Source organism: Drosophila mojavensis, unplaced genomic scaffold (assembly GCF_018153725.1).
Source record: "Drosophila mojavensis isolate 15081-1352.22 unplaced genomic scaffold, ASM1815372v1 contig_74, whole genome shotgun sequence".
NCBI lineage: Eukaryota > Metazoa > Arthropoda > Insecta > Diptera > Drosophilidae > Drosophila > Drosophila mojavensis.
Window position 1 is genome coordinate 17,503,245 of NW_025318899.1, and position 122,847 is coordinate 17,626,091.

Genomic DNA, 122,847 nt, shown 5'->3' on the forward strand with positions numbered 1-122,847 from the left:
ATTTTTATTATAATCAAAACAAAGCAAAGAAACGCTGACAATGCACATAAAAGACTGAAGCAGGAATCAAAAGGTGCAACGCAGTGGGTTTCCTTTCAGATCATTCGGGCAAGTGAATAGTCCGAGGGTTCAGACTACATTTATCTTTCGTTAGAAACTTGGAATCTACGTGTGGCAGCCAATCAATGACCACAATCTTTTGGGTTTGGTTCTTTGTGACCCATAAAACATAAAGACGAAAAAACTGAAAGAAGAAGAAGAAGCAGAAGAAGACGAAGAAGAAGTCAGTTTATGTGTTTCCATGAAAAATACTTTAGATTTGTGAACATGTCCTGAGATTGTTCTCTAAACGCTGCGACATGAACTAGTTTGAGTTGCTGCAAGAGTCGCATCCTTGCTGCTGTAGGTCCATTTAGTGATTCCATTATAAATTAAACTGTTATCGCAACAACTTAATCGAGCCATAAAGCTGCCTGCCACACAGCAACAGCAGCAGCAACTTGATTCCTTCTTATCTCAATTTCAAATTTGTTAATTGCCGCGCACTTCAAGTACTTAGTGTATCTCGTTTTCTTTTTTTCGGGTCTGCATTTGCTTTATATTTCTTTTGGTGGCTTTTTTAATGCTTGTTCTAAATGACTTTTAAATGCTTTTAAGTGTAATAAAGTCGTTTTCCTGCCATTGCGTAATGAGTTAGTTAAGCGCGTGTGTCTTCGTGCCACATTTGGTAATCTGCGCCTTGGCATCGTTTTATAGTGCGACGGACAGCGAAAGATAGAGAGAGGGGGGAGAGAGAGGGAGAGAGAGACATTTTAATTAATTCACTCAGTTTTTTGGGTGTCGCAGGCTAATTGCCAACAGAGTTGCAAGTTCATCTAGGTGCCTGCCTTGATGACGCCTCTCAGAAGTGATGCTGCTGCTAGGTGAACCGAGTGTCAGAGGGTCATTGTCTGTCCATTTGCCTCGATGAGGCTAGAAATACACTTTTATTAGCAAGTTGCGCTCACAAAACAAATCTCAAATTTAATGTATTCTCTGACAAAGTGCTAAAGGTATAATTGAAGTTTATATGTAAAATTATCTTCTGGGGAAAATCGACTCTGAAAAAGATCATTCAAAATAAAAATAATTAGATTTTTAAAAGTATTGATATGCTCATATTATTGGAATTACGGGAAAACGGATGGTTAAAATGTATATAAATAATTAAAATGAATATGTAAATAAATAGTAGTTATAGTAGAAGTACTTAAAAATCATCATTCCCATTTCCCTATGGATCCCGCGCTTAAATATATGTTTAAATTATTACTTTAAATCGATTATACATTTTTGCTAAACAAATATTGTTTAAATAAAAATTTATAATTTAATAATAATTTTAAATTATAATTTAATCAAATATATAATAAACTAAACTATCAAATTTAAAAGGGGAAAAATTATTTTAATACTCACATAACTTTTAATAGAAACCTTTAAACTAGTTGATACTACTCTTAAAATTATAAAAAATAAATAAATTAAAAATACTACATTTTAATTATAATCATAAAAAAATATTTAATTTAAAAGTGAATTTAAAATATAATCAAAGATTATAAAAAATATATGTATATTATAAATTAAAAATATTATGTATTACTTTTGGAAAATAAATTATATCCATCAATTATTTTTTTTTTTTTTTCTATAATTATATCATTCTGTTTGATTTTACTTGGCATCCTCACAAATCTTGCCTATTTCCAGGCCCTTCCCCAGTTCGAAGATCTGCTTATTGAATGCAGCTAAATAACATGTTAAATGGGCGCAACGAATGCAACAGCAACAGCAACAACAACATGCAGTGCCAAATGGGCCATAATAAATCATAGCTTTATGATATTAAAAGTAGATGAGGACGAGTACTAAAGCTACGCACCGGCTGCCAGCGGAAGGGCTGTTGGCAGTTCAAAAGAAATCGACAATCAGAGCAGTCGCAATGCCAAAAGCCAATATTATTATTATTATTATTACACAGAGGACGTGCATACATATGTATATATAGGTATAGGTATGCCTGATATGGCAGCTCGGGCGGCGCGCACAAAGCTGCCCAAGGATGAGGGTAAAAATCGAAGATGATGTCGAATACGCGCACTAAATTATGACTAGACAGAGGCGCTGACAATTCAATGCGAGGCGAGCCCATAAGGAAATGCTCGTAATACGTTCGTTTGCCATGAAAATTTATGCCGCATGGCCGTGGAGCGTGGTATGGGGCACATGCAGAGAGACAGACATACATATATAGATATATATTTATATGTATATGAAAAGGAAAGGCAAAAGCAAAAGTCCTCAAATCGACATGCACATGTGTGTGCAGCGAGTGCATTCATTGGCCGTTTGGTAATCCGTAAAAAATGATGTCATAATAAATTGTAATTTATGAGCGCAATGCACTCCAATCGCAGCCAGTTGTGGGGGCCTTTTGCCTATCCACTGTCTACTGGTAGCTCTCCGTCTACTCTCTGCTGTCTGCCAGCAATCCGGCTAGCGACAAGTTAGGCCGCCTCGCTGACAGATGACGGTTCGTTTCAATGGAGTCTGATGAAGCCATTATGATGACTTAAGCTCGGACGCTCGGCTACACGATTAATTATATCCGAATGCAGGGCGAGAGAGGGAGAGGGAGAGGGAGAGGTAAAGAGGAAGCGCCGTGCTACTGCATTTGGGCATACATGTTATAAAAATACCTGACGATCTGTCTGTCAGCTAGTCGTAGAAGACATTGTTTCCTGTGCGCCAGTTTGATTCTAAACAAATGTCAAGTTTTATGCTCGAATGGCCTGGGAAATGCCTAGATGGCCAAGGGCTCAAGATCATGGCTCTCTCTCTCCCCATCTCTCTCTTTCTCTCAGTATTAACACAGCTGACAAATAGATAAAGTGCATTCAAGTTTTATTTCAGAAGTAGTAGCTCGTTCCCCACTTGATGTATCGGCTGTTTGTTTTGATCTGACACTGGGCCATTTAGTATGCAAATGTATGATTATGTTCAACAAAGTGACAGCAAGAAGAAGAACTTCAAATGGAGGCAGACCAAAGGCGGGCATTAATATTCATGCATTAAAGATAAGTACAGTTGAGGCTCTTTTGAACTTGATTTGACTTTTATCTAGCTGCATTTTTACCGTTTTAATTAAAGAGTTTTGTTCTAACTTTTCATACGGTATATCTATAGATATAAACTTATTATAAGAGTTTCTTAAATTCCATTTCAGACCCCGCCCAGCAGGAAATTGCATAATTTCACGCCTTATGCCACATTTAAACGACTATTGATGGAAATAATTAACATTAATTGGCTTTAATTAAAAATTACAATTTAATTCAATGAGCTTCTAAAACATTTCCACTCCCTCAGCCCTCCCCCCCTCACAGCACAAACGGAAGCAAATATAAACAATTCAGAAATATTTTTCGGTAACTGCGCCTGCATTCAAGCAGAACAAACATTTTAATCATTGCATGGCATTGCAGGGCTTGCTTGCAGCCCAAAAGTATCTGTCAGCTACTAGAGACGAGGAACCACGCGAATGCTGCAGCTCATTAGCGCCTGGCGGCAGCGACGAAGCGCAACGAGGCAACGAGGGGAAATGCGCCGGAAATCAATTTCTCTACTACCCCCAAAATTGGAGTTTTCCAAATAAAGTTGTCAAATACCTATACAAGGGCAGCTTAAGAGAAATTATGAGGTTTTTGTACGAGTGCAGTGGATGTAGAGTGAAGAGTGAGTATTGGCTGTAGGGTACACTGTTAATATATATTTAGTATATATTAAATAATTGATCATTATATCTATCATACAGTTTTAAGGCTTGAATGATCAAAAAGTAAAGTAGAGTATATAGTTTATTTATTTTTTTATTGTTTATTTTTATTTTTATTTATTTATTTATTTATTTTATTTTATTCATTTTTTATTTATTTTTTTTATTATTACTTGTTTGATTTGAAATATTTTATATATTTTATTATTTATTGTTTGTTTTTGTCTATTAATATTTTATAATTTATTCATTCGACAGCTTTAAGGAATATTAAAATGATCAAAACCTATGAAACTAACTATGTATATAACTTCTTTATAGTTAGACTATATAAATATCTAAGTAAACATCCCAGTAAGTGGGAATGTCCATATAGACTCAAGCCTGCTCAGTTAGGAATATATAATAAATACACCAAAACATGCTAAAATTCTAGCTATAAATGAATATTAAATATACTAAGCTACATTTTCTCAATATAAGCTAAGCTTTTATTAGAAATAAATACTGTTTATTTATTTAATAATCATATAAACCTTATGCTACAAATTTATTTTTTAACAGAGGTTAGCTATGGCTCTTCAGTTGGAATATTTATAGATTTGCTAGTTAAAGACTTATAGAAATAAATACCGATTTTATTGACTTTTCTAGACTATGCCAGTGGCGAGTATTACTCAGTCAATTATTCACAACTAAAAAAATTATAGTTTCTTGACCTCTCTAACGATTGCTTAATCAGTATTGAAAACGTAACGGCTTCACGCCTGCGCAGTGAAGCAAGCCGTCCCCTCTCTGCACACCCCCAATTGGAGCTCAACAAATTATTTAACAGCTGCTCGTCAACGTGGGCAATTCGTTGACGACTTGAGCGACTCTCAAATGGAATTGTTATGCATTTAAAATTAAAGATGAAAAGCTCGTGAAAATTGTACAAAAATGTTGAAAGTGATCAAATTAAATAAAAGTCAATTTATGGTCGAGCAAACAGGCAGAGCGAAGTCTTCATGTTGTTTTAAGTCCTTCCATTTGAGGCCAAAGGACCACCAGGATAATGCGCTCAAAAGGCAGATAAGATGAAGGCACTTAAATTTAGTTGTTCTCTTTGTTGTTTGTTGCGGGGGCAGCAGCATTCCAGCCAATGTATTTGTTATTTTTTTTTTCTATCTCTCTAGATTTTGTTTCTCCTTCACTCTGTGTTTTTTATTGTTAGCGCGCGCGCTGCGAACAAAAGCTAAAATTGAAAATTGTTAAAATATACGCCACATTCACACAGCTACTTTCCTTTCTATGTGTGTGTGTGTGTGTGAGTGTGTCTTATTCTTGGCCTTTTTGCCTGGTTTACTTTCCCTCAACCACCGGCCTGCCCGCAGGATTTTTCTTCCCTTTTTTTTTTTTGGCAGCGCAAACAATGTGCAAGACTCCAATAAATAAGCACAGCGAGTCTTGGACATTGGACAGCGGCTAGCAGGTCGGGAAATGCTGCTGTTTGTTTGCTTGAAAATGGTTTTAATTGTTGTTGAATTTGGTGTGTTTTTTCTCTCTCTCTCTCTGTCTGTATTGTTGTTGTGTGTTGCTCCCATATTGGATCTCGCACATTGTTGACCAAATATAATAAGATAGCTGAATGGCTGACTGCCTGGATGGCTCGCTGGCTGGCAGCATCATTTGGTGTGTTTGTTTTGGTTTTTGGCTAAAAGTAAATTAAGTGCCAATGTTAATGGCAGTTATGGCCGGCATCTGGATCAGGATCTGGGCAGACAACAAAGCATTTGGCCATTTGGGTGTCTTAATGCTGCAGTAATAATAGCTAAAAGTGTGTATAGAGCCGTAGATAGTAGCACAAGATTTATTAGCTACTTCTGTGTGGCACGGAGGCATGGCTCGATGCCACCGATGTACATATATAGAGAGCTGCAGTGATATTTGTTATTTAAAACACATTACGAGCTATAGCGCATATAGGGAAATTAATTGATTAGCTGATTTGCAATGCAATCATAAACATGGCTGAGCAACCAGCTCAAAAGAACACTGCAAAGCGGCTATAATTGGCCAGGCATCCCCAGACAATTCGATTAAAGTTAAGCTGCGCTACAAGCCAGTCGACTGAGTGGCTTGCGGTTCCCATGTTTCCCAAGCCCAGCCAGCCAGCCACAAATAATATAACAATTTAAATAACAAGCATGGAGCAGGCAAACACCAAACGCGTTAGTTAGATAGATTGATCTACATGTACACGACAACAACGTGGCCAAGTGGCTCTGGCTCTGGCTCTGGCTCTGGCCCTGACTCCAGGCTCTAGGCTCCTTGTTGCCAGCTTGCACAGTGTTTGTGTACTCTGCGCCCAGTCCATGCCAGACAGATAGAGAGACAGACAGCGCTGCTGGGCTGCTCGGCTGCTGGTTGGGTTAGCAGAAGGCTGCCAAGGCAGGCCAAGAGCATGTCAAAACAAAATAACATCTTTAGCGCGCAAACATGACAAAACATCAGAATTCCAGCAGATTAACGTCAATTTTAATTGCATTCACTTAGCCAAGGCAGACGAGGCTCCGTTCTCTATGAGAGCCTTAGAATAGAGCCACACAGCTCTCGCCAGACAGCAGAAAATATGCATACCTACAAAGGAAAACACACAAAAACAACAAAGGTAGCCCAAACCAAAAGGTGGAAAATTCTATGACAATATTTACATACTTTTCACACTCTACACTGAGTTGAAAATGATTTACTATAAAAAATATGCTAATGATGAAAATTTTGAATCCAAAAATTATAGAAATAAATTAATTATAATAAAGAATATATTTTTGAATATGTTTTCAATATCCAAATTATTTTTATGCATTATTTATCGTTTGATAACTTGTGAATAATATTAAAATATATATTTTATCATAAAATGTATGCCAATTTATATTTTGTAATAGTCTTGTATATTTAACATGTGGCAAAAAGTTTGAATTATCAAAGCATAGCATAAACGGCTTTGATTCCAACTAAAATTGAGTTGTTTGATTTTAAAAATATATAAATACATTTGTATATATAAAGAAAAATAAAATAAAATTAAATACGTAAAAAAAAAGCAAAAAAAAATATATATTAAAAATTAAAATAAATAAAAAAATATAAAATAAAATAAATAAATGTAAACAATCTCATCAATAGGAATATATTATAAATAGCCTATATATACAAAAAAAAAAAAAAAAAAAAGGATTTTTTAAATAAAAATATTTTCTTTACGAAAATATCACACTTTAATTTAAATTTGCATCTGTGTATATAGTTTAATGCCTAGAAAAAGTAATACTGAATATTTTAGTTATCTACTATTATCAAGTTGCAAAAAAAATGCATAAAAATATTTATGTAATGAAAAAATTCATCTCAACTTTAATATGCACACAGCTCGCTTTATCGTTGACAATTGCGCAGGTGTTATTCTAAGCAAGTCAGGCTAAACCACAAAGTGATTATACCTCTTGCTAGTGCATTAAAAATAAAAAGAGATACAAAATCCATACAACAAAAGGGCTTAAAGTCTGTCTGGCACCAAGCTGCTTAGCCAGCAGCAGCAGCAGCAGCAGCAGCAGCAACTGCTGCAACAGCAGCAAGGCAAACAGAGAGTTCCACAAGGTTGTGATTAACATGCGATAAAAAATGAGGCAGGCAGCGTTCTAGCTGGCAACTGGCAACTGGCACCATACCAGGCCAGACAGAGTCCGACTGGACCCGAACATGAAACTGGACGCTGTCTGCCCGCTGTTCACTGTTCACTGTTCACTGTTCACTCTTTGGCTGTTTGGCTGCTAGGTCGGGAGCTTGAGCTGCTTGGTCAGTTGGCTTACGTGTTTGCATTAGCAGAAGTGCAACTGCAAGTGCGGGACCCTCGACTCGACTCGACTCGACTCGACTCGAGTCGACTCGACAGCAGCGCACAAAAGTTAAGTGTCTGGCTGTCACATGCGATTTGCACCTGCCGGATGAGCAATGGGCCAGTCGCGAGCTGCGAGCTGGCCGGGCTCACGGCTCACGGCTCTTTTGCGTGGATTATTTATCATCAGCGCCACATCAGAGCGAGAGCGAAAGGCTAAGTTACGTTTAAGTTAAGCAGACTAACAACAGTGCATGCAAAGGCTCAGATGCACGCTTGCCAGATTCCTTTCGTGGACTATAATCAGGGCCAGGGAATGCGCACAAACACTTGCACAGCCTCAGCCACAGAGTCAGCCTCAGCTACAGGCTCAGCCATAGCCTCAAATTTTATGTTCATAAATTTTAATATTTTAATTTTGAGGCAGACCAATGAACACATAAAACGAGCCATTAACTGACCGGAATGGGCATTCCTAGTGAGACTTTGTAAACATAAAGCCAAATGCAATTTCTTGCTAAACTCTGTTCCAGTTTTAGTTCTTGTTCCTGCACACCATGGAATTGACTGGCTGCTGTTGTTATGGTTGTTGTTGTTGTTGTTGCCGTTGTTGTTGCTGTTTTAACTGCTGCAACGGGTCTTACATTTCCTGTGAATTCTGTGCTTTGATTTTAGGAAAATTAACAACAGCTCAAACAACCAACCAACCAAGCAACCAGTCGAGTCAACATTACGGCCCAAACGAATCAGCGTCATCATCATCAACAGCAGCAGTAATCCAAACAGCGATAACTTGAGAATTAAATGGGATTTGAACGAATATTAAATGCGCTGCGTAAGGAAATTTAAGAAATGAAAATAAATAAAACAAGTTTTTTGACAGAAATTAAATTTTATTAATTTATTTTGTATTTTGGTATATTAAAAGTAAATACGAGAGCTTGTAATTAGCCAATAATAATAAGAAGCAGAAAAATGCTAAAAGACTGATCTAAAGAATATATGAAGATTAAATGTGATATAGTATACATTGAAAATGGGCAAGATTATTTTAAGATTATTTTAATTATAAATAAAATAATTATACAAAAAATGACTACAATAAAAATTGGCATGAAACAGAAATATAAAAATATAAATAAATAGTAATAAAAAAATAAAAAAATGATAATAATTAAAATATTTAAAAAGTATTCATTTATGCAAATTTGCTCAATTTTTCATTAATAAAAATTCATAGCTGAACTACATATATAGTAAAATATAGAATAAATTAAAATATAGAATAATATAAAATATAGAATAAATTAAATTTTAAAAAAAAATAATAATAATAATAATAAAAATTAACTAGTTTACTAATCATATCTAGTCGAATCCCATTAATAATAATAATATACAATTTTCTATTAGAATATACATTATTCTCCAATACGAACAACTTTTGCGCTAGTCGTTGCTACCCTTCCATTCGCTTGTTAGGGCATTTGGAGCGGCGTGCAGTCATTCGTATTGCAGCATGGCATGTTGTTTGCTTGGCTGGTTCCATTTGCCCCTCGGCTTCTTCAGCTGCTTGGCTCTGGCTGTGCCCCTGACTTGACAACGAGACCCCAATGATGCCACTGCCATGGTACGCTGGCTTGACTTGGCTCTCTGGCTCTGGCTCTGGCTCTGGCTCTGGCTTTGGCTCTGGCTACGCTTGTTTGGTTTAGCTTGGCCGCAACGGCTAAACAGGTTAAAATGTCGTTCAAAATGTCAAGTCAACACTTTGATGTTGTCCGTGTCGTTCCGTCCGTGTGCGCTGCAGTCGAGCGGGCAGCTAAAAACCGCTGCCAAACGTCGCTCTGCAACTTCAAATTGCAATGCCCAAGAGTTGCTGCTGCTGCTGCTGCTGTTGTTGTTGCTGTTGTTGTTGCATCTGAAGCCACTGTTTGCGTGTGATCTGCGCTTTATTTATGCAACATTCAGCACACGACGAAACATGCAACATTGCCGAAATTGTTAAGTGCAGACGTCGTGCTGTCTATGTAGATGTCCATGTCGATGTCGACGTCAATGTTGGATGCTCGATGTTGGCTGTTGGATGTGGATGTGGATGTGGATGTCAATGGGAGTGTGTGTGGATGTGGATGTGTTGGCACTGTCATTGTCCAAGCGCTGTCGGGTCGGTAATTGCGCAAATGCAACAGTAGCGACACATGTGAAAATGAGGCCGACAATTAGAAAGGGTTGCCGATTGCTGGGAAAACAAGGATTGCAGGAAGTGCTGCAATCTGCTTACAGATGGAAAAGAAAAGTATTAAACTGAATGCAATGGAATGAAAAAAGAATAATTTTATTCCATGAACTTCTGAATTATTAAAATATCTAAAAGAAAATATAAAAAAAAAATATTTTATAATATATATTTTTTTTATTCCACAAAATTCTAAAATCTAATAGGAAAACTTTGAGCTTTTAAAAAAAAATATAAAAAAAAAGAAATAAAATAAAATAATAAATATCAAAAATGAAATAAACTAAATAAATAAATTTTGTTTGCTAAATTCGATGATAAAGCAGAGAAAATATATTTTTACATAAAATGCATACATTTTCCTGTTTCAATTTCAATTGTTACTCTATTTTTTCTCATATTGCTTAATATTGCACAGTAAAATATATGAATAATCTTGCAAATAGAAAACTCAATAACTTTTCAGACCGAGTGATAAAATAACAAAAATATATTTTAGTATAAAATTTGTTTACATTATTATGATTATTATTATAATTATTATTATTTTTTTTTTTTTTTTAAGCTTTCTCATATATTTCTCTCGAAAAAAAATACAAACGAGTCCTAAACTTAAAAGATCGACTCAACACTGTCCTTACTTGACTATTTGCTAGCTGCACAAACAAATCGAACGCAATGAATGAAGGTTGTTTTTCTCTCTCAGTTGAGGCTAATAGTTTCGGTTCTTGCCCGTGGCAGTCATGTGCTCAGCGCCGACCATGTTGCGTACCGCATATGTGGGGCGCAGAATGATGAAGCTAACAATGAGATCGTCATTGACAACCATCACGGCGCCGGCGTTGTCGAACATGCCGCAATAGTTCGGCGCGGAGAAGATGGTGACCAGTTGGCGGCGTGCGAAGAACTCGTAGCCATCCTCGACAACCTGATGGGCGCGACAGATGACATCGACGCCCATGCGAAAGCAGAAGTTGCGTACCACATCGGCGCCGAAGGTGACGCTGACGCCGCGATCGTTGCCGCCCCAGCCCATCACCTTCTCGTCGGGATCGCTCCACAGCAGATCACAGACCAGACCCTGTTCGGGTATGTCGCAGGGTCGCTTGATGGCCAGTATGTCCTCGAAGCTCTTCAGGCTGGGACTGAGGCCGCCGTGCACGCAAAAGATGCGGCCGCCCACCAATGCAGCCAGCGGCATGCAGTCGTAGGTGTCCACAAAGTAGCGCCAGAGCTTTATCGAATACCGACGCTTGCACTCGTCGTAGAACCCGTAGATGCGATTGATGCTGGCGCACTCGTGGTTGCCGCGCAGCAGCCACATCACGTGTGGATAGCGCACCTTGTAGGCCAGCAGCAGCGTGAACGTCTCAATGGACAGCTTGCCGCGGTCCACGTAATCGCCCAGAAACAGATATCGGGAGGCCGGCGGATAGCCGCCCGAGTGCAAAATCCGCAGTAGATCCACAAACTGGCCGTGCACATCGCCGCAGATCTTCACTGGCGGCCTAATCTCCAAGAGCGATCGTTCCCTCAGAAATATGGGCCTGGCCTCCATGCACACAAAACGTATCTGATTCTCCGTCAGATTAGCGCCCTGTGCAGGGTTATCACAGTTGACAATATCCCTGATTATCCGATTGATATCCAGCGATTGCGCTGTCGGCGGGATATTCTGACTAACTCTCATATTCGTATGCCGGTGCGAAGAAAAGGAGTCATTGGTTCGTTTTGCCATTTTGTACAACAAATTCAGAATTTAGTTTCGACAAAAAATACATTTACTACTGATTTTATTTAAAACAAAAAACCAAACAAATTATGTATATGCAAAAATATTATTTGTAATAATTATTTGGGATTAAAAATTAGTATGAAAATATATTTAAATAATATATTTAAAAATATATTTTAAAAATCTAGCTACTTAATTTCTGTAAGCAATTATAAATATTTTAATTTATTTTAATTTGGTGTAAAAAATCAAATATATTTTAATTTACCATTAGCAATACACTATTGTTATATTTAAAAATTAAAAACAAATAACATAAATAAAATAATATATTTGTATACAGAAAATATAGCTATTATTAAATACATAGACATTTATAAAAGTTTTTTTTTGAATATTACAATTTTATGAATATTTGAAAATAAAATATTTCATTAAATTATAAAAAATATATAAATAAATTTTAAAATGTATCTGAATACTAATTTCTATTTATTTTTTTTTCCTTTTTATCAATTATCCAATATATTAAATAAATTTTAAAACAGTTGATAAATAAATAATCTGGGTATTTATATAATATTTGATAAATAAATAATTTAGATAATTATATATTAGATATTTATTTATATATAATTGATATTTAGTCTAGGTATTTCATTTACCACCCCGTTTCGGGTGTCAAATATTAAAACACACCTACTCATATTTTATATAATTTTCAACGCCCCTATTTGGGCGCCTAATATGCAGACGCGCCTGCTGCCGCCTCTCTAGGCTGTCAAAATGTTGCCCAAAAGGCTAAGGCTGACTCCGAAGCTGAGGCTGCGGCTGAGGCTGAACTAAAGTTGTTGCAATTCTGAGAATATTTTACGCTTGTTGAAGTTGACGACAACGTGGAAGCCACCGCCAACGATGTTGATGTCGATGCTGGCTGCTCGGCAGCAAGCCTGAAGCTTGTTAAGGTGTGAAAGAGAAGGGGAGCGTGAGGTTGAAGAGGAGGAGGGAGAGGCAGCGGTCGCAGTGCTATGGATTCGTGTTTTGTTTTCTTTGCACTTCAGTTGTATCACATCAATGGCCATTGTGTACGTCAACTTTGATGTTTCGGCAAAAGTTGTGAAGTGTGAGGTTTTAGACGTTCTTATTGCACTTTGCCGCAACCAGCTGCTAGCGAGCCGGCGGTCAGAGCTGGCTATCGCTGCTCGGACTCGAAGAGTCCGAAACTACCGACTTGACAGGTGAAGAATGCCAAAAAGAAAAGAAAGAAGGAAAAAACGATTCAAGTGGCTCTGTTGCCCGGCTTGGTATGGTCCGACCTGCCGTGTTGGCCACTTCAAAATCAACTCAAGCCTTTTAGACGGAAAGCGCAACCAACAGCAACAACCGCAACAACAGCAACAACAACTGATGGCTGGAAAAATCGACACAAGGCAGGAGTCAAAGTCGAGTCAAGTCGAGTCTGTTGCCTGATTTCGTATTTATTTTGTTTACTCGTTTCCTTTGAATTTTCTGTTCTAATTGAGTGAGAAGTGCGATGAGCTTGCAGTTTTCCATCACACATCCAGAGAGCTCCATCATCATCATAATCATCATCGCCTTCATCATTAACGGCATTATTATCCACATCATCTGTTGCAACGTTTTTACGCGGTTTTAATTGGATTTTCATACCTGTCCCGCGATGTTTGATTGGTGTTTGTATAATGAACTTGCAATATTCTCCAGCCCATGCCCATGCCCATGCCCAGCCCCGATCCAGATCCAGATCGCTGTCGAACAGCTGCTCTTGTTATTGTTATTGTTCGACTCGTAGAGCCCGTGAAATTTAACACACATCATCGTGTTCGCTCCTCAAACGTCAAACAGCTCTGCTCTGCTCTCCTCTATCTCTCTCTCTCTCTGTCTCTTTTCTCTCTCTGCGCTCCTTTCTCCATCGCAACACTAAGAAAATAAAAGTTCTTCAGCGCGCGTATTATTGGTTGATTGTACGTGACTTTGTTTATTTAATTTATGTTATTATTGCCTGATTAAGTATGGCCAGGGCCACAAAAAAAAAGGGTTTCTGTTATTTCATTAAAAATTGATTAGTGTTAAGGTACACAAACTTGCTGAGCTAAATAACAATGTAATTACGCAGAGCTCGGGCGTGGACCAAGCTCAACAAAAGAAAGTGGAGCTGGAAAGGAGCTGCTGACTGGCTATTACAGGGTATTGTTGTGCCAGCAGCAGGAAATATGAGTGGACAGAAATAAAATGTGTGAAACAGGCAGCAGGAAATGTAATTTGTGAGCGTTCTTAAAGTTAGAAACGAATCAATTGATGACTTTATAAAGGTATTGCATATGCTTTCTTGTTTATTATTTATTATTTAAATTTTATTGACTTATTTTTTATTTTCTATAAATTATAAAATTTTTTATAATTAAATGGCATTTATGTACATATTACAAAAATTAATTATTTTTATATATTAAATTATAAATAATATTATTTATTTAATTTTTATGCATTATTTATGCTGTAATATACATATGAGAATCAATCGATATTATTTTTTATTTATATTTATTTTTATTTATATTTATATTTATTTATTTATATTATATTTATCTATTCTTATTAAATTATTATTTATTTAATTGTATGTATTATTTATTCAGTATTTCATAAATACTATTTTTACATTGCTCATTACTTTTTTTTTATATTTATAATCAATTATAATGTGGCTTAGGCTGTGCTAAACAAGAGCAAGCCACAATGATTGTCTTGCTGTGCTCTACTAAATGTACGTCTATGAAGGTGTCTATCGTATTTATACTATTTTGGAGAGATGTCGACACCCGAGCATCTACTCTCATCGAACGAAAGTACGAGCGCCGACTTAGCACGATCAAGTCGGCCGATGCCCTCTGAGAATAAATACACACAACGAATGGAGAGTTCCGTATAAAAGCTCTTTCTAGGATTAGCTATAAAAACAAATGCCAATTAAGAGTTCTACATAAATGTTTATATATTTTTTTAACTTTTGTTATTTGTTGTTAATATATAATTTAAGTTATTTCACAAACATAACCAATGTTAATATGAATTTTTATATTTTATTTAATTAATATTATATTCTATTATGACAGGGTATAAAATATAATAGAAATATATTAAAAGCAGAGTGTATTGCCAAAATATATATAAATTCCTGAACTGAATGAAGAGTCAAGTCGATCTCTTTTGTTCGCCCTTCAAGCGAAATACCTGAAGTATGTGTTTATGTGTGTAAATTCAGATATGAGTTCAAGTAAATGAAGCTCGACTCGCGGCTCCCCTGTTCAGCCCCTGCCAACTAGAGCTCAATTACTTATTGTAAATCAGATTTTAGCTACCAAAAAAAGAACCGCAAAGAAAAAGTTGTAAAACACATTTTACGTCTAATTAACAAGTCAGCAAAAGTTGTGGGATGCCAACAATACAGCAACACATATACATACAGACATACACATATAGACAGCAACACATACACATACGAGCAGCTCCTGCTCTTCTGCGCAATCTAATTGCAATAAAAAATAGTTAAACAAAATACACATATACAAAGTAATAAACACGCCCGCCTCTCGGCCATTTTTATGGGCTGGAAAGTAAAGCAAACAGAATGAAAATTCATCATATCTGGAGCATGGAGCACTCCTAATGAGCAGCTCGGCCAAGGAACTGCAGTGCGCTTTTTAATGGACCCATAAAAATGTGCCAAGTGGGTAGGCAGCGGTGCTGTTTATGATCAAAACAACAACAGCAACAACAAAAATAAATGAAGAAACCAACCGAAAGACGACAGAAAGTAAAAAATGGTAAATTAAATGGCTGCAATAATTAAAACACCTGTTTTAATTAGATAGAAATGCATGTACAAGGTTTTTATCCAATGCATGAGAAAGAGATAGAGAGAGAGAGAGAGAGAGAGAGGGGGGCAAGACGATGGATTTTCCATGTGAACTCGAGCAGCGAGCATGCGAAGAAAAATATGTTGAAAGTTCCTTTGGGTGTTAAACTGCAGACACAATTAATGGATTGTCGGCGGCATCAAAGTTCCGAGCAGAACAGCTCTATCATAACTGGATGGCAGTAGTCGACTTCGTCGCTTCTCGCTTCTCGCTGCTTGCTGGCTTCTCTGCTGTCGGCGTGGCAGCTGCAACCTCGCTGAGCTGTTTAGCTGGAAAAGTTGGCAAAGCGTTTAACGATTTACCGCTAGTTGGGCTCATGCAACGTTTTTCCACGGCATTGTGGGCTGCACCCTTTGACTGCGACCACAAATATGCCAAAACATGATCATCAGCATTTGTCATTTGAATGTCTTGAGAAGCAAGCCCTAATCCTTTGGGCTTGACTCGAACTGTGGCTCGCCGCCTCCTGCTTACCTGTCAAACTCTAACAATGAGCATAGCATTCCAATTCAGGTTTTATATTTTTTCTTTGCTGCTGCTGCTGCTGCTGCTGCTTCTGCTTCTACTTCAAATGAAGTGCATTCATCCGGTGGCAATCCTTTTTTTTTCACTTGAATTTCCGTTGACATCCTGCAGACGAATTGTGCTCGTCCTCTGTCTGCTGTTGTCTATATATATATATATATATAAATATATGTATATAAAGAGCGTCGCTGACATATCCTTTAAGCATGATTAAAAACGTAGAGTAAATGAAAATTGTTTTGTGCTTACGCCTCTTAGCACACCTTGAAAACAACAACAAAGGATCTCCTTTCCATGCAACTGCACTGAACTTGAGCTGGAAATGAGAGAGAAAGAGAGAGAGATAGAGAGAGAGAGAATAGAATAGAATAGAGAAGTCTGTACAGGAGTTGCTGGAACAATAGACAACGGCCTTCCTGTAGGCTCTCTGCCAGCTTCCATATGCACTTAAAATTCTACAGATTTTCCCACTTAGTGATAAAGTTGCCGTTGAATGGCCCGACAGTTGCCTATTGTCTAGGACACCGACTTCCAGTTGGCCCCGCCTACCAAATAAGCCTGGGACGGTGGGCGGCGCCTACCAAATAAGCCTGGGACGGCGAACAGGGCAGTGGAGTCAGGTAGGGGCGAGCGCCTTGCGATTTCATGCTTAAATGGAGTCGTTAAATTATTTTCTGAAATTGAGCCGACTCGAGTCGAGTCGAGCCGCTGCTCTGTGTGCCATGTGTGTGTGGCATTGGCATTGGCATTGGCATTGGCATTGGAGCTCCACTTTACTTAGAAGCCGGCACGTCGAGCTGTAAACGGAAGTACTTACATCCCACTCCCAGGGCACAAAGTCACTCGCAGGCATTAAATTAAAATATCTTGCGTACATTTTCTTGTTTCTGTTTTTTTTTTTTTTCTGTGTTTTTCTCCTCCTGTTCTTTAATTAAAACCGAAATGTTATTGTCTGCATTTGGAATTTGTTGTGCGTGTGGCACGAGGCCCTTAAATGCATTTTGTATGTGATTTCACGGTTTTATAGCAGACACTCTCTGTGCTGGAGCTAATGGCCCACATGAAGTACATGAGAAAGGAACTTGACATTGACTACGACTACGAATTCGTGGTGGTCTTTGCTTTGATATTGAAAACTGCTTTGAAGTGCTGTGGTCATAGCAAAATGTAATTTTTATTTCGTTTCGAATTAACTTTCATTTATAAAACAATTCACACTTGTAATGTCTGCCTCAATCGAACTACAAAAATATTAAATAAATATAAATATTAAATTTCACATTTATTTTCTTATTCTCTGCATAAATATCATAATTTTCATTTTACATTTATTTTCATACTCTCTGCCCCAATCGAATCTTTGAAAAAAATAGTTATTTGAAATCAATATAAATATTTAAATATCCATTTATTCTCATATTTATTTAAATAAGTTCTGTTGCCTCAACTCTCAATCCTTTCGCTGCGCCCAAGTGGGTCAAATGTTTAACACATCTACACGATACTTCAATTTTCCTTACAACGCTTTCAACTTTAAGCTCCACACACTGACAAGAATAAAAAAAATATATGTGGAACAAGGTCAGCTGTTAGCCAGGCCAAAGAGCAGAAGCAGCAGAACGGACCCAAGCCCCAATATGGCCAATATATCACATGACGCCTACAATTTAAGCTGCCAGCAAAAAATGAAATGCAAACAGGGCGAACGAAGAGAAATGACAAACATTTATATAAATAACACCATCGACTCCAATTAAAGCAGCTTTTGTGGATCTCTCGTAGCCCGCTCGGTGGTTGCGCTGCTCCGTTTGCTGGTGTCTGATAAAAACCGCAAAGCGAAATGTTTGTGTGCGTTTCTGTGTGTGTGTGCTTGAGTAATAAAAATGCAAAACAAAAACGGCCAAAATATGTATTTTGTGGCCCGCGTGGGCGTGGCAGCTGTAGCGGCCAAAAGACATGCAGCAACCAGAACGAAATCGACGTCGACGTCGAGCAGCAGCAGCAGAAGCAGCAGCAGCAGCAGCAGGAGCAGCGACAACCGAACCACTTCCAACTGTCATTCGCATGGAAAAACGATGACGTACCGATGTACTGGACACCAACAACAGCAGCAACAAGAATAAGTCAGAAAAAATAAGAGAACTGAGCAAGTACAAAGACTTGCAAATACCCTAAAACAGCAGCGGAAAATGGAGGGAAATGGAAGAGCTTTGTGTATAACTGCTGGAGATTACCATGAGTAATTAAAGCAGGAATCTGAAAAAGGAATTAAGAGAATGGTTTTCTTTAAGAGTGCTATGTGTTCAACTATTAATAGTATAATTTTTATAATTAATAATATATTTCTCTTTAATTTACTCTTCACAATATATTTAAATACTATTATAAGTAAATTAAATAAAAATTTTAAAAATTTAAAAAAAGTAAAATAAAATAAAATATATAAAAATATACAATAAATATGGTGTAAATAAAATATCATTAAATTAATAAAAATAATTTGATAATAATTAATTACTTACTATAAAGATAACTTTGGTGGATTTCTGTACAACTCTCAAATATTTTATATCAATAAATTCGATCTTCTAATCCGACTGTTAAATTTCTGTTGTCTGTCAGCCTAGACTCTCCTGACTTAATTCTGTTTAAACTTGAATCAAACCTAACGAATTCCTGTATATTTTATATAAAATTCCTCACTCGCATCGCTCAATAATCTTCAGAGTTAATTAAGTAGCTAAGTTACCTCTGTCAGAGTCAGTTAAAAATATTGCAGCAACATTTGGCAGCAAGTGGCGAACGACGAGAACAATAATAATTTATGCATGCGTTGCGGTAAGGCGAAAAGCAAGCGAATGGTAAGAGTGCACTGTGATAAAGAGACAGAGAGGGGGGGAGGGGCTAAGCGGACTGAAAAATGGTTTGCGGGGTATAACCGCAAAATGTTCACTTTGCATTTGTTGTTGCTGCCGTTGTTGCTTCTCTTGTTATTGTTGTTGCTGTTTACAGGGTAACGCAGTCGAAGAGCAATATGCAAAAAGTGAATCTGAGCTGCAGCCGGAAAACGGAAATTGTGGCAAATGCAGCCCTCGGCTGAATGGTCCGTTACCCCAGACCGCACCTCCTGCTGCCCCCGCCGCTTTGCTCCTATGCTCCTCATCAGACTGTCCCCGGCTGAAAAACCACATGACTTGCGAGAGCGCTGCACTCAAGGATTTATGCTCTGCCACCGTTTAAGTCAGGCCAATCTGTTGGCTTCGCAGCTTCCTCGGCTGCGAACGCGCACGCGGTTTTTGTCGCGCTTAAACCCATTTCTGGCTTTGGCTTTCAATTTGCAATTGCAATTGGCTACAAAATGTGTGCGAATAACATGCAGAGGGACACACACTTGCGTCTCTGCGTGGAGCTTAGACAAAGTCGCATTGTTTGGCATTGGGGACTCGTTCGACTTTGAGTTACGACTGCACCACCAATGCCACCAATGCCACCAGCTGCCGAATCTTGCCTTTTAATAAAACCATGCCACAGCGAATGCCACACATAAACTTGATTAATCGCAAGGCGCGCATTTAGTCAGGGCTTTTGGGATCTTAAAGAGAGTTTATGATGCATAAACAAGTTGAGTTGATTGAGAGAGAAATAAAAAATGAATACTGATGAAATGTTGAGCATGTTTAGTCATTCGTCAGACAAAAAGCATTTCTCTATTATTATATATGTTGTATTAAAATTCAAGAGGTCGAATGATATAATAAAAATAAAAATATAGATGTTGGAGTAGGTTCAGCTTAACATCGACTGGAACTCTGAGAAGAAAGACAAACTTTTTTCTATCATAAATACCAACATAAATATATATATCAAGAAGATGTGAGTTTAAATAGAAGACTCAAGAGAGGCATTGAAGTAAAGAGAATAATATATTAATAGTAAAGAAATAAATATATATATTTTTTTTAATAAATAAATGAAAATAATAAAACCCTGTCCTTTACGCCTGAAAGCATATATATCTATATATAAATCCTTACATAAAAACATTTCCATTTAATGCATATATGTGTTGTATGTAATGTATAGCTTAAATTAATGCCTGATTCTCACATAATCCGTTATCACTGGCAGCTTATCAGCTACCCCAACAACAGGTCATTGAACAAGGCCCATAAAAACCAACTGTGCCGCCATCATGCCGCTGCTGCAGCCCTGCAACCCAATCAAATATCAAATACGAGAAAAAAATGTAGAAATATCAACCCAAAAAATTACAGAAAAATTGCGCAAATGCGACATATGAATTTAATTGCCTAAATAAGCCTAATCAAGGCACGGAAATCGGAAATCGGAAAGCGAGGCAAACAAATGTTGACAAAGCCAATGGCAATGCGAAACGAGCCGAACGCTGATTGCTTTTAATAAAAATATAATGCATCCGCACTCGAAAGCCATCAGAAAATCGCCAAAAATCGAAATCGAAACGACAATGAAAACGTAAATGAAAACGAAAATGAAATCGAAATGAATGCGAAACGCAACGGCTGAGCACAATGACAACTTAATTTCTGCCATAGAAAGTGCCCGCAAAGGAGCAGCTAAAATTGACATATTGACAGCCAGACAAAAGGCAGCAGCACACGAGCCATTCTATGGGGTGGATTCAAGGCGAGGACATGGACATGGACATGGACCACGACAACAACCACGAACCACGACCCCACCCAACCGAACTAAGCCAAAACCGCAATCGCAGTGCAGTTGTCAGGCTCGGCGTCAAAAATAACAAACATTGCGACAGCAATAAAATATCGCAAAAATAAAAAAGAAATAATCAAACAGCAACGACGACGATTTGATGCCCTTTGAAATATATCTTACATATAATAAAATTAAATATTTATTTACACATTTAAAGGGAGGAAATGTTTATATAAAAAAATTTTTAATTTTATTCTTTACATTTGTATTATGCTTATAATTTATTGTATTTAAAAACAAAAACCAAAAAAAAAAAACAATTCATAATAAAAAGTAAATAAAATAAAATTTAAAAAAAATTTATTAATTTACAAATTAAAAAAAAAAAATAATAATCATAAAAGCCTATTACAAAATTTCGTTTTACAATTTTGTTATATTCTTATTAAATACGTTTCTGTATTTAAAAACTAAGAGTAATTCGTAATACAAAAAAATAAATAAATAAAAAATAAAAAATTAATAAAACCAAATATTTATATATATAATTTAAAAAATGAAACTAAAAACTAAGTAAGATACACCATCAAAATAGATATATAATTGTATTTAATATATATATATATATATATATATAAAATTTTGTTAAATCAAGTTAAGTGAGCTAAGATCTGTACGAGAAGCTGTGAGCATTGGTAAGTGCTGTGAGACAACAGAGTTAATCATACTGCAATATCATAAATGCGAGAGGGTTAACTCAGTTTACCCAATGAATTTACCCAATTTAGTCAGTCAATAAAATAGTAATACCATATGACTGTGTAACACAGGCGATATCCAAGTCAAGGTACACACAGTTAGTGTATAAACATAACATGGTAGCTCTGTATAGGCCAATGCTTAATTGAAGCTGCAATAGCAACACAAAAATCCAATCAAAACGCAATGAAAACCTAGAGCCGAGCCGTGAGACAGCTGTGACTCAACTAGACAACTAACTGCGCCTCACTCTAACACTCGAAAGGCCTCTCTTTCTGCACACACACACACACACACACACGACGAAAGTGACACACTCTGGTTGTGGCCTGGCTGTTGATGTTATTCTGGCAAATAATCACAACAAGGCAAGGCACAACAAGGACCTTGTCAAACGCACGTAAGCGATATAGATATAGATATCGATGTAGAGATACAGATACAGATACAGCTACAGATAGTTGGCTCTATAGATATTGAGATATAGATACAGCCACAGATAAAGCCTGACTGCAAACAAACACATACAGACAGACAAACAGACAGACGGACAGGCGGATATGAAGGCTGCATTGCCCAGTGGAGCGTGTATAAGCGCCTTGCAGCCCGCAGTCAACGTAACTCGACCAAATTGCAGTCGCCCTCCCTTGATTTCCTCGAGGCACCCAAACAAGCAAATCCAATTTGAGCCACAATACACAAATCCTGTTTTTGTTTTGCTCCGACTCCGAATCCGGGAGTCAGAGTCGAGGTCCTTGTTACTCTGGTCACATTAATAAATCCTTTGCCCAGCAGCATGCTAAACAATAAATATATAGAAAACTTTGCTTTGTTTTTGTCTTGGGCAAATAGTTTTCCCTGCCCCAGCCTAATGGTTTTTCGCTCAAGATTAGCCACATTCCAGACACCTCTCCCAGCCTCTCAACAGACGAGTCTGTCTCTTCAGCCTCGGTCGGTCTGTTTGTTTGTGGCTCGACAGAAATATTCAGTGTGAAGGTTGAAGGTGCTTAAGAGACGCAGCTGCCTTTGTTTGAAATTGTTTTGGGTTTTTGCTTATTGTGGTGCAATAATGAAGTGTGGAGATGATGAGAGAGGTTGCTGCTCAAGGAGAAACTCTATAAGAGGGCTACAGCATACAGCTGTGAGGTTAGAGTGGGGAATGGAGCTAGATATCAATTGAGATATAGTCTGTCTGACTAAACTAGCTTAACTAAGACTTGCAGCTTAAAGACAAAAATTTAACTAAAATTTTCAATTAATTGGGGTTACGCAGATAATTGCGCTTTTAGTGCTGCCAACTCCCATCTGTCCGGCTGCACTTAAGGAAATAGACATAAACTTGTAATGCTCCACATGGCGCATTAAGCTGGCCAAAGCCCTTAAGCTATTAATAAGCACATCTGTAGCCGCAGCCACAAGTTAGGCTGCTCCAGAGCAGACAACTAATTTTATGGCCATCACATCAGGCAAACGGCAAATGCCAACAAACAACTACCAGGCCAATCAAATACGCACACAGAGACAGACACCTCCCAGGGCCCATAAAAAACGCCCACATGACAAATAAGACAAAGCACACATAAACCACGCCTCCCCCTTCCACCGCCCGTCAAATGGCCAAAATCTCATTCCAGCCAACGTCAAATATCAGCGAGAAAATAACAACAAGAACTGAATTTGTTAGCTGTGTTATGTAAATTGCACACGAGAGTGTCGCAGGGCCGGGCCGAACAGGCCCTGGTGAGCCTATATACCCCATACATACACATACACATACACATGCATGCGTATAAATATATATTATGTAAATAAAAGAAATAATAAGCTACGCCGAGCTAAACAAAATCCGAGCAGCGAAAAAAAAACAACAACAACAACAACAAGAAGAAATGAGAGGCAAACCAGGCAAAATTATTTTCATGATGCGTTGATGATGTTTATATTTACGATACGACAAATATGCAGTAGGTTGACAGGAGCGGGGGGCGGGGGCGGGGCCACTGAAATCATTTTGTAATATAATTTGTGTTGTTGTTGCTGGGGATACACTTTTATGGGCGCCCGGGCATAATCAACATTATCCGAAAACCGCAAACCGCCTACAAAATGCTGAGGAGCAGCGGCCTCCTGCGGCGGCGACAGAGCTCGGCCGCATTATCATCTCATTGCATAGGACTTAATCCTGCGGCAAGTTATTAAAGCGTAACGCAACGTTCCTTGCCTCATTGCCATTGCCATCGTCGTCATCGTTGTCGCTGGAGTCCTTGGCGTCCGTGGAGTCCTTGGTGTTCTCGTCCTGCTTGTCGTCGCCCCACTGGTTTTATTGTTCGCGCTGCGCTTAACTTGTTTCGCATTGTGTGGAACGTGCCAGGAGGCGCTGCCTTAATACTAAATGATCCAATATCCTGTTTCCTGCATTTGCAGCAGCAGCAGCAGCAGGAGCAGCCTATCTTAAAGGGTCCTTTGTGGCAGCGCCTTAACTCTACTGCTTTCTGTCCATTATTTACCCGCTCTCTGTGCGAACTTCAAGTCGCCTCCTCCTGGCAGCCTGCTGCACAGCTATTTGTCCAGGCAGCGATGGAAAACTATGTGAAGCGCGCACACAAAAGAAATGAAAATGATGTTGTATCTGATTCTTTGCACACGGCAACTTAAATAGCAAAATGTAAACTTTTAATTATGCAACTCGTCATCGTCGTCGTCGTCGTCTTCGTTGTCGTCTTCTTTTCATTTCATCTACCAAAGACGCGATGCCCAAAAGTTAAAATACACATAATTAGCAGTAGTTTTTGTCTCCTCCATTTTTTACCGCCCGATTCTGTCGTTCATTCTACGCTGCGGCTGTGTGTATCTTTGGGATATGAGGCCCCAGCCCAGCTGCCAGCCAGCCTAGCTGACTGAATGCCCAAAAAACTAGGCCATCAACTCCCATAAGTACTCGCTGTTTTAGTTTTAGCGCAAAGCTGTTGACAGGCCGAACAAAGTCCTGGCTAATTAAATGAAAATATTCATTAGCCTAGCGTGCATCAAACGGGCATTGAAATCACTTTGCTAAGCTGTCAAAAAAAAGGAGTCAATATTATATATAATTAGCTAATTAATGGCAGTAGCTAAAATACAAGTTGCACTTAAAATATTTGAATATATCAATGTTGAGCTGTCGAGCTTTTGTAGTAGAATGGAAAAATGGTTTTAAAAATTTTATTAAAATAAAACATATACTAATATATTATTTATATATTGTGAATATATATATAACAAAAAAAAAATGATTTAATTGAATTTTTATATATTGTATATATTTTTAAAATATTCTTTTAAAACATAATTATAATATTTTTATAGGTTTTTAATATTACAAATAAAAATAGTAAATTTTTGAATTTTTTGTAAAATTAATATTTTTAAAACAATATTTTATAAAATATTTTAAAATGTAATTTTTAAAAAAATCAATTAAAATAAAAATAAAAAAAATAAAACAATTTAAATATAGATGTGTAAATGCATAAAAAATATATACAAATTATTATTTATATAAATGAATATAAAAAATATTTAAGATTTCATAAAGACCAAATTCAATTACAGAATATAAAGAATTCAATAAATATGATAAATTTATATGCCTAAATATATGTTTAGTTTACATATACTCAAAGCATTCAGACTGCTGATTACACGATTGTAATATAATTGTTAGTATATATACTTATTAGTATATATACTTATTTTCTAATTTCTGACAGAAATAATTCATTATTTATTTTAATTTTCTAATGCTCAAACCAGGCTAAATTCTTCTATATATCTAAGACTTTTCTATTATAGATCTTTTTCTGTTTTGGTGTAGTATAATGTTCTTGCTCTTATTTGTGCCTAAACAAAAAACTAAGTCGTAACTACATTGGAGTGAAGTAACTTTAAGCATAAATTTAATTTAAGTTCAATTTGAAGTATCATGTTTTCTTTGTCACATTTATGAACGCAATGTTTTCACACAAAGGCCCCAGGCAATTCACTTTAGTGACGCCTTCAAGTAGGCTTTAAAAAAAACACAACGCCAACACCAACAACAACAACAACTACAGCAGCCACAAAAAGCAACAACAAAAAGTTTTACACTCGTCCAGCCACTTTTAACGCCGTTGCCTTTTGTGTCGATGTTTTTTAGGCAGCAAGTGTGACAAAACTTTGGATTGAATGGGGGGGATTAGCCGCAGGCAAGGCATGCGCATAGCTGTAACATGTCGTAATATTCACAAATAACAACAAGAGAAACAAGTAACACCAAAAACATGCCACAAAACATGGCATTGAAAGTCGCTGCCAAAAAAAAAAAGAAAGAAAGAAAAAAAAACAGAATGAAAAACAAAATTTTTTTGCGCCTAGCGCAACATAATCTTGTTAACAATTTGTGTGAGTGCGTATGCTTGTGGATATGACACATGTGACAACCAGAACAACAACAACAACAACAACCTCAACAGCAACGATAACAAAATGGAAAAGAAAAAGAATTCTTCAAGTCAATGGCAAAACACGCAGCATTTGTTTTGTTCAACATAATCCTGTAGGTGTGACATTTATATATATACATTTCGGCTTTGATCCTTTAAGGATAACTCCCAACAGCATAAATATACATACGTGGATATGTAACAAGCAAAATGTATAAAAGAAAAGAAATCATTTCCTCACGTTCACGGTCTCTCTCCCCTCTCCCTTTGTGTGTGAGTGTGCAACACTTGAGGCATTTGCCACACTCCTCACCCACCTTCGGCCTGGCCAGGCACCTCTTGCACAGCCAACTTAAGTTGTCAAAATCAGCAAGGATTTTCCTTTTGCTTGTCACAGGCCTCATCAGGGTATTTTCCTTTCAGATTCAGGCACTGCGTGCGCTCCTCTTTGCATACTTCTACTTCTATATTTTCATGCTCTTTGCTTCGATTCTTTGCTTCGTAGGTGTTGTGACATTTGACCGCGCGCCCGACATCAAACAAAATTGTTTTGGCAAATTGCCCTGGAGGCGCATTCGGTAAACTCACTTACAAGCCAGACTTATTGTCAAAATTTGAGCATTAGCATAAGATATTACACAAAAGTTAAGTAAAAATAATTTCAAAAGGGAAAGCACTGAAGTTAAATAATGTATATCGAGTCGAGCTGGTAACGAATTCGATCAAGTTAAATTATTTTTAGCATAGGCGAAAATGTGTCAAGCAATATAGTAGCTCAGCTATTTCATTTACATATCAAATATTTATTATTTAAAATGTCTAAGCTGACTTGCTAAAGTGTTTTTATATTCAGAACTCTAGACTAATTTATGAGCTCTCCAGCTGGCAAAGAATGCCGTGCCCATTAGCCATGTCCACTTTTGTAGCATTTGCAATTATTTTTATTTTCAATATACGTGAAATATATTCGAGCACTTGAGCATGGGTTTCCAATACCCAAATGGGGGTTACTTGTTCGTGTCCAGCTGTTTAGAGTGAGGGTCGATTTGTCTAACATTTCCTGTATCGATATTGCTTTTTCTTTTATCCTAAATTGACATTATGTAGTTTATAGATTCCTATAATGCTTGAAATTCTTTTTAATTTATTAGTAAATAGATGTTGGCATAATAATTAATAGAAAGAAATGGTATAATAGATAACCTTGACTAGAAAATAATTATATATTAATGAAAAAATATATATAATAATAATAATAATAAATATTATTAAATTATAATAGTTCAGTTCACTTCTCTTTTCTTTTTACTTATTTTTTATTTTTTATTTTTTTTATTTTTTATTTTATTTTTTTTTTTTTTTTTTTTTTTTTTTGATAACAATAGCAAAACTAGCCATAAATACGACAAACTCATCTCCCACAAGGCATTTACCTTGGCATGAAGCTCAGCTCATCCAAGCCCCATCTGCCACTTCCATTATATATCAAACTCAAGCTCAAATTACAAATCAGAAAAAGCTTTAGGGATTATTTTTAATAGATCTTCACAGACTTAGCACACATAATTGCTGAACGACCACAAAATCATTTTTAATTCGCTACAAGCAGCGATTAAATGTGAATGCTCAACACCTTTTTATGCGCGCTGACTTCCAAATTATTTCTATTTTTTTGTCGAGCAACAGCAACTCTTCTTCTTCGCCGGGGCGGGAGAGAGACTATCAACAAAGGCTAAAAACTACTAAGACCTAAGCTTACTTAATGTGCCCACTTTGAGCGGTGTCAACACCGAGTTGGCTGGCTAGAGCCAGAGCCAGAGCCAGAGTCAGAGCCAGAGGCAGAGCTAGAGCCACAGCCGGACCCGGGCAAATGTTGCTACTTAGTTGGCTGCCGTGGCTGGGGGCAGACTACCTCGTAATCGGCTTACAGCAATAAATTGTCCATGGCACGGCCGTGGACGGGCGGCATGGCTCGTCGAGTTGACAAAATGACCAACAAAATGCAGCATTTGCCGGCAAATGGAACCGCTGCAGTAGCCACGCCAGGCCAGCCCCTATTTCGAGCTCTTCCTCTTCCTTTTTTTTACAATTTTTCTTTCAATTCTGTTTCCCTATTTTTTATGTTAGGGGTTTTCAATTTACCGCAATGATTAATCACCGATTGCCCTTGCACAGAACGCGCCCATATTTATTTTTTTTTTTTTTCTAACACATTTCCGGGGTGAGGTTTGCTTTGCCTTTTTTTAGATATTTGTCATAGTTCATAATTTAGATATTTCTGCCCTCGGCGCAGGCAACAACAATTTGCCACACGTTGCAAAAAAAAAATAAAATAAAATAAAATAAGAGAAAGGGAATCGAGAAACTATATAAAATGCGAACTGCATATGTTACGGGCAGTTCAAGTGCATTTATTTTGGGGGTTGTGTTTGTTTGTGTTTGTCATGTAGAATTTGTTGTTTTTTGTCGGGGATTTCGTGTTGCTCCTGTTTATTTGCTTAGAGCATGTTATAGCTGGGACTGAGCTCTATTTGATTTGGGGTAGCTGGCGTTAGTCCCAGCTGCGCAACATACTTAAACAAGAGTGGCAGGGTAGGTCAGTTTAGTAGGTGTTGATGTGGTTTTGATTCCGTTGAGGGTGCTAACCAGTGAAAGAGAGAAAGGGTTTGCCCAACAGCGGGAGGAATAACGAGGCGAAAATGTATATAATAATGGTATTGGCTGTGTGTGGAGAGAGCTTGATAATAGATTTTTGGTGATATATAAATTTACTTGGATAAAGTATAAAGCGTATAGAAATATTAATAATAGAAGATAAATTGAAATAGAGAAAGAAAAGGAGTATAGGAAAAAATTCTAATTTCTATCGGGAGTTTAGGTAAAAAGAGTAAAGAGTATATTCTCCTTTCTTCCATTAGAACTTTTTCTTTAAAAAAATAAACGCTAGACTCCAAGGAAACTAAACGAAATACATAATGTCAAATAAGAAAGAAAGGAAAAAGGGAATAATCATTCAGGAAATGTTAAGCAAATCGACCCAATCGTTATGCAAGTGACCCTCACTCCTAACAGCTGGACACGAACAAGTAACCCCCATTTGGTTATTGGAAACCCATGCTCAAGTGCTCGAATATATTTCACGTATATTGAAAATAAAAATAATTGCAAATGCTACAAAAGTGGACATGGCTAATGGACACGGCATTCGCTGCAAATTGTTGCCAGCCGGAGAGCTCATAAATTTGCAGTGAGTGCAGTTGGGAGTGGAAAACAAAGCGGAATTGGCCGATATCGATAAGGGCTTCCATGCGGGACACATAAAATGTGAGCTGAGCTGACATTTGGAGTACTTTTCGATGCGCAATTGGAAAAGTGCGCAATGGAAAGTGAAAAGTTATGATGAAAGCGCGATTTCGAGGCATGCGCCGTTCGCGCTACAACAACTGCGCAGTGGCAGCTGCCAGCGTTGCGGTGCACCCTAAAGAGGTGGAGGGAGAGAGCGAGGGCAAGGCAGAAAACTACCCCAGAAGATCTACAGTTAACTATCAGGCAGACTGTGGCACAGCATCATTATCCCTTTTAGGCGCAGTCGCTTATCGATCTGCCACTTTATCTGCCACTCGACTTCAGGCTCTGAGCATTTGCGTGCCACATGGCGAGTCCCTTTGGTGGCCCCTTGCCTCATGCATTTGTAATTTATGCCAGTCGAGCTGTGCTCGCATCCATTATGAAAACATCAACACACGTTGTGCAAATCAAGTAATTATCATTAGAGACGTTCTACATAATTATCGGTGGGATATATACATATACATATACATATCCGTATATGTTTGCATGAAAATGGGGTGGGACCTACCTTTTCGGGTGGGTCTTTATGGCTCTGTCAGCATGTTGAAATATTTTGATTTATGGATAGCTAGGGAAATGCCACTAACAGCCTTTTCTACGCCTATATATGTGGTAGTTAAGCTGTGTGAGAAATTTGAGATTTTAATTTCGAAATAAATTCGATAAGAATAGGAAATGCAGATCTATTAAATTTTGTGAATCTAAACAAGGCACGCTTCTATGGCAGAGTTGTCAAAAACTATTAGAGGTGAGCTGTTTAGCCTATTAGAAATGTAAATAATAGTTGAGGTCTTTGATAAATTCTTAATAAAGGTCAATGCCTTTTTGTCAAGAGTTTTTACTGAGAGATATTTTTACAAAGCAATAATCTTTCTGTTTCCCTTTATTTGCATTTATGTTAATATTTTTTATCATATATTTATAATTTATATACAAATTATATTTATTCTCTTTCTTCTTCTTTATTTAAATTTATACAAAAATGTATACATATTTTTTTTAAATTTTGATTTATTTATAAGCGTATAGAAAACTTTTATAATTGTATATATCTAACTTTTCTTTTACTTTCATATTTTTATTTGTATATATATGTTTCTTATTATTTATTAAATATTACTTTTATTTATATATTTATTTATATTATTTTTCTATTTTTTATATCAATATTATGTCATTTTATTTATATATATTTATTTTATTTTGATATATATTTATTACAAAATGTAAGGACAATTTTTTTTAATTTTATACAACCTTCAATAGCATTGTAAAATCATCTCTCTCCAATTTCGACATATAACGAACCAATATAAACAACCGATTTACCCTTTTCACACCATGAGCAAGCATAAGCAGCAACTCTCTGTCCACTCTCGAGTATGTGAACAACACTTTTCAGAGAAAACTTTGCTCAATATTTTCTCAATGACTTTTCACAGTTCGGCAATCCAATATAAGACTGCTCAGAGTAAGCCTCAGACTCTTGCCCCTTCTCACACACCTCATAAACTTTATATATGCCATATAAATTGAAAAAAGAAAAAAACCCGATTTGCAAAATGTTTCACATTCAAATTTCGCACACTCTACAGAATCTACAGAAACCTTGAACAGAATTGCTCAATGAATCATTTGCAGCAGATAAAATTAAAGTGCAGAGATTCCAGGGAACTCCACGGGCTGCTTTTCAATGGCTAACAGCTCTATTTAGTTTCACAATGCATTAAGATATCAGCTGCCATAACTTTCAAGGATCTGCAGCTTGACCTTGGCGAATGTCATTGAGCAACCTGAATTCGGAATTCCAAATTCCGAGCTATCAGCACACGCCCAGCGTTCGCCTCGTCCGTTGGCAAGGTCGACGCATGCGCGACGCGTGTTAAGAGCAGCGGACAAGTCAAGCGGCGCAGGGCAACGACGCGACGCAGGATCTTTTCTTCGATGATGTTGGTGCAACAAGGCTGCAATTAGGCCTTGACTCGCATTGAGGCAATTTGTGGCAAGGACACAAGGCCTGTTGTTTGGTCTTCGTCTAACCCATTTTTGGGCTAATTATGCGCTGGCACTGTTTATCCTTGGGTCACTGCTGGCAGTCGCGTGTAGTCGTGTGTGTCCTGGCAGTGGCCATTGTTTGGCATTAATTGCACTTTTACAGCTGAGTGCGTGTCCTTGCGCAGCTACTTGCTCAGCTGGGATAAGTCAAATTAATGCTCGACTGGACCAGGGCACCAAGGACATGCCAATTGGTGTGAAAAGTGACAATGTGTGTTCCTCTATATGAGTGTGTGTGTGTGAGTGCGTGCGCGCATACACGCTTCCAGGAAGGTCCTTTATCGACTTGCAAAAAAGAAGCAGAAGGAAAAATAACACAAGGACTGTTGCCTGCTGCGCGTTTATATTAGATAAAAATTTAATTTTGTTTTTTTTTTTTTTTTTTTTTTTTTTGTCGTTTCTTTGTTTATTTTATTCTTCTTTGACTGGGGATTTATGTGCGTCCTTGGTGTGAACTGCCAATAAAGAAAAATCGTGCCTTGGATACCCTTGGCTGTTGTAAAAATGCAATTATGATTGTATTATGGTCGCCTTTGTGTTCAGTTTAAACATTTTGCCCTTTGTTTGCGTTTACCCTACAGCCCGCATGCCAACACAGCTCACAGCTCATGGCTTACAGCTCCCAGCCATGTCCTTATCCACAAACATGCTCAGCTGCAGTTGTCAATCGCGTTTGGCCATCACTGGATGCTGGTCGATGGCTAATAAATTACCCATGTATGTACTTCTATGTGTGGCACAATATGTTTTCTAAATTTCTCCAAAGTCATCATCTTCGAGTCGATGCTTGTAGCTCTTGAGTCAGCCCGAGAGCCAGGTGAAATTTCGATTATCTATGTGTGTGTGGCCTAAGATTATGACATGCGAATACTATTATCAGGTATTGCAAATGTATATGTTATATTATTATTATATGCCAAATATTTTGTATTAGTAGTATTGGTATAGTATATTAATAAACCATATTTATATATATAGTTTAGTACATTATAGTAACAGGCTGCAGTATTCGATAGGTTATTTTTGAGTGAACTTTAGGGTTAGTTGAATGATTATGTTATATGAGTATATACTGTACTAAATATCAACTTGAACAACATAAATTTCTCTATATTCTATATATATATTCTATATCTACAAAATGTATATACTATGTTATGTCTTATGAATTTCTCTCTCTCTGAATTTCTCGCTCTCGCTCTTGCTCTCTCTCTCTCTCTCTCTCTCTCTCTCTCTCTCTCTCTCTTCCTCTATTTTCCTACTTATCAATATCTCTGAACCAACTGTTCTTTGAAATGCAAACTCGATTAACTTATGAGTATTTAGTATATTCATATTTAATTCCAATATATTATATAGTTCATTACTATAAAGGTTACACATATACCATGATTTGAGCACCTTTTTAAAGAGTTTCTCTGCTTATCATATTGGAATATTACTTTCACTTAGCTCAAAAGCCATTGATATTGATCTAGATATAAATAAAATATATAGATATTCTAGTATATTATACGCCATATATACTATATAGTATAAGAGTATATTAAAGCATGAGTTATCAGCTAATCAGCTTTTAGTATTTACTATCCTAAATCTACACTCAAAATTCAGCAGTGTTTGGCTTTATATTATACTTATGCACATGATTACATAATACATCGAATCAGTCTAGATATATAACTTTTACTATGCCTCAGCAATAACTCACAGAATATTTAGCTCCAGCAACTTACAATCTCTACTCATGTCTCATCGAATTTACAGTTGAGAAGATTTTTACCACCTGCGTGTTGCACACCATTTTAGTATTAGAATACAAATGCATTGCACAGCAGCTTCTACATGAAGTGTATTTAAATTCCAATCGATTATCCCCCAGCTTGTATGCATCAAGAACCGTTCCATTAGGGCCCCAACTGCTTAAGCCTAACTAGGGTCATCGCAAGTCCCACTACGCATCACCTGTTGGGCTACCGTCTTAAAGCTTCGTCTAATACCCTCATAATTTATATTTAATGATGCACTTTTCCTGCCTTTAATTGACATTTAAATTGTCCGCGCACAGGTCAAATGATATGATAAGTCTGATTGACGTGCCCAAATGCATGTCAGATGCTGCCTCTGCTTAGTTCTGAGTGCGGAGTTTATTTTTTATTAATTGATGATTGCCAGTCGTCTAGACGAATGATGACAACATTTGCTGCAGGTCAAGAAATAAAACAGAAACAAAACAACAAAAAGAACGAAAAAGTGCCCAAACTGAAGAAAAACTCCTGCTAAACCTGGAATGCTTTTAATTTGTGCGCTCAGCCGTTGAAATCATAAATCAAAATGTGAGCCGAGTGTGGCTAAGGCAAGTGCCGTCGAGTGTCTGCTGCTGCTCTGGCTCCTCCTGCTCAGATAATCAGCATTTTGTATCAGACGGATCGCGCGGCTAATCGAACATATCACTGAGAGCTCGAATCGAATCGAGTCGCGTCGAGTCGAGCTGCATAAATTACACAAATTGCATTTCCATGTCTAGAGTTCTGATGGATCATCGCCCGCGTCGTCGTCGAGGCAGTCGTTCTCAATGCTCAACTGCTCAACTGCTCGATGCTCGATGCTCAATGCTGAATGCTCATCAGCATAATCGTTAAAATAACAGCGCAATGCACTTCGATTTTGTTGACGACGGCGAGCGGCTACCGTTGCTGATGACGGTACCCCCAGGCCAGGACCCGGGCCCAGGCACAACTTTGTTGGCGGTGTCAGTCGTCTATGGCCCGCGGCAGCCCCAAAGTGAAAACCAGTAAGCAGATTTCGAGCGCATGTCAATGACTGCCCCATACTCGTTCAGTGTATGCCAAGTGAACTGTACTGAAGGGAATATTTAAGGAGTTTTCTATCAAGTTAATGTTTATGTATATGTATATGCATATAAGTATAAGCAAGAATTCCAATTAGTCATTAGCAATAGAATTTATGGGTTGGCATTAGGAATGTTACGAAAGAAAACTATATATTCAAAGAAGATGCTGTAGAAAAAACTCCGCAGAGAATGTTCTATAGAGAAGGTTCTCTCTATACAGTAGACTCCATTTGTTGAGCAGGCTTTAGAGGAGTTCACGGAGAAAGTCCTGTAAAGACGGCTCAATATGTAGAGGAAGACAATTTAAATGCTCTGCAGAGAATTCTCCATATAGAAGGTTCTAGGTATATAACCTCTATAGTTTATTAACTCTTAACTAAGCCATGTCCTTATCCACAAACATGCTCAGCTGCAGTTGTCAATCGCGTTTGGCCATCACTGGATGCTGGTCGATGGCTAATAAATTATTAAATTAAATTATTAACTCTTAACTAATATAAATATAAATAATAAAATATAAATATAAATAATAAAAAATTGTAGGTATACAGCCTTAAAGGACTATTCGCTCTTGGTATAGATAATATTATATAAATAATAAATAATTAAATATAAATGTAAAAGTCCAGAAATCATATGGGAGACAAAATTTTCACATGATCGCTGCCAGAAGTTCGTCTTTAATCTTTATTAAATCTCATTTTATACGAAAATATTTATTATTTTGAGTTTTCTTCAAACCCTATATACTCTATTCACATTTCCCGAGCGAGCATAAAAACGAAACGTAATGGCACTGGGCGCCTCCGTTTGGGCCAATGCGTTGGCCGTTGTTTATTGTGTCGGTAAATTCGGAGGCATGTTTAAACAGCGAAATGAACTTGTGGATAAACACCATTATGGTTATTTGGCATCCACTTTGGTTGCCACTACGCGTATTTGTTTGCCCACCAGCTGCACTGGGCCGCACAAACATTTTGATTCCATTCGCCCAGCCCAGCCCAGTCCAGCCACTGGGACATCTTTCCACTAGATCTCTGTGTATGTGTATGTGTGTGTGTGTCTGTGGGCGTCTTTGTTTGAGCTTGATTTAGTTATTTAATGCAAAATTGACATGCGTACTCGCATGTTGCCTGCCAAGCTGTGACTGCGCCTCTCAAGTGCAGCCACAGCCAAAGTCTGAAGCACTTGTCGCACTTTCGAGCTCTGCTGTTGCTCTTGAGGCCCTTTTGTAAATTCGTTTCAAGTCTTGCCTTGGCAATCGGCAAGTGGCTCTAGCTTGCTGTTGTGGCTTTTCCAGCAGTGAAATGCATTGCGCAATATCATTTGAAAAGCCAATGCTCTGGAGTAGCTGCTCCGACTCCGCTATATAAGTAGAGCTTATGTACATTTCCATGGCCAAACATGTATGCGGCAATTAATCAAAGCACAACTTAAAGTAATTGCAAGCACTTCCGACCTTTGCGCTAACTACGATTGATTTTTGCCAGTCGAAGATTTAGTTCCCACACTCGCATCCTTGCAGCAGGAGCAGCAGCAGCAGGAGCAGGAGCAGCAGTGCAGCACCAGCTGCTGCGCGTTAGTCTGTGAAAAATTTGCCAACAAGCAAATACCAATGGCATAAAAAGGATGACGTTAGTGGACATGATTGAACGACTATGAGATACCCAGTCTTTTTTCTATACATAGGTTTATGCTTTACAATATTAAATAATGTTATTTTAAAAGAGCCAAGCTCTAAGTGGAATTCTTATTATATGTAAAAGTCCCTAGTTAAATTCAAAATTAATTTTTTAATTAATTGTAATTTGTTTATGTATTAGCCTCTTAGCAAAAAAAAATTAAATTAAATTGCTAACAAACTTTTTATAATATATATTCATTTATCAACAAATTAGTTTTGAATTTCTAATGAGCTTAATATATAGTTCATAGGCCACCTAAACGTTAAGTTATACATGTTCTTCTCTAGTATAAAATAATGAATTCCAATAAATGCTTGAAAGATAATTGTGAAATCAAATTTAGTAGTGATTTATATTAGTAATATAGCTTCACATATCTTTGCTGTTCCTGAAATAAAAAATTATCCTCCTTAACGTGTTACATACCATCTCATAAAACCTATATACCCACTCGCAACATTTTCAATTCACACACAAAAAAAAAAAGACTGGACAAACAAAAAGAGAAAAGCAAGCGAGCCAAAGCAAAAAGGGTGCGACGCTGCAGTAAACTTCCGGCTGACCAAAAATGCAACAGGACCTGGGTCCGTGAAGCTGGACCATCCTCTGCGACTGCAGGACATGCAGTTTTTTTTTTTTCTCTGCCTCTGCCGCTGCCGCTGCTGTTGTTTCGTTTGTTTATTGCCACGCCATGGCAATGCCATACAATGTCCTTCCGGTCATTTATTAACGTCAATGAAATGGCTCCAGCTATGAGACGCTCTGATTTCTCTACTATTTCCCTTTTCTCTTTTTTTTTTTTTTTTTTTTTGAGAGTTTTTAGTACTGTTCATGTTTGCTGTGGGTTGACGCTCGAGTTAGCAACGATTTGTCGCCGAGTCAACACGAATTTGACTCACAGCGCTTCGAACGTTTCGAGTGATAAAACAAAACAAAAATGCCAACATATACTATATTTTAGAGCAAGTCAAAAAATACAGCTAGATCTACTGTATGTTGGCCATAAAGTGTTGTCAAAACTGTGTTTGCTTTAGAGACAAAAGTGAAGCAATTCGTGCAATGGGTGAGGGGTGAGAGCTGTGAATTTATAGAGTATTATATTTTGGGGTATAAGGATCTTAAAATATATGGCAGATGGACTGGATATATGAATATGGAATAAAGGGATTTAGGTATGTAAAGATTCTTTTTTATATAGGAATTACGTATATAATATAAGTATATATATTAGATATTATATATTATATAAAAATTGATTTTTTTTCAAATTTAACACTTTTTCAATTGATCGATTTTACTTTGCTTTAGCTTTGCTTTGTAGATTTTACTATATCGACGTTTTTAAGCTCTCAGCTATGATTGAAGAACTTCATTTTCCTTTAAATTCCTTCAACTATTCGTGTCTAAAGTCTCTAAAGAATTCGTAATAAGAAGTATTTAAGATCCTCGATACTATTTATTGGAATTCTTTGACAGATTCGCCTATAGTAAATTAGCAATGATTCGAATTGACTTTTAGCTTCAAATTGTGCTTCTTAGTAACTATTTCTAAGTCCGTTTTCCACTTTTCAACTATATATAGATACGGCTTCTGCCTGGCGGGGTTCTTTTGCTATGGCATACACAACTTAAAAATTCTACCCTTTCCTTATCTCACAGCTAAAAACTTTCTATTTTATTGCCCAATTTTCTCACAAATTTTCTTCTAGAATTGCTTCCCGCATCATTAGTTAAGCTTAACACGATTCGAGCTACAATTCCACTTGTTTCCTGAACACTTCCTTACAGATGTCCTCTGCACTTCCTGCTCGCTCTACACAAAAGTCTTCCGCAAGACATTAGATACACCTATTAGGCAACTGTGGGCTACCTGTGGCTGCAAAGGTGGCAACATCTAGCCGAGAATCTGCCACAAATGCATTCTCAATGGCCAGCCGTAGCAATTGCAATCTCATGACAATGCATTCGTCCATTGTGAGCCAATTTCATGACAATTTCTCAACAGACGATCGACAGGAGCCGTTGGCTATGGGAAATTCCCCACGGCACAACTAAGAAAACAAGCAAAGTCACAGTGTACATTTGTTTCATATTTACTTAGAGCCAAAGAAATGCCGAAACAGCTGCGCAATTGGATTTGTAGCTGCCTCGAATGCTGCCCCGACTTCTGCTGCTGCTGCTGCTGCTGCTGTCAGCCATCAATGTCATGCATACAATTGTGAATGACACATAAATATTGGCACAAAGGCCAAGACGAAACATGGCAAGGATTACAAAAACACACACACACACAAATAGCCGTCTGAGTTTCCTTTATTGGCCTGGCCAATCTTGCGGCATTTCCGTTTCCTTGTTTTGTTGGCCATTGTGCAATATTTGTCTTCGAGTGAGTGACACTTTTAGCCCGGCCGAGAGGAGTCCAGGCAGCACAGCGGCGCAGAGGACAAAGCCAGAAACGCCCAGCTAATCCTCATGTTTACGGGGCTATTTACAGCATGCCCCTGACAATTTTAACAATAACCAAAAATTGACAACGAATACGTTTACGTATGCCCAAAATGCCATTAGAACGTGTTTCCCTTCTCCTCCACTGTTTGCTTATCTTTTGGCGAGCACCAAAGAAAAACTACTTTGCCAAATTGCTTTAGAATAAAATTTAATTGAGGATTACGACAACACGACGCGCTAACACTCGGTAGAGGTGCAACTGTCTGCATGTATGTGAATGTGTGTGTGTGTTTGTGTGTGTGTGCCTGTGTCACATATAATGCCTGTTATCCAGCCTTAAGGCTACTTAGGGGCCTGTCTCACATATTACACATATTACATTAGTCGCTGCTCTGCCCTGGTCTCGCCTGCTAGAATAGCTACAGCTCCTACTCGCTCTCCCTCTCTCCCTCTCTCTCTCTGTCTCTCTCTCTTTCTCACTCATACACACAGGCAGTCTGGCTTGCTTTGCTGCCTGTAATACCAGCTGCCTTTATAACATGTGTAATCATCGTACGTGTCGGCAATTGACAATTATTATTATGTAGTTTGTTGCCATTAGCAGGAAGTGCTGCCCATTTTACCAGCAGCTGCTGAAATGCCAACTGCAATGCCAAGATTACCAACTGGCTGGAGTCTGGCTATAATATAATTGAAAATTTCTTAGTTTATTCGTTATAGACGCTGAACGTTTAACAAGATTATAAATTTACATAATAATAACTTGGCTTCACAGAAATTTCATATCCTAATGGAAATTGTTTCCTAGTTGTAGTCGTGCTCCATGCAATTTTAAAGTTATTTTTGCTTAGCTTACATATCTTAAAATAAGTCAAAATATTATTATTATTTATTTTTATTTTTTATTTATTTTTTTATTTATTTATTTATTAATTTTTTTTTTTTTTTTTTTTTTTTTTTTTTTGAGTAGTAATGCAGATATAAATTTATAAAAAATAAATTTACAATTTTAACATATGTCAATATACTTTTTTTTGTAACGCATTTAAAATTATAATATTTAAAAAATATATAAAATAATAATATTATACTAAATATATATTTTAAAAGCATATAAAATAATAATAATCATTTATATAATATAATCATATATATAATATACAGAATTTTATATTATCAAGCGATAAATATAGAAAAATAAGGAACATAAATTTAGATTTTATAAAAGTTCTACTACGAAATTTTATACAATAAAGTTTTAAAATATTATATAATATTTCAACTTGCTAATAAACTTTATTCTAAAAAGTACTTGAAGCCCATCAAGAAATCAAATAACAAATTTGAAGCAATTTTCTTCAGTTTACGCCAAGCTGAACTAGAAAAAGAATAAAATATACGTATATATACAAGTAGAAGTGCCGTTAGCAATGCCAACAATATACGTATCAGATAGTTAATCACAGTACTTGAGCAAGCGAAATAAAGTCAAATTATATTTAAATGCCATGAAATGCTATTTGATTTCTTTTCGTAAAGGCCATAATTACAAACAATTGTCAGTTCAGTTCGGTTGGGTTACGGTGCGGTTAGTTGTGTGTACTTCTCACCGGCGATTAGAACGGCCCCCAAAAAGAGCTGCGTGCTGGCAAATTATAGGTTGGGCCAATCGAATAGCATTTGAAATGCTCTGGCATTCGAAGGCATCCAAATTCAAAAGACATTTGTCACGCGAGGCTTTCGTTTTCAAATGCAGACGCCTATTAAATTTGATTTCTTATTGAACTTCTTCAGAATTATTTGCCTGCCACTTAATTATAGCTGGGCTCTTTTCAGAAAGGTTCCGACAACGGTTCGTTGATTTTAATAACTTTCGACAGGGACGCAAAAAAATAACGAGAAAGAGGAGGAAAATAAAGTGAAGCAATGAAAAGAAACGAAAAGTTGTCGATTTCCATTTTTTTTTAAACTTTTTTCGCGCTGCGTTGAGTTTTATGCGCTCAAGGTAAAGTTTCTTTAGCGGTCTTAGCTCATTAATCACACGGCACAAAGGCCCAGCTCGAAGTGCGGACGGAGTGACAGACTTAGAATTCGCCAAATATAACGGGCCCTGCATTCAAGTCTAACAAATCAACGTGCAATTTGCTCATTGAACTATGATCGCATCCCAAAAATTAAAGTTGAAAAGTCTTTGCTTGGGCCCCGAAACTTGATGACATAAAACTTCTGCTGCCTTGCAGACGCTGTTCACGAAAAAACTTTGCGTGATTTATAACGCATGCGAAAGACTCCAAAATCTGACAGAGGTAGAGAGAGATGAAGACTATGAGAGAGAGAGAGGGAGGGGAGCGGGTATTTGGCTACTGGGGTAATGGAAACACGTATTCAATAAACTTTTTGCCGAGACATATTCATATTTTATGCATAAATTCACGCAAATGGCATTAAAAATGCGCGTCAAAAGCTGCAATTGAAATATGAAGTGAGTTTGCGAAAGCTTTTAGTGTTGTGCAATTCCCAAATTTGTGTTGGCAAACTAGCTGTATATATCAAATATATAACTGTCAAAGTCACCAGCCAAGCCGGAAGTGTGTGTGTGTGTGTGTGGGAGCAAAACTATAAGAAAGTTTTTGCATACTCAAAATTTGGTATTGATGAATATGAGCCAGTGTTGTGCAGCGCTGCATTATGCATCTGAGTATTAGAGAGAGGGTGTTTAAAAAAATTGTGCGTTGAGGCAGCTGATAGAATACAATAATAGAATGCGAGCTGTTGCTTCTGCTTTAGTGTTGTAAAATGAAAGAGTGAGAGTACAGTAACAGTGTTGGTAAGTTTAGCAGTTAGTCAGTTGCTAAAGAAACTTTATATATAGACGGACTTAGACAGCTTGTTATATATAAATATAAAGTAACGGATCATATGTCAAATCTTCTTCCAAGTTCCATTCCTTTATCTTATATGTATAAAAATTGATAAACTGAAGATAACTGTCTATAGCATATCATAGTAGTAATAGTAGTGTTCAGAAATCTGTCAAAACGGGTCTATAGATCTACATATATATCCGATCATCACAGTGCTAAATCCTCGCTGATCAAGTTCTTGCCCTGGCGCTCGCACGCCTCTCGCACAACTCCAAGAAACCGAAGACCCTTTCCCTTTGTTTCCTTTTGTTTCTTGAAAAAATCAGTTTCCACCTGCATCCTTTCAAGCGAAGCATTGCCTGAACGACCCGCAACTGTATCTCTTGCGGCCCGCCCCTACCTTCGCTCATATGCAGGTATAAAACGCGTGCCCGTGTGCCAGAGGTATGTAGCTGCTCGTACGATTAGCATTTGAAATCATTAGCTGGGCTCGGACTCTGTAGACTGGTTCTGGTGGTTATGGGCTGCAAGGTGCATTCTGGAACCGCATTCGTGGTCGACCAACATCATCATCGCATCATCATCATCATCATTTTATCTGGCAATGTGCATCTTTCTCTGCTCGTTGCTGTTGTTGTTGTTGTTTTAGCCTGGCCTGTTTTGCTTTTGAAAGCCATCGGCGTCAAATTTGTAAATGCACCTGGATTTTGTTCGTTTGTTCTGTATCTTTGTCTGTCTTTCTTCTCTCGGACAAGGCAGGCCGATATTTGTTTTCTTTCCTTTTTTGTTTTTTTGTTGCTGTTATATATGGGCATTACTCTACGTCTTGTTGGGTTATCCTTTGACATTGGGAGACGTGCAGCCGTTCGAGTATCATCATCCATCAAAAATGATTGCCGAAAGATGTTTCATGTGATTTGAAATTCAAATACGAGTATTCAATTAGTTTAATTGCAGTTATTCTTGTGCGCTCGGCAGGTGGAACTATGTGTGTTTCTCTTATTTTCTTTTTTTTTTTGGCAAAGAGAGTAATAGATTTTAGGCATTTGCTAGCCGTTGCGTGTGGGCGTTAACGCTTCTTGCTGTTTGCTATAATTGAGTGAAATTTTAGAAGAAATTCTTTGCGATGAAATCTTTGTTTTGTTATATTTTCTGTTTCGCTTTCAGCCCAAATAATCAATCTGATTAGTAGAAACGAAAATAACAATCAAGTTGCCGCCCAAACATAAATTTAATATGGAAAGCTCATGTTTGGCCGTTGATAGAGGAGCACAACCTGTTCCTGCTATCAAAAATCACATTATTAATGTCGCTCGCACTGAACAGACTCGGGGCATAGCACAGACATTATACGGTCGTATTTCAATGATAACATAAAGTATATTAAGCATATGCCTCCAGCCCCCCAAAAATGTCAGAATCAGAGCTCCAAAATGTCGATATTGTCAACAGAGCGGCACCGGCGCGTATCTAGTCGCGCTTATCTAAACTGAAGTTTCTTTTAATTAAAAGCCACGGCCAGGCAAAGAAGCAAATCCACGTGAGCGCGAGAGCAAACGAGCGACTGTGCCAATGACCCGCATCTGGGGCCGTCTCAGGTCTCGATTCTCTGGTTGGCTGGCAGGCAGCCGAGCTCTGTGTAGCTAAGACAAATGCAATAATGCACCGGCACATTATTCATGCCGTTATCAGCTGAATGGTATCCACACACACACTCACACACACACACACACATGGCTGCATTTAACTTGGCCAACAAATGCGTGCCACGTACGTTCGTACGTTCGACGGCAGCTCTGTTAAGCTGCCTCCAATTTCTATTCGATTTTTTCGAATTTTTCCCAATTGGCCAGCAGCCAAAATGCTTTGCAGCAGCCACTACCAAATGACCCTCATGCACTTTACTATCAATTCGAGCGGTGGGCGTGGCGCGAGCGATAAGCGCTGCCCGCGCGCACGAAACGTGCCCGAGTTGAGCAAACATTGGACTAGTTAATTGCAAAAGCTGGGGCGAAAAACACTTTCCCATTCGTTTGGCATTGCACCTGCTTGGGATTGAGACCGGGCTAGGGATCGGGCTCGGGATCTGGAAATGCCTTCACGCATTATCCTGGCTGCTGTGCACAAGGACTGCAGTGTCGCCTCCCTCCCTTCGCGTGGACCCTATAATTTGTGCCAGCGCTGGAGTGTGCATTAAAACCTGTATTTAATAACGGTCAGACAGTTTTTTCCTTTTTCTTTTATTTATAGGCGTAGCATCCTTGAGAGAGTTGAACTACCTGTCGGCTAGCCATAAAAAATGATTCGACGTTCGTTGTCGCTGCAAAGAAAGAAATGTATTAATTAAAGCAGGTTTGCTGCTTGGCCCAGGCCCCAGTCAAGGGACAGGTGATTTTTTTTTTCCTTTTAATTTGTATGTTGAAGAAAAAATTGTGCTGTTAATTGCAGTGATTCCAGAGTCATTGCTACAATTTGAACCACTGATGATGCGTAGCTGTCAGTGGGTGTCTTGAAATAATTGTCCACTTGTTAAGTGAATGGCATTTAGCAAAGATTAAGTCGAGTGTTTGCAACTGCAAAACAAATGTATGTATAGGTGAATTATAGAAAAGATTTCTAGAAGAAGAACAAAATTGGAAATTTAAAAAAAAAAAAAAAAAAAAAAAAAAACATTTAAGAGTATTATAGAGACTCCCTATGGAGTCAACCAAGTTAGGAAATATTAAATGGTTTAGAAATAAAATTGCCAATATTTATAAAACAGTCAAGATTAAACAATTAAAAATTAAAAATTATATAAATTATACATAAATAAATACACATTTCTTTTTAAAAATATATACATTTTTTTCAATATATAAATTTTTTTTAAATAATTTTTTTTCAGAATGCGTCAGGTTATGAAAATAAAGGCTTATTAAGAAATCTGAAAGTTGTCAGGGTATAATAAATATTTCAAAGACATGCACAATTCGGAGAAAGGCGAAAAAGAAATATAGAAAATAAATTAAAAATAAATAAAAATATTTATATATAAATAAATTTAAAATATAAAAAAAAATAAATAAATAAGTAAATAAATGAATAAATAATAAAATGAAATCAAGAACTAAACTCAAAGAACACAAGAGTTTAAAAAATAATTATGTTAATAATAAATATATATATAAAATAATAAAATAAAAGCTATATATATATATATTATTGTCTTATATTAAAAATCTAAGCTATATAGAATAAATGTATGCTAAATCTAAAAGTAAATTTTAATAATAAACTACCTTGGCTATTAGCAACATAATAATACCTGAATAATTCTCACCTCTGAAAAGCAAATACCTTGGTATATTGCCATCAAGAACAAAAGAATATAAAAGCTTCTTTATTCAAGCAGAAGAGAACATTTTATAGCGTGTTCTGCGCGAGCTGTTAAGCTGCTAAAAATTTGTAAAAACAATTTATAGACTTAAGAACTGTGTTAATATTCATAAAGACAGTGCTGGGACTACTGGAACAGTAGTCGTTCGAGGGCTACGTTTTTATGGCCCCGGCCTAAGCCAAATGGAAATCGTTGTCTATGAGGCACGAAATCAATAACAATTTTTCACAACTTTCAAGAAAAACTTCTTCACACCCAACTACAACAACAACAACAACACGAATATCAACCATGAACAAGCGACTGCCTTTTATAATGTCACACAAAGGAGTCTTAAATGATATTTATGCTGGCATTTATGTGGAAACCACAAAAAATGCCATGAAGCTAGAGAATCAGAAGAAAGCCGATAGGTTCAACATGCGTGTAAATAAATGCGAATACCCTATGGAGTCTCCCTCGACTAAGCCTTTCGAGTGACGCGTAAATTAAATAATTTCTTTGTCCGCTGCACATCAAACACAAATTTACATAAGATACAAAAATTCTGAGCTCCGTCTCGTCAGCGGGAAGCCTTTAGCTGCGCCCTTTGATTACCATATTGAAAGAGAAATAGCATGAACCGCAGACTGTGTGACGCGACCTATTGAACTGACGCTCAGCTCAGCTCCGCTCCGCTCAGCTGCAGCTCGAAGGTAATTTAAATTTCATTGGACTCCACTTGGGCTGGCCCGAGGTCCCGAAAATACTTAAGTGAATGCTAATGGCAATCGCAGCCCAAGCCAAATGGCACCTGCCCCTGGGCCAATGCAGGACAATGCATGTGCATTTCAAATGGGTTCGCTTTTTCGGCTCCTGCACTCACTTTGATTTCCAATTAAATGTTAATGCCAAGTCCAGGCGCAACTCTTTGGGGTCTGTGTGTTTACCTTAAGTCTCTGATTGTTCAGACAATAAGACGACGCTCTGAACCGGAGCGGAAATGTGACGACCATTTAAATGCTAAGCAGCGCCCTCTAGTGTTCGCTCGCATAAATTAAACTTAAATGTGCACTAGACGATTTCCGGCGCCCATATAGATAACACACTCTCTTGTCTCGTGTGTCGGTCATTCAAATAGATTTGATTTTCTCCAATTTTCTATTTCGTATCTTAAGTCAAATGCTGTGTTTTCTATATTGAAATGTTTTGTTTGTTTATTTTTATGACAAAATATTTGTTAAGCTGTATTTCTTTTTTCGAGTTGATGTGATTTTCTGATGCATAAAATATTGAAAAATAATAATTGCATTTTGATTATTATATATTATAATTTTTTTATATAGTCAAATATAAAAAAAAAAGTTTTTTAAAATATATTTTTGTATAATAATAAATTAGGTATTTACTAACATTTTTTGATATAGAAAAAAAAATAAAATTCTAATATGCTAATAGTTAATATTAAATAATTTATTGTTAAGTAATTTAGCAGAACTTTACAAACAATGAATATATTATAATTATTATTAATAATTTAATTAGTAGTAGCATAAAGAAATTTTCCTGCTCTTACTTGGCCAACAGTAAATCGCATCTCGTATTCCGTTCTTCCAAGCTTCCCTGCCCATCTCCATAATTGTTCTATGCAAACAGCATTAAAGCTGGCTTGGCTTGATGGGCAGCTATTTGGATATGCGTAATGTGCTGCTCGCATATCCATTGCCGGCTCAACTCCACAGCCTGAAGCCTGTTGATTTTCCAGAGAATGGTTGACATTTATCGAGAAGGCCCAGCTGCTTGGACTCTCATAGCGAGAGTACAGAGGAGAATGCCAACAACTCGGTAGTTCCAAAACAAAAGTTGGCTTAAATTAATGCCCAGAGCCGGGCTATCAGCTGCCTGTCGCCGTGTGACACATCAAAATAATCCCGACAGCTTAATTATGTACGGTTTAATGTGCGGCTCATTGCCAGGAACAAACAATGGCCAAACGGCTGGCACATCCTTTGCTACACTTTGTGTTTTGTACATGAGAGGCACTCATTCCCTCTCCCTCTCTCTGCGTGTGTGTGTGTGTGAAAGGATTTATGCAAAAATATAAGGCTGCCACCCGCACCGCACCGCACCCGGGATAACTGGGCAGAGCATCCAAAATATGCAGGCGACGCGGTTTTTATGAATTTTTTCCATAACGCCTCGCTGAGTGGTTTAAGCGGCGGTCCGTCGGCATGTGAATTTCGAGGTAATTATTTGCAAACAAACCAAAAAAAAAAAAGAAAAGGAAACGAAAAAATTGTAGAGAAAATACAGAAAAAAGCCGTCAGCACATGGCAATAATTTTCCGGCTGGGCTTCAACTTTTTAATGAGAAAAAATATGAGAGAGTGAGGGTGAAATGAAATAACATGGAACAAAAAAAACCCAGAGAGATATGCTGAAGAGAAATGTAAATAATTCTTATCACTTAAATGAAAGGCAACTGTCAAATATCACACCCCAGTTGGAACCGCAGCGAAACGGGTGTGGAAACTAACACCTCGGGCGTTTGTGCAAACGTCGCTTATCTGTTGCCCAGCCCAGGATTCAGCCCCGTTCCAGCATCATCAATCAGTGTGCGTAGGAGCAGGATGTTGCTTATCATATAATATATATATATATATATTCGAGTTTAAATATTTAAATATATATCATCAAGACGCACCGCAGCCTTGAAAGCGAAAGCCCGACGCGCGACATGTGTTTAGAGCCGTCTGTTGTTTTCCTGTCTGCCCACTCGTTGTAGGTGTTGTACAAATGTTTGTCGGAGATTTTCGTTTCTTCTCTTGTCTTCCACTGTTTTGGTTAGTTGATCTATGACAAACATTACAAGTTTTCCACTGCAGCGATTCGGGCTAATCCCAGGCGATAATTTTCCCGCGAGACGCGAGTGAAATAATAATAGCCTGACATTGACATTGCGCAGCCAGCGATAAGTTTCAAGTAACACATGCCGGTAATGATTCCGCCTGATGCTGATGAATGTGCGGAGTGAGCAACTTTAACAGGCACGCGTGATATATACATATGTATGTGTGTATGTAGATGCCCCTGAAATTGTGGGTTAGCAGTAAGTGAGCCCCAGAGGGTGTGGCTGCAGCTTCAGCTAATATCATATCAGATAAGCATATTACATCACTGGGGATTGTGGGTGTTTCCGACATGGGATCAGGCTTAAGAGTCAGCTGAATGCTTGAGGTGCAGCGAGCAGCAATGAGCCATGTAAGACACTAATGAAAAGTCAATGAGAAGTAAGAGATAATAATTTAAAAAGAAAAACAATTCAACAATATCCATTGAAAGTACTGAAAATAAAAATAAAATAAATAAATAAAAGTAAATAAATAAATTAAAATTAATAAAAAAAAAAAAAATCATTCAACAATGCCAATATATCTATTGAAAGTATTAAAAAATAATTAAATAGATTAAAATTAAAAAAAAAAAAAAGATAAAGTAAAAATATCCATTGAAAGTATTAATATATAAATTTAAAAAAAAATAAATTAATTTATAAAATAATTTAAAAAAAAAATTAACAATAGAAATATTTACATATTTGAAAGTATTTCAAAATAAATACTTAAAATACTTTTAAAAATATAAGACACTCTATTTTATATATATGCAATAATGGGATCTATGGGACCAGCAGCTATTGGAATATATTTAGTATATTTATATATACCCTATTATATAATTTATTAAGACTTCTTTCCTTCTGTAAATTTTTATTATTTTGTATTATTTTTTTTTTTTTTTTTTTTTTGTATAAGATTTTAATTACCATGCCACATGCATTTCTATAAAAATGAAATGATTACTATAGTACATTTTTATTCAAGCTTTGTCCTAGCTAATTTCTAGCCAACTTCAAGCCCACTGCTAGCTTCTTTCTAGCTGTCATCGAGCTTTCTTTTATCTATTCTAGAGCTCAATGCCAGCTTCTTTTCAGCTGCCGTCTAGCTTTCTTCCAGCTAACTACTATCCTCCTTCTAGTTCTATTTTTTTCTTATTTGCACTATATAAATTTCGTTTCCAGAACTTACCATAGGAGGTCCCATTCTCTAAACAAATTTTCATCTAACTTCATTCCATGCAATCATTTTTTATTAAAACATCTTTGACAGACTCGACAATGTGTTCCCATCGTTCCACCCTTAACACATTTCTTATAAATAGATGTCGTTGTTTTTATATTCGTCTACACCCTCGACATTAATATGAACATAATTTATAAGAAATCTGTTAAAGTCTTATTAACGCGATGCTCTCGCTGCAACTGTAGCGCCGCCATCTGGCATCAGCTGCTTAACAAATTGAGATCTCTCGCCGCTCCTTTGTAGTGGTAGTGGTAGTAGTACTAGCTGTTGGGCTGCATATGCTTGCAGATGAGTTGGCACCTTCTCGTAAACCGCATCGCGACAGGAACATAAATAAACGAAATGAAAAGCGCAGCGAATGTGGCGCAGCTGTGGCCATGGGCGAGGGCAGTCGAGCAATTTGCAATGCCCAGGGCTACGCCCCCTTCTAGACTCGCTGTTGAATTTTATTGCACAATCAGGGAGCAAGTGTTGCACTGCCGGCGCCTCAAATATGAAGGGCACTGTCAATGCCACTCCCACTTCTCACACACACACGAATGGATGTCTATAAGCCCGCACCACAAATCGAATTGGAATCGGTATGATCGCCCACCTTTTCCCAAAAATGTGCGGCACTTCACACCCGGTCCACAAATAGTCAAGAGTTTGCTCAGAGATCAGACGAATCAAGGGAATGACTGTGCCTAATGCGCCAGCACTTGAGCCCTGTTTGCTCAAGTTCCAGCTGATGATGACTCTGCGCCTTGCCCTTGCTTGTCTGGCTGCTCGCAACAGATATAAATTAAGAATTTTAATGCGGAGAAAAAACAAAGGGACCTGAAACTTCATGCTTAATCAAAATGTGTTGTAGGCTCGTCGCGGCGATCCTTTTGAACTGCCGGCAGCCACTGTAATATTTAAACCAGATCAGTTCCATGCCGCCGCCGACGTCGTCGTAGCTGGGAAATAGCCATTGAATAAGGCCTGGAACCAGTTTGTTCTAGGGAAATATACCACAGCTTTGCTAATGAAAGGCAAACGAATGAAATTTTAACGAGCCCACATAAGCCAGAGGATTTAGGCATGCATTCGTCTACCTCTCTTTGACTTGCCTGCGCCGAGGATCTCAGGATCTAAGGACCTCAGCACCGCAGCACCCAGGACCTCCTGGGTTGTTTGTCCCTAAAAGGTGATAACGCCGCCGTTTTGTATGCCCATCCTTTCTTTTTTCTTTTCTTTCAGCATCTACCGAATTTACAATTTATGTCGATTATTAACATCCTTTTAGCGAATGCCTCTGAGAGTCTTCTTTAGGCTTCAACTCTGTTCACGCCTTATAGAATGGGTTTGCAATTTCCAAAGAGTGCAGCGACAGTAGCTGACGGTAGTTGAGCAAATCCTCTTAGAAAGTGCGTGAAAGTCCATGTGAAACCCATTTCCGGCTTGATGATTCTTTACTAACTGGGAATTTTATAGACTTTAATCTTTATAGTAAAAAATTGAGATTTGCTGCTTGCTCAATTGGAAGGAATTAGCTACGGGCAGTTGCTACGTATTATATTTATGTATTATGTAATATGGTATGGTATATTATTATTAATGTATTTGCTCTATAAAGAATTTATCAACTAAAAAATATACAAAAAAAATAATAATAAAATAAAATAAAATAAATGAATAAAAATGAAAAAATTAAAAAATAAAATATAATAAAATATAATAATAACAATAATAATATTAATAATATTAATATGAATAATAAGTAAATAAAATCATAATACCATTAATACTAACAATATAGCAACCAATAATTGGAATATTCCCTCAAACAAGCTGCATAATATAGATTAAGAACTATAATATATAAGAACTATATATCATTCCATAATAAATCATTCAAAATATGTAAATTATGCAAAGTTAACCCCAGAGAATTTTGGTCTTTTAAACCCCAAAGACCTTCAAGCAAATAAAAAGTACTGAAAAATTAAAAACCTAAAAAGACATATTCAAGCTGAGTGAATGTGAAAAGTCAAAGCAATAAGTTGAATATATACATATATGTATGTATGCATGTGTGTGTGTATGTGTGTGTGCTAGTCAAATAGAGATGAATATGAATGAAGAGCGAGGGCAGCCAAAGAAAGGCGTAGACAAATGTTTGCGTGTGCTTAGAAAATGCGCTGAAGTATGCGCAGCCAGGTAACTGAATGCCAATGACAAATTTATGTATAAACTTTAGCGCTAAAGTGCCACTAACTAACCCATGCAAACACACACACACATACATACACACACACGTACACACACATACAATGTCGAGTGCAATGGCACGACGAGGCGCCTGGGCGTATGCTTTATGAATAGAGCATACAAAGTGCAATTCTATGAATAGAGAGGATGCCCCCAGAGAGTGTGTGAGAGAGAGGGAGAATGGGAGAGAGAGAGAGAGACGGGATGTGTTGAGCTTGCCTCAGGCTCGCCTGAGCACTTACAATAAGCACTCCCGCGTTGATTATTATTAAAGGCGTCCATTTCAAAAGAGCGGAGGCGCCTCCGACGACAATGTCAATGTGCTGGGGCTCTGCTCTGCCCGACTCTGCCCGGCTCTGCTCTGCTCGGCTGTGGCGCGCAGCTTTTAATGATTTATTTGAGAAAATTTACACGTGAGCGCCAGCTCAAAAACAAACAGAAGATGAATGGAACCCGTACACACACACACACACATGTGTAGGTATTCATGAATATGGAGCTGAGGCACGGGCTGAGATGGGAGCATATTTTGGATAGAAGAGATACAGTGAGCTACAAAAGCGGCTGCCTGTATTAAGTTGCCAGACCATGAAATTCTTTGGCACGTACGTAGCGCCAATTTTGCATAGCTTTTTTGCATAAACAAAAGAACAGGTGAGAAGCATGTGAGACGCATACACACACACACACACACAGCTGCCCACATATACATATACATATATGTGTATATATATCCATGTCTGCGTATTATTTCAGTTACAATTCGCGCTTTCTCATATTCTTTTAACGATTTATCATGCGAAAATTGTCTGCTCGCCACTTTGCATATAGATGTATGTATGTATGTATGTGTGTATGCGCAACGTGGGCTATTATTATTTAACGCTCGCCTTTCTTTCTGGCACTTCCTATTATTATTTTCGGTGGCTCCGGGCACTACGTAAATTTAGTCACGTTGTTTAAATACGGTAATAATAAAGTGCAGCACAAAATTATGCAAAAATATCATCAGATTTCGCGGCCCTATGATGACAATGGGCATACGCCAGGTGGAGTGGAGGGGAGGGGAGGGGATGCGGGAGCGGCAGGTGTTTCCCACTGATGCGCTGCACTGATACAACTTAATCAGCGAGACGTTAAGTGTGCATATGTATGTGTATATTATACGCAATTAATTATGCCATATCGGCAAGTGAACATCTTTGAATTCGAATTAGCATGAAAACAAACATCTCGATAAGCTGCGTAATTTAATGACTGCAATCAAAAGTTCCAATGGGAAAATGAGTTTGATGAACCGTTAAAGATAGCCATCTATAAATGGGCTGCAGTAAAACAAATCACAAAAAACAAACACAAACACAAGTAGTCACAGGTTGAATATATACATCCGTGCGATATTTTATGGTTTAATGTTAGTTATAAAGTTCTGAACATATTTCCAGATATTTCCTACGATAGCTAATGACTTAATCAAGATTAATGCAAGGCGAATCATTACGCCTTTTAAGCATCAGCTCTAAAGTTATTCATGAAATATTCTCAGTTTTACAATAATTTTTAATGTAACCTTAAGACTTGGACTCATTTGATTGCCGGCCTGGCCACATAATTAGTATATGAGCAGAGAGTCAGTTGTGGGCTGGCCATAACTAACGTGTCGAGTCCATAAACTAGTGCAGATAATTTGTATGTAGAACGAATGGATGGCTGGCAGTACTGCCTCGTCTCAAGACCCGACCTCGACCTACAGCTATTTGTTACATTTTCAGCTCTGGCCCACAAAAATTATTGCCAAAAGAGCAAACAAAAGCCCAGCAACTGGCAACCGGCAACTGGCAACGAGACGGGCACCTACTTTCGCCAGCAGGCAAATAAAAGGTGTTACCAAAAATAGCCATGCACCCATATAAAGCAGGCACTGAGCAGACAGCAAAAAGTTCCACTTGGTCCCCCTCAGGAAAAACTCGCATATAAGGTCATAAAATAGTTGTCGCAACCTGGCGGGATAAGCATCTGACTGTGCCACAGACTCTATTCCTGTGGCAGAGCCACTCACACACACACACACACACACACACACACTGATTACTTCGTTAAGTTGCATGTTGCTACAAATTGTTTCCAAAGAAAGGCAATGGAAATAAAAATTATTGCCCCAAAACAAACTGGCAAGGGTTAAAGGTAATCACAACAACATGAAACTTGTGAAAGGTGCTTGGATTGTGGAAACTATTAAGCTACACTAAATAAATAAAAAGTAAAAAAAATAAAAATAAAAAAGTGGGAGAGATGAAGAACAAAAACAAGCAGAGCAACAAAATCTGGCTGTGATTATCTCCAGAGTAGTTTCTAGTTTATGGCGGATCCTACGAACCGCCAACTGCAGTCACATTCATTGGCCTGGGCTGGGGCATGGCGCATGGAGTGGGAGCAGGGCCGACTCCTGTCAAATATGCAGCTCTTATCATATGTTGTCATCATTCCAAATGATGCACAAGTGTACCATAGAAACTAACAAATTAAAAGCCACTCGCTGGGAACTTCATTAGAGAAAGTCACAGACGATGACCCGCAGATCCCAAGACCCCAAAGCCAGAGGCAGACGAGGCAGCCCAAGACTCTCAATGCCAGCCTCACTCAGTGCCTTTGTCTACTAATTTCTTCAGTCTCTCTCGCTCTCTCTCTCTCTCTCTCTCTCTCTCTCTCTCTCTCTCTCTCTTTTGTCTTTTCTTTAGTAGCTCTGTTGTTTTCTGTGTTTTGTCAAAGCTAATTAGTTCGTAGCAGACATTAACAATGCAACGCAGTGACGAATATATGATTGCCCTTCGAGCCAGTCACTGGCCCAACATCGACTGCATTTCAAGTGTGAAAAGCATATTTTGGTCTTTGGTAGGCAAAGTTTTTTGTAGAGTTTTTCGGGCCAAGTCATTATGGCATCGGCATTAGCATAATGTGCGTATTATGCGTATTAATTACGGCGCCGACATTTGCATTTAAACGCCTATTTGCTGCAAAGAAGCTAAGCAACAATCGGCCGGACAATCGGCCGGTGGTGGGTCTTAAGACCCAGTAGCTAATGCCAGGCCGTGAGCCCAGCTATAATTATTAAATTAAAAGACAATGCGTTTGCCCCGCTGCAAGATGCGTACGTTGTGATAGGTGGAAGAAGCGACCACCCGAGCGTAGAGAAAGAGCTGCTGATCTAGCTGCCAGATGGATATGGAGTCGACATAAAACCATAAATAGAAAACAAAAAGAGTTATTATGTACGAATTTGCATAAATTTCACGCTTGACACTGAACGCAGGCAGGCAGAGGGGCAGAGGGACAGACGGGCAGAGGGGCAGACGGTTAGAGGAAATTGTTAGAATGCTACGAATATTGTTTTCTCAGGCATCTTTTGATGTCTTGTAAATATGAAAAGTCTCAAGTACTAATTTCTTAATCACTGTTAGCCCTTCAATCTGGGTGTCCCAAAGAGGGAAGTCTTTCGTCTCGGATAATATTAAGAATCGGAATTGGTATACACAGGAATCTTAAATAATTTATTCTAGAAATCTGTATAATGATTTTTAAAGCTAAAATGATTTAGGGTAAAAAATGTTTTAAGAAGTTTGTTATTATTTTTCTCAGTAAGGAATCTAAACTTAAAAAAAAAAATAATAAAAAAAATTATATATGTTTATAAATTAGATTTCGAACCGAAAAAAATATTAATATATTTCTTGCAATTTGCTTTCATTAAGGAAAAATATTAAAATATTTCTTGCAATTTATTTTTATTAAGTTAAGTCAATTAATTGCTATGATTAATAATACGTTAAATTGTGTAATTCTTTATAAATATGGTTTTCTATCCGTCAAAATTTAAAAAAATAAATAAATAAATAAATAATTCAATTAATAAATAAATAAATAAATAAATAATTTAATTAATTAATTAATAATGAAATGATAATTAAATAAATAAATAAATATATATATATATAAAAAATAAATAAATATATTAAAAAAAAATAAATAAATAAATACACAATTCAACATATTATCAATCACAGCAATTAATTGATATATTGCAAACTTATAGAAAATTAAGCAAACTAACTAAGCTAATCTACTTTAACAGCTTAACATCCACAAATTAACATCATTTACATATATTTACTACAAAAATATAATCTCAATAATTTCTCAATACATATATATTTAATAATTTTTCCACAGTATTCAGCCCAACATATTCAGAAATTCACTGCCCAAATGATGCACATCCGAGAAGTGTGCCAATAGGGACTTTGCACAATTAGCATAGACTTGATCACAATTGGCGCCCGCATGTCCCAAACGCTCCGCCTGTAGATAATCGTTATCCGTATGCTCCGACAGCGCATCCATTGAGCTGGAAGGACTTCAAACACACACAGTTAATCAAAGCAGAGCCAACCTCACTTGCTTCTCCCCCCTCTCTCTCTCTCTCTCTCTCTCTCTGTCTACTCACGTTAGCAATATGTGCAGCAGCTCGCCCAGCAGCCCGTTGCGCTCATCAAACGGCGCTGCAGAGCTCTCACAGATGCTCTTCAAGACGCACTGCCGTCCATTGAGATTCATGCGTATTGCCATAGTCTCGAAACTTTTGTAGATGGCCCAGCGATAGCCACTCAGAGCATGTGAGGTCTCCTCCATGAGGCTCGGGGGTATGCCCAGCTCCTGGTCGGTTTTCTGCATCGTCTGCTGGAAGAGGGTGGCATTATCCGAGAGCTGTCGCTCGGTTATGCCGTGCACATCCTTCACGCGCAATTGCTTGGCTCGATTGGGCAAATAGTACTGCGCCTTGAACACATACCCCGTGGTAATTGACTCGATATTCAGATCGTCCACGGGTATGCCAAAGCCCGCTATGAACTGCCGAGTAAATGATTAACAACCTGATGACTCGCTTCAACTGCTGCTTACCGACCTTAAGTCTGGCTGGATGGGAGCTGGGATAGATGAGGGGCAACCAGCGCGCTTTGCGCACCAGCAAATCGCTTTCATCGTGCAGCTCAGAGGAGAAGTTCTGATTGTAAGCAGCAGCCACAGTCAAATAAAACAATATCAAATGCAAAAGGATCATTATTATCTATAAAGATAGCCCCGAAATTCAGTCCGCACAGTTTCAGCTTTGACACTCGACTAGAATCAATGGAAAAGAAAGTAACTTACTTTCTATTCAATCGAAAACAAGTGACGAAAAGGAAAACGAAAGTGCCAAATGATAGTGGAAAGAAATTGCTACAAAAACAAATCAAGTTTCGTTGAAGCTTTGCAACACTAGACACAATATTTTGGACGCCAGTGTGTGCTCATTTCAGTTACATATATAAGTTTATGAATGTGTGAGTTTTCCTATAAGAGTAGACATCGCGTTCTATTAATTAGCGCCTAAACAGACTCAAAAGATTTCATAAAGTACACTGAGCAAAAATATTGGGTTTTGTAATATGTGAAGCCTTCTGTTCTTTTTTTCTAGAATTTTTAATGAATTTCTTAGGAAGTCTATTAGTCTATTTTAGACTGCTAAGTTATAAATACAAAATTATGTTAATTGAATTAATACTCATATATGATATAGCATATCATATATGATATATCATATATGTCTTATGATCTATACAAATTTGAACGTCCCTTGGTTTCACTTTAATGGTTTTATTGTCTAAAATATGAAACTATCTAGATTATCACGCAGCTCGCTAAAGTGTTGCAACAAGCTGCGTTGGCACTCCTTAAAGACTCGATCGCATCCAGCGCCTGACTGACCCACCTTCTCGGCGTAGTAATACTCATTATCCGCATGCTCCGACAACTTATCCACCGAAGCCGAGGGCCTGTAAATAAACGGAGGCGTGAGCCCATATCACAGACCACATTAATCCAAAGCTCTCTCTACTCACGTTAGCAATATGTGGAGCAGCTCTGCTAGAAGTCCATTGCTGAAGTGAAATGGTTCCTCGGCCACCTCGCAAATGCTTTTCAGCACGCAAATTCGTCCCTGGTAGCCCAGCCTTTTGGCCAGTCCTTCCAGGCCCTTATATACCGTCCAGCGATAACTGCTGAGCACTTTGTTAGTTCTGGAGAAGAGCTTCTTGGTGCTCTTGCCCAGGTCATCGACGCCGGCCAGAAAGTTCTCTAGCATGGGTCGATGACGACGTGCGCCCACCGAGCCCAGCGTGGGCACCTGATTAATGGGCAAGGCGGTGGGCGTACGCAGCGCTTCCGGCGTTTCGGGCAGCCAGTACTCCGCCTTCAGCACATAGCCCGTTGTAACGGCCTCATACTCGAGATCCTCCAGCGGTATACCGATGCCACCAATGAACTAATGGCAAATGGGCTCCATTTAAGTGCACCTTCATCACGTTTTCAGCTCTCAACTCACCTGAATACGCGTGGGTGACGTTGCTGGGAAAATCAGCCACGGTATGGGTGATCTTTTGCTACGCTCGTTGCTCGATAAACTGCCATTAGTGGCAGTCTCACCTGAGCAGAAATTACTCAGTATAAACACACACAAACAAGTGCCCACGTTCAGCAATACTCTCGTTTTCATTATTCTTTATTTTATTTATATATCTATATATGTTTATATTTTAATTAAAAATCTTCCGACAAGACGCACGTTGTTAATGCTTTGCCCAGCAGCGCGTTACTGATTCCCACAGCTTATCAAAAATAAATAAATAAAAGAACAAAGATATTAAAATTCTAGCTAAAGCATTTATTAATGATACAAACCTAATAGAAGTGACTGACTTGCAGATGCCCTATAAAAGTATTGAAATGCGAAACAACTTTTATCTATGAAAAGCAAATACTTATATAGATTATGAAATTTAATAATTAAATATTTAACGATTTTTTATTAAAAAAATTGTATTCATTATAAACTCCGACTAAAAAAAGTATCAAAATATATTTGGCACTTCTACAGGGTATGTCAATCGACAAACTATATATGAAAATAAGAAGTTCTACTTTCTTGCTGCAACTTTATGGGCAAAGAGAAATGCTACAAATTCTATTAATTAGCGCCAACCAATTGACGCTTTTCACTCTGCTGAGACTGGGCTTCTGCTGCTGCATGGCCAAGTTATTCGGCCAACTCAGGCAGAAGCTGTGAAAACTTGCATATTCCAGTTAGAGCTGAGTTCTTTGCATTTCTGCCTGACTATTGAGTTATACCGAAAATTCATTCATAATTTAAAGTCTAGACAGCAAATTTTGAGTGAGAATTTCATGAATTAAATCGGCGTATTTGAGTTTTTTTTTTTTTTTCTTTAATACTAAATGAGATTTTTATAAAAAACGAATGTTAGTATAACACCATTTTTAATTTGTTAAAAATGTTAGATTAATATTAATCCCATTTATATAATTTAAACATTATTTAATATTGAATTTCTTTCTTTGTTGTTTTTTTATATATATATATTTAAAAAAAATTTTTTTTTGTATTAAATTAGATTTTTTATCTATATATTTTTTTTTTAATTTTTAATTTTAGTATACCGATTTTATGTTACTTATGATATATATAAGTTTTTTACTTATATTTTTATAAAAATTTTAAAAACTATACCCTATAATTTTCTGTTGCCATGCCTAACCCATTTAAGCTGTTCTTTACAACAGTTTTGCTACATCTATGCCAGCTGCAACTGGAAACTGCAAACAGTTCACTTAGCGCATTCAACGAGATGAGTTCTATGCTTCGCAACCTCCCAGTGGGAATCATTCTAATTTTGCTGTCTATTCGGCAAGTTCAAGCACTGTTTTTCTTTCCACGCGGTGCCTCCATAGGTGTAAGCAAAGTTGAATTCAATAGGGAAAAAAAACCAAAACCTAATTACAAAATAAAAACTTCATTCATCATTCAGTTATTAGCTGCTGTGGCAATTCCATTGGATCTGACGTATCGCAATGTTTATATGGCCTTCAATTTTGAGTCGAACTACGGCCTGCCGTCGAATAATTCGTACAATGAGTGGATCGATAGGGTAAGTGAGCAGTGCTTGAATTCCCGCTGGGCTGCCATAATGCTTTTTAACTTAAAGTGGGATCTGGACGAGGGTTTCCTTGGCATCGGCAGCGATGTAACGCCCATAGATGGACGCACTGGCGATAACCTGGAGAAACGTTCGATTGCGGCACCGCCCCGGTTTACACGTCACGACTTCTACAGAGCGATTGTTAACTATTTGGGTCAGTATGGCTACAATGGCAGCGCCTGTTTGCTGCGCACCATCTGCGAGGTGAGCGCCGCGCCGCTGGATGCCCACAACGGCCTATTGGGCAGTATATTCAAAATTCTATTCATGTAAGTTTTGGAGGGGGCAACTGCTATGGAGTGACCCCAGCCATCGCTCGGACACAATTCCAGATCTAATTAGTGGCCTCACGCCTTTCACAGGCCAACAACTAGCGCCGCCGAGCAGCGACTCCAGCACGTGGACAGCCTCTATGCGGCCTCAGAGCGCGGCACGCGCAATCTAAACTGTGCTGATTACGTGGCTGGCTGTGCACACAGTATGCTGGACATGATAAGCGTTATGCTCTAAATCTGTAGAGTGTGCTCACATATGCACTCAGAGAATGCAAAAATTTGCCAAACTGCACTGAATTTGGTTGACTTAGTGGAAAAATATATAAGCAGAGTAGCTTAAGAGATGTTTTTATGCAAAAATAAAATATTTATTCTGCAACCAGTTATTGGCTACAAAATATAAATATTTTTTAAGATATTAAATTGAATAATTAATAAACATTAATTTATATATAAACTATGTTATTACAATATAAATTGATTTATAAATTATAGCTGTAAAAAAATATTATAATACAAAAATAAAATGAACTAAAAAATATGAATTAAAAAGAAATATATATAAAATATTATAAGATCAAATAAAAACATTTTAATTAAATAAATATTTTCTATAATTAATTTACTAAAGAATACATATACACTTGTACAATATATCCATATTGATAGCGTATATATAATTATTCTTTTATAAATTAAGTGAATATTTAAAGCAAATAAAACACAATAAAAATGAAATCTTTATATTATATTATAAATATTATTTAATAAATTAAATAAATTTGTAAGGAATAAAATAAATAATAAATTATATATATCAAATAATGTATAGTTATTTCGTAATATTTTTTGCTCATGTTTATTTTTTTAAATTTTATTATATTTTAAATTTGGTAATCATTTATAATATTAAATATAATTATTAAAACCTTTTTTTTATTAATTTTTTTGTATAATATTTGTTAAATTATTTGCTTTAATTATCATTAAAATTTGTTTTCATGTTTTACTTTTGACATTTCGCATTTGCGAAATTTTGCACAGTGTATTTTACTGAAATAAATGCGAAAATCTGTGGCAATGTTTGCATAACAAACAAGCAGCCAACAAATGTCGCTCGCCTGCTGCGTGAAATGTTTTAATTTCGCTTAAAGCGCTTAAGACACCGCATCGTCCTGGCAACAAAAGCAGATGATGGTGATGAGTAGGGTCTTAAGCTGGCCGCAAAGGGAATCCGCAAAACACACACACACACATACACAGTTCTTTACAGAGAGTGAGTACTGTGCGTTGATATGTGCTGATGCCTCGCGTTTTGTTCGAGAACAAGTTTTTATTTATATTTGTTGTTTTTGGTCTTGTTCTTCTTACTTCTTTGGCAGCTCAGCGCCTCTTTGATCGCTTTTTCCGCTCCCTTTGTGAAGAGAAGAAGTGAACTCCTTTTGTTTGTGGTCTGAGCCCTGTCAACAATGCCGTACATATGTTCCTACACATACACTTATTTTACTCTCGTACTCCTTTTCTCTCTGTATTTATTATTATTATTATTTGGGCTGTTTGTTATTTCTTTGATTTGATTTGCCGCCTTAAGGGGACCTTGGCATTGTTTTTTAAGACTCTCAGCGCTCTTCGCTCTTTGACAGACGGGTGAGAGGCGAATTACGCCTTCTTTGATTTTGCCAAAAAAGTAAACCTATTGAAATCATAATTAGAAGACAAATGCTTTCAGTTCTCTGCGGCACAATGGACAGGCACTGAAGCTGAAGTACTACGTATTTGCGTCGTAATGCGAAGAAACGGATTTCTAAGACCTACATAAGTGCTAATAAAGGCACCAAAATTCCACTCGGCTGAAAGCAGAGGAAGCTATTTTGAGAGCGATTTTTATTTATTTTATATACTTATTTACTAATTATGTATAATAGAATACCACTTATAAGTATAGAAAATTACTGTTTATAAAAAGAATTTATAATTTTTTTAATATTATTAAATACTTAAGGTACTTTTTTTTTTTTTTTTTTTTTTTTTTTTACAAGGTTTATTTTTATATTTATTTATTATATATTTTGATTATTTTATTTTAGCCTTGATATTGATTAGCTTAGATATTATTGATCTAATAAACCAGGAGATGAAAACTATATTAGGTATGATCGAACTGATTTTTGCAAATATTTATTATTATTTCTGTATATATTATTATTATCTTTTATTTATTTATTATTATTATTTCTATATCTCAGGCCATAGGAGGACTTAAACTTTGATATATTTATATTGTAGCTTGTATGATGGTATTGTAGGTAGAAAGGCATAGAAGGGAAAAATTTTTCTAGTTTCCATTTGATAAGAATGTAGTAAGACGCTTATCGATCTAGCTTATCATTTCTAAAAGCTCCTCACAATATCGTTTTAAAAATTCTGATTAACCTTGACTATTGAATGGTTTTCAAATATATTATTAAAATGTAAATAGTATTTATTTCGATTTGATTATCTTCAATATCTCATAAAATCTATAAAAATGCTAGATATTCTCTTTATAATAAATACTCTTACAAACTGCTATGACAGAGGCAGTTCCAGAATTGAATTCTGAATAAGAATGAGTACGTCTCCATTTATATATGGTCTGACAACCCCTGTAGAAATAATTTATAGCTAATCAGTTGCCGCAGCAATGGTCAAATAAGCACCCTACAGAGCTGCACCTTACGCAGTCTTCCCTCACAGCTAAGTCATACAAAGTTGCAAGCAAATCACTCTTCACACAAAGCTCGCCAGGTGTGAGTCGATAGCGTCTCGTCTATAAAAATTGCACTTCCCAAGGGCCCTACCTTAATACCTCTCCCTTTCTTTATCTGTCTCTCTCTCTCTCTCTCTCTCATTAAATGAGTTTTTTTAGTCTGCAGCACATCAAAGTCGCTCCGCTGATTTATGAGGCCTAGTTTTCATTAGCTGTTCTTCATTATGCGTGAAGTTCATAGCAGACCGTATATACACTAACATTTAATAGAGTTGTCAAAAAGGCAAACCACATAAAACGGCAGGTGGTTGTGGCTGTGGCTGTGGCTTTTGCTGTGCCTGACTGCCGCACTCATTTCCTGTGGGGAATTGGCTCGTTTGCATTTGGGGCTGCTACAAATTGATTTGTAATTAGTTGCAGTTGCAGTCAACAGTATGATTAACTTGGCATTTGGCGTGGCCGACAGGAACAGCCCACTGCAGCATGTATGTAAGGCAGGAGCCGAGAGAGTGGGGCAGCGATCGACGTCTAGGGTTACACAGCCACAGCTGTGCGCAGGCGTGGACGTGTCTCTAGGAATTACATGAATCCACTTGAGCGTCGGCTGGCATAAATTACACATATAAGAATGCATTATCCTGGGCATTAGCCTAGGCAATTGACAGCTCCTTTAAGTAGTTGACTCCCAGCTGACATGTGTGGGCAATCCTCCTCCTCCTGCTGCCGCTGCTGCTCCTGCTGCTGCCGCTGTGGCTTACCAGACATGTGTCAACAAATGTTGAAAGTATCTTGAAAGTATCCATAACAACATCATATGTCGAGCTCTACCCAAAAATCCTGTTGCTGTTGACAATCCACAATTGTCGTAAATCAGTGCAGCATGAAGTGCATTAGCTGTTGCATTTGTTGTGGCTGGGGCTGTGGCTGGGGCTGTGGCTGTGGCTGTGGCTATGGCTGCTCTCATTCATTTCAACAATTGCACTAGTCAGTTATTAAATTAGAGCATAATCCACTTTGACACGCGCATATAAACATTAATTGAATTCACAAATGAGCAGTTTATATGAAATTATAAATTAACTAATTAGCATGTCGGTTATTATTATTATTTTTATTGTTATTATTTAAACTGATATGGTGGACGTTTGTTTTTTTTTTTTTTTTTTTTTTTTTTCTTTCTTTCTTTTTTGCAGCACTTTTTTTCACGCCCCAACAATTGGATTAAGTGCATCAAATGAAATGGTATTTTAACTGCCGCTTTTAATATTAAAACACACTCGCACGGCATACCAATAAAATCCATTTAAATGTTTGCGGGTTATCCTGCTTAATTTTAATTTAGTTAATGAAATGTTTTTGTTCGCGATTTAAAACACAAAGGAATGAGGACAACGCGCTGCAAATACAAATAAATTATGATTTTTATTATTGAACTAACATTTATTAATTAAGAGCGACGAATAAACGACAAATTAAACAAAGAATGGCGTTGATATAATACATAGAGGGCTTATCCTTCGATATTTATATTCTTATGTTATCATAATTCATTAATTATTATTAAACAATTATTTAACAACATTTTTTATCTTCAAGTATTGCATGTGCAATTAATTTATAATATATAATATTTATAAAATATTAATATTCAATAAAAAAAATAAAAAAGTATATATAATAAATAATATTAAAATGTATATTTAATATATTCAATTGAAAATTAAGATCAAATTCAATTATCCAGAAAAAAAATTCAATATATAAATAAACAGAAATAAATAAATACAAACATAAATTTTATACATTTAAAAAAATCAAAAAATTTAAAAATATTTCAAAAATAAATCTTTAAATACTTATAAACTATAATTATCAAAGCAAAGGCTCGTCACAATATTAGGGTATTTAGTAGTCTTTTACTATCGCACTGCACCTTGCCTAAAAATCTAATTAACATTTTAAGACAATTTCCATTCATCAAAAATGTTGCTTATGAACATTTCTCCCATACATCTTTCGATTAGTTTCATTTGACTGAGCTGCTTCGACTTTCTTATCCAAGAATCTTAACCATTCTATGAGCAGCAGAAGCAACAGCAGCAGAAGCAGCATATCGAATCGCTGAGCAATGCAACAGTCTAATCATTAGCTGTTGTCACTATGTTCCCACAAAAGACCTGCGTTCCCTCACCTTATCGCCAACATCAACAGCCATCAAAATTCATCGTTTTCATTGCATAATAATGCAGGAGAAAAGGTCATCATCATTCATATTCATAGGGTATACATATATATATATTGCTGCTGCTGCTGCTGCTGCCTCTGCAGAAATTCGAGCTTCTCTACCCCAGAGCAGCACTGCATTCATAATTTGATCGATTGCAGCGCTTCCAAACTACTTTGACATTAATTGACTCCAAATATGCACAAGCGCATGAAATTATGAAAATCATATTAAAGTCAACCCAGCCAGGCGAACGCTGAATGAGCCTTTTGTTGCCCAAAGACCGAATAAGAGAGAAAAAAAAATTTGTTGTATAAAAAAGAAATAAAAATTTACCGAGCTAACTTCATAAATGCTAATGTGCCTGGGTTGCCTTGACGGGCGGCTAAGAAATGATTGATGGACCTGGCCAAGGCAAGGAAGAAACGAAAAAAAATAGAAAACTGCGTTGAGGTTTCTATTTACTATTGAGTGCAAAATTATGCGGTGCACACCTAGTGGGAGTAGCAAAAAAGGATCAGAGCAGCAGAAGAAACGCCCTGAGCCCATGGAGGAAAATCTCATCGTGCGCCTTTAGGGCACATTTTCGGCAACTCCTTGATCCAATTTAATCCCACGGCTTAGCCACAACGAGCTGGACCTAAGCGTCTTAACGCATGTTGCAACATGTTTACCAGGCCCAGGCGAAGATTTAGTTGTTATGCCCGAGGGCAACAGTGCAAATATTTGCAAGTATGAATGGAATTTCGGTTTCACAGTGATCGACAGGGTCTTTGTCAAGAGAGTTCTCAAGAAAGAGCGGAAATGTTTGTAGGTGGACTTCCATAATAACAACTCTATTTGCTGAAACGCCTTTGTCATTTACATAATCTAGTTGGATTTAAAATTTAAGATTACTCAGAACATATCTCTTATCGTCTTCATAAACTTTTACCATTAACGTTTTGTTAACTAGTTCAATGTTTTGCATTTACAGATCTGTCTTGGCCAGGTTTAGATCTAGCAAACAAACCAATTTGCTGAGCAACCACAACATGCTCGACTGCCGACAATCGCCTGCCGTCCAAGTCCAACAAGAACAAATGTATTCTCAGCTACATTGTATATTATCAGACGTTTTCTGTGCTCTCATCCTGTGCGTGCGTGGCGCCGTAAAAAGCATTTTGTGTAAATGCGGCGCAAACAAGCTCGAGACTAATTACAGCCAAAGATAACACCAGAAAGCAAACCGCACCAGGATAATAATCTAAGCAAATTTATCAACAGTCGCACACACACACACAGACACACACACTCGCCAAGTAGAGAGAAAAAAGGCCACATAAAATTATAAAAAGCCCCAAAGCTTTGCATGTGTGCAGCACCAAGGAAGACATACACAAAAGGATACAAGTGAAAAATTATGCGATGGAGACTAGAGCCACAGACAAAACGCAAACAGCCAACCCATACATAACCCATAGGCCAAAGGGCAGCCTTAGCATTCAGTACAGTTGTTTGTTAAGTGTGAACTTGAAGCAGAAAACATGCCACGTGCCGCAGGCCAAAGCTGAAAAGGACCCACACAGAGCAAACTCAACTAGGATATGCCAAGGCTAAAAAAAAAGTTGGAAAAAAGAAACATAACGAAACGTTGATGCACTTTAAATAATTGTTAGTTAGTTAATTATGACGAGCATTTGTGTTATATATAAAAGGAGCCCTTAGACTAAAAAGGATGACAAATCAAGAGCAGTAATTATAAAAAAAAATTATATATGTTCTATATACCGTTATTACTGTGAGGACAGAAGGATACAAGTTTTGGAATATTGTTTTAGTTTATTTAAAATGAATGAATGTGTGAAGCTCAATACATATTTTTTTCCATTTTTATTTTGAAACAAATAAATTGAAATTAAATATGAGATATACATATATATATGTAATTTTTCCATATGCAAACAGCTCAGAAAGCGCTAAGAATAAACAATAAGAATAAACAAGAGAGAATATATAATTTTAATATGATATTTGGGGAACCATTTCCAATATTAAAATTTTTTTAATATAATAATTTATATTTATATTAATAATTATAATATTAGGCTGAGAGCTCTAGAAGACAGTGATATTGGTAGCTAGTATTAATTTTAATTATTATAATTATTAAAAAAAAGTACATACTGTTATGATAATCTATTGCAAAATTTTATTTATTTATGTAGTCAGCAAAAATAAATCAATTTTTGTATATTCTCATAATAGTATATACTTTTTCTGTATAAAATAACAAGGTACGAACCTGGAGCTAATAATATAACACAGAGACACTATCTATAAAAATGAATTATTTAATATTTAATGCCACACGAAAAAGTTAAAAACATTAAGAAAAAATTCCCAATTTTAATTTATTTTTATTATTATTATTATTTTTTTTTTTTTTCAACAGCTTAACTAACATCCTAAATCATACAGCCAATTTCCATTGGCATGCAGAGATATTTGCAAGCCAAAATGAATCTCAATCAAAATATACTAAAAGGTTTATTAAACTCTAATGGCACCAATTCCCATTGGTAATATACTATTAATGGCCCACATCGATATAAGCCTTTGAAGTCACAGTCATGTTCATATAGTAATTATACCCTTAGCCGCAAAACGGAAACTGTGTGAAAATTGCATGTTGCTTGAGTAGAATAACAGAAATTTGTTTTTCACTCAAATAACCAAAAGGCAAAAGGCCTCCAAAATGTCTGATATATAACACCCACGTGCTCCACCCACAGATATGTCTCCCTTCCACCCCCCAAGTGGAGGTAACAGCTTTTTAACATAAATTTCCAGTTACACGGCAGGAAGTCTTCGCCGTCGCCGCCGTCGCCGTCGTCGTCGTGCGTCAGTTGCTTGCCACACAATTTCCATTAGCAGCAAGCGCCGGCACATGTGACGTTCCCGCTGGCAGGCGGAGGGGGACGGAAGGCACGGCCATTTGACATTTTAAGGAGCGCCAAGAGCACAAGTGGCGCACAGGTAGGTCACAGGGCAGCACTGCCCCGCCCAGCTCAGCTCAGCCCAGCCCTGACATGTCAACTGCTGAGCGCCACGCACAATTTGAGCAGAAATTCTCAAAGGCAATATAAAATCCATATATAAAGCGATGGACTAACGTTAAATACACATAAGTGAATAGCGTGGCCAAATGCAAGGAGAAACCTGCAGCTATGTTTGTCCCAAGTCCCAGTCTCCCACAGTTCAGTTCCAGCGCGTATTCCCCCAGTTAGGGGCGCTGCACACCTGTGGTAAGCTCTCAAATTTCAATGCAATGCTCAAATAGAAATTAAATGCCAGACCGCATTTTAGACTAATGCCAAAATTGCGCGCTCATATCAGCTTACATCAGCAGCAGGAGTCGAGGCAGCGCAGCAGCAGCATCCCTAAACTCCCACTCCCAAAAGGACAGGTATACCACATGCACACATACACATATACATATATACATATATATTTATATGGCAGGCAGCCTGAATCAACCACAACATCTACACCTACTTCCTCTGCACAGCAGCTATGTCATATGAGACGCTTTGCCAAAATAAATACAAACTGAACAAGAAGAAGAAGAAGAAGAAGAAGTAGTAGAAAAAAGCGATATCGAATACATGGCTGGGCCAACCACAATGCCAAGGAAGTGGAAGTGGTGGCTCGCAGCAGCACAGGAACAACCCAACACTTAGTCTCGGAAATGGCTCATAGCCGAGCCGCCCAGCTGCCTGACTGCCGATAGATGGCCCATAGATAGCGGTTTGCCCTAATAGTCGGTGGTCTGGGCCCAGTTAAGTGTTTTGCATTTGCAATGCATAAAGCAATCTCTCTTCGTCTATCTCGCCCTCTCTCTCTCTCTCTTCCACTCCCTCTCTTTTTTGACATGTGCAAATTTTAGATGGATTCCCGATAAGTTTATGCGAAGCAAAAACCGATTATAAACGAACGATTCGTCCATATTGTCAAAGGCCCAAAAAAAAAGGTAAATTGAGTGCATGTAGGCAAACAAGCCTAAGCCCTGAAATCGTTGCCAACGTGAATAGATGAGAAAGGTAGAGTCAGAAAGAGTAAGATACGGAGGACGGAGACGGACTTTTTGATGAGAGTACGAGACGTGGATATATTCTGTAGAAAACTATTAAATGCAGGCATACAGAAGTGCGTTGAGAGAGAGAATATATTGCCATATATCTTAGAACTTTATACGATATAGCTGAACATGTACATTTGATATAAGAGACAGGGAAATTTAAAAGTATTCATATATGTATAGAAACTAATTTGGGAGCTAGTTCAATCAGTCAAACAAGTAATCCAGAAAATATAGCAAATATATGCTCCTGTTGCTTATATAAATATAAGTAAAGTCCGCCTTAGTCGGCGGGGCTCTAGCATGGTGTTAACTTATATATATAATTAATACTCTACTATTCTTAGGAACTCAGCTCAATGTTATAATATTTATAAATATTAAATACTATTGAAAATGGAATCAAATACATATATAAGTATATGCAAAATAAATAATAGTAAATAAAAATAATAATAATAATTTATAATGTTCAAAGAAATTTCATCTATTTATGTATAATCAATTATATATTATATTCCATATTATAAATTTATAGTTTGAATTTAATTAATATTTATTTATTTTTCATATATTCATTTTATATTTTATGCTCTACATTTTATATTTTCAATACATATATTCATTCATTACATTCTATATTTTATATATTATATATTTTTAATAAATATATTTTATATTAATGTATATTTTTTTATTTTATTTTTTTTTTTTTTTTTTTTTTTTTAATTTATATTTTTGTTTTATTTTATATCTTAATATAAATATATTGCAATATTTTAGTTTTTTTTTTTTTTAATATATTTATATTTTTTGTTTTATTTTATATTTAAAATTTTAAAATCAATATATGTATTAAGTTTGAATTACATTTCAAATTAATTTTAATATATACTTTAATTCTTTTAATATTAGAATAATATTGCCTTTGCTTACCTGACGGGTCAACAATATATCTCACGCTCTCCCTCTCTTCAGTTTCCACGAATTTCCAGCTGTCAAATTATTGCGATTCGTACAAATCAAGCGGCACAGTAGTTGCAGCCTCGGTTTTGGCCAATGCAGCGACCAGATCGACCAACATTAATAACGCTTCAGTAGCGCCGCACAAATGACAATAGCCAAGAGCCGCAGTCAGAGCAGGCCCAGGACCAGGGCCAGGGATTTGGGAATAAAACTGCTCAATAGCAATAGACGAGGCTTTTCAATAAAAGTTCCGACAAAGGCAGCGCCCAAACAATTGGGCAACGGCGACGAACAAAGCAGGCACAAAATTACAGCGCACGTTGGCTGAGTCGCTGCATTTGATTACGAGGAACCCAGTGCGAAACTATGTCCAGCTCAATGCAGAGTGGCAGAGCGACAGAGAGAGAGAGAGAGGGAGGTAGAGAACGAGAGAGCGAGAGGTATGTGTACTCTGGCATTTGGCAAGTTGAACCGAGTCGAACAATTAGTCCACGCCCTTGAGCATTTTTACACCTGGTAATTGCTCCACAAAACGTCGTGTAATTTTTCTTTAACGCAACTCAAATGACTTTTGGCCTCGACCCTTAACGCTGGACGCCCGAGCGACCATTGTTTCCCAATCTTGACCGCAAGCAGTTTACAGATGCTGGATAGAGGCAAGGATATATGTGCCGTATTTGACTTTCAGCTGCAGGCCATAAAACATTCGCATTCGCTTGCTTTATTAAAGCCTCGGAGACAATTGTGACCATGGTCGCATATATATACGAAAATATATATGTATATATGTACACACATATATATATGGGTTATTCCAGCTACATGATTAATGTGTTACAGTGCCTGACTTTGTATGCAACTGTTTTCTATTGAGGCATTGTGCATCTGTAGGCGTTCGTTGAGGATTCTTTGGCTTCTTTGTCGGCATTCTCACCTTGGCTGGCACCTTTCCGAGTTAATACGTTTACGATGAGCGCTGACTTTTGTATTATTATTATTATTATTGTTATTATTGTTGTTCCAGGGAATTGCGCCCTTTAAATTGTTTGGCCAGCTGAAAAAAAAAGAAAGAAATGGGTCACATAAAGTGAGTCGCATTATATATTATAATAAACGCTGTGCAAACTTTTACCCATTCGATGTTGATGAGTTTTCAATAAGCCAAATCGCTGGGTCATCAGGCATCAGGCAGCCCAATTAGAGAGAGTGAAGTGATCTTAAATTCAATTTAAAATGCATCAGCATGTTTACCGTAATAATATCAACACATTTATTGATGAACAGCCTTTGTCCGGACGTTTTATCTTATAATATGGTCCGTAATATCGCCCCCGAGCTCCATTTCCAAGCAGGCGCAGATGCAGATGCAGACGCAGACGCGGACGCATCCAGGACCAGTTTTCAGTTTCAATTTCAGCTCAAGATGCACCAGGTGCAATACCTTAATGAGCTTTTCTTGTTGTTGTTGTTGTCGAACTAAACGAGTGGCCTCTGCGCCGGCGGCTGCTGCTTTTTTTTGCTTTTGTCTTACGCATAAGTGTCTGTGGCTTAAATAAATTTTAACTTGGCACTTTTTTTGCGAGCAACAGGCGGGATTTTTTTTTTTTTGCTTTTTTGGCAGCGGCACAGCTGTTGATGACCTGTTGAAAACAGACTAGAAAGGAGTATGATAAGTTAATAAGTTTATTAAAAATATTTAAAACACGTTTTATAATGTATTTAATATATGTAAAAAAAACATATAAATACATATATTAAAAAAAAAAAAAAAATTTTTTTAATAACTATTTTGTAATATAGAAAAATTATTTTTTAATTTTGTATAATACAACAAAATTATTAAATAATTATTTTATAATATTGAAAAATGTTTATAAAATTTAATAGTTTATATTTTATAACATACTAAATTTTTTAACAATTTTTTCTATGATTTAGTGATAAACAAAAATAAATAAATTTGTATTATATATTAGAGTTATCTAATAATTTTTCTAAATATACAATATTTTTTTTTTAATATAAAAAGAATTTTTTAATATTTTCAGATGCTTAACAGTCAGTAAATAATTTGTGATTAAATAGAAAATTGCATTTAATATTTAAACAGCTGAATGTTATTATTGAAACTATATTAACCATACGCCTTTTAATAATTTCTTCTTCAGTTCTCATAATATCCCTGCTACACTTAACTAAACTACAGGGTATTGCAATAGTCAATCATACTGGATATCCCACACATTCTACTAAATGCGTGCTTAAATGTTTTTCTGTTGCTCATTCGCGTCGCACTGTTTATGCAGTTAACTGATATTTTGCATGCCAGATAAAAATGCTGTATGCTGTGTGCCGTACCTGTGCGCCGTGCGCATCTGTTATCCTGGCGGCCGGCAGGTGAGAGGCAAGCCCAGCGCGTCCTGCCGCTGCTCGCACGCTGGGGAGGTAATCGATCTCATGCGGTTTATTTACATCCGTTACTGAAATTCGCTTTTTGCCTTTGGTTGTTCTTGTTGTTGGCGGTCGCCTTTGTTTTTATGAATTGGCTTTGTAGTCCTTGCTGCTGTCAGTGCTGTTGTTGTTGTCGTATTGATGACAATTGCATTTTGGCATGCAGCTGGGCTCCATTTACATCCGGTGCGCGCTTTTTCCAGCAGATTTTTTTCATTTTTTTTACTTTTTGTTTCCGATTTTAGTTTTATATGTGCAGCCGGCGGAAGTAGACAACGCATCTCCGCTCCTTAACATATCTATCATGACTAACTAGTTTCCTGATTTTAACAAGTCGAAATCAAAATTATCTGATTGAAAGCTAAATAAAAACTGTCGAATTGTGTAACTGACTCTTGGTATGAAATGATGAAAAAGGGGAAGGCTTAGACCAAAGTTTGATTATGCTTATAAATCAAATTATGTATGGAGCGGAAAAATGGCTCATCTTCGAGTCAATAGCAATCAAAATGGAACAATATTTATACAAAATATGTTGTAGTCAGTATGGAAATATTTTTATATATTATTATTAACCTTAACCAAAAATATGATTTTTTAGATGATTATTTTCATTTTTTTTTTAATATTTAAAATTAAAAAAATATATATGATATTTTATACAAACTCCATATTTTTATTTATATGATTTTATAATTTTTATTTTTTTAATATTCATACATTTAAAAAAAAAATATATATATATATCTGTATTTAGAGTAAGAGTATCAATTTTTTTTTTCTTTAGTTATTTATTGCTCCAAGAATATCTTATTAAGCCTAGCATTACTGTTCTAAAAAACTATAAACTTAATTAAGAACCGCTTGATACAGAAAGATAATATCTGACCCACTTTATTAACCACTTGCAGAGAACCAAACATGTTTATTCAACTCTAAATATTTCGCTTGCATTTCAAAACATAAATTAACCAAGATCTCCCATTCTTATAATTATCAAAAATTTTATAAATGTAATTTTAATGCCAAGAATATTTTCTTATTATGTTTCCCACATTCTTGCAACAAAGAATTCCCAGGTGTAATTTCCATTGAGCTTGCCTCACCTGTCCTTAAAATTATCATCTCCATACATAATCAACAATTTCACTGGCCAGTACGAAATTATATATTTGTAGCAAGACTAAACCAGATATAAGTAAGGAGAAGAAACAAAATACAAAACAAAATTCACCTGTCCACACGGATTTCTAACTTTTAATACATAAATTAATGCTTTAAGCAAAACACAAAGCAATCCACGACATTAAAAAGATAAAGACCTGCACAGAGAGAGAGAGAGAGGGAGGGAGGAGAGAGAGATATAAAGGCATATAGAGATTCCACCTGCAGTTGAACATTCAAGAACAACATATAATAATCCCATCAACATTTTTGGATACGCTTTGCAAATGAATTGCTCGACTCGACCGTCCGGTTCAATAAGTGAGAACAGGAGTGGGAACGGCAACGGGAACGGCAAAGAGAACGGGAATGAGAGCGAGCCGAGCCGGACCAAAGCGTGGATAATAATAATGTGGAACCGAAACTGTGTGTGCTGGGAGCCGCTGCCCAGGACTGACGTCGACTAGCTGGCGTCTGTCTCGACTGTCTCGACTGCCTCGACTGTCTCGAACTGTCTCGCCGAACTGTTCTGCATTTGCACCTGCAACGGTTGCTCCAGCCAGCAAATTTGATGAGCCGTGTGCGTGGCTTATAATTAAATTGAAGTTGTAGATACAATTTGATATCAACGCCGTTGCGCTACATAAAACATATAAGTATTAAAAAAATGTTATAAAGGCTACGCTTAGCATTTAAATACCTTTCACAAAAAGGTACAATGTTCGGGGATATTAAAATGGAATAAGCGTAAATTTTCAGCTCAACCAAAAAGTCATAAAAATGAATGTGCATAGGTATCTGATAAGTGAGAAGTGATAAGTAAAACACAGCTGAGCTGTTCTTAATAATGTAAATAAAATATATAAAAAGTTAATAAGACTAGAGGGGGATGAGATAAGTGAGTCAGAATTCTCCCATCAGACAGAAGCAGACTGAACACAATTTATATATTAAAATATATATTAATATATAGAATATTGTATAAAATTAATCAACTCCATTCAACAATATGTCGTAATGTTTGTAAGTCTCTTTTCTACATTCTCTATTTTAAATTTTTCTATTACATGCGAGTCTCTTAAATTCCATTCCATTTCCTTCCGTTCCCTTTTCTAACTAGCCAACTCTTTGCTTTATATACGACTGTTCCAGAAAGTTGTACTTAAGAAAGAGCCCTAAATCAGGGACAGGATTAAATAATTAATTTTAAGCAGAAAACAATTTGAAGATTAACATATACCAAATATTTTATATAAATCTTGGACAACAAAAGTTAACTAAATAATTCATTTTATATATATGTATATATATATATATATATATGTATATATCAACAGACACTCTACAACTACAATTCTCTCCAAGCAGCAAATTTGGTCTTCTTCTGCCTTGATTATGGCCAACAGCTGACAGCTTACTTAGCCAGTGGAACATTCGCATGCACTGAAAAGTAAAAGCTGCCTCAAAAATTTTAAATAAAATACAACAAAAATCTGCATATAAATGTCTTTTGTTTGCATAAATCAAAATTCACACACAGAAACGATTGTATAAAAAAAAAAAAAAAAAAGAAGTTTATATATATGTATAAAATATATGTATATATAATAATAATAAATGCCGCAGGTGGCCGCAAGCCGTGTCCATTTGTCCTTTGCGCGTTTTCAAGTGTTTGTCTTTGCCATCCAGTTGGACAAATTTACATGCGCGCCTCGCACACAATGAGGCGGCTGCAGGTAGGCCCGACTGGACATTCCAATCCACAGTGGACAATGGCCACACGTCGATATTCAAATAGTTTTTTTTTTCTCTTCCATTCTTTACATTTATTTTTTTTTTCTTCTCTTTTTTCCATTTCATTTCATTTGTTTGCTGCTGCTGCAGGCACACACACCGACACACACACACACTTATAAGCCCGGCGGGTCAAATATGTTTTAAATGAATATACTACTTATAAAGGTTGTTTGCTCGTCTGATTTCCGCCTTTGTAATGCACATTATCCTTTGTCTGGATGTGTGACAAACGCTACTTCGCAGCTGTGTGGGTGTCCTTTTATATTCCACTGCTAGCCTTAAGCCTGGTGAGAGACAACCAACAGCAGCAGCACCAGCAACAAATCAATCAAACACCGTCTAGCGACACATTAATCCTTTTTGCAATTTTAAAAACATTTTTGACAGACCTAAAATCTCAGAACAATAACAGAATTCCTAGCTGAGATTTATTTAAATATATATAATATTGTAGAAAAATGAAAAATATATCAAGTTTAAACTTGATTCGTAATTTCCAATGGGCTAATATTATGTATGTGCATATAAACTTTAGGTAATCTTTTTTTTATATTTATTTTATTTATTTAATTGTTACAAAGAATTAATTAACTTTTTTATATATAAGTATATATTATAGCATAAACTTTATATATTAGGAACACTCTTAGGGTACAAGTGTGTGTGTGTGTGTGTGTGTATAGCAAAGCATTAAATGCGCTTCCAGACTATAATGCCAGCTATAATTGATAGTACTATCAAAGCAATAAATAGTAGTATGAATATTCGACGACGGGAGGCGTTACGCCTAACTACCGCTATTTCAAGCGCAACACGGCCCTCCTCCACATTAACGGCTGATTCATCGACAAGTTCTTCCACTTTATCTGCAATGCAAAATGTTTATCTTTACGAATACTACGAATAAGATATACTATATGCTATAATCATGTATATATGAATGGACTGCATTGATACAATATGATACTCGTATTTCCCAGGAATTATACACAATTTATTAAGGAATTATTTTGGAATTAGACATTAATGTGAATGTGTTAATGAAATAATAATAATAATAATAATAATAATCATAATATTCATAATAATATTAATAATAATAATAATAATAATAATAATAATAATAATAATAATAATAATAATAATAATAATAATAATAATAATAATAATAATAATAATAATAATAATAATAATAATAATAATAATAAACAAATGCATTATTTTATCTACGGATTTCGAATATAAGACTCTACTCACCCACCACGTCGCCCTGCTCGCCTATCAATCTGCTCAGCTCTTTCATAATGATATTCACATCGACTACGTCCGCCTCCAGCTGTTCCACTTGCCGCTGGCGCTCGATGAGCAGGTTGTGCTCCCTCTCCAGTTCCGCTTGTTCCTGTCGCTGCTGCTGCAGCAGCTCCGTTTCGGCCGAGCTGGCAGTCTTCCGCTGAGATGCAACGGCCGCATTGTAGCTCTGTCGCGAAGCCTTCGAGTTGCGCCTCTGCTGCGCGGAGTATTTCTCCAGCACATGCTGAAAGTCACTTTTGATCCGCTCCAGCTGCAACTTCTGCTGGCGATCGCCGTGACGTAACATCACCTGCAGCCGCTTCACATCCCGACTGGTGTTCTCTATCCGCTCATTGGCTTCGCTATTGATGTTGTGGATCTGCTCTTGCACCGCACGCAAATCTTTTGCCTTGCCAGTCAGTTTCCACAGCTTCTCCAGCTGCTTGCTGCTGGTGTTGATCGCTGTGATATTCTGACCAATAGCATCGCAGAGGGACGTGAATTGCGAGCGACTGAAGCCGGAAACGCTGGAGCTGGAGCCGGCTGCACTGTAAATGGCAGCAAAGCCACCTTGCCTGCTGCCCGCTGGATTGCCAAATGTCTGCGCCATAATCCGTTCTATATAAATTAGTGTACTCGATGTCTTTGCTCTCTTGCTAGCTCACCTACCCAACTACCTATCGAATGCACTTCGCATTGCAAAATGACGAAAGGTGTAACCAAACAAACAGTGCAAGCCGGCAAAATTTATTTGTTTACATATGACCAATAGACATATAAACATATGCGAGGTCTGTTCAAAAAGTAAGCAACAGAAATTATATACAAAAATATATAAATTAAAGGAAACTGAAAAAGGTGCAATATTCCCCTAAACAGACCTCGTTTATATGTTTGTATAAATGTATGTTTATATGTTTAAGTATATACAATCATACGCATATACATTTCATATGATTATATTCCAATTAATGGTATAATTGACATAGTCTTAATATCATATTTATTTTAAAATTTTATGTCTTATAATTAGAGTTATAAAAATGTTTATTTGTATAGAGCAAAACTTGCTCAAGCAAACAATAATAGTTTATATACAAGAAGTTAATCTATAAGTGATAAGGTGCAACGATCCGAATGGCAACGATATAGATAGACGGTTCAGCTGTAAGAAAGAGAAGAAAAAATTAGAGAATATTAGAAAATCTTGCACATCAGATCATCATCAAAGTGCTATCGACACATCTTATTGATACCTCCACACAGACCTCCAATCAGACTTGACTCAACTCAGATTAAAGCCGGAAAAAGGGCTCGTCTATAGCCCAGGGCATATGCCAAAAACTCATGGCACTCGGAACACAAACAACTTTGGCATTTGGATAATTTATGGGCCGCAGGCGGCAGCAGAAGGAATGTTTCACAAATTGCCAAGTCATTTCTGCTACTTATCGCAATTAGTTTGTGTTTGTTTAATTATAAAAATAGTTTGGCCAACAAAGTTTTGCTGTGCGCTGACATTTATTGGGCGTGTTGCTGCCGCCCTCCTCGGACTCGTCAAAAAATAAGAAAGTAAAGTTTGGCATGAACAAAGCGAGGGTGGCGGGGCAAGAGAGAAACGAGGAAAGTGAAAAGTAAAAATGTCAAATGGAAAATGCGAAATGTGAAATTGGCAACTGAAAAATGTGAAAACTAAAAATTTTTATTTAATTTTTTCCAACGTTTCGTTTCGTTTGCTATGCAAATTTCGGCGCTTTTGATGCGCTTTTAATTAGCCCGCTCCCCGCATGGCGGAATAACGCGAAAAATCCGCTGTCAATTGCTTGTTGCCTTTGTTTTTCTATGCTGATTCGTATTGCACTTTGATTCTGTTGCCTCCACGCACCCACACGCCCACACCCGCACCCGCACCCCACATCTACGCCAATCGCATGCAAATGAGCGTTCGCTCGCCTCGCCTGCGATAGACGGCCAGGTGTTAACCCACCTGGCGGTGCGATGTTTGGATACACGGTTGGGTGCTTTTTTTTCGAAGCGTTTTACGTTTTTAGTTTTATGCTGCGAGAATTGAAGTGTCCTTTGCATATTCAACAGCATGCAAATGAACTGCACTCAGCCTGCAATTACAACAGCACTCGGCGCTGCCAATGCTGTTCGGATGATGCATCCATTTTTTTTTTTTTTTCATATTTGATATCTATTTAGAATTATTTAAAAAAAAGAATTGTGCTTATAGAGCATGAAGTCTTTAAATGTCATATATGGCTAATCTGGAAAGGTCCAAGAAGTCTAATAGAATCTCCTAAGTACATAGAACAAATGAGCTGGGTGCTCATTTGGTATGCCTTAAGAGTAGTCCAACATAATCTATAAAGAGCATTCAGCATCGAGCCAGTTGTATATAAATTGACAAAGCGGTTTCATAGTAGTATTAAATAGCGAGCGACCTGGAGACGAGACGATCAGTTATAATAGAGCCTTTTATACAGCTTTGAGATGCTTCGAACTTCAATCACGTATTAAGGGCATAGAACATCAAACACATTTTATACGTGTGAGCCCAGACAGCAGTCCAACATGATCTATCAGACGCAGAGAACATCATCGAGCGAGTTGTACATTCCACAACATTACCAACATGGTCTGATCAATCAGTATACTCAATATGCAACTAGAATACTGAGAGACGAGCAAGCAGGCATGATCCCCGAGGCAACCAGACCATCGAGCACTTCATATGCGTTTTAACAATATTTAGTAGAGAAGCCGATTGGAAGATGGAAAAATTAGTATGATCTATGAGTTACACACATCATGACAAAAGTGAAACATACCCAATATCATTTACATGTACTATTCGTCCGTGCTAGCAGCAGCCGCTGCAGCGGCCTGCGTCGCATGATGTTTGGCAACCGCTTCCTGGGCTTTGCTGAGCTGAATGTAGCCTTCATGTGCACGCAAACGCAGTTCGCTTTCGACACTCTTGTTAACTGATTTGGAAATAACAGCCTTGATTTTCTGCGTCTCATTGAATTTGCCCTTCTTTGGTTGTATGGGAGCGTCTGTAAGCAATAGCGAGGAATTGAGTCTCAAAGGCAATTTAGCCTGTTGCCAAAATCAATTACTCACTTGATCTGCGTGTGAAAGCTGCCTGTTTCTGCTGCTTTTTCTTGTTCTGTATAGCTGCAGGCAACTTTGCCTTTTTAAATTTACCTTGTGGCATTTTAATATTATTAAATTCAATGTAAACTAAAAAATGAATTCACAAACTAAACACGTGGATTGATAAGCCGTTCACAGCTGATGGTCGATAGTTTGTGGCGGTGCAACGATAATTATCTTTTATGTGAACGCAAAATTGAGTAACTGATTTCTTATGTTATTTAACATTACTCTAGCACTTGCCAGCTGTTACGGAATTTAAAATAAAACTGCTCCACACTTAGATTTATTTTTAATTTTCCCATTTTTTATTTATATTCGGACAACAACGAGTTAATTAGCTTTGGTTAATTGAATGTGTACATAAAATCAAATCAGATTATATAAATTGATCGTTTAATATCTTAAGCATATAGACCGAAAAGCAATTAACCGAGTTTACTCAACATATATTATTTGCTTAACTTGCTTAACTACGAGAAAACAAATTCAAAACGCAAATTATTGTTTTGATATTTTTGTTATGGTTGCTTTTTGTTTTTTGCTTTTGTTTAACAGGAAATAATTTAACATTTAAAAGCGTTGAATATTTTGTAATTTGTTATTGTGTTATCATTAAATTTTAAATGGTTTCTTTTACATATATATTTATATATTTTTTAAATTATAATTTTCTTTCATTTTTTTGTTTCATACACATAACTACGATCTATAACGCGTTTCGGATTTAAACTCGTATTTTTATTGAATTTGCTTTGCGGTTTTGTATTTGTTTTGTCTTTGCCCGCTTGGCGCGCGCCTTTTACTCACTTTGTGATTAATGCCTTATTTTTTATAAAAATAGTTTTACAAAACTTTTTAATTATTTTATGTGTATGTATGTAGAAGGGTATGTGTGTGTGTGTACGTGTGTAAGTGTGGGTGTATACATGTATATAAAACAATTAACTCAATTTACTGACTATAATGCCAGTTACAATTAATCCTATTATCACAGCAATCACTAAAAGTATCAATATCTTACGGCGGTAGCTATTACGACTAGCTGCTGCCTTTTGAAGCTCAGTGCGGCCATCCTCCACGTTAGCGGCAGTACGATCCATGAGCTGTTCCAACGTATCTGTATTATGAAAAGGTTATCTTTATTAATATTTCTGTATGAAAGGAAATCAGTTTTTATGTATGATCACTTAACATACTTTTAATTTGAATTGGTGCAAATTTAAATTTCGGCAATCGATACGTGAATTTGTTATCGAAACTTTTAAAAATTTTGGCAATCGATATGCTAGTTTGTTTTCCCTTATCAATAGCGTGATATCAATAAATTCATTGTTTTGTCCAGGGATTTTGGATTTGGACAATTACTCACCCACTGCATCTCCTTGCTCTGCTACGTAGGTGCTCAGCTTGTTCATAATTACATTCACATCGAGTATATCCGACTCGATTTGTTCCACTTGGCGCTGACGCTCGACGAGCATATCGTGCTGCCTCTCCAGGCCGGCTTGCTCCTGTCGCTGCTGCTGCAAAAGCTCCGTTCTGGCGGTCATGTCAGCCTCTCTTTCGTCCTGAGCGGCCACTTGATAACTCCGTCGCGTGGCCTCCGAGATGCACTTCTGCTGCTTGGAATATTTCATGAGCACATCCTGAAATTCGTCTGTTAGCTTCTCCAGCTGCAGCTTTTGCTGACGATCACCATGACGTAGTACCGCCTGTAGTCGTTCCAAATCCTGACTGGTCGTCTGTACCCGGGCATTGGTCTTGGTATTAATGCTGTGGATCTTCTCTAGCAGCGCAGACAAATCCTTGGAGGTGGCAATCAGCTTCAGCTGCTTCTCCAGCTGCTTGGTGCTCGTATTGATCGATGTGATATTGTGGCCAATATCCTCGCTGAGCGACACAAACTCGGTTGGACTAAAGCCGGCATTACCCGAATTGGAGCCAGCGGCAAAGCTGACCTCGGGCGTGGCAGTGGATATGGCACCATAATCACGATGCGTGCTGCTCGATGGATTGTTCAATGGCTGCGCCATAGTGATTCGGCTCTGCTCACTGCTTTACTATGTATGTGTGTGTGTGCGAGTATCGATGTATCGATGTGTGTGTGTGAGTGTGTGATGGCTTCAAGGGTCGGTCAAAAATCTGTCTTTGGTGTTCCGCTCTTGTTTTTTTTTTTTTTAATATAATTTGTGGGTGGTGCGTGCTCGTTGGGTTCTATGACGCGACTGTCTGCGAATGTAGAGTGTTCGAGTTTAGCTACCGCAACTATCTACAAACTAATGCGCTTCGCATTACACAAACAAACAAACTAGAGCTGGAGCCAAACAAATGATTCACTTCAGCAGAGTTTATCAGACATGCTAACATATGACCAACAGGCATACAAACATACATATCCCCATATATATGAGGGCATGTACATATGTTTCTCAATGCGTGTTGCTATGTAGATGTGTGTGTAAGCACATACAATCACAAACATCTACTCGCACACACACCGACAGCTTAGTGCTTGTTTTTGCCTGTGGACAACAGCAGCAGCTATATGGCTTCCAATTATTAGTATAAATTACCTATGATTTACTTCAGTGGGCGAGTTGATTTCCAGTTTCTTTTTAACTAATTTTTGCCCAGTGCGCAAGCCTTTCACTGCATTACACACAAAGACAAAAACTTGCTATCGATAATCCGATAGTGATTAGTCATTTATCGATACTTTGCAGCCCTATAAACACGTTGAACATTTGACAGCACTGAACTTTGGTAGCCGCAGGAAATCAGCGCGCGAAATTCACCATCTCTTTAAAATTATGGGCATTCCTTAAAATATTCTCAATCTCTTCTAATGCATTCCTGTGGAGACTGGGAAAACGCTTGCAGCCCTCAGTTGAAAACATTTGTTATGGCCCATCTTCTTTTTGACTCCAGCTCAACAAACAACACATATCGATAACAATAGCTTATACCTCTCATCAGAAACTTCGGAGTTGGCGGCTTGTTTAAATTTGTTAATGTTATATGTTTAATGTACATTGTGATCTTTTCATACATGTTCCAATGCATCATTAAAAAGACAACAAATACTTTTTCTTTACGTTGTTTTTGTAATTCCGTAGCTTTAACGTACAGAGTTATGCTAAAAAGTAAAAATCCTATTTACTCTTCTCCCCAAAATCCGTTGCTGCTGCTCTGTCCAGCTGGCATTTAATGGTCTTTAGTGGGTCTTGGCGGCCAAACGCTTGTCGCGCTCCTCCGAGATGCTCAGCTTAACACCCTTGCCCTTTGGCAGCGAGATGTAAGGCTTGTTGCCCTTGCCAATGATGAAGACGTTGGTCAAACGAGTGGCAAACACATGGCCCTGCGAGTCCTTAATGTGCACGATATCGAAGGAGCCGGGATGACGCTCACGGTTAACCACAGAGCCGACACGTCCCAAATTCCTACCTCCAGTGATCATGCAAAGGTTGCCTGCGAAGAAGATGTATATTATTGTCTATCGATGATAAAAAATAGTTTTAAGAACTTTGTAATTGCACGTAAAAGTTACTGAAATGGCTGGAGAATGCTCAAGATCAGAGACCGTCGTATCAAAAATTGCTTTTGGCTTTGTATTTGAACCACGCAACTTGTTGGAAAGCGTTTTGTGGTCTTCGAACCAGCCAAGACAAAGAAGTAACATTTCATGACCAGAACATACCCGAATCGAACTTGATGTAGTCGGTGATCTTGCCGGTGGCAATGTCAACCTGCACGGTATCGTTGGCATGTATCAGAGGATCGGGATAGCGGATGGTGCGGCCATCGTGTGTAACCAGGAAAGGCACACCCTTGGCGCCCAATTGTGTCTTGCGCACCTTGCACAGCTTGTACTGCAGAAAGAGAGAGATGAATATTGCATTAACATAGAATTACAGCTAAATACACATAAATTCTCATTCATTTTCTGTTTAGTTAATTTGTAATTGCACGTAAAAGTTACTGAAACGGCTGGAGAATGCTCAAGATCAGAGACCGTCGTATCAAAGATTGCTTTGGGCTTCATTTTGAACCAATTGGCGTATGGAGAAACACTAAATGGTCTTCGATGTAGCCCATCTAACAATTATCCTAATCGAATGTTAACCCACCTTTGCCTCCTCGGCGGAGATGCGATGGATGGTGAAACGGCCCTTCACGTCGTAGACCAGACGGAAGAACTCACCAGTCTTCTCGATGGTGATGACATCTAAGCGATACACAAAGATTATTCCACATTACATTAAAACTGGATGTATTTTTCGACTTACCCATGAAGCCGGCGGGATAGGTGGGATCAGTGCGCACCTTGCCGTCAACCTTGATCAGACGCTGCATGACAATTTTGGTCACCTCAGCGCCGTTCAGAGCGTACTTGAGACGGTTTCTCAGGAAGATCAACAGAGGCAGCGACTCGCGCAGCTTGTGTGGACCGGTCGATGGACGTGGGGCGAAAACACCGCCCAATTTGTCCAACATCCATGCCTTGGGTGCGGCTAAACGCTTCAAATGTTTCTTAGGTCCACGAGCCTAGAGAAACAAATGTCAGACAAACACCAATTAATTATCATTTAGCACTACTCTCAAGCAAACGACTGCAACAACAAACAAAAACGCATAGTTTTTCTTATTGAAAATCGCGCACTTGCACACAAATGCTCACATATTCAAGAATTGTACAGTTTATAGCGTAATTTATTTTATATTTCACGGCATTTTTGTTTGTAATACGCGTCGATGGCAGTGTATTTAAATTGCATTTATATTTTCAGCCTTACCATCTCGTACGATACGTAAAAAAGGAAAGGAAGTTGACGCGCTGTCAGTGCATTTGACAGCTGCGTGAAGCGTTGCCAGATTAAGTACTTTGAGTGTGACCACAGTAGCGTAAAATAGTAGTGTCAAATAATAGTATCTTAAGGGTTGCACAGAGGGCGCCAAATATTTTGGAATTTAAAATGCCGAAACGTATCTTTTACATGTGTTTATTTCTTTCCTTTTTTTTTTTATATATATTTATTACTTTAATAATGCTCTCAAACGCACGCAAGTTTCGTTTTATGTATCATTAATTATAATCTGTAAAACCTACTTAGACATTAAACGGTAGTGTTCTAAGCAAACATTATTGCCAACTGTAGCAACATGCCTAACCAAACTTTATTCTGAAGTTCGATTCATGAATTTTTATAGGGATTTTTTTTTTTTTTTTTTTTTTTTTTTTAGTAAAGCACAATGGCCTTTTATTTGTTATTAAAGTTTCTTTTTATATGTTTTGTGTTGAGAAATTTCTTGCATTTTTGTACATAATACAAATTGTATTTAGCATGCACGAATTCGGATTTTTGTTGTATTAGGTTCGACGCGCAATGTGACTTAAAAGTATGAAATAAGTTGTTAGAAATATTAATGTATGGTAAATATGAATGTTACGTTAGTGTTTAAATGGCTACGCATCTGTTCGTCCAAAAGTCTGTGTGTCGCTTGTCGCATTTAACTGCAATGAGGGAGCGCAATTTGTTAGAGCTTCATTCCTTTTCTCAATTATATTATATATTTAGTCAATTGCTTTCTGCTTCCTCTTCAGCTATTTCGTAGCCGTTTGTTGCTGTTGATGATGATGTTAGTGTTGCCGTTGCTCAGTCCAACTTTTTCATTGATTTGAGCGCACGCTCGCGCAGCTGCTTCTCCAGATCCTCATTGATGCCAGGGCCGCCAGTTATCATCAACGGGAGTTTACCGTTCCGTTTGCCTGCACCCCTCATCGTAGCATGCTGCTGCTCATCATCCTCATCGCCGCTGCTCTGCGAGCTGCTCTCCTGCCTATGCTTGGCACTGCTGCTGCTCTTTCGCTTATGCTTCTTATGCTTCTTGCTCTTCTTGCTGTGCTTCTTATGTTTCTTATGTTTACGCTTCTTCGACGTCGACTCGTCCTCAGAGGCCGAATCGCTGTCGCTGCTATCGGCCGCTTTCTTTGACTTCTTGCGTTTCTTTTTGGGCAAACGTTCGTCTTCTGAGTCGCTGCCGGCGCTGCCATCTCTTCGGGATTTCTTATGACTTCGCTTGCGACTTCTGTCCAAGCTTCGCTGCTTCTCTGTCGGCACTCTCTCCTCGCTGGACGCGCTGCGCCGTACTTTCTTGTCGCCGCTGCGACGCTTCTCTTTCTCCTTATCCTTCTCCCTCTCCCGTTCACTTCGGCTAGCAGTCGTTTCCTCTCTGCGCTTCAGCTGCAACTTCTTGTGGCGCTCATCGCTGCTGTCGTCATCGTCGTCGTCGCTGCGCTCGCTGCTGCTGCTGCTGCCCGAACTGCGCGACTTGGCCTTGGCCTTGCTGCTAGAGCTTTTACTCGGCTCGGCTGCCGAAGCTTTTGCTGCCTTTGAGCTGCTTTTGCCGCTATGCGTCGAACGACGTGACTGTTGGCGCTGCTGCTGCTTCTTCGTCGTCCGCCGCTCATCTTCGCTGTCGTCGCTATCATCGGCGCTGCTGTCCGAGCTGCTGCTCTGGCTGTTGTCGCGTGCCTTCTTTGGTGCTGCGGCAGCGTTGCGCTCGTGCGACTTAAGGAACGGCGATGGTGTGCGCGAGAGGCTGGCTAAGCTGCGACGCGCTGACTGCGACCGCGCAGCCGGTGGCTGGAGTTGCGCTGGCTGCTGCTGCGGCTGTGACTCGAATTTGCGCTGCGGCGGCTGCTGTTCTAGATGCTGCTCCAGATGCTGCTGCGGCTCTTCGCGACAGAGATCAATGGTGTTGACAGTCGGCCCGGTAAACTCAACGGAACGACGCGCTGCTGCTGCGGGACTGGGACGACGTCGCTGCTGAGGTCGCGAGTTGGAGCGACTGCGGCTGCGACTGCGCTTCGTGGGTCGGCCGCTGGAGCGACTGCGGCTACGACTACGATTCCTGGCCAATGGACTGACGCTACGCTGCGGCTGGCGACGTGCAGCAACGGGACTAGCGCTGCCCGAGCTGGAGCGACGCATGCGCTGCGGCTGCTGCTGTTGACTGCGCATGGCCTGGCGCTGATCGGGATGATTCTGATCCCAGCGATTGTAGTTGCCCTGCGGCGAGCCACGCCGATCGAAGCGACGTCCAGGCGAGAACTGCTTGCGGAACTGTTGTCCTTGCTGCTGCTGTGGACCGCCTGGTCCGGGTGACTGGCGGCGATCCCGCGAATAACGACGCTGACCACCACCACCCGGCGGCGACTGACGCCGATCGAAGCGCCGCCCGCCATTGGGACTATTGTGCCTGGCCTGCCAGTGGATCCGTCCACCGCCGCCGCCCCGCTGATTGGGACTGCCACCACGGTATTGCTGCTGCCACATATTTCGGTGGTTGCCGCCGCCACCTCTGCCACCTCCACCGCCGCCGCCACCACGACCACCACCGCCTCCTCCTCCTCCACCGCCTCCGCCACCGCGGAAATGCATCGGCGGCGAACGTCGGCGATTATTAAATCTTTTGTAACGATGATGCAAAAAAAATGGCATTTAGTCAAGTTTAGTCTCAATATAAATAGAGAAGAGTCTAGATAGATATGACAGCAACTAAGAGACAACTAGCATCGATTACATCGACTGCAAAGTATCGATGTCTGCAGACAATTGAGACAACTGACAACTGACAGGAGACAGACGAATGACAAGTCCAGTTATATCAGCCTATACTACACTTAGTCATTAAATGTCAGCTATAATTCCTAAACTAATTAATTGATTAGAGAACGCTTGTATAAATTATATATCACAAGATAAAGCAATCGTTTAACAAAACAATAGTTGAAAAGAAGAGTTAGAACAATCCTGAAAGCTTTTTGGGACAATTTAGACTATAAAATCCCCACGATTTAGATTTATACTATCATGTCTATCTCTTTCTCTATCAGAGGAAGTACAAAATAGTATAAATACATACATATATAATTATCATTTTAAATGTTTGTAAACCTTTGATTTAAGTATGGATTTTATCCAACGGTTCGTTTTTTTATACGGCTAAAATTATTTGGGTTTCAGTCAATAGTTCCTATTAAATTTGGTAATTAACAGAACTCAGCTACCTATGTGTACTTAAACATACGTAAAATATCATCTATAGGCTATACATATTAAAATAACAAAAGTAATCTCTTAATCCTGAACGATATTATCTACTCTCTGGTTACTGTCAAACAAATATTTATTAATATATTCTTACCGCCTGGGTGATCTGGAGTAGCGCATCGGCGATCTGGATAACATGCGGGAGCGCGAACGACGACGCGAATTGGAGCGCTGAAAACGTCTATCACCGCCATTATCCTGGCGCATGGGACTGCGTCCGCGCGGCGAGAAGCGTCTGCCATGTGGCGGCGGTCGTCTGCCACCCCCACCTCTGTCACCGCCTCCGAATTGCCTGGCACGTCCATCGCCTCGCTCAATGGAGCTGGCGGAATCATCACGATTGCTGCGATATTGTCGCTTATTCTGCACGCTGTTCTTGTTGCGTCGATGCTCAAACAGTTGATCCTGTTGGCGCTCCGGCGACAGCGAAATGCTGCTGGCACGCGAACGCGAGCTGCGACGACGCCGATTGCTGCGCGCCGAGGATCGCGAGGAGCTGCGCGAACGAGAACGTGCCTTTGGCGAGCCTTTGCCTCCGCTTCGGGATCTGTAAAGGAATTAAGTAAATATAAATATATGTAGCTTCAAGGATGATGATTTTAGAGATGTTGATATAAAGGTGTAAAGATATTATAATTATCGTATCAAATACTTAGACATTGCCGAGATGTTGATATACTAAAACGTCTTGAGAGCTCTCTAAACATAATTTATCTAAGATAATGTAGGGTTACTGATAATAAATGAAGAAATCAAGGGATCAATGTTTTATCATCATTGTTTTAAAAAAGTACAAATTGTGATGATTTTAAATACACAAAAATCATGTTTAGATCCAATGCATCTATATGGTTTTACTAAGCATTTCATCTAACACATTTCATGGTTTAGAATTATTGATTGTCAAGACAATATTTAGATCTGGTTCTTGATTGGTATAGGTTCTATATATATATAAATGCTAATTTAGATCTTGAGAACTAAAACTAGCGATGATGACAATTGCATAGGCGGAAAATATTTTCTTATTAAGGAACGACTATATTACATATAAATATTTATAAACATTTGTTCATTACTGGAAACAATCTATTATAACTATAACTCTATAACTCCCATTTCCTATGTCTATCAACACCTCTCATCTGGCCTCCATTGAGCTTATCTACCTGGAGCGACTGCGCGTTGAACGCGAGCGTGAACGTGAGCGCGATTTGGCCTTTGTTTTGGATTTGGATGCAAGGGCTGGCGATGATTTTTGGACCGAGTGGCGTCCATTTAAAGTCTTGACAGCAGCGCCTCCAGCGTCTGTGGAGGCTGCTCGTTGCGGCGAGCGGCTGGAACGAGAGCGGGAATGTGAGCGCCGGCGACTACTACGACGTTCTCGAGATGTAGCACGTCCACCGCTGCCACCTGTCGCTGAGCCTGCTGCAGCTCCTGCTGTCCCACCGCCGCCGCTCCCGCCTCCCGTTGCACTGGGTGAGCCGCCGCCACCTCCAGCACCACCACCACCGCGTTTGCGTAGGCGAGCAGCAGCATTTGCTGCCGCCTCTCGGGCAGCACTGTTGATGGGCACCGCAGGAATGCCGCCGTTATTGGAGGCTGCTGCCATTTTGGAGTTCGAACGACTGCGGGAGCGCGATTTGGATCTGTCGTGGCGTCGCGGCTTATCTCGTGAGCGCGATGGGGATCTGGAGCGTGAACGAGAGCGTGAGAGATCACGCTGACGCTGCTGTTGCTGGCGCTGCTTTTGCTGCTGCTGCTGCTCCTCCTCACGCTTGAGTATCTCATCCTTCTTCTGCTGTATAAACTCTGCAGGAATGCCGCTGTCACTCTCCTGCGCGGAGAGCAGCAGCGCCCACAGCTCGCCCATAAATTGGCGGGCATTTCGGCCGTTGAGGAAGCCGGTCATGTTGATTTGCATTTTTTTGGGACACGGATATTTCTCCTCCTCCAGCTGATTGTAAACAAACTCAACAACGACATCATCCTCAATGTGCAGAATGTCAGTGATCTTTTTACTTATCCAAGGGCGCAGCACATCGAGCTTAACTTTCGACATGTCAACACGCTTATTGAGGCAATCCCCGAATTTCATTTGCTTCATCAGCTTCTTTTCCTTGTCGCTGAAGCGCGTGTCCTGCTGCTGATTGGTGCCCTGAAAATAACAATAAAAAAACCCAAAACAAAAACAAAAATTAAAATAAATAAAATACAAAATATATATTTTATTTGAGTGCAATTTTCAATAAATGCCATAATATGCTCGCATTTATTTCGCATATTCCAATGAATTCCACACTAAATGATAAAACAATTCTTGAGAGTAAAAGAGACAAATAAAGAAGAGCGTAAGCATTGTTTGCTAAAGCTCAGCATAAAGCATTGCTGATCATGAAAATATGTAGGTACTCTCTCAATTTATCTTTGCTCTCTTTTTCTCTTGTGGCTTGCAGTTTTGCAGCGCCGTTTATCGATTGTTTGTTGGGCAGCGCAATTGAAGCACCCCTTGGAATAAACGAACATAAGGCGTAACAACAACGTACCGTGAACATCATTTTGAGGCTGAAATCAGTTGCACACACGCTAGCGTTAAATGATTTTAACTGTGCCGGCTAACTGGCGTTGTTTTTATTTCATGCCACAGTTATATGCGCGCGCTCGCAAATCAACAAAAATTCTGTAATATTTAACTGTAACCCGGCACCACGCAACAAAATTGTCACCTATACACACACATGCACATGTACACACGGGCACACACACACACACAAAACACTCAGCGCGTGTGTGTTAGTGCGAGTGCGGGGCGATTAAGTATGCGGCGCTAAATGCACGAAAATAACTATGCAATCAGTGTAATTACACAATGTAATTGTTAAACTGTATGCCAATTTACACTCGCTGCACTTTTTTTAGCTTCTGTTTGCTCGTTTTCTAAATTTTCGCTAAAAATTTATGCGTGTAGCTAGTGCTGAGACGAAGCAAAACGATACACGGCAGGCAGAGTGATGAGCGATAGTTGTAGCGGCAGCGCATGCACTTTGCGCTACATCGTATCGATAGTGGTGACTTTGATGCGCAAGCGATACTTCACCGCAGAAACTCACCTTGTATAGGATAAATGTATCGCACTCGATTTACCATTAAATTGCAGTTCAAAAAGTAGACCGTTAAAGGTATTTAACTGCGCTTATCGAATGATATCAAATCTATTTCAATTAAATTGTTTATTTAAATAATTTATTTAATTTAAAATTAGTACATACACATAAATTTTAACAAAACGTTAAAAAGGCTTGTTATAATTAATTTATTATATGTAATTATGAACTAAATTTGTTTATGCCGTTTAAACTGCGTGTTTTGCATCATTTGTCTCTTATTATCTTTTCTTTTTAGCACAAATCAAATAAATTAATCTGCCGAGGAAGTTTCTTCATTGTAATGTTAAATAATTTATTCGATTTATTTTAATTTAAAACTTAATTTAAGCATTATTTTTCGAGCAAAAGCCTATTTCATTCTAACAGCATTATGTGTATGAAGAGAGACAAACGAAAAGCGAATAAAAAACATTGAAAATACGATTTTGCTACAAAAAATAATTCCAAATTTAAGTAAATTTAGCTGCTCCATCCCCATAAACTCGCTCAGTTCTTTTGGTTGCTGTTGTATACCAGTGTCAAGTACACTCTCCATCCCACTTACGGTATCATGTTCGGCTCTTGAGCAGCGCCCGTCGAATATTTCGGTTTGCACACACAACCGCTCTCAACGAGCACATAATCCTGGCCAGTGAGCGTCACTGGTCCAAGGGGTATGACCAGGAATAAATAAGGCACATACGTTTGCGTGCATTCGCCACGCACTACATCGCATTCAGAGGATCTGCAGAAAAATGAAGCATTAGTCTTATTTCTTTATGTAATTTAGCTTTATATATATGCAAAAATACGAAAAACTCCAAAAGTTTCATTGTTCATTTATCATAATAAATTTCAGCTATTAAATGTTAATTGGTCTGTGCAAAAATTTAAATTGTCATTTCAGCAAATTAGCTTGACGTTAATTTGAATAAATAAAGCTCATTAGTCTGGCAACGCTACATATGCAAATATTTCACCTCAGACGCTGAGGGCTTTCCCAAAAGCTCATTTAATTAATTTATTGTGATAAATGCAATTAAATACAAATCAACAGTCTGGCAGCGCTTAACACATACTTTGATATAAATATTTGATATAAATATTTGCAATTTTAATACTCACTCGCACACCTCGAAGACCACCTGTTGCAGAAGATCGGGAAATTTTTGTACAATTGTCACGGGCTGACCAGAGGTCAAGCTAACGCCATACATGGGTGCGGTTGTGTTGTAGCGCGTTTTGCAGAGTCGCGCTGGCGTGTCGCTCTTGCACTGTTGTGCCGGCGATGCGTTCTTAAGCGAACGACCTGCAGCAAAAGAGAGTCAAACAATCAATCAATCAGCCAGTCAGTCATTCAATCAATGGCGGCCACACAACCATTAGCATTAGCTGATTTGCGGCTGACCGACTTACCATAACGACTGCTTCCGATAGCCTCATTGTTTACCTCATCGTAGGCCCTCAACAGTGCACTCGTGGTTATTGCTGGATCCAATGTGCTGGGCAATTTGCTTTGACGTCCACGTCGCGAATTTCCGTTCCAATTGGAGAATGTGCGCGCAACGGCCGCGCTGCAATCGATAGACGAAGCAAAGCGATAGGCAGAGGCGTTAGAAAAGAAAGTTTTGCATTGTGACCGAAGCGTAATGAGTTGTCAATGAATGACACACTCAACTCACATACACACACACTTTTTATTGTATATACATATGTATGTATATGTGTAAATACCTTGGATATGGCGCATTATTGGGACCCAGGCAGTCTAGTGAATCTGTCAACGCATCACCAGATAAATATTTCAGACCACGCGCGCCGACGCATTTACTGGGCGGCGCATCGTCCGCTTTGCTGCTGCTGCTGCCGCTGCTAAAGCTGGGCCACAGCGCCGCATTGGCGCAGGTGAGTGCAATGCTGATGACGCAGAGTGCCGTTAGATGCTGTCAAGAGATAGAGCGAGAGAGTAGAAAAAATACATATGAATGCATATTTAATATGTTATCGATATGGTTAAGAGACAAGCCTGTACTTATAACGGTTACAGCGATCTAGCCAATAAGCGACAGGCAAAAAATTGCTGTGTCATGAGGAATTAGAGCAATCAAAATCAGATGACCAACCTCGAAATACCCTGTACAGCATATGTATACATATTCAGTATTAATAATTTAATCGAGTATTTTAAGATTATTATTATTATTATTATTATTATTATCTTTAAAAACTTTGTAGGTTGATATTTTATAAAGACAATATAAATATAAATAAAAAAAAATCAATTTAAAAGTCATTAATTACGGATGGTATATCTATATCTAGTATATATATCTAGTATTTACATATTATAATGGCTAATTTAGTATTTCTATTAGCAATACAAAAACTCGCTGTGTTATTTTGCATTTTTATTTTGTATTTAGTACTTATATAATTCTAATGTATTTAGGTTTATATCTTATAGACAAAATAAAATAAAATAAAAAGACAACTCAAATATCCAGCGATTTAAATCAAAAAGTTTTCTAACCGGCATTCCTCAAGCCGCAATAAAAAAAAATAAAAATTTCTTTTCTCTCTCAAAAACGAAGTCAGGCAATGGCAGTCTTGACCCGCTTCAACTTATGTAGCCGCGCTCGCTAGGCAAATTAGTAGAATTCATAAATAATCATGGTAACCGCAATCGCCCCCATATCCATACGTGAAAGTAAAAACAAAAGAAGAAATTCCAATTGGCGCGGCCGACGGCACACAGAGCAAGGCAGACCACAACAGCAACAACCACAGCAGCAACAGCAACAACAATGTGAAAAATGTTAATACATTTTTCAACAACATGCAAAGTTGGCTTCTAATACGGTCTGAACTTTTTATTGCCACTTCTCGTAGCTTTTATGTATCGTTGGCTTGTTTTGATTTTTTTATTTTTTTTTTTTTTTTTTGGAATTTTCTTTCACTTTCTCTGTGCAGATTTTGTTGATCAAGTGTTGGCCTGACCAAAAAAAAAAAAAAAAATAAAAGCCAAGAGGCCACTGCCGAAAAACCAGTTTCCATTGAATCAAATTGCAGCAGTACATAATTTGCTTTTAACTAAAAAAAAAAAAATGAAATGAGCTGCCTGCTGAAAAATCATTTCACGTATGTTATGCTGGAAAAAAGAAGATAATAAGCTCGAGCCGACAATCGAACATCGGCAATCGACTATCGCCGTTGTAACGTGCATTGTCCTCGGCTACAATTGATGTTTATTTTTATATACAAATAATTGCAATGTCAATGCGAAGGTATTTTTAAATTGATTTAAAACATGGCTTTTATGATATGTGATCGTCGGCTTGCTTTGAATTACTTTGGATTTCTATTGCGTGCGAAAGCACACATACCAAAAAAAAATAATAAAATTACAAAGAAAAACAAAATAAAACTAAACTTTCTTTTCAATTGCACATTTGACGAAATGCTTTTAGCTTGATTCATTATAAAGCCCATTGCGTGTCTCTTCGCGTGGTGGGAAGTAAACGAAAGCGAAATTCTATTATTTAATTCTTTTCACATTCATTACAAGAAATTAATGAAGTCGTCGCATCTATTGTTGTTGTTCCCGTTGCTGTTGCACAGGTTTTACAACACTCTCACCTGAACTCTGGGTCTCTGGCCCTTTTGTCAAATTCTGTCATTAAAGGCGCCATTGTCAATGCCGGTTTTAAACTTTCTGTTTTTCGAGCGAAGAGTGGACAGGCGGACGATGGTCCCCTAACAATTTCGTTTAATAATCATAATAAACACATACCTAGTCCCGTCTCTAAATTAAACTAATTTCACATTTAAGCAATCGCATGGGCATCTCATTCGATGGCCATCGCGTTGCCAGCATTGGGAAAAGAAAGGAGCTGCGATGAGTGGCAGCTCTTATTTAGTTTTTATTTTTCTTGTTTCTTTCTTTTGTAACTGTCATATTTGGAGTTCATTGAAATTGTCGCGCCAATGACTAGACAAAAAAAAAAATGAGAGGAGAAAAAAACATGCAAATAATTATAATAATTATGATAAGCTGCTTTTTTCAGTCCATCTCGCTTTAGCTATAATTGGGTTAGAAATTGTAAAATCATGCATTAATCAAAAACCCATTGAAGGCGCTCACGGCGACAAGTTCAACATTTCGGACTAATGCGCAGTCATTAGCGACGGTTACATAACAACAGCAAAAACTACAATAATATTTTCAAAGTAGCAGCGGCAACGCACTAAATGTTTTGCTATTGTTGTTGTTGGTGACTTAACGCATAATAACAAATAAAAGCAAAGACAAGGCAAGCAGGCTGGCAGGTTAGGAAGAATAAGAATTAAAACTACAGCAAAAGAAACAGCAAAGACTATCAAGAGCACACACATGCAAACACACATACACACACACACACGTGCATACGCATACAAACATCCTATACGTATGAGAGCTCTTATATACGTACATATAAGGTGCCGTTATATTGAGGTTAACGACCTACATTCATCTGTCTCTCTCTCTCGCTCTTCTCTCTGTATGGCTCAATCACTCACTCACATGTCGCACGCTTGGGATCTTCGCCTATTAGCTGCAAGCTTTTGGAAAAGCATAAACATTTAATAAACTATATTTATTTCCAATACAAAGCACAAATTGCCCCAGACAATAATATGGGGCGCTTTGCTCTGGCTCTTAGCTTCATAGCTCTATAGTGAAAATTGGCTCTTGAAAGCATAGCAGAGCCAGTGCAATGGGGCGACGACAGATTACTGACAGCAAACAAATAGCAAACAACTTGAAACTGGTTTATTGATAAGCGCTGCCAGCAGCTGCTCCATTCCATGTTCTCAATGGAAGTCTCTTTAAAATGAAATAAATTGCCATTTGTTTGTTTTGTCTAGCATGGCACAGTTTTCAAGGCCTTTGTTGTTTGCTGACCAAAACAACTCGTGCAGGATCGATGAATTACTAACACAGATTCCATCAAACAGGCTGCCCAACACTTCAATCGATTACAAAGACGATAAATCAAATGCAGTGCTCGCAACTTGGGCAGTTCTCAGCATTTCTATGCATTTTTTCAACGTTTGCCCATTAGGCTGGGTTGTTGTTGTTGTTTTTGTAGTTTACCTGCAGCTGGCAAGACAAAAACACGAGATTCTACGCTTTGACGTGATAACCCCAAGCGACAAAACTTTCAATGCGGTTTTTTTTCACTCGCCAGGTATGCAAAGCACGTTTTCTCAGACTCAGCAACCACAACAACAACAACAACAGCTGCCGTAGCTGTAAGCACAGTTAGAAGCAGCAAGCAATTGGTGTGACAGGGAAAGACAGAGACAAGTGCAATGGCAGCGGCTTGCCGTTTGCTATTTCGCTCTCTCTCTCTCTCCCTATCTCTCTCCTTCTTCTGCCTCCCACACGATGACAACAACAGCTTTCATTTTGGGCTACTTCGCATGCTGTGTGCGTATCTTAGCCATTGTCCAGCTAAAGAAGAAGAAGAAGCAGCAGCAGCTGTCGGCTGTCGGCTGTTAGCGATCGCGCGTGGAAATGAGGTTAAGAGCAAATAAAACAAAAATTTCGCCGTGCCCAAGTAGAACCGAAATAATAATGATAACAATAACAATAATAATAATTAGCTACAGTCGCTGACACTTTTACTCATTACGGTTTATTTTACTATACATTATTATTACAATTTTGTTTTGTTCAGGAATTTGGATTTCACTACGACAAAGAGAAAGAAGCAGAAGCTGTTTATGTGTAGCTATGCTTGAGGCAAACACGTCTCATCAATTAAGGGGCAAGCAAGAAGTACTGTTAGTTCTTGGCGCTACATTAAATATGCCAATTAACACACATTTCTGGAAATACTGTGAATTTTCACAAATATTCTGTATTTATCCTATCTGACTGGAACTATATACACATAGATTTGCACACAGAATGAACACAATGACAGCATTGTGACCCAGAAACAGAATTATCTTCTTTGTTTTACAGTTTTTTCTTTTAATTCTGCACCGTTTTGCAAATATTCAAATCGTTTCTTAAGGTTGGGTTCATCTTCGTCACACTCAAGGTAGAGGAACAAGAACAACAAAGATCAGAGGCACGCATGAATGAGATTTTCACGCTCCGAAGGGCATATATACATATGTATGTGTGTGTGTACGTGTGTATGAAAAGACCGGCTCGAAGCACAGCCATCCAAAAAGAAGAAGAAGAAGATGAAAAAAAAAAACAATCACGGGACTCCATAAAAATCAAAGTATGAATATGTTTAGCCTACTTTTCAAAAAAACGAAACGAATGAAAAGAACAACAACAACAACAACAAACTTTGTATTTTGCTTTGGGCCAACTGCTAGCGGCTCATTGAATCAGTCTGGGAATTTATTTTGAATCATCTTCAGCACGGCTTCTAACCGAGCACATTTTAAGTCCAAACAAATGGGATTGGCAAATGATATGCGATGCGATATGGGTAAAGTGGGTATTAGGCACGAGTATGTATATTGAGGTAAATTGTTTATTTTGCTAGAGGTAAAGTCTATTCACTTAATTTGTGAATGAAGCAAACTAATAAATAAAGTTTATTCATTTAAATGAATGAAGAGGTATAGAGCATATTTTTGACACAAATTATAATTTTTCTATTGTTGTCTTTTATCTTTATATCAAGTTTGAACTCTTCCCCTTGGCTAAAAATAGTCCAATAAGAGATTAAAAATCAATTTAAATCAAATTATTTATATGCATATTAAAAACTAATTTTATTGTATCATTTTTTGTAAAGCTTTTCTTTATATCTCATCTTTTAATAAAAACTCTCCAATTTAAATGTATCTATATATATATTTTTTTTTTTTCGACCATATCTCTTGTGTTCATGTTAAGCCCATCAATTTTCCTTACATAGTAGTAGGTCACAATTTGAGCAAAAGATCCAAAAACTCTGCTTAGCCTTAGCTTCAACTCTTTCGAATCGCTTCCGCATTTGGCAATTGTGGTAAAATCTATTCATGGAATGGCCATAAATGCACGTTGTGAACGTGACACGAGTTACAAAACGTACAAAAAAAATGCAAAAAGAAGAAGAAATAAAAAATAATTCAGGCAGCTAGTAAAAGTTATATTCAAGCAAGGCAAATTCATTAAAAATTCGTTAAGACCGCGAACTGCGCGAAGCAGCAAAAAGAAAGTCAAAGAAAGGTGATAATTTTAGCAAGTGATTGGCTGGCCACAGAAATAGGTCGTGTGTGTGGCTTTGGCTATTCTGCTCCAGCTGCAAATTCCTGCCCGAGTCCGGGCCACAGACTAGACGACTGCAGCCAAGCCCATAAAAACAAAAAATTCACTTAATCTTTATTGGACCACCAAGGCGTTGGTTGGGCGACTCTCTGCAGTCAGTTGGGTTGGGCTGCACACACATACACATACATACAGAGGTGTGCACTTAAATATATATACATATATGTGCGCTCGTATGTCTAGATATATGTACGTATATATAAGTGCAGAGTTTAATGGCATACTGGTTTGCAGCGTCATAAGGAATACAGACACGACGACGACAGCGCCAACTGAACTGAGAACAATGCCAAGTTCAATGCAAAGAGTCAGTGCCGAAGCCAGAGCCAGAGCCAGAGTCAGAGAGACAACAGCAGCAGCAGCAGCAGCAGCAGCAGCTGGAGAGCTTCAGCTTAGCTGAGACGAAGCTTCCTTGTGGGCGCTTCATTGGCTGGTGTCGCTCTTTATACCCTGTACTCTGTTAAGCAACCAAATGGTATGGACAAAGCTAATTAACAAGTTGGAGCAGCTCATACAATACTCTGAGAGTGAAAAGCTAATTTAATAATGCATGTAAATAAATAGAGTATATATATTATATACACTAACTTAACAGATCGTAACTGAATATATGTAAACGCGTGTTAAAGTAGAGAAAATTTAAGAGGCTTGAACAGAATATTATTTAAGTGAATAAATAATACAGTAGCTATAGATTCCGAACAAAGATCTACTCACAGAATATACTCTAGTCGGGCAGTAAAATCCACAGAAATCTTAATTTATATTCTTTTCAAAATAAATATTGATCAATTTTCGTTTGACACAAATAAATAAACAGAGCCGAGTTTATTACTTCTTAAACGATTAAAATCAAATTGCTTGGAGAATTTGGGAATTCAGGAATTTATTCTCTTAGTAACAATGTGCAAATATTATTTTTGTTCTCTTAGCACCGAATTCTAATTAAATTTTCTTTTATCCAGATTTACAAACATATAATCATTTCATTTGCTCATTAGATATACGATTTATTTAAAGCTCTTGGTAAAATCTATAGACAACTTACATAACAAAAATTTTCCCAAGTTAAGGTCGATCATTGTGAACCTCTCTATAAATATCTTAACAACAAATTTTAGAGTACTTTTCTCTAGTTGCAGCGTGTCTTAAGATCCATCAGCGTAAACCTAAAGGACTTTTCATTGATTTCTGCTGAATATGAATTGCTTTTGTTTCACATATTTATAATGATTATATTTCTTTCTACATGACATCCATATAAGCTGAAGAGCATACTCATCTCTTAATTACAAATTTCGAGCACTTTTTTCTAAAGGCGCATCCTTAAGTCGGGCAGTCGAAATTCAAAGGATTTTGTATGCAGTATAATATTCTTATACAACACAAATTAATTGTTTTTCATATTTTATATTATATCTCATATTTTATATCTCATATCTCAACTATATATTCTTTCCCTACATCACAATTGATCTGAGCTAGCTGCAGAGCATCTTCAGGTCGAGCATTAAGGCTAAGATAAATCTTGGTGTGATTTTTTTGTTGGTTGGTTGGCTTATTGGGGTCACTTACTTTGACAGAAATTCTACTTAAGCACCGGTATTCCATTTTTAAACAGTGTGTTTGGTTGTTTGTTTGTGTGTTTGTTGGCCTGCTGTACTTGGCAGCAGCGATGATTCTTGTTAACGTTTTTTTTTTTTCACCTTTTGTTGGTGTTTTTTTTTATGTTTTCTTTATTATTTTTTTACTTTTTTGTGTATACAAATTTTATTTGCTTTCTGCACCGCACTTGATCGAAACACGTAACAGAGCGAGCGCACACGATTCAGGGCCAGGGAACACAAAAGAATTTCAATTTCAAGCTCAGCCGTCTTTGGTCTTTCAGTGAGGAGGAGTGGAACAACGCGGCAATATATCTCTATATCTCTCTATATATATGTATATATACATATACATATATATGTGTTTCTATGTGTGTATGTGTATGTGAGTGCGTGTAACCAAGCCAAAAGAAACCAAACCGAACAGCACGAGCGCTCACCTTGGACTGAGGTGCACAGGTAACGTTTACCATTCCTTAAGCACTTGGCTGTCGCTCGGCTGCTCTGCCGCTGTTGCTGTCGCTGCGACGACGCGACCGCGCCGCAACGCCGGCGCATTGCTCGTAACCTGTTGCCAACTCTGGAATCGGGGATGGGTCTTAACATTGGCCACGCTCTGGCCTCGGCTCATGTGTGCGCGCTGCGGCGTTGGCGGCGGCGTCGGCGGAAAACTGCAGCAGCAAATGCGAATGACAAACACCTCGAATGCCATCAATGGGGTTCGACTGGGGGCTGCCAGAAAGTGCGTATAGTGTATATATGTATAATATCTATATGTAATTATATTATCAAGTGAATTTTTAAGTTTGTAGAAATTTGTGAACTAATAGTCTTCAAATCTCATCAACTTATCCGAAGATCATAAATTGTATTATATTCATTATTAAATTTTATTATATAAGCTACAGTTTAATTTCGCTAGGACTAAAATTTATATAAACAACCATTTAATGTCGCTAAAAATATTAATAAATTACAGGAAATATTTATTGGAAGCCGAATTATAAAATATCTACATGTATGTTCGGTTAAATTTTTTCGATTTTAGAAATATATACCTATATAAATATTTTATTGTATTAATAACATGCTTTATTCATTTCTTTGTATTAAATTGTTTTATAATTGAATTTTAATTTTTAATATAGATTTAAATATATATATTTGAAATACCAGCTTGAAATTATTTTAAGTTCAATTTTAAACAGAGATTTGTAAGCTCCGATATAAGTTTTATTTATTTATAAAGTTTTGTAGGCGAATCTCTTAAGGCAGCATTAAAAATGATGATTAATGATAATTAATTAACATTATAAAATATATCTTCCACAGCTGTCTCGTAATAAGTAAATATTCAGACTCTTTTTTAACAAAGTGTGCAATGCCTCAATAATCGCAAAAATTATATAAAATTTTTGTTTGGAATCAATAGTTCGGTTTTTGGATAACTTTTTAGGCATACAAAATTATTGGAATACATTTTGGAATCAAATTGAATAGAACGAATTGGGCGCATTTTGGTTAGCTTCATGGGCGCAATTTCGGCTTCATGAAGAGTCAGGCCAATAGGAATCGATGGCGGTAAAAAAGAAGAGGTCATGGAATATTATATATGCCGTTATTGGGGTTTTCGTACTACTCATATTTCTATGTTGCTGTTGTGTGATATTGATATTGTGTTGTCCATGTCTGGCTTGCTTGGGCTGCTGTCTGGTCTGCTGTAAGAACCGAAATCAAGAGGATGAGGAGGAAGGAGAAAATCCGCAACAGCCACAGAAAAACCAACAACAGGCCACAAACACAAAGCGCTGAAAGGATTCGGTCGGGGATGAGATAAGATCGTGATCGTCTAATTCAATTAATTTCCAATTCCAAAATTTTTCGTTTCAAGCTTTCATTTCGATTATAAATTTTTTAGTTATCTTAAAAAATAAAAATTCCAAATATGTTTTAAGTGGCTTCTTTCTCTTTGATGAAATAGGGGTATTCCAGATAGTCATGTTGAAAATTAACAAAACGTGCTTTTACTTTACAGTTACACGTTGAATACATTTCAAAATTGTCTTACTCAAACTAAAAACTAAAAAAATGAATTCTCGTAATTTAAAGCTTTTGCTAATAGGTCTCATCATTTTGGGATTTGTTTTATGCGGCTGTTGCTTGGTTTTCATATGTTGTGCACCCCTCATCGCCTTCAGCACCTGCTGGAGAATGAATCGAGATTGTGATTGTGAATATGAGGATTGGGGATAGGTTCTACGAAACAAGTAAGAAATCACGAATTAAATTAGTTTCGTATATATTGGATTTTGTTATATATGTATATTTATTATAAATTTTTATTAATATTTACTTATATATATTTGTTATGCTCATGAGTATATTGACTTTGTGTAATGTCCGTCTTGTTGTCCGTCCGTCTGTGCAAGCCATTTCGCCCCTAGATAGTTAAAAATCAACATAAGATGCTTTTGAGGGCGTGGCAAAATAGGAAAAACTGTATTTCTTACACTTCTAGAGCTCAAAGGTCAAAACTTAAAATTTTATTTATATGATTGTTGTCGAAGTTCTACTGATTTGCACAAAAATAATATATATACCATTTGAGGGCGTGGTGGATCTTAAATGGGTCTCGTAGTACTTTGACCGTAAATGCGTATTCAGCAACGTTCTTATTAGTTTTATATTTTCATTAAAAGAAAAGAAAATTTTAAAGTAATTTAGTAAAGTAAGTTAGTTAATTCATTGTCTTAGTGCCTAGAAATTGATATCAACCGAGTTTTCACCTGCATCAATGAAAATCGAAAGCATTGCGAAATGGCTGAGCCAGTAACTGCATTTAATTGAATTACAATTAATATTATTACATAATCGCATATTCTGTAAGCACTTGTCGCCCCACAGAGACTGAGTGCGACAGTGCGAGATGCGCGTTTATACTAAAGGCGCTTTTCATTTTGGGAAAGTTGTCGTTGCTGTCGTTGGCATTGCCAAAGCTATATTAGTTTCAATTTGTGATGGTTATTATCAAGAGATGGAGGAAAAAAGCAGATATATATATATATATTTCTTGACAGTTACAAAACTTTCAAAGTTGTGACTGTGTTAGCATTTCTCTTTGGTAAGTGCAAGAAATTTAAAGTCAATTGTCGTCGCAGTCGCCCGTTTGACCAAACGCACGATCGTATTATAAATAAAATAAAATTTATAGTAACAATTGAAACAATGAAAACATTGTCCAACTGAAACATGAGTGGTCGTTACATGTTACTCGTCTGCCTCTCTGTCAGCCTTTCTGCCTATCTGTCTGTCTATTTGCCTATCTGTCCATACGCAGGTGACAACGACGTTTAACGACATCTATCATGATCAAACAGTGGAACCGAATGGCAGTTATAGCAAATAGTAAATTATTTATATTATACGCCAAAATAAATATGTCTTACATTTTAACATGTTTACTTATTATCATTTAATTAAATTTACATTAATGCATATTCAATAACGTTCTGAAACATATCAGAGTTTTCTATTGATTGCCCCACTGTGCCGCAGCTCCGTTGTTCGGTCACAATTTTCAGCGAAAGTAACTGAACGAGTTCCAATGCCAATTGTGCGTTACTTTTATTTTGTTTTTCATATGTGCTTTAACAAGTTTAAACATTAACTGTCGTAATAGTTTGCCAAAAAAAAAAAAAAAAAAAAAAAAAAAGAAATGAAATGGAAACTCTTTAAAGTTAAAGTTGCGTATAGAATTTGTGATACAGGTACATGGGGAGAAAGTCGTTTTAGCCTCAGTCGACAACAACAATTTGTGTACTATGCACAAAGTTTGCCTTGAAGTTTGATAATAACTAAATTCTTTAGTCTAAAAATGTTTTGAAATTCACGTAGAGCATAAAATTTTGTTGCAGTTTTTGAATACGTCTGGTTGATGTTCGTTTTACGCGCGCCCAATGCATGTTGCTTTAGCGTTATCGATTACAACACAATACAACCGTGCGTACACAAACAACTGTTGACCAACACTGCAGCCAGTGACCGTGTGTGTGTGTGTGAGAGATTGAAGACAATGGCTGCGGCTGTGGACGGTGTGGTTCCTACCCTTGCAAGTAAATATACAAAGCAAATAATATAAATTAAATGCAATAACATTTGCTAGCCAAACACCTGCGCCATGCACTGCCATAATTCGCCTCAGTCGGGGCTGCCTTTCGAGCATATGTGAGGCGCTATCGTATGACGGCGACCCTAACCGCGTGTATATGCGTGTATATGTATGTGTTTGTGTGTGTCTGTTGGTAACTAATTCGTGTTTCTTTTCTTTTGCCTTTCTTTCGCCGAATCTCCTTCCAGTTCGCTCTAGCGTGGCTGTTGAGCTGTGGTCGTCAGCTGGTGCAAAACAGCCATACGAACACAAGCCCAATTTGCCGCGAGAGGAGACGAAAAGTTCGCGTTCGATCTGCTTCAGTCCGGATGGTCGGTATTTTGCATACTCGAATGGTGCCGAGGTGAAGGTGCTACGCGTGCCAATTTCCAACACTGGCGGCGACGCTGATTGCTGGCCGGTACAATGCACGTTGCCGCGTCCAAAGGCCTTCTATCTCAAGTTCTCACCGCGCGGCAATTATCTGTGCACGTGGGAGCATTATGCCATCACAAAAGATCGTCCCGAGGGTGCTGCAAATTTGCTTGTTTACGAGATTGCCACTGGCAAGGAGGTCTTTGCCATTGTACAAAAGAATCAAACGGATTGGCAGCCATCGTGGTCATCTGATGAATCGATCTTTGCGCTGGTCGTCGGCGGTGAAGCACTTTTCTATGATTTGGCAAATGGCCCGACTGAAGGATTTGCCAGTGCATCACGCAAAATTGGCGGCAGTCGCGGCGGTATGCTATCCCTCGGTCCGGGCAATAGTCCGCCATACTTGGCATTCTATACACCCGGCGCCAAGGGTGCACCATCCATGTGTAAGCTCTACAAGTATCCAGCTTTGGGCCAGAACCAAACGGTTGCCTGTAAGAGTTTCTTTCAAGCGGATCGCGTCGAGATGCTATGGAATAAGCGAGGCAGTGGCCTGCTGCTTCTAACGAGCACGGAGGTGGACAAGAGTGGTGCCTCGTACTATGGCAATCAAGCGGTACATTTTATGGCTACCAAGGGCGATACATGCTCTGTGCCATTATCGAAGGAGGGCCCCGTCCACTGTGTGAAATGGAGCCCCAAGGCCAATGAATTTGTTGTCGTCTATGGCTTTATGCCATCCAAGGCAGCACTCTATAATCTAAAGTGTGACGTTATCTTTGACTTTGGAGAGGGACCACGCAACTGCGCCTACTTCAATCCATTTGGCAATCTGATTGTGCTCGCCGGCTTTGGCAATCTACCCGGCGCCGTGGAAGTGTGGGATGTTACCAAGAAGGAGAGGATCGCCAATATAAAGTGTGCGGACACCACACACTTTGAATGGCATCCGAATGGCGAATGGTTTGTCACGGCAACAACTGCGCCCCGACTGCGCATTAGCAACGGGTGAGTGACTCAATGAGGGCATCATTATATTATTTATAGAGTTAATTTTCATATATACTTGTGTTCAGATTCAAGGTATATCACTATTCGGGCGCATTGCTGCATGAGACACTGTGGCCGCAGGGTCAGGAGTTGCTTGGCATCGAGTGGCAGCAGTATGCGGATAACACATTTGCCGAGCCAAAAATCACGAAGGCCAAACATGAGGGCATCAAGTCCAGTCAGCCGGAGGCCAGCAAGAAGGCCTACACACCGCCCCATTTGCGTTTGCTCAAGGAGGGGAAAAATCCGGAAAAATATTTGCCGCAGCCTCAGACGGTGCCGGGACTAACAGCAACAGCACCAGGTAATAGCAGCCGGAAAATTTGGCATAGACAATATGACTTGGATAATCCGATAATGCGGCGATGCCAGGGCTCCGGCGAGCAACAACAGGGCCAGGGCCAGATGGTAACGAGCATGGTCAACAACGGCCATAGCAGCTCAAGTGCCAGCTCGACGCGACCCAATCGACGCTACCGACCCTACCAACATAAGCGCTACTAAAAATTCTAAAGATTCATCATTCCATTCCACTCATACCAAAATAAAAACCAAAATGCATTGTGTGTGTAGGATATTAGAGAACGTGGCTGTAAGTAAAAAACGTACATTGCCTACCAAAACATTTTCAATGGTTATATTTCGATCCCAAAACTATAAATTCTGCACCGATATAACATAATTTTGGGTCTGCTATACTTTTCTATACTGTCCGATAATAGCCAATTCAGATATAGAATTAACCCAACTAATATCGACTATTTAGCATTATAATTTTCAAGATCTCAATACTTGGAAAGCTTTGAAATTTTCCTCTCGTTGTTTCACTTGTTTCATTATCATTTTTGCTATCGAGGTGAGCTTGAGTCTTTCGCTTGAAATTGAGAAAGTTTTCGATTTTTATCTGCATTAAAGAAGAAAATAAAAACTGTAATAATTGTATTATTTCTCGATATCTGGTGTATAAACCTTTGATGATGATGAATATTTATCATAAATGATTTGGCGTCGGTCATTTTTTTGTTTTTTTTTTTTTTTTTTTTTTTTTTTTTGTAGAACATTTAAAGTTATATTATGACTGGAAAATGTCCTTCAATATTCTAATTTTATTTTGTTTCGTATCCTTTGCAGGTGTTGGCAAAAATAAGAAGAGAAATACCAACGGCAGCAAAGCAAAGGGCAATAATAACATCAACAACAAGCGTGAAGCTGGCGATGCCACACCACAAGATGCAGCTGCCACTGCAGCGTCTCCCGTTGAGGGTCTGGACCAGCAGCAGCAGCAGCAGCAAGATCAGGAGATTGCAACAGGCTCAGCTGTAAATGTTGGTGAATCGCCGCGCAAACCAGCGCAGCAGCAGAAGCAGCGTCCGCAGCCCAGGCAGCATCAGCAATACCAACCACAGCAGCAGCAGCAGCAGCAGCAGCATCCACAACAGCAGCAGCATCAACAGCAGGAGCAGCAAAACACGGTTGAGCTGGGCACACCACGTCATTATCAGGCCAATGGCAATGTTCCGCCGAACAATAATGCCAACAACAATAACAACAATAGCGACAAGGATCGCAAGATACGTAATGTGGCCAAAAAATTATCGGACATTAAAAAGCTCAAGTCGCGACAAAGTCAAGGCGAAACTCTGGAATTGAATCAGTTAAACAAAATTAAAATGGAGGCAAGGTATTTGGAGGAACTCAAGGCGCTCAAATTGTCCGTTTAATAATGATTACATGCCATCAACTGTTAAATGTGTGATACAACAATAGCAACAACAACAACAAAAGCAACAATAGCAACTACTACAAATTACAATGCAAAACAAGCAATTGAAGGAGTTAACCGCACCACAACAGCAATAAGCAAAACAGCTGCCAAACAGTAAAAAGTTTTGGTTTTTCTGGGCCGTATCCCCCATATTATGTACTTTTGAGCTTCCTGTATTTGATTTAATAATGAAATGTTAGTGCTGTTTTCTTTACGTGCGCAAATTTTTCAAAGTTTAAAAAAAAAAAAAAAAAACTATAAAAAAACATTTTTCTACTATTGTGATTTTTTGAATATATATTTCGGCAACCACTACTACAATAGCAATAAACTCATGTATGTACCAAATTGTGCTACACAGTTAATAAATAGTTTCCAGACAACAACAAAAAGAAAACAATTTTTATGTTTCCCAATTGGATCTTTTTTTAATGAACTCTTCTCGTCCATCTTCCTTAACAGCCACATAGTAGCCAAGATTTTCGTACTTGTGCCGCATATACGCAATATAGCCAAATACACCTGCTATTGCAGTCAATCCGATGCCCATGATAATTTTATTCTGCAAAATAAAACGGAAAATATTGTTTCAGTGTTCAGGATACAGAGAATCATGTGCATACCGGTTTCGTATAAAGTTCAAAGTTGATTAGCCTGAAAACGCCAGTGCTACGAATGGAGCGTATTCCCTCGCCGGGCGCTTTTGTTTCTTTCTCACTCATTGCTCTAATTTACAGATCTGCTCTAATTCCCACAATTTTGGAGCACATTGCACAATTCTAGTAAACAAGAGAATACTTATATGATGACTATCGATTGACGCAATCCAGCTGCACCACATACGATTAATATTGAATCATCGGAAATGTGGTGAGTTACTATTTGAATGGGAACTGAACTATTATCGATATATTTTAAATATTTATGGCTAAATAGACATTAAAAATAATGAATATATAATCTTCAATCTATCTGAACCACAATCGAACTAACTAGTATTTCTTAAATTATCTTCTTTATAGTTCATCTAATGTGAGGGTATTAAAGGGTAACCTTAATTTTGACGAATATAATTTTACATTAAACAGTAAATTATTTTTCCCAATTGGATGTTTTCTTTATGAACTCGGTTTGGCCATCCTCCTTCAGAGCTAGATAATAACCGAGCTGCTCGTATTTGTGGCGCACATATGTTGTATAACCGATAATGCCAACAGCTGTGGCAAGCCCCAGGCCCAACAAGACTTTGTTCTGGAAGGCAGAATTATTTAATTATGATTTAAGGACAAATCTTTATTTTTCGTTTACTTGTGGGGTATTTAGCTCAGCGTTTATAAATTTTAAGACACTGGCGGTGTTCGAGGAACCGATGTTCCTAGGCGGACTTTTAATTTGATTTTCGCGCATGATAATTTAAACTTGATAATTTCAGTAAAAACAATAACTGTCATAGAAGTATTTGAAGTATTGTGAAAAGCCAAATTTATATTTCAATCAGAGCTGTATATGTGTACCTATCGATAGGCATAGCAATCATAATTGACAATTTCGAATTCGCGAAATCAACATAGTTATCAATTTTGTGTGAAGAAAGTATCTACCATAGATGTTAATTGAGTAAACTGCTGATTTACAGTTTTATTGCAATAAAATAAAAATAATAATAATAAAAAAAAAAAAAACAATACAACGCAGAAATATCAATGTTTGCATTCAAGTGAACGTCTATGCATTGTACATATATTTTTATGTACATATAATTAATAAGGTGCCCTGCAATTGATTTGTTGTTAGTCCGTCGGTCACTTAACACAAAAGACCATAAATTTACAATAAATATATGTCACAAGTCTAGAGAATTTACAATAAACCGATGAGTTGTTTGTTATGTACAAGATCAAATTGTATTCCCCAATATTTTAATCAAAATCAAATTGATAGCCGCGATCCACGAAACTCAAGCCACGTTCGGAGCTAACGGGAAAAGCATCCATAAACAAAATGTAGTCCTTGTACTCGGGTGAGCGTTTGAGATCCTGCAAAGAAATTGATTTCTGAATAAATGTGAATTACTATTTTAAAAAAGCACCCACCTTGACATCAACATAGTCCTCAAAGCCACAGAGCACGAAATATATATGCAGAGGTTGTGTGCGCGAATATCTATTATTTTGTTTGTTTGGTTCGCGCTTCTTCAGAATGTTGAGCGCTCGTTGTAGAAAATTGGGCGTCAGCTCTCGGCAATAGGACACATCCAGATGATGCAGCTTTGGACACATCTCAATGAATTTCAGCAGAACATCATCGCACAAATAGGTCCAATTGCGCAGGCACAGCAACTGTAGATTTTTCATGCAGGTGTAACGCTCCAAAAAGTCTACGGCATGGGTCCAGCTACAAATTGCCAGGCGCTGGAGCTTTTGATGTGACCAAATGGACAGATCCGTATCCCAGCCGGACTCCAAAGGCATGTAATAACCGTCAACGGCAAAACCTATAATATCCGGCGCTTTGCGCTCCATTATCTCATAGAATTCGTGCACTTCTCGTATCTTGTGGTCGTAGGTATCCACACTCGCCGACACCGGTATACAAAACTCAGTGTCGAGCAGCACAATCAACTGCTTGAGCGCCGGCAGCTTTAGCACCTCGGCGAGTACTGTCTTCAATGTGGCCAAATTGAGCTTCAAGATGGTGAGATTGTTGAGGTAGGCGACGCAATTGTTGAGCCGCAGTTTGCTTATAACATCGTACATTCGAATGTCCAGCACTTGCAAATTGGGCAATTGACTGCAGAAATAAAAAATAATAATAATTTGTATTGATATTTACGTATATCTCACTTCCACTTACCTGCAGACCTCGTCGAGGTATTCCTGCTGCAGTTCGTATGCCTTATGCTGGTCCTCGTACAAATGTAGCTCCTGCAGATGCCGAAAATTGGAGAGATAACGACCTTGTATTGGCGTTGTTAGACGCAGTCGCAACAGATTCGGCATCATTTTGGCCATTTTGCATATGCTACGATCTGATGGATAACAATCCACATCTTCCGGATCATAATAGAAACTGGTCACATTGGGCAGCAGGTAAATCTGCATTTCCTCTAGGTCTTTCAGCAAAGTGCACAAACAGCTCGACACCGTCATGTGGCGTATGAAGGGGCGCATTTGTTTTATGAAATAGCACAGATCATCATAATTTGGCAGTAATTCACGCCACTTCTCCATATCGAGCTGGTCGTAGATGTGCGAGCTTCGCCAGCGATTCAGACATACCCATTGAAAGCGCTGGCAAACTCTGGCGAAGGCTACCTCGCTGCGTAGATCTTGCAGACGTTCGAATATACATTCCAGACAATCATTGTTCAATTTAAATATATCCGGCATTTGTTCGCTTGTCGTTGCGGGGGGTGTGGTATGTGCAATTAACGGCTCATCGGCCATGACTGTAAATTTTGAATTTAGTACACTTTGGATATTATTGAAGTATTAACATATACCCTAAAAAGCTTTTCGCTTTAACAGCTTGCTATTTTGAATTATTGCGTTCTATTGTCTATACGTTCGAATTACAGTAAATCAAAGTTTATAAAAATTCGCTTCATAACAAACAAAATGAACAACAGCTGTTTTCAGGCAGTGTTGAAAAATAGAGATGTGAAGATTGATTCGGAGCGACTTTAATCGAACTGGTTTGTGAACTATGAACAAACAGAAATCAACGTCTCTATTATATGAATATAATTATAATATGTATACATATTTGCAAATTATTTACCAAATAAATTTTAGTTATATGCCATGCACATAGTAAATGAACTGCATTGTGAATTTTTCGAATCAAGGTAGCATACACACAAGTAGTTCAAAATGGTACTTTTCCCCGTACTATTCTTCTAGTGCTGTACAACTGTAAGTCCCATGGCAATATATTTATCGAGTGTGTAAAATTTATCGAAACAACACGTGTGTGTGCGTTGATAGAATTTATGTCTTTTTTGTGACTGCAACGAGTGAGTCGTTGCTTGATTTTTGCGAGAAATAAAGAGAAAAAGGGTTGTGAAAGAAAAAAATGGCTGAACTAATTAAAACAGCGGATGCTATTGTCAATGAGTACCTTAAGACTAAGGACAGAAACCTGGCAAAAGTGTTTGAGCAGAAAGTAAAAGCGGTAAGTTCTTCCGGCTTTTTATTTGTGTGTGCCTTTTATTTTTTTATTTTCATTTTCAATTAAATATGTGTTGTATTTGCGCGCAAGGCCTCGAGATTGGCAATTCAATTGATAAATATAAACCCCCAGTATTCTCCTGCATAGGCCGTATTTTAATAAGTTTTGGGAGCACGCCATGCCGAAAGCACGTGTTTCCCTAACCCAACATGTTTTGTTAATGAATTATCTTGTGCATTTATAGCAAGCTGTGGCCAAGAGTACACCCAGGCTGATAGATATCTTAGCTTTCTACCAAAGCAAAACACGAAAGATTCCACTTGCAGCAAAGCAAAACTCGGACAGTGACAGTGACAGCGATGTGAAAAAGCAAAATGAGAAGCCGATAGTGACTATCCCCACAAATGGGAAAAACGATGATTCTTCGTCGAGTGAAGATGATTCGGAAGATGAGGAGCCGAATGCAGAAGCTGTAAAGTCACCAGTAAAGGCATCTCCAGCGAAGAAGGCAGCTGAATCCTCCAGCGGGGACAGCTCCGATGAGGAACCAGCAAAGCAGCCAGCTAAGAAGCCAGCTGCGGCGGCTGTTGCAGTGAAGCCTTCGTATACTAGCAGTGATGATGAAGAAGAGAAGCCAACTAAGGCTGTCGGCGCTGCAAAAGGAAAAACCACTCCTACCGCCAAAAAAGCTGCGTCTTCAAGCAGCGATGACTCGTCCGATGAGGAGCCAGCTAAGACCGCAAAGCCAGCCGCAAAGCCAGCCCCAAAGCCAGCCGCAACGCCAGCTTCCAAAAAGGCAGCCGAATCCAGCAGCGATGATAGCTCAAGTGAGGAAGAACCTCCGAAAAAGGCACAAGCTGCAGCTAAGCCGGCAGCTAAAAAGGCTGATTCCAGTAGCGATGACAGCAGCGATTCAGAGGGGGAGCAAAAGAAAGAAGCTGCCAAGCCAGCGGCAAAGCCAACCCCTGCCAAGAAGGACGACAGCAGCGACGATTCCTCTGATGAGGAGGCACCGGCCAAGAAATCAGCACCCACTAAGGCAGCGCCGGCCCAAAAAGCTGCAGCTTCCTCTAGTTCTGATTCCTCATCCGAGGATGAGAAACCGGCCCAGAAAACAGCGGTGAAACCGCCCGGAACACCTGGTAAGAAGCCAGCAGCCAAGTCTGAATCTGAGGACTCGTCCGAGGACAGCAGCTCCGAGGATGAAAGCGCTGCAGTCAAACCAGCTGTCAAAAAGGGCGCTGCCCCAGCCAAGAAGGAAGAATCCTCATCTGAGGAAGATTCTGATGAGGAGGAGGAGGCCAAACCTGCAGCCAAGCCTACAGCTAAGCCAGCGGCTAAAAAGGATGACAGCTCTGACAGCTCCTCGTCCGATGAAGATGAGCCGCCAGCAAAGAAGAAACCTATGCCGGCCAAAAAGAAGGACAGCAGCGATAGCGACAGCGACAGCAGCGAAGAGTCTGGCGAAGTGAAGCCCAAGAAACAAGAACAAGCTGTGACCAATGGGGCCGCAGGCAAGAAACGCAAGTTCAGCGGCGGCGATGCAGACGAGGCAACACCTAACAAGAAATACAACAATTTCGTCAAGTCAGGTGAACATCAGGTGAGTTGGTCAAGGATTTAATATATAAATGAATTAGGCAGTCAATGAGCCGAGGGAATAGTTAAATAATAAATAATATTAGCTAAATAAATTAAATAGAAAATAAATAAATGGAAAATAAATAAATAAATGAATATAGATAAATAAATTAAAAAAAAAATAATAATGAAAATAGAAAATATAAAAATAAATAAAAACTAATATTATATAGTAATCGAGAAATATCAAACACAACTAAACCAATTATAGGAAGGTTTCATTGATAGTTATGTTGTATAGAATATTGACAATTTAAGTATTTAATTTAATCTGAATTTTTAGCTAAAATCAAGAAGAAGTCCATAATTGAAAATTTGTTAGAGTATGAGCAATTAATTAAAATCAGTCTATATATCTCAGAATGGGCTCGAAACACGACGGTGTTAAGTTTTTATTTGTTTAGTTTCTTTTTATTTATTTATTTCATTTTTTCTACACATGTACATGATATTCGATAGTAAAGGGGGGACAGTTTGAATGACGCAGGGCGATTTCGCTTATCGAATATTTATAAAAGCTTATAATTTGTCGTCCGCTTTAATAGGCACGTATAACTCAGTTTCATGGCATCTCTTAGAAATTTCTCTCCTATTTATATGCATGGTTAAAATCGAAACATCAGCAGCAGTTGTCCTTTTTATCAAACAGAATCCGCTTTCGAATTTCCACTTTTTTTTAATAAACTACTTTGACAAACATACAGCATCAGCAGCCGCAGCAGCAGCAGCAGAAGCATAATGGCTTCACCTCCACGCCCAACAATACAAAGAACAAGAACAATCCGTTTAACAACAGCAGCGGGGGCAAACGTCGCCCATCGCCTTTCCGGCGTGTCCGCACCGAAGAGGTGATCGTAGATTCGCGCGTGCAGGACATGTCCTTTGAGGCGAAGGTGAGTGCCACAAATGGATTTGAGTGTGGCGCGCTGTATGTGTGTGTGTTGCAGTGTGTGGGTATGGGTTGGGGACAGACAAACTAGACTTATGATAGGCATACGATTGGGGTTGTTCATGAAGCAGCGACAGAGGGGTTACTCACAAATTAGCTAAAGCGCCTTTCAAACTCAAATCTCAAATCATTTGTGGCATTCGCCGGCTCCTTTACTGAAAATATGTTTTTGTCATTTTCCAACCAGCTTGGCTAATTTGTGTTTAACCATTTTGTGTTGCTTTATTCTAGAATGACGGTGGCTTCAAGAAGTTCAATAATGGACAACGTGGACGTGGCGGCTCTGGTTTTGCCGGCCGTCCGGATCGTAGCAAGTGGGAGAGCAACAATCAAAATGGAGAGGAAGACGGAGAAGGCGGTGGTCATCGTAAGAGCTTTGGAGGCTTTGAGCGCAAGTCATTTGATGGACAGCGCGGTGGTAACCGTGGCGGTGGCTTCAATCGCAGCGGTGGAGGCGATCGCGGTGGTCGTGGCGGCTTCAAACGAGGCGGCGGCGGCGGCGATCGTGGTGGACGTGGTGGCTTCGGCCGTGGTGGTGGTGGCGGCTTCAACCGTGGCGGCGGCGGCGGTGGCGGCGATCGTGGTGGACGCGGTGGATTCGGTCGTGGTGGTGGGGGACGTGGCGGCGGTGGCGGCTTTGGCAACAAGTCCTTCGATTCGGGGACAAAACAAAATAAGAAAATAACCTTCGATAATTAACATAGTAATGTAGTTTAGTGATTAATGCCACCAACCGACACGAGGGAATCAAGCCCCAAATGAAATAACTTTATATAGATGGACCGATCAAGTGTGGAAAATTTTTCCACAATTCCGGGACAATTCAAGCAAAATCAGAGTATTTCTTTTTAATGAAATAGACACAAACACACATGCAAATACACACATACAGACAAGCACATGCCGAACATAATATATGTATATTGTATACAATATATTGTAATAAACATTTTTATGTAAAATACATATTTATATATGTATAAATAATTATAGAAAAACGCTGCCGGCTCTTGGGGGGAGCGCGCCAACAAGGATCTAAAATTCACACGTGGCAAATCCTTCAAGCACGAGAAGACCAAGAAGAAGCGCGGCAGCTATCGGGGCGGTCAGATTGACACGGGCGTTAATTCAATAAAATTCGACTAGTTTTATGTTACCACATAACATATATACATATATATATTTTAATACATTTATATATACATTATATAATATCTTAAACATTAGTCTGTAAAAAAAAACCAAACCAACCCATCAAACAGAACTTCAATTATAGTTATATCGTCAAGTTTTAAATATGTTTAGCTTTACTTTAATATTTGCACTTGACTATTGTTCTATGAACCTACGTTCAGTAAACCAATACGAAATGTGTTTCATATAATCCCCCCATTGAATTTGTAAAGCAAAATCATTGTTTTACTTTGTAAATTTGATAAAAAAAGAAAAAAATTTCCTTTGGTTTACTGAACGCATTCGTGCATAGAGAAACCACACACATTGAACTTAAATTAAAACTAAGTTAAAAGGTTTGATGCTTCGAAGCCTTTATTTGTAACAACTTAAGTCACACCAATTAATCAACACACAATTTAGTTTTTATGACCGACCAAGTGAGTTCTTTGTAATAAATGTATGAAACACACTATCTTTGAATATCTGCAAGCCAGCTGAAAAAACCCGTAAATAATGTAAAACCCATTAGCACATACAGATATGAGCAAATTTTCGATCTGGGTTCTTGTATGAATACGCGAACGGGATGCAACTCAGCCGTCTCCACTTGGTTGAAATCTTTATCTGTCGACATATATAAATCGAACTGTAATAGAAATGAAAAAAAAAAAAGAATAAATTTATCAGTTGAAAATTTGAGATTTTCTAGTTTGATTTACGCTTTCATTTATAAGTTTGAGATCTTCGTCATTTGTTTCCCGATTATCACTGCAATATATCATCTCGAATAAGTCGCGTAAATTCTCTGTCTGGGATCCGACAACTTTGCTGCGTACATGAGTCAAAGAACGTGGACTACGGGGACTACTGGGACCACGTGGAGGAGCCATATTACAAAATAATTATTATATATATAAAAAATGTAATATATGTTAAAAAAAAAAAAAGAAAAAATTATGAAGTTTCCTAAGGGGTGTACGATGTACGATAGTTGTAGTGATACTAAAGAAAATTCGGTTTAATCTAGCATGGCCGTAAATGAGCTTGATTAGAGTTGGCGTCGAGTTTTATGTCGATCAATTTAAAACTCGAGGTTTTCATATTACATCCTGCTTAAATGATATATCATTTAAAATTATTACCAATTGCTTTTATTAAAGTAATACTCACCCTAATGCTTTGCAATCAAAGAGAATCAATTTTTATTTCATATTTTTATTTAAGTGAATTTCAATTTTGAGTTTATATAACCTCGCTCCGTCTTTTCATATACTCATAATTTTCACATTCAGTATTTAAATGGTATTGTCAAATAGTTTGTGTGTATAGTGTACGCATACCATGATATACATATATATACAATAATTAGTATACATATCTATGTGTGTATGCATATGTATATATTGTATACTGTTAGCTTTAGTAACTACATTTAACTTTATTGCATTGCATTATTGACTGTGACAACAAAGCTGAGTAAAATCAATTGAGGCGAAATTATAGTTATAATTAATAAATAATCACAATCGGTTTTAAAACTTTACTTTATAATTTAAAACATAGTTTATAATTCGAGTTACATTATAGAAGTATGTTTGTGTACGGGTGAGATTTTATTATGGTAATCAGCATATCAATTTACAACATCTTTCGGCATTTGGTTGGTTGTTTGTTTGAGGCGATTAAAATACAGCAGAGATTCGATATAACATTTAACTACATACAAATGTAGCGGTTAACTAGGAAGGTGCGTATGTTAAAAATAGTTCAACAAAATACATATACATTCCCCTTTTCTTTTATATATGTATATACATATATATATTTATATAAATATATACATATATATGAGTTAGTGTTTTAAATGAGATTCCTGTCGTTTTCTAATTTGCTTCCGTCTTATCCCTTATTCGCACATGTAGGGATAGTTTATGTCGCGCAGCGGCACAAACGTCTCCTTGATAGATTGCGGGGACGTCCAGCGTAGTATATAATGTGGTCCGCCAGCTTTGTCATTGGTACCCGACATGCGGCCGCCGCCAAATGGCTGTTGACCCACCACGGAGCCAGTGGACTTGTCATTGATATAGAAATTGCCAGCAGCCATTTTGAATTCCTCCAAAGCACAGTTGATAAAGCTTCTGCAAAAGTAAAATTTGAGTTGTATTATTAATGAGGAATAGCTTGAATCGTTTAGCTTAGGTTTAGCACTTACTCATCCTGTCCGAAAACGGCGCCAGTGAGCGCAAACTGCGTTGTGGTGTGCACCAGCTTCATGGCCTCCATCAAATCAGAATTCTTATATACATAAATGGTGATAACGGGTCCAAAGATCTCCTCAGTCATAATCCGATCCTTGGGATCTTTGGTTTGTACTATTGTTGGATCGATAAAGTAACCCTTGCTATCACTATAATTGCCGCCAGCAAGGATCTCTAGATTCGAGCTCTTTTTGGCGTGCTCAATGTAGCCTGTAATGCGTTTAAATGCTTTGTCATCGATGACAGCCGATGTGAACGTGGCCATGTCCTGAACGTCACCGATTTTCAGTTGCTTTATCTCGCGCAAGAGTCCTTCCTTGATCTATTAAAATATTGAAAATAAGATATGATATCCAGCAATTGGAGATGATATATGATATGCTCACCTGCGGCCATAAGGACTCGGGCACATACATGCGCGAGCAGGCTGAACACTTTTGGCCACTGTACTCGAAGGCCGAGCGTATTGTGGATGTCACAACTGTCTCAATATCCGCCGACTCGTGCACAAAGTGGAAATTTTTGCCACCACATTCGCCAATGAGGCGCGGAAAATTAATATATTTGGGGAGATTGTCGCCCACCTGTTTCCATAGTCGTTGGAATGTACTGAAGTGGAAACAATTATGAAAATCGATAATACACGAAATAAAATAAATAAAAACCAAATTGAATTGAACTTACGGCACCGAGCCGGTGAAATTGATGCCCGACAAATGGGGTGAGGCGGTAATCGTGTCCCCGAACACGGGCCCATCAGCCGGCACAAAGTTGACAACCCCATCGGGCACGCCAGCCTCGCGCATTATGTTGAAAATGCGCCAATTGGACAGCAGGGCCGTGTCCGAAGGTTTCCACAGCACAGCGTTGCCCTACGGCAAAACAAAAATAGATTAGCCTGAGACATGAGACACGAAACGTCAAAACTATAATTTAAGTCTTTACCATCAATGCGGGCGTGTAGGCCAAATTGCCGCCAATGGCAGTAAAGTTGAACGGACTGACTGCGGCGATGAAGCCATCGATGCCGCGATAACGCAAAGAGTTCTTCGTGACCTTCAGGTTCTCGCTGATGGGCTCATACTTGACGCACTCCTTAAGGAAGTAGGCGTGAATGCTAGGGATTAAAAATGAATTCAAACTAATTGCTAATATAACATATACTCTACGTGCTTACCGTATAAAATCAATCAGCTCTGCTGCCGCATCGATTTCGGCTTGGATGACCGTCTTGGCCTGGCCCAACATGGTGGCCGCATTCAGCTCCTGGCGATATTTGCCCGCCATCAAGTCGGCGGCCCGTTCCCAAATGGCCAAGCGATCGGCCAACGGCACACGATCCCATTTGGTCTGTGTCTCCACAGCCGTTTTGATGGCCAGCTCTAACAGTTTCTTATCGGCATAGTAGAAGGCAGCCAGCTTGTGGGCGTGGTCGTGCGGCATCACCTGATACACCACCTTGTCCGTCTTGTACTCCTTGCCGCCAATAACAATGGGCACCTCAGTGCATGTTGCCGCCGTGGTCTTCAAAGCCTCCTTCAAAGCCGCGCGCTCCTGCGAGCCCTTCCTATAGGCCAATATGGGCTCATTGCTGATGCTGAAATCTTTCAGCTTTGGCTGCATGACCACGCTGCCAATTTCACGGACATGGCTGTGACGAAATTTGGGCAATTATAAGTATGTTGAGTAAGCTAATTGGTATTACTTTGGCGATTACCTTTTAACGGAGCTGGCAACCGGATTACGCATTAATCGCAACATCTCGAAGCTGGGAATGGTTCAGGTGAGTATGATGGGGGCCAATCTCGTTTTATGACTTGTTATGTAAATGTTCTTTTTTTTTTGTTTTTGTTTTTATTTTTTTGTCTAATTTCGTTGCCCTGTGAGATAACGAGAAAATAACGCATACAAACACAGTTTTTTATTAATGCCATTTATAGAACACAGCACATCGGTGTTTATCAGCAACCTTGGCCGTTCGTTCATTGGGGGTCTAGCATTAGCGGCAGCCGGCGAAACGTAACGTGAATTGATTTGATAAGCAGCCAAACGCGAGACACACCCTCTTCAAATGTTAACAGATAATAAGAACACAACAAAAAAAAATAAAATAAACTACAATTTTATGTATATTTACGATTACAGGTCTCGTGCCAAGCAAATGCCAACTGGGCAAGTGAGTTGTGTAAAATGTTCGAGAGTATCTATCGAAGCTCTTTTAATGCGCACAAACATAACCACACACACACACACACGAACACTCTCTCAAGCTCATACGATACATCACGCACACACACACACACACACACACCTCAAACGAAGCGGCAATTTTTTGACAAACATCAGCTGTTTTTCAGTTCTTCGGCTGTGGAAATTTCCGATTGCCAAAATTTGTGAACGAGAGGAGGGTTAGTGAAAGAAATGCGTCAATAGTTTTTGTTGTTGGCTCTTGGTCTAATATGCCGAGGATAAAACGAGCGTGTATGAAAAGAAAAGAGGTGGAGAGGGAGAGCAAGAGCGCGAGGCAGAGGCAGAGAGCTTATAAAAGTCACCCCGGTATTGTCTATTAAAATATGAAGCAGCACTTTTTAATACTTTCATATGCATGAGTATGTATGTGTGTATGTGCATAAGCTCTTAATATTTTGGAGGCTAATTGATTTTTACCAAGGAACTGGCGGCAACTCAAGTACATGCATATACTTACATACAAATATGCACATAGATATGTATGTATGTATGCATTTATGTATGTTAGTACTGTCACAATTGGTCACGAGTTTTTGAGGCCAAGTCAAACCTGCGCACAACTATAACGATACTCAGATGCAAGCTAGATATAATACATACAGTCACATACACACGCTCTCGCACACCCACACTCACACATGCGCGTTAATACTACAATAATTTAAATGCATTTGTTTTGTTGTATGTGGGTCCATTACGCAATGTTATGTTTTTGCACATTCACTTTTTTTTGCGACTGAATTCATAAATATTTTGCAATTAGATTTTATTTTTTTCTATTATTTTATTTATTATTTGTTTATTTTAGTTTGCAAATTTAGACAATCAATTATCGCTTACTTTGTGGGCTTTCGCGAACGTAATGAACAAAAGGCACGCGAAGTCTTTGTATTTGTTTGGCCTTTATTGGTCTACCTATGTATCCATCCGTTAGAACAGTGCGTATGTATGTATGTGCTTTTTAAATTTTAATATATTGCACAGCTGATATTTATCGATAGTTCAGTAATAACATTTTTGAGAGAATTCACTAAATGTTATTATAATTTATAGATATTCTAGCTGTGGGAACTTTAAAAATAGTTTTCCGGCAACATTAATTAATTAAATGAAATAAATAGAAAGCTACCGATAAATCGCCGCTTGCTCGAATAACGATAGTCGAGCATTGTGCAGCACTGACATTTGTTATCGGTTTCTTCTCTTGGCGGGAAAAAGTGGTTAGTTTAAATGGCTCAATGAATTTTTCATTGAAGAATATAGCGATGATTGGTTGATTATGATATAGATTAGTTTTGTTTCTTCTTTTTTATAAAAATCATGAATTTAATACTATAACACAATCCACTAAAGTACAATACTTATTCAATATGTACACATTGTGACTAATTATTAGCTTAAATATCTGTTCAGTGCTTATGTCTTAACCGTAAAAGCCACCTCCGCTCCCAACACTTGCGCTGGCGAATCCTCCACTGCTGCTTGCAAAAGCCGTGTCTATAATAAAAAACAAGTCCAAAACACTAATACATTTATAATACTGCATATGCTGATTCACTTAGATAAGCTATACATACTCGTGCCTGCATAAGGATAACCACCATAGTTATAGGTCGGATAGCCATAAGTTGGATAACCATATGCACCGCCTCCGCCTAGGGATCCACCTCCATAGCCGTAGCCAGGATATGTGTATCCATAGCCGGGATACGAATAGTACGGCGGATAGCCATATCCATATCCGTAGCCATTGCCAAACATGCCATAAGCCGAGCCAGCCGATGCGCTTCCCCCTATTCCATAGTACGGATATCCACTGTATTGAGAGCAAACCAGTTGGCACTGTAACAGCGCCGCTACCAAAGCCACGTATAGCCAAAAACTGCGACTGACGGTTATTTGTTGATGCGACATATTTGCTAAAATATTATTCGTGCTTAATCCCGCTGAAATTCTCGTGAATACTGTTTGCGAAAATTCACAGCGTTGGCTCTTTTATATATGGACCATGCCACTGGACTGTATAATAAACATAATTAAGAGTACAAAACGATTTTAAATGTCGTCTAATCGTTCACGATTACGCATCAATTGCTCATCATCATCGTTGTGGTTTTGCTTTGCATATTGTTTGTTCATTGGAGCATGGCTACCATTGCGTATGCGTAATTTTTACACATGTAAACACCTTCATTACATTTCCACGAGACTATTTTAATTTGGCAGACCAAGCAAGCAAACAAAGCTTAAAAAAAAAAACAATAATCAAAACAAAATTAAAAATGAATAACTGGAAATTTTTTAGAATAATGGTTGATGAATAAGAGATGCCCTGCTTTAAATATATGTAAATAGTAAATTAATAGTTTACTCTCGACATATTTATGAAATTGTTTAATAGAGTTATATATTTAGAAAGGAAAATATATGATATATATAATTCATATTGTATATTAAATATTTTATATTTTTAGTATATAACTATTTTACTTTTGTTTACCTATTAGCCTAAAATCAAACGACCCTATATACTGTGTTCTAAAGGGTGTTTTACTTGAAATAGGCATATCTGACGATATGAGTCAGAATTGTTTTGTTTATTATATGGAATAAAAAAAACTTTTTTTCAGGGATTCACCCAAGCCAACGTCTGTTTCCATAAACACAGTCATTAACCTTAGAATTTGATGTGATTGCATTAAAAATCTAAATTCAGGTGATTTGTAGTTAGTATTTGGATTTTCAGCTCTTTGAGGTTCAATGGTCAATGCTCATCAACGCCCTTCAAATAAGGTCAGCTTTGGGCAATTATTACATTACTACGCTACGATCAGATCTATAATTATCCAAATCTTTTTTGGGGGGGCTTTCAATGAAAACCGAGTTCATTGTGAAGGACTTTAGGTTTGAAATTGGAGTTCGATTGCCTCACAAATATTTATTGTTGACTGGCCAGCCTAATTAAGATTGCGTTGGAGTCATCAAATTAATTACATATTTTTCATAATGAAAACATAATTATAGACGAGGAGTTGGTGCTTCTTTATATTGCTTTCACTTAGAGAATTAAAATTGAATTTAGAAATAAATTAAAGAGGTAAATCGAAATTTTTGTTCAACTGTATTTCAGTAAATTCTCAAATGGCTTATTGTATATTCATATTAGAATTTTACAAAATTCCATAGAATTAACTGCTGGAGCTATTATTCAGTAATTGAATATGGCTGGCCTTGTTATTACCCAACTATTACAGTGGCAATTTGTACCGCGAGCTAGCCTAAATTGCCCACAGTTAAACGGGCTTCCATTTGTTATGGAAATTCATTTTAGTAGCAATTACTATTTGCATGAACTAACTAAATGTTACAACTTTTACTTTCTCAAATCCTGAAGTGGAAAAAACAAGAAATATATTAATAATATAAACTGCATTAATTAATAATAATACATTAATTCTATATGTATTTCATAAATATTGTGAGCAGTAAAACTACTATTTTTATAGAAATGCCAATTAAAATAGTAGTGTAGGAATTATTTATAG

The 122,847-nt window shown here is 38.0% G+C and overlaps 15 protein-coding genes, 1 long non-coding RNA gene and 2 other non-coding genes across 25 annotated transcripts; 3 read left to right on the forward strand and 15 right to left on the reverse strand.

The window, feature by feature from the left end:
• Positions 1-10,468: 10,468 nt before the first annotated feature.
• LOC6582860 (serine/threonine-protein phosphatase alpha-2 isoform) lies at positions 10,469-11,744 on the reverse strand. Its single transcript, XM_002008509.4, has one exon. The coding sequence runs from the start codon at positions 11,669-11,671 to the stop codon at positions 10,646-10,648; it is 1,026 nt and encodes a 341-aa protein (XP_002008545.1). The 5' UTR covers positions 11,672-11,744; the 3' UTR covers positions 10,469-10,645.
• Positions 11,745-55,271: 43,527 nt separating this feature from the next.
• Positions 55,272-56,183, reverse strand: LOC6582861. Its single transcript, XM_002008510.3, has 3 exons — positions 56,003-56,183; positions 55,544-55,947; positions 55,272-55,453 (listed from the first exon to the last, which is right to left on the reverse strand). Exons 1-3 carry the CDS (start codon positions 56,156-56,158, stop codon positions 55,273-55,275), a joined length of 741 nt encoding a protein of 246 aa, XP_002008546.2. The 5' UTR covers positions 56,159-56,183; the 3' UTR covers position 55,272.
• A 471-nt stretch (positions 56,184-56,654) lies between these two features.
• Positions 56,655-57,724, reverse strand: LOC6582862. The gene is made up of 3 exons (XM_002008511.2): positions 57,461-57,724; positions 56,979-57,400; positions 56,655-56,912 (listed from the first exon to the last, which is right to left on the reverse strand). The coding sequence occupies exons 1-3, from the start codon at positions 57,629-57,631 to the stop codon at positions 56,741-56,743; spliced, it is 765 nt and encodes a 254-aa protein (XP_002008547.1). The 5' UTR covers positions 57,632-57,724; the 3' UTR covers positions 56,655-56,740.
• Positions 57,725-58,680: 956 nt separating this feature from the next.
• Positions 58,681-59,785, forward strand: LOC6582863. Its single transcript, XM_002008512.3, has 4 exons — positions 58,681-58,883; positions 58,959-59,078; positions 59,136-59,398; positions 59,492-59,785. Exons 1-4 carry the CDS (start codon positions 58,779-58,781, stop codon positions 59,637-59,639), a joined length of 636 nt encoding a protein of 211 aa, XP_002008548.1. The 5' UTR covers positions 58,681-58,778; the 3' UTR covers positions 59,640-59,785.
• Positions 59,786-69,424: 9,639 nt separating this feature from the next.
• On the reverse strand, positions 69,425-72,314 carry LOC116804396. The gene is made up of 3 exons (XR_004364395.2): positions 71,822-72,314; positions 70,596-71,117; positions 69,425-70,517 (listed from the first exon to the last, which is right to left on the reverse strand). It is a non-coding gene; the product is annotated as an uncharacterized LOC116804396 (long non-coding RNA).
• A 3,193-nt stretch (positions 72,315-75,507) lies between these two features.
• LOC6582865 (syntaxin-12) lies at positions 75,508-79,483 on the reverse strand. 3 transcript variants are annotated; one of them, XR_004364353.2, is made up of 4 exons: positions 79,295-79,483; positions 79,000-79,227; positions 78,613-78,896; positions 77,195-77,330 (listed from the first exon to the last, which is right to left on the reverse strand). XR_004364353.2 is itself a non-coding variant. In XM_032731470.2 (3 exons), exons 2-3 carry the CDS (start codon positions 76,773-76,775, stop codon positions 75,566-75,568), a joined length of 819 nt encoding a protein of 272 aa, XP_032587361.1. In that variant the 5' UTR covers positions 76,776-77,330; positions 78,613-78,896; the 3' UTR covers positions 75,508-75,565. The 3 variants fall into 3 exon arrangements, 2 of the variants coding, with proteins under 2 accessions (XP_032587361.1, XP_002008550.1); XM_032731470.2 differs by lacking the exons at positions 79,000-79,227; positions 79,295-79,483 and adding an exon at positions 75,508-75,741 and having other exon boundaries at positions 76,133-77,330; XM_002008514.4 differs by lacking the exon at positions 78,613-78,896.
• Positions 79,484-80,053: 570 nt separating this feature from the next.
• On the reverse strand, positions 80,054-82,015 carry LOC6582866 (syntaxin-12). Its single transcript, XM_002008515.4, has 3 exons — positions 81,904-82,015; positions 80,700-81,559; positions 80,054-80,447 (listed from the first exon to the last, which is right to left on the reverse strand). Exons 2-3 carry the CDS (start codon positions 81,361-81,363, stop codon positions 80,272-80,274), a joined length of 840 nt encoding a protein of 279 aa, XP_002008551.1. The 5' UTR covers positions 81,364-81,559; positions 81,904-82,015; the 3' UTR covers positions 80,054-80,271.
• Positions 82,016-82,411: 396 nt separating this feature from the next.
• LOC6582867 (40S ribosomal protein S4) lies at positions 82,412-84,216 on the reverse strand. The gene is made up of 5 exons (XM_002008516.4): positions 84,124-84,216; positions 83,617-83,875; positions 83,458-83,555; positions 83,028-83,199; positions 82,412-82,798 (listed from the first exon to the last, which is right to left on the reverse strand). The coding sequence occupies exons 1-5, from the start codon at positions 84,124-84,126 to the stop codon at positions 82,545-82,547; spliced, it is 786 nt and encodes a 261-aa protein (XP_002008552.1). The 5' UTR covers positions 84,127-84,216; the 3' UTR covers positions 82,412-82,544.
• LOC6582868 lies at positions 82,853-82,996 on the reverse strand. Its single transcript, XR_047723.2, has one exon. It is a non-coding gene; the product is annotated as a small nucleolar RNA psi28S-3327 (small nucleolar RNA).
• LOC6582869 lies at positions 83,285-83,427 on the reverse strand. The gene has a single exon (XR_047724.2). It is a non-coding gene; the product is annotated as a small nucleolar RNA psi28S-3327 (small nucleolar RNA).
• A 98-nt stretch (positions 84,217-84,314) lies between the features above and the next one.
• LOC6582870 (serine/arginine repetitive matrix protein 1) lies at positions 84,315-90,450 on the reverse strand. The gene is made up of 4 exons (XM_002008517.4): positions 89,991-90,450; positions 88,614-89,602; positions 87,539-87,991; positions 84,315-86,800 (listed from the first exon to the last, which is right to left on the reverse strand). Exons 1-4 carry the CDS (start codon positions 90,000-90,002, stop codon positions 84,985-84,987), a joined length of 3,270 nt encoding a protein of 1,089 aa, XP_002008553.2. The 5' UTR covers positions 90,003-90,450; the 3' UTR covers positions 84,315-84,984.
• Positions 90,097-99,973, reverse strand: LOC6582871. Its single transcript, XM_002008518.4, has 5 exons — positions 99,487-99,973; positions 92,325-92,533; positions 92,007-92,164; positions 91,716-91,899; positions 90,097-91,335 (listed from the first exon to the last, which is right to left on the reverse strand). The coding sequence occupies exons 1-5, from the start codon at positions 99,520-99,522 to the stop codon at positions 91,152-91,154; spliced, it is 771 nt and encodes a 256-aa protein (XP_002008554.1). The 5' UTR covers positions 99,523-99,973; the 3' UTR covers positions 90,097-91,151.
• Positions 99,974-101,736: 1,763 nt separating this feature from the next.
• LOC6582872 (eukaryotic translation initiation factor 2A) lies at positions 101,737-106,891 on the forward strand. 3 transcript variants are annotated; one of them, XM_032731324.2, is made up of 4 exons: positions 101,737-101,782; positions 103,872-105,048; positions 105,117-105,394; positions 106,222-106,891. In XM_032731324.2, the coding sequence occupies exons 1-4, from the start codon at positions 101,752-101,754 to the stop codon at positions 106,809-106,811; spliced, it is 2,076 nt and encodes a 691-aa protein (XP_032587215.1). In that variant the 5' UTR covers positions 101,737-101,751; the 3' UTR covers positions 106,812-106,891. The 3 variants fall into 3 exon arrangements, 2 of the variants coding, with proteins under 2 accessions (XP_032587215.1, XP_032587213.1); XR_004364310.2 differs by lacking the exon at positions 101,737-101,782 and adding an exon at positions 103,350-103,627 and having other exon boundaries at positions 105,117-105,682; positions 106,222-106,273; XM_032731322.2 differs by lacking the exon at positions 101,737-101,782 and adding an exon at positions 103,353-103,627.
• A 241-nt stretch (positions 106,892-107,132) lies between these two features.
• Positions 107,133-107,671, reverse strand: LOC6582873 (small integral membrane protein 8). The gene is made up of 2 exons (XM_032731327.2): positions 107,479-107,671; positions 107,133-107,417 (listed from the first exon to the last, which is right to left on the reverse strand). The coding sequence occupies exons 1-2, from the start codon at positions 107,575-107,577 to the stop codon at positions 107,259-107,261; spliced, it is 258 nt and encodes an 85-aa protein (XP_032587218.1). The 5' UTR covers positions 107,578-107,671; the 3' UTR covers positions 107,133-107,258.
• Positions 107,672-108,555: 884 nt separating this feature from the next.
• LOC6582874 lies at positions 108,556-110,530 on the reverse strand. Of its 2 annotated transcripts, XM_015162633.3 has the most exons (4): positions 110,358-110,530; positions 109,709-110,303; positions 108,949-109,645; positions 108,556-108,891 (listed from the first exon to the last, which is right to left on the reverse strand). In XM_015162633.3, the coding sequence occupies exons 2-4, from the start codon at positions 110,299-110,301 to the stop codon at positions 108,775-108,777; spliced, it is 1,407 nt and encodes a 468-aa protein (XP_015018119.1). In that variant the 5' UTR covers positions 110,302-110,303; positions 110,358-110,530; the 3' UTR covers positions 108,556-108,774. The 2 variants fall into 2 exon arrangements, with proteins under 2 accessions (XP_015018119.1, XP_002008557.1); XM_002008521.4 differs by having other exon boundaries at positions 109,709-110,530.
• Positions 110,531-110,805: 275 nt separating this feature from the next.
• LOC6582875 (nucleolar protein dao-5) lies at positions 110,806-115,260 on the forward strand. Of its 3 annotated transcripts, none has more exons than XM_002008522.4 (4): positions 110,806-111,028; positions 111,270-112,628; positions 113,371-113,559; positions 113,847-115,260. In XM_002008522.4, the coding sequence occupies exons 1-4, from the start codon at positions 110,930-110,932 to the stop codon at positions 114,312-114,314; spliced, it is 2,115 nt and encodes a 704-aa protein (XP_002008558.1). In that variant the 5' UTR covers positions 110,806-110,929; the 3' UTR covers positions 114,315-115,260. The 3 variants fall into 3 exon arrangements, with proteins under 3 accessions (XP_002008558.1, XP_015018121.1, XP_015018120.1); XM_015162635.3 differs by having other exon boundaries at positions 110,808-111,028; positions 114,609-115,260; XM_015162634.3 differs by lacking the exon at positions 113,371-113,559 and having other exon boundaries at positions 110,809-111,028.
• LOC6582877 (delta-1-pyrroline-5-carboxylate dehydrogenase, mitochondrial) lies at positions 115,146-120,232 on the reverse strand. Its single transcript, XM_002008524.4, has 10 exons — positions 120,143-120,232; positions 118,770-118,932; positions 118,230-118,703; positions 117,998-118,169; positions 117,737-117,924; positions 117,439-117,661; positions 117,007-117,374; positions 115,962-116,932; positions 115,511-115,900; positions 115,146-115,437 (listed from the first exon to the last, which is right to left on the reverse strand). The coding sequence occupies exons 2-8, from the start codon at positions 118,811-118,813 to the stop codon at positions 116,698-116,700; spliced, it is 1,704 nt and encodes a 567-aa protein (XP_002008560.1). The 5' UTR covers positions 118,814-118,932; positions 120,143-120,232; the 3' UTR covers positions 115,146-115,437; positions 115,511-115,900; positions 115,962-116,697.
• On the reverse strand, positions 120,142-121,279 carry LOC6582878 (prisilkin-39). Its single transcript, XM_002008525.3, has 2 exons — positions 120,880-121,279; positions 120,142-120,799 (listed from the first exon to the last, which is right to left on the reverse strand). The coding sequence occupies exons 1-2, from the start codon at positions 121,214-121,216 to the stop codon at positions 120,726-120,728; spliced, it is 411 nt and encodes a 136-aa protein (XP_002008561.1). The 5' UTR covers positions 121,217-121,279; the 3' UTR covers positions 120,142-120,725.
• Positions 121,280-122,847: the final 1,568 nt, after the last annotated feature.

Excerpts from the sequence above, each read along its gene's own strand:
- LOC6582860 (XM_002008509.4), bottom strand. The coding sequence starts at position 11,671 with ATGGCAAAACGAACCAATGACTCCTTTTCTTCGCACCGGCATACGAAT.
- LOC6582861 (XM_002008510.3), bottom strand. The coding sequence starts at position 56,158 with ATGATCCTTTTGCATTTGATATTGTTTTATTTGACTGTGGCTGCTGCT. Across the intron at positions 55,948-56,002 it reads CCCATCCAGCCAGACTTAAG|TTCATAGCGGGCTTTGGCAT; the intron begins GTCGGTAAGCAG and ends TTTACTCGGCAG. Across the intron at positions 55,454-55,543 it reads CTGCTGCACATATTGCTAAC|TCCTTCCAGCTCAATGGATG; the intron begins GTGAGTAGACAG and ends GTGTGTTTGAAG.
- LOC6582862 (XM_002008511.2), bottom strand. The coding sequence starts at position 57,631 with ATGAAAACGAGAGTATTGCTGAACGTGGGCACTTGTTTGTGTGTGTTT. Across the intron at positions 57,401-57,460 it reads CGTCACCCACGCGTATTCAG|TTCATTGGTGGCATCGGTAT; the intron begins GTGAGTTGAGAG and ends ATTTGCCATTAG. Across the intron at positions 56,913-56,978 it reads CTGCTCCACATATTGCTAAC|GCCCTCGGCTTCGGTGGATA; the intron begins GTGAGTAGAGAG and ends GTTTATTTACAG.
- LOC6582863 (XM_002008512.3), top strand. The coding sequence starts at position 58,779 with ATGAGTTCTATGCTTCGCAACCTCCCAGTGGGAATCATTCTAATTTTG. Across the intron at positions 58,884-58,958 it reads CACGCGGTGCCTCCATAGGT|TTATTAGCTGCTGTGGCAAT; the intron begins GTAAGCAAAGTT and ends TTCATCATTCAG. Across the intron at positions 59,079-59,135 it reads ACAATGAGTGGATCGATAGG|TGGGATCTGGACGAGGGTTT; the intron begins GTAAGTGAGCAG and ends TTTAACTTAAAG.
- LOC6582865 (XM_032731470.2), bottom strand. The coding sequence starts at position 76,775 with ATGGCGCAGACATTTGGCAATCCAGCGGGCAGCAGGCAAGGTGGCTTT. Across the intron at positions 75,742-76,132 it reads CGAGCAGGGCGACGTGGTGG|ATAAAGTGGAAGAACTTGTC; the intron begins GTGAGTAGAGTC and ends TTTGCATTGCAG.
- LOC6582866 (XM_002008515.4), bottom strand. The coding sequence starts at position 81,363 with ATGGCGCAGCCATTGAACAATCCATCGAGCAGCACGCATCGTGATTAT. Across the intron at positions 80,448-80,699 it reads AGAGCAAGGAGATGCAGTGG|ATACGTTGGAACAGCTCATG; the intron begins GTGAGTAATTGT and ends TTCATAATACAG.
- LOC6582867 (XM_002008516.4), bottom strand. Across the intron at positions 83,556-83,616 it reads CTATCCCGCCGGCTTCATGG|ATGTCATCACCATCGAGAAG; the intron begins GTAAGTCGAAAA and ends TGTATCGCTTAG. Across the intron at positions 83,200-83,457 it reads TCTCCGCCGAGGAGGCAAAG|TACAAGCTGTGCAAGGTGCG; the intron begins GTGGGTTAACAT and ends CTCTTTCTGCAG.
- LOC6582870 (XM_002008517.4), bottom strand. Across the intron at positions 87,992-88,613 it reads TCAACGCGCAGTCGCTCCAG|ATCCCGAAGCGGAGGCAAAG; the intron begins GTAGATAAGCTC and ends ATTCCTTTACAG. Across the intron at positions 86,801-87,538 it reads TACTCCAGATCACCCAGGCG|ATTTAATAATCGCCGACGTT; the intron begins GTAAGAATATAT and ends TCGTTACAAAAG.
- LOC6582871 (XM_002008518.4), bottom strand. The coding sequence starts at position 99,522 with ATGGAATACCGGTGCTTAAGTAGAATTTCTGTCAAA. Across the intron at positions 92,534-99,486 it reads TAAGTAGAATTTCTGTCAAA|CATCTAACGGCACTCTGCGT; the intron begins GTAAGTGACCCC and ends ATCTCTTGACAG. Across the intron at positions 91,900-92,006 it reads TATCGGAAGCAGTCGTTATG|GTCGTTCGCTTAAGAACGCA; the intron begins GTAAGTCGGTCA and ends CTTTTGCTGCAG.
- LOC6582872 (XM_032731322.2), top strand. The coding sequence starts at position 103,450 with ATGTTCGTTTTACGCGCGCCCAATGCATGTTGCTTTAGCGTTATCGAT. Across the intron at positions 103,628-103,871 it reads TGTGGTTCCTACCCTTGCAA|TTCGCTCTAGCGTGGCTGTT; the intron begins GTAAATATACAA and ends ATCTCCTTCCAG. Across the intron at positions 105,049-105,116 it reads CGACTGCGCATTAGCAACGG|ATTCAAGGTATATCACTATT; the intron begins GTGAGTGACTCA and ends ACTTGTGTTCAG.
- LOC6582873 (XM_032731327.2), bottom strand. The coding sequence starts at position 107,577 with ATGAGTGAGAAAGAAACAAAAGCGCCCGGCGAGGGAATACGCTCCATT. Across the intron at positions 107,418-107,478 it reads TTGAACTTTATACGAAACCG|AATAAAATTATCATGGGCAT; the intron begins GTATGCACATGA and ends TTTATTTTGCAG.
- LOC6582874 (XM_015162633.3), bottom strand. The coding sequence starts at position 110,301 with ATGGCCGATGAGCCGTTAATTGCACATACCACACCCCCCGCAACGACA. Across the intron at positions 109,646-109,708 it reads TACCTCGACGAGGTCTGCAG|TCAATTGCCCAATTTGCAAG; the intron begins GTAAGTGGAAGT and ends TTATTTCTGCAG. Across the intron at positions 108,892-108,948 it reads AGGACTATGTTGATGTCAAG|GATCTCAAACGCTCACCCGA; the intron begins GTGGGTGCTTTT and ends ATTTCTTTGCAG.
- LOC6582875 (XM_002008522.4), top strand. The coding sequence starts at position 110,930 with ATGGCTGAACTAATTAAAACAGCGGATGCTATTGTCAATGAGTACCTT. Across the intron at positions 111,029-111,269 it reads TTGAGCAGAAAGTAAAAGCG|CAAGCTGTGGCCAAGAGTAC; the intron begins GTAAGTTCTTCC and ends GTGCATTTATAG. Across the intron at positions 112,629-113,370 it reads TCAAGTCAGGTGAACATCAG|CATCAGCAGCCGCAGCAGCA; the intron begins GTGAGTTGGTCA and ends ACAAACATACAG.
- LOC6582877 (XM_002008524.4), bottom strand. The coding sequence starts at position 118,813 with ATGTTGCGATTAATGCGTAATCCGGTTGCCAGCTCCGTTAAAAG. Across the intron at positions 118,704-118,769 it reads GTTGCCAGCTCCGTTAAAAG|CCATGTCCGTGAAATTGGCA; the intron begins GTAATCGCCAAA and ends ATTTCGTCACAG. Across the intron at positions 118,170-118,229 it reads GAGCTGATTGATTTTATACG|CATTCACGCCTACTTCCTTA; the intron begins GTAAGCACGTAG and ends TTTAATCCCTAG.
- LOC6582878 (XM_002008525.3), bottom strand. The coding sequence starts at position 121,216 with ATGTCGCATCAACAAATAACCGTCAGTCGCAGTTTTTGGCTATACGTG. Across the intron at positions 120,800-120,879 it reads TTATCCTTATGCAGGCACGA|ACACGGCTTTTGCAAGCAGC; the intron begins GTATGTATAGCT and ends TTTTTATTATAG.